At 47.1% G+C, this 144,179-nt stretch overlaps 1 protein-coding gene and 1 long non-coding RNA gene across 2 annotated transcripts; one reads left to right on the forward strand and one right to left on the reverse strand.

Annotated features, from left to right (window-relative positions):
• The first annotated feature begins 25,866 nt into the window (after positions 1-25,866).
• LOC138498365 (general transcription factor II-I repeat domain-containing protein 2B-like) lies at positions 25,867-27,249 on the forward strand. Its single transcript, XM_069622149.1, has one exon. It carries the CDS (start codon positions 25,867-25,869, stop codon positions 27,247-27,249), a length of 1,383 nt encoding a protein of 460 aa, XP_069478250.1.
• A 13,814-nt stretch (positions 27,250-41,063) lies between these two features.
• LOC138497935 (uncharacterized) lies at positions 41,064-94,715 on the reverse strand. The gene is made up of 4 exons (XR_011278671.1): positions 94,630-94,715; positions 91,252-91,343; positions 64,882-64,987; positions 41,064-41,503 (listed from the first exon to the last, which is right to left on the reverse strand). It is a non-coding gene; the product is annotated as an uncharacterized lncRNA (long non-coding RNA).
• Between the last annotated feature and the right edge of the window lie 49,464 nt (positions 94,716-144,179).

The raw sequence follows: 144,179 nt of genomic DNA on the forward strand, positions 1-144,179 counted from the left end.
AGGGAAAGAGTTGGACGACTGTCTGGGGGCTGTAAATCAGGAAGTCTCAGGTTGCTGAATTCGGTGACAGCAATTCTCCCAGGTGGAGGCACCGGGGTATGGGCGGCTGGGGCCCTCAGCGATTGTTGGAGCGGAGAGACACCCTGTTGGCCCCCTCAGGGGAGCAGTTCAAGCCCCCTTGGACCTCATCCTCCGTGTCCAGGTTCATAAATAGTTCCGCTTCTCGCAGGGAAGGGATTCGCTGCATTTTCCCTTCCTAGGTGAAGACGAGGCCCGAGGGAAAGCTCCAGCGGAAGGGTTTCTTGCGATCGCGCAGCCAGTCCGCCATGGGTTTGAGAGCTCTTCGTTTAGCCAGGGTAGACGCTGCCAGATCTTGAAAGAGGGCTATCTCTGAATCCCGGAAGTGGATGTGTTCCATGGCCCTGGCCTCTTGCATTATCTCCTTCTTAAGCTTATAGAAATGGACACTTACTAGAAGGTCAGCTGCCCCGTTAGGACTCTGCCTGGGTCTTGCCCTGTGCACTCTATCGAGCTCCAGGGGGGAGTTATGTGGAAAGGTGATATGACGGAGGAGATTGTATACGTATGCTGGGAGGTCTTTCTCCGGAATTGCCGTTGGAATTCCCCGGATTCTGATATTGTTCCGCCTCGAGCGGTTTTCAGCATCTTCTTGTTTGGCTTCGAGAGCCTCGCACCTGTGCTCCAAGGCCCCAATTCGGTCAGCTCCTTCTCTGATCTCAAAATTCTGTTTGCATAGTGTGGTTTCGATTTCCTCGGTCCTAGATTCGATCTCCCCCACTCTTTTGTCCAAACAAGCAATTTGGCTCTTTACTTCTTCCGTGCCCTTCTGAAATTCCCTGGTGAGGGCTGATAGGAGGTCACCCTTATTGTTTTTTTTCCCCCCAGCAGGCATGTTTAGTAGCACTGAGATGTCCGTTTGCTTGGTGGTTTTATTGGCTTTGGTCAAGGTGCTTCAGTGCGGCCCCGTGCAAGTAGGGTGGGGGGGGTTTAAGCTTGTGCCAGTCCGGTTCTTGCAATTTCTAGCGGATCCTCCCAAGGCACTTATTCTTCAATTAAGATCCTCGCAGAGCGTCCAGGGGGAGCCAAAGCCCAGGCAGCCACCTCCTGCAGCCCGATCGTGGGAGGATGCAGGTTATCCGGATAGGAGTGTCCTGAGTGCGCTGCCGCTTGGAGCAATGTGAGGGAGAAGCGCACAGAGGGATCACTTAGCTGTAGGAGCAGCGCCTCGCTCCGATGGGCCCCCGCCGGTGGCGGCGGGACGGCACTGAGAAGCGGCGAGGCCCGGCGTGGAAGATGGCCACCCCCCTGGAAGTTGCGATTGACGGGGAGAGCCCCGGGCCTGTGCAGCAGTCGGGCCTGGTCCGGGATGCAGGCCGGGCCGTTTCGTCGTGGGCGATTTCGGTGCCGAGCCCCCAGCTGTAGGTGCGTCTCGGAGGGTGGGGGGGGGGGGGTGCATCTAGGAGGAGGATGACGGCAGGGGCCGGGCTCCGGCCAGACTCTCCCCCCCCCACCAGTGGACCCACGGGTCTGTAGTGTCCGGGTGCTCCCGCAGGGCAGCGGAGGCCCCCGTCACCAGGGTTCCAGGCTATGTCCGGGGCCGTTAGTTGCAGAGGCGTGTTGGTGTCGCAGCAACGGAGGGTGATTCCCGCTGTCAGACCCGGCAGTGGAGGCCCCATGCCGGCAGCATCCACCCGGCACCCCTCGGAGAGTTCGTGTAGCGGGAGGGAGAGGTGTAACGCTCACCTGGTTCCCACGGAGGCGCGGCGTCGAAGGCGCAGAACTCTGAAGATGGACAGGAAGGGCCCCTCTATTCTGGCTTCCCTGGCTCGTTGGATACCCTCCTGTGCGTGAAAAGGGAGTATTACCAACTGTGGAACAATGCTCAAGCCTCCCACTCCCTTCCAACCCTCCACGATACCTCCTCCACGATTCCCCGTGAAGCCTCACCTTAGGGTTTGGAAGGATGAGCTCTCCATCCTGCTTCTGATGCAGGGGCGCGTTGAAACCCAGTTACTTCACTGGATTGAGGATTGATGGGAGTTCAGGTAAGCTTGACTGTTCAGGTAAGGCGCTGTAAAAGTTCTGTTCAAAAGTTCAAGCTTAATAATAATGTTCGTTGTCTAATTGCAGCAAGCGCTAATGCTTATGTCTTTTTCCCCTTAGGGGCCGGGGTTCGGAGTGCCGGAGATATGGCGCCGACCCGAAGTGAAACAGCTCTGGATGAGCGCTCAGGTAATGTCTTTGCATTCGCTCATTCAATGTCTTTTTTCCCCATAGGGGCCGGGGTCCGGAGATGCCAGGAAGCGGCAGGACCCGAAATGCAGTGGGAATAATCCAACAGGTAAGACTTAAAAGGAAACTGAGCTTTCCTTATTCCTTTTCTCCCCCTCACCTTTGTTCTTGTCTTTTTTCCTCTAGGCGCCGGGGCGTAGCAGAATCCGGAAGATCGCTGCTGAAGATGGAAGCGCCTTGCAAAGGTGAGTAAAATGCAGCGCTGCAGCGATCGAAACGAAATGCCTTTAAAATGAGGTCTTCCTTTTCAGGGCCGTTGGAGAAATGACTCCAGGATGCAGATTTAGCAGGTAAGGGCTTTTCTTCTCCTATCCTCTTCCTTTCTCCCCTTGCAGGTGTTCCAGGGTGCTGGCAGGCATGGCTGAAGTCAGGATGCAGGATCTGACACAGTGAGCGTCCAGCTGCTAGGTGCAGAACAACGCGAAGCATGTGTGGCTGTTCGGGTGGGATTTAAATAGCCTTGGAAGAAGTTCCTGGTATGTATCCTTCCACCAATCAGGTATGTATCCTTCCCCGACCACACCCGGGTGGTGAAGTAGTCCTACAGGTTAAGTAGTCCCATTCAGGCCTCAAGAGGGCCTGGATGAAGCAGCAAGGTCTGCATCAGGTAAGTGTGCACCCAAGCACTTAAACACATATCCTCTTCTATGAGCCTGGTGCCTAAGGCGCCAGGACTGGGGTCCGCTATGAGCCTGGCGCCTAAAGCGCCAGGACTGAGTCCAAAGGGCCCCGACTTGGGCCCGCTGAGACTTCCCTGGGGAAAATGATGTCTGCCTCTGGGGTTGCTGGGCCCGGCCTGGCTCCTTAGAGGTAGGCATCATGACAAGAGGTGGGGGAGCCGGGGGCTGGAAGAGATGAGAAAGCCAGCCGTCAGGGGCCTCTCGCTCAGTCCGATGGAGACCGCAGTGTCTTCACCATGTCGTGGTCAGGTCCCGGCACCTCCTCAGCCCCCCATTTGATTAACGGGCTCCCCTCGGAAAGATCCGCCAGTGGCCAAGTTGTAACGCTCACCTGATTCTCGCAGAGGCGCCGGTCTTGACTGGGCGACTACCGTATCTTCAAAGGTGATGTGTAGCACCCGGTTGGCTCTTTGGGCTGGACCTCTGTGCACTGTATGCCTGACGTGTAGAGTAAGATGTCTGCAGATAGAAAATATGGGGTTAATGAACTGGGGTTATTGGGGTGTCCCTATCTCTTTCCTCTTCTCCTCTCCTGTAGACCCCCAAAGGTTAACGCTCTCACCTTAGGTAAGTGAATGCCGAGCTCTCCATCTGCCTCGGGGCAGGGTGCTTTAACCAGTTTCTTCACTGGATAGGTAGCGCAGGCCTCTTGACTTCAGAGGACTGCTGTCCGTCGTTTACTGCACGAACGGTAAGTTTCGAGTCATTCAAATGTCTTTAAAGTCTTTAGTAATGATGTCTCTTGTTTTGCAGGGTTCCGGCGATGGCGGATGACGGGCTGAAGTGAGTTGAAGATGGAGCCCGTGTGATGAATAGAAGCGCCTGGAAGCACGTAAGTAAGCGCTTGTTGCCTGCTTCACTATGCGCTCTAACTGTCTTTTTATTTTGCAGGTACGAGTTCGGAGCGGCTGCAGGGTGCCGGAATACCCACTGGATTAGATGTGGAAAGGAGTAATGGCACGTGAGTATTAAAGTTCCCCAATGTCTTTAAACGCACCTTGTTTTGTCTTTCAGATGCGGGATGCAGCGCCGAAGGCCTCCGGAGCGTGCGAAGAGTTGGTAAACTTTTGTCTTTCAGATGCCGGAATGCAGTGTGAAGACCTCCGGAGCGCACGAAGAGTAGGTAAGCCTTTGCCTTTCAGATGCCGGAATGCTAACCTGTTCTTTCTTGTCTTTATAGGTGTTGCTGAAGACTGGATTCAGGATGGTAAGCCTTTGCCTTTCAGATGCCGGAATGCTAACCTGTTCTTTCTTGTCTTTATAGGTGTTGCTGAAGACTGGATTCAGGATGGTAAGCCTTTTTCCTTAGGCCCAGGACCGGATGCAGAAGACACGATGAGCGTTCTGCTGCAGAGGTTGCAGAATAACGCAAAGCAAGATTCATCCACCGGGTGTGGTTTAAATAGCCTCCTGTAGTGCTTAGGTGTCTCCTTCCACAGCCACGCCTAAGTAAGAAAAGAGTTCCTGGTAAGAAAAGAGTTCCTGCCTTCCAGAAGAGTTCCAGTGTTCTGAATCTAGGGAGTGGCTCCAGCCCCACCCAACAGGAAAAGTAGTTCCAAACAGAAGAGGATCAGAGGCTCAACTGGCAGGCAAGTAAGCAGCATGGTCTGCTGAAGGTAAGTCCACCCAAGCATTATGAGCCCGGCGCTTCCAGCGCTGGGACTGGGCATATTTATGAGCCTGGTGCCACTGGCGCCAGGACTGGGTCCAAAAGGTCCCAATTGGGACTGGTTGGCACTCGGAACCTGGGTTATGGATCTGCTTCCAAGGGAGTTGGGAAAACCCTGACCTTTTGGAAGCAGAGATCATGACACAAGTAGAGCTTAGGCAGCGCCGCCATCTTGGCCTCACTTCTCGATCGGGCTCTTCGTGGGTCTGCCTCAGGCGGAACAGCCATTAGACATAACGGAATCAAGTCGGAAGACTCTCAGGGCATGCTCCTTCGTCTGAGCCGCACTCCAAAGCTTTTTGTCAGCACCAAACTCAAAATTCACCGAGCATTGTGGCTGGTAACGTGGCGCCAGCCGGGAGCTCTCACAGAGCCGAACAGACCGCCATGACTCGAAGCCACGTCCCCCCCGTGTTGCCTGTTTCTAAGGAGATTTAAGCATTTGGCAGAGTATCAGATATGCGGGTTAATTGGACTAAGCCGATCCTGTATTCGCTGAACGAGGCCACTCAACAGCCGATGGGCTCAGAAAGGTTCTGCTGGGAACAAGTATCAACAAAGTAAGCCTTTCCCCAACTTCTTTAGGATAACCATGGGTCCAACTTGGAATCACTCCGGGGGTATAGTAGATTGGTGGATAGCACCCCCTTCCTTCCTTCCTCCCTCCCCCCCCCCCTTATGGGGAAAGTTGCAATAATAAAAATGATTATCCTTCCTAAATTGTTGCATCTATTTCTTAATGTCCCAGTATGGTTTGAAGCCCAGTTCTTTGCTGAATTGAATTGAGATCAGCCTCCACACTAACCTAATTAAGTGCAAAGACTCCCAGAACTAGATGGAGACAATCTTGGGAGCAGGGAGGACTAAAAGTGCCCGATATGGAGTTGTGTTACCTAGTGGCTCAGGTATCATTCATGTCGTATTGGATGCCAGGATCTCTGTTTTTTCCACATGTTAGGATTGAAAGGAGGTCGCCCTTCCCGTAGTAATTTCAGAGTAACCCGATCTCTAGGGGAATTAATGATAAGTGCCCCTTTGATCCTGCTGCATGCATGGCGGAGTTTGTGTCAGAGAATCACCCGTATACCCCTGTAATCATAATTTAGGATGTTCAATGCGTGGCCCCAAAGGAGTGGTCTCAGTTAGGGGCGAGTAACAGGTTTGATTTGTATGCGAATGGACAATTTGTCTCCTGAGAACAGATCAAAGCCAAATTTGGAGAATTTGGGTTGGAGTTTCAGTATTTCATGATTCGTGAGGCGTTGATCCGTCACCATTCTTCCTCTCAGAACCCCAGGTATTCCCCCTTCTGAAGTACCCGTTTAACACAGTGACTGCTAGGAGAGCAGTGTCGACAATTTATCAGATTGCGCAAGGCTTAAATTTAAAGGAGGTAGCAGGATGCAGATCGCAATGGACAGAGGATATGGGCTCTGAACTGGGATAGTAGATGGCAATATGTTTACATTATTCAGTTTAAAATTCTTCATCGGGCCAAACTCCTGCGGTCCAGATGAAATTTGATAGGTCTTGCGACGACCACTGCCCCAAGTGTAAATGTGAGAATGCAGGATTTCTTTATTTCCTGTGGAGTTGCCCTATCCTACTGACCTTTTGGCAGCAAGTAACAGAAATGACAGGGTGCTTGTTTTATCAAGAATTCCCACAGGATATTTAATGTTGTATATTTGGGAGGCTGCCAGGGCCCTCCAAGGTGAGGCGGATATTGCTAGCTATTTGTATGCTATTAGCAAAGTACTGCATTTTAATGCTTTGGTCGAGCTCTGGAACTCCAACTACAGAGAAGAGGCTGTAAGACCTGGCATGGCAATACAGAGCAGGAATACTGCAGAATACAGCTTGCAAGATCTAGGCCCGGGGATATTTGGGATTCGGTACGGTCCTTCTTGCAAGCTAGGGAAGAGATGAACGGTGACTGTCTGGCTGAGGTAATGCAATGCATGGAATCTTGATTGAAAAAAGGGGTAAAATATTGGGGGCGTGAGGGAGGGTCGAGAGCCCTGGAATGGATGCTAGAGTTTCTCAAAGGGGCGGGGGCGAGAGGAAGTGTGCTGTAAGTCAGCTAAATTGTAGTGTACATGGGGACTATCGACCACAGCTTGGTGCCTTCAGCTGGAAAGAGAATTGACGGTCCCGGTGGATTTGCATAAACATGTACATGAATGATATTTGCTTTTAGCAATGAGTTTTCTTTTTCTTCCTTGAAGTATGATGCTGTGTACTCTGAAATTCTGTATGTAACGTGAACCTATTGATAAAGAGGAGAGGTCTTTTCTCCAAGCCATTTCTGCAGCGTGCATCTTAGCACGGGTAGCAAGGAGCTCCGGAGTGAACCAAGAATTTTTCTTTAGTACATGTTTGGCTTTGAGCCGGCTTGCAATATGGCATTTTAAAAAAAAAAAAAACAAGGGCCCAAGGTTGGTTGCTATACTGGTAAAATCCTTGAGGTCTGTGAGAAGAGGTAGGAGGTGTCTTTGGAAGAAAGGGCTAGAGCTCCTTTTTGCTGAGTGGATGGAGCTGGGCCGTTTGCCAATAGGGATGTTAAAGGTGATGTGTGATTTGCCAGACCGAGGGCAGGTTGTGATGTTAGGGCTGGAGGTGTTGCAACTAAGATCAGAAATTCAGTCGAGGTGTGTCCCTGAATGTGGGTAGGTTCAGCGGTCCACTGTGAGGCGCCAGCGTGGTTAAGGGCTGTAGCAAGGCCTTTAGCATGCATGCTTGCATGCTTGTCCGCAGGGCCATTGAGGCCTAAATTGAGGTCTCCTAAAATCAGGGTTTTAGAGCTTGGGTTGATGTTTGCATGAGGTCCTCTTCAATGGAGCCAGTCGATGAGGTTGAGACTCATGGTGTTGGTTGGCGAGAGCATTTCAGTTACAAACTGGGCTCGTGTTAATGGCTCTGATGGCAATGGTGTTTTTGTAGATTAGGGCAACACTACCGCCTCTGTTGTCGCTTCTATCATTGTGAAGATGGCATATCCTGGGGGGATGGCAATTGTTAAAGCGGGACCCACTGCTGGGTGAAGCCAAGTTTCAGATATGGCAAGCAAGTCGAGGTTGTTTGTAATTCAGTGTGTCAGGGGTAGACATGGGCAAAGAACTGTTGGGGCTGTCATGTTTGCACAAGTATCGAGAACCTCGTTCAAGGGCGTACAGCCTTATAGGAGACTGTTTTGCCCTTTCTGCAGAAAAATGGCGCTCCAAAACTAAAAATCCCAGAAAAAAAAACACACCAGGACAATTCCCAGTATGCACTGCAGGGGCCAATGGGAAGCCAAGCCGTGTGTGGCACGCTGGGCGTGGGAAAGAGAGAGAAAGAGAGAGAAAGAGAGAGGAAGAGAGAGGAAGAGAGAGGAAGAGAGAGGAAGAGAGAGGAAGAGAGGAAGAGAGAGGAAGAGAGAGGAAGAGAGAGGAAGAGAGAGGAAGAGAGAGGAAGAGAGAGGAAGAGAGAGGAAGAGAAAGAGAGAGAGAGAGAAAGAGAGCCCAGCAGCTCCAGGGAAATCATACGCGAGGCACCGAGGCACCGGAGCAGCAACCCAGCCCCTCGCCTTTGCTAGATTGCCCTGGGAGCACATGGGGTTGAGGGGGCCACTACTCCCCCCCACCCCCACCCGAGCCCCTGTGCCTCCGAACTGAGCTAAGTGGGTGTGGTTTACAGGGCCATAGCACAGCGTTTGTCACTTCTGACAGCTTTTAGGAATTAATTGGTGTTTTTGAAAACTTGTGCGTTATCGCCTCATGGAACATAACGGCCAGAAAACGCATGAGACGAAAGCATGTGAAAACATATACATTTAAGATTGAACAATTTTAAGATTGAACAATTACAGTCAGTCTGAGGAAAGACGGTACATGGCAAACTACTGATATTAGGCGCTACAAGCCACAAACTCAAAAGCATAGGCTAATGCTTGCCTTCTGTTTTCTTTTAGTTTGAACCAGTCGCTCAGACCTCATGGACGTCGAACAGGACTTGACGTTTAGTCTATAACGTCCTGTCCAGCAAGGGCTGTCAAGTGTGCATGTTAGTCACTCCTTATGCTGGTGTACACAGGCTTATGCCTGTGACTTATGTACCTGTGGTAGTGAATGAAGGGCAACACTCTTACATGCAAAGTGGGGGTAAAATTGTATTGGTTATTTTACATGCATGCCTAAACATAGGCAGCAGAAAAGTGTGCAACCATCAACCCTCCTACCCACAACCTCTACCTAACCCTCAATCCGGTTTCCCTACAATCCCCCTATCTATCCAAACATTGAGACCCCTAACCCTCCTTCCCAGCTCTGTTTGAGGAGTTCTGCGTAAGCTTTGACTTGCAGGCACCAAGACCATTGAGGGGGGTGGTTGGTTCTGCGCCGCTCCTGCGCCTTGGACCTGAGCATCGTGACAGTGTTCGTGGATTTCTGGGGCATAAGCTGGGACTGATCTGGCGTTGATCAAGGTACATTCGAGAAGACCGTTGGTGGCGTCCCCCGATATGGTACAGGATAGGGGCATGTAGGAAGACGGCGGTCTAGGTGCCATGCAGAGGAACTTTTTTATGCTGGGAAATGGGGCAGTGACATGGTCGGATGAGTGGGCTGCAGTATGGTAGAGCAATATTAAAAATTTTAAGTTTGACTTGCATGTGGTCTTGGGCCGAAGAACACATTTTAGATATCTGTGTGGACCTCTATTACTTGGCTACTTCTGAAGAGATCTTAATTGTACTAACACACCAAACCCCCTCACTTCCTAAGGAACAAGTTTCTTACCTGTAACTACTGTTCTTCTACACAGGTCTGGCATAGATTCACATGCTCATGAATATTCCCTGTGGTCAGGCTGGGAATCCTCGGTGTAAAAAATAAAACTCACTTACAAGCTGTATTTCTCCTCCAAAACCAATCACTGAGCTCTGGGTCATACTGCCCCCCAGCCAATGACTGCCCTCTCCCAATGCCCCTCCTCTGGCAGCCAGGTTGTGTAGCACTGCTTGGCCGACCCTCGATTCCTCCCTGGAATACCTGTCAACGCAGAAGAATCTTGTGAAGGTGTGCGTGGACCTCCACGTAGCAGCCGTGCAGGTGTCCAGCAGGGGCACACCAGACAGGAATGCCGTTGTCACATTGATCGCTCTGGTGGAATGGGCTCTCGGACATCGGTCGGTTTGCCAAACGGTGACTGTGTGTGATACTGCAGTGGGCCACCTGGAGATGAAGCCTTGGACAAGGCCGTCCCATGGTTCTCAGGACCAAAGTTCATAAATAGTTGAGACGGAAACTGTTTGTGCGTGTCGCATAGAACTTCAGAGCACGAGCCACATCCAGCGAGGGCAAAGCCATTTCAGCCGGCAACAATGGTTTCAGAAAGAACACCAAAGGCTTGTTGAGGTGGAATTCTGATGCAACCTATGGCATGAAAGAGGGGTGCGTCTGCAGCACCACCCCTGTGTCGTGAAAAGTCAAATAAGGCTGTTTGCAGGATATGGCCTGGATATCATCTACCCTTCCTGGCAGAGGTGATGCCCACGAGGAAAGCAGTTTTCCATGAAGGGAACGAGAGGGGCACCCCCCACCCTCATGAGCCTCGTCAGTACCACGTTGAGTTCGGCGGGAACTCATTGACGAGATGGTGGGACCAAAGAGAAGACCGTCCTGGAGACCTGGTGTACTGGGAGATAGCCGCCAGATGAACCTTGGAGGCATGCACCAGCCCCGCTTTGGCCAGGAACAACAAGTAGGGAAGAATCTGCAGGGCCGAGACACTCAGAGGATTGATCTTCTGCGCCTGGTACCACATCGTGAAACCCTTCCATTTGTTTCAGTACACTCTGGCCTGGAGTCCTGCAGTCCGCCAGCCACTCGTACCCTCCAAACTCTAAGGCTGCTGGAGCCAAGCCTTCAGGTTCAATGACCATGGGTCATGATGTAGGATTGCGCCTCCTTCTTTGGAGAGCAGATCCGCAACCACTGGCAGCTTGACGTTGACAGGCTGAGAAGATCCGGGTACCAAATCTGCCTCAGCCATGCCAGGGCAATGAGGATCATCCTGCATCGGCACAGCTTGAGTTGATTGAGGCAACAGAGGGAAACCGTACAGGAATAGGCCTTCCCACGGGAAGCAAAACGCGCCATAAGCCACCCCCCGCCCCCCAATGCTCCTCAGCTGGTGGAACCTTTTGGCAAATTTTTGGCATTTCAAATTCGTCGCAGTTGCAAATTGATCAATCTGGGGTCTGCCCCACTTGTCAAACTCCACTTGATCCTTAAGTTCCCACTCGGCAATGGTGTTCTCGACTTGCGCCAGGTGATGAACATCTTGTGGCACTGGGCTGTTGCCCAAAGTCCTGCCCCCCACATCCCCCCCCGCTATATGACATATAACAGTATGGAGGTATTGTCTGTGAAGACTCTCACCACTTTGTCTTTGCGGGACGGAAGGAACGACTTGAGGGCCCAGAACACTGCACGCAGCTCCAGGACATTGATGCGTAGATCCTTCTCATCTGGTAGCCACAGGCCTCTGATGTGGAGACGTCCGGTGTGGGCTCCCCAGTCCTTCAGGGAAGAGCCGTTGGTGACTGTCCCCTGCTACGGGGGGTGGGGGTTTGCGCGCTTTGGGGCTGTGGAAACATGGGGGCCCCCAGGAATGTTGGCACACATGCCCCACCACCTCATCGCTCGAAACAGAACGTCGTCGAGGGCAATCTGGTCAGCGAAACTTCAGAGCATCCAGGAATTCCTGAGGCGGTCGCATCCGCAGCCTGCAGAGCCGGATCAGGTAGATGCACAACATCATGCCGAGCAGCAACTTGATGCTCCACCCGTAGCGGTCTTCAGTGCCAACAGCTGTTGCACTTTGCGCAGCAGGGCCGCTATCCTCTCCTCGGAGGGAGCCACCAGGCAGGAGACCAGGTTGATCCTGGCCCCCAGGAACAGCACGGTCTGCAATGGTATGAAGCAGGATTTTGGATAGTTGCCAGAGAACTCCAAATCCTTCAGCAGCCGGACAGTCCTCTGTGTTCGACGGCTACTTACCTTGACTTGGCCTGGATGAGCCAGTCTAGGTACAGGTACATGTGCATCCCCTGTAGGCGCAGATGGGCTGCCACTGGTGCCAGGCACTTCGTAAACACCCTGGGCACCGACTTCAGTCCGAAGGGGAGGGCCTTGACTTGGTAGTGCCTTTCCCATACTACGAAGCGCAGGCACTTCCACGTCCCCTTTCACGAGAAGCATCAGAAGTATGCGTCCTCCAGATCCAGCGACGTCAAGAAGTCTCCTTTCTCCAGTTGGCCGAGCACATGCTGCAATGTGACCATCCTGAATTTTTGGTACTTTAGGGACTTGAGATGCTGCAGGTCTAGAATGGGCATCAAGACTATGGTCTTCTTTACCAAGAAGTATCTGGAGTAGACTCCAGAGCCCGGAGTTGCTTTGGAACCAGCTCCATCACCCCATCGTGGCCCGTACTTCCTGCAGGAGTTGAGGGATGTGCTGCTCCTGCCTGTCCACTGCGGGTATCTGCAGACACTTGTTGGAACTCTAGAATGTGTCTGTGGGCAAGAGTGTCCAGGACCCATCGGTCAGTGGAGATCTTCCACTCATTGATGAAGCCCACCAGGCAGACTCCTACCGTGGTGCATTGGTGGAGGCCCAACGTCCTGGCTGGTTCAATCTTGCTTCAGGGCCTGCGTGTCACCTTGGGAGAGACAACTGTTTCGGAACGGCCACCTGGATCGGGAGGGTTGACAGTAGGAAGGATCCTCCGCCAAACCCATCCGACGATCTGCCCGACTTCCCGCCGGAGGCACAAAAAGGACAGGCGGCGTTGAACAGTGCCCAAAGCACCGGCTGTCTCAGCGTCAGTCATAATGGCCTGCAAAGACTCGTCAACAGCCTTCCCAACGAGGTTGTCCCATCGAAGGACATGTCGGAACCCTCGTTTGGACTTCCTGACAAAGCTTGGTGGCTTTCAGCCAGCCACGACAACTGAGGCAGACACTGTTCCCCCATCTGCTGGAACCCTGTGTCCGCAATGGCCAGGTCCACCATGATGGCATGGAATGATGCCACCTCCCCCCTCCTGGAGGATGGCAAGCACCTCAACCAACCTGTCGGGTAGGAACTCCAGCAGTGGGGCTATCTTAGACCACAGCTCCCTGGCCAGCATAGCAAGGGCGTGGCCACCTTGAAGGTTGATGACGCCAAGTAGATTACTTACCTTTCGATGGCATATTCTGCCCCTCGCTATCCAGAGGGATGGAGGATGGAGACGAGGGGTTAGATGACTATTTCCTTGCTGCCGCCAAGACCACCAAGTCCAAGGAAGGCTGTGAACATAGACACTTGACTCAGGCACCTGGTACTTCTCCAGTCGATCCTCCTTAGCTGTGGCCGGGTTCCTCATGAAAGCCAGGCCTTCCTCCAAACATCATCCAGGAGAGGCACTGCCAAGATGGTCTTCCTGTTGGCCTCGCTGATAAAGGAAACCTTTGTTCCTTCCTTGTCTCCTCCATTGTCCATTGAAAGAGTTCCGATGCTCTGGCATGGAACACCACCTCGTCTGGGGGAGAGGCTCTTGGTTGCGGCGAACCACCCGCCGTGGTCATGTTGTCATCCGTCCCAGTGCCACATGTGGCGGTTGATGCGGCGGCATAGGCTGGCGCTTCCTCTTTTTGTTGCCGGAGGTTGGTCCGGGGCTACTGGGGACAGCGGTGTCGTCGGCACAAGTTTCTGAATCTGACACCAGGGTGTGCAGGGTCAAAAGGATGTCCAGCAATACCTCCCTCAGAAGTTAAGTCGGTTGTCTTTTCTTGCACCTTCATCTTCCCTGACTTTTCCCACAGCTTTGCTGGGTTAGCACATTTCTTTTTCGAGGAGGAGCTGGAGCGATTGAGGCAGATGGCGTGCCGCCCCCGATGGGCTTGCAGTGCTTGGCCTGGTCTTGGACCCCACGGATGGAGCACCCTCAAAAGGAATTAGAAGCCCTAGGTGAGGCATGGCCCTGCGTCCCGCACAGTGCAGAGGCCTTGGCGCTGAGCCACTCCACCAGCCTACTGTGACAATCCCTCATGGTTCGTTTGGCGAATCCGACGCAGATTTCGCAATCAAGATTCCTTGTGATCCTGATGGAGAAAGAGGCACTGGAGGAGTTTGTCCTCTACAAATACAGTCTGCATTCCACAGCTGGCACCGAGCTTGAAAAGGGAGCTTCCCTGCTTCCCTCCGACATGGTCCAGTGTGCGGAGTAGGCACAATGGTCTTCTGGAATCTTTAATGAAATTTCGACGATTCTTGCTCTCTAGGGGCATTGAACTTCACTGACAAACAGATCCCTGCTTGTTGGCCAATGTAGAGAAAGAGCACACAGGCTCTGTGACAAAAATCAACTTTTTACCGAAAAAGCGTGACAAACTTAGATCAGCTCACACAGCAAAACACAAGAACTCCCAACACTTGAACGTGCAGTAAAAACCTGAAGATGGCTGCCAGAGGAGGAGTTGGGGAGAGGGAAGTATGACCCAGAGTTCAGTGATGGTTTAGAGGAGAAATACAGTTTGTAAGTGAAACTTTGTTCTTTTACTGAGGATTCCCAGCCTGACAAAGGGGAATATTCGAGCATGTGAATCCATGCCAGACCCCATGCTGGAGAAATGTGCCTTACTTGGGGCTCATGAAATCCACTCGACCACTAGCATAGTAGAGTATTTTTTAGGTGGGGTGTTGGGTAAGATTTTCAAAGTAATGGTAAATCTTCCTGACCTGCATCAACCCCAGAACTTACCTTTCCTTATACCTGTGAGTGGGAACCTTTTGCCACACTCAGACTCTTACCACTTTTTATGGGTTATTTATTTTACACTCTCCATAGAGGCTTTTAAAAGTTATCCTCTGACAACTTTTTGGCAATAAGTGCCTGTTGCTGGGTTGCCCTAGGGACTCCCCTTTAGCTTTCTCTGGCTAACGTTGAGAGAACTACAATTCCCAAGGGTAGAAAGGATCCCCTATACATTTTATTTGATGAAACCAGCACACCCCCACCTTATGGGGGGTGCTGGGGAGATACAATGTATCCACAATGTATCCCCTTTCACACAATTCTGTTACAGGGACAAGCTTACCTTTAATGGCTGGTGGCAGCAATACTGTTTTACTAATTAGGTGCACCTTTACTCTGGAGCAGTGTTCACAGCTGCAGTAAAGTCACCCTATGGTGCTAATTTTAGCAAAATGCCCCCCCCCCGTCTTGTTTTCTCACCATTTTAGTGTTCCTATATGCCTTCCCCAGACATCCAGAGCAGGAAATTCCTTTGTGTGATTTTTATCTACGGTGTGATTCCCATGGACTCCCCGCCAAGGCTCCAGTCTGTCTGTGAAGGCAGGAAGAGAGTGAGGAGACCAAAACTCCCAAACTCCAAAGCCCCATCTTCCTCCTTGCCCGAATAGGGACAAATCCCAGTGATGGGCTGGCTGTCATGATTGGACAACCAAACCACCCCTTGTTGTAAAATGCAGAGAGAGAATTCAGAAGTTGTGCTGTACTTCCTGTTAAATACTCTGAATCTGGAAGCTGAAGACAAGTCGACCACTGGAACCAATCCCAAAGAGGATGATGAAGGAAAAACAGCTGAGACTATTCCCAGATACGAGAGTCTGCTGTGTAACCTGAGCCTGCTATAGCCCTTCCTTCCAATCAGCCTGGGGACTCCGGAAACAATGACACCGACCCAGAGCTTGGTGAGACCCACTAGACTCAAGACCACCTGCATTTTGAGCCATCCCACACTGGGCTACGACCTTGCGGGGCTGCAATACCCTGGGACATCGAGCCATTGGCTTTGCATGGTCTTCCAAATTCTGAATCTCACTGAAACTTTGTGAGCATCCTGCTGATCTCCAGAGACACTAATCAAATCTGAAAAGTCCCCTCACCAGAGTGCTGGACCTTTGTAACGACAAGAATCCAACCAGCGATATTCTGCCTTCTGTGCCCCTGAAAAAGGTGCCAAATCTACAGAGCGGCACCCAGCCGCGAAGAAATTCTTACCTAGTGCATTCCCTTTGGTCCCTGCTGCAAAATCCCTTCCCAAGTTCCTGTTTTTAGTCACCACAAGTAATCCACTGACCAGGTTTTTGGCTGCAAATCCTGAAGTCGTCCTGCTGCAAAGTCTTCTGTGCTCCAGTACTGTGCTGGGTATTTACTTACATAAAGTCTCTTATGATTCCTGTGCAGTTTTGGGGTGTTCTCTGTGATTGGGAGGCCTCTCGTCCAATTCACCCAGGCTTACTTCTGGAATCATCCTAGGGTGTCTTCTGGGAAGCCCTTGAACCCCAATAAACACCTGTTTGAACAGTCTTCCTTAGGAACTCTGACTTTTGCTACTTAATAACCTATCCCGATACTGCCTGTTCAACGCTATACCCTAGTGACCCACCCTCAAACCCCCCCCTCCACTCCCCTTCAGCCAGCGAACACTCATGCTCCAAGAATAAGGGAAAGACTTAAAGGATTGGGCCTTTTGCTTAAAAAAGAGAATACTTGTTTAAAAGTTACTTGTAAAAGGAGTTGGTTGTTAACTATAACTCTGAGAGTGAACCGTTACAAGAGTCATTACTTACCTTAGAAATGTTCTGCCATTCTGAAAAGTAAACGCAACCATCTTTCTTTCCTTAGAAACTATTCTAACCATTCTTACAAAAAGAATATGTAGGGGTATGACATGCATTACTAAACGGAATAGCATTTCTGAGGATTGTATCTGCTTAGATTCACATGTTATGCATATGGTCTGACATCCAGTGGTAACCGCAGAGTATTGCATCTTGTCTTTCAGGGACCAAAAGGGGACGTTGGCATAGGCATGTCTGTAACACTATCCCTATCGTGACGTGTACTGTACCCAAAATCCCTCACGCAACGAGGTCCCGCTGATCTGTATTTTTTCTGCTATGAGGGAGCCCCAGGCTATTGTGAGCGAGTACATGAAGAGAGAAAAGTAGTAAGACGTCCATGTTCTTTCCAACCTGAGCGGGGAGGGCACATCTGAATCTAAGCAGATGCAATCATCAGAAATGCCATTATGGTGAGTAATGCAGGTCTTCTGATGCTTGTTAATCCGCTCAGAATCACATGCTGTGCATAGACTAGCGAGCAGTACCCAGGAATTGGAGGTGGGTTATGAGAAGGAACAGAACAGAAAAGATGTCTTAATACCGCTTGTCCCACCTGAGAGTCAGAGTGTCTAGGCAACAGAGTTTTGTAAAGGTGTGCACAGAACTCCAGGTTGCCGCTTATCAAATGGACTCAAGGGAAACATTTGCAATTAATGCTATGGAAGCCCCAGTGCCCCAAGTAGAGTGTTCTCTAGGCGTGAAGGGCAGTTCTCTCTTAGCAAGAGAGAAACACAGTGTGATGCATTTGACAATCCACCTTGAGATAGCTGAATTAGAGACAGGATCCCCTTCTCTGCCAGCTGCCCCTTAAAGGAAAAACTGGTTTGTTTTCCTCAGTGGTTTTGTTCTTTCCAGGTAGAACATGACTGCCCTGCACCCATCTAGTGCGTAGGCTTCTTTCGGCCATGCTAGTGGTATTCTGGAAGAAAGTGGGAAGTTCAATCGATTGGTTCACATGGAACTTCGAGATGAATTTAGGAACACATCTGGGATGAGTGCGCAGAACCACCTTATCCCCATGGACTGTAACAAAAGGGTCTAGAACAGAAAGGGCCTGTAGTTCGCTAACCCTTCTAATAGAAGTGATAGCCACTAGGAAGGCTGTCTTGTAAGTAAGGTATTTTAGACTTGCTTTATGCATTGGCTCAAAGGGAGCTCCCACGAGTCTGGTTAAAACCACATTTAGATCCCATGCAGGAGCTGGGTGAGAAATGGGGGGGGGGGGGAGGGGGGATTCCCTTAACCCCTTCGATAAAGGCCTTAATAACTGATATTTCCACCAGGACACTTTGTTGTGACGTGGTGTAGGCTGAGAGAGCAGCAAGACGAACCTTTAGGGAATTGAATACCAGTCTAACAAATGGGTTAGGTACAACACAATGTGTGTGGGTGAGCAATCGATGGGATGGACGCCCTTGGTATTACACCAGATAACAAAGCGTTTCCATTTACTGGAACAATAGCGCGTGTTAGGTTTCCTAGCTTCCCCGAGTATGTCAATGCATCTCTGAGGGAGCTGTAGGTGACCAAACTCTATGACCTCAGGAGCCTGGCTGCTAAGTTCAGAGTTTGTGGGCATGGGTGCTGGGTCTCCCCCCCGCTCCCCTCCCTCCTGAGACAACATGTTGTACGGGCAGGGTAGTTTTACTGGTGGGGAGAGGGACATTTCCATTAGATGAGCGAACCAGGGTTGGCAGGCCCAAATGGAGGGAGCGGGGGGGGGGGGGGGGGGCGCACCAGCATCCTGGCGACTGGTTCCTGGTGCAGCTTGTGCCCTAGCTAGGGGAGTCGGGGGGGTTGGGGGAAGGGGAAGCGTAGACACATTTCCCGGACCATGTTATTCAGAGTCCATTCCCCTTGGAGCGGTTTTGGGGTACCTGGAGGCATAGTCTTGGCATTGGGTGTTGTCCTGAGTTGCGAACAGGTCAATCTCTGAAAAGCCCCCATTCTGCAAAGACGTTGTAGACTATGTCTTCATGCAGATGCCATTTGTATTCTACGGGAAGTGGGAAAGATGGAGTTCCCCTGGAACGTGTTGGGACAACGAACATCTTGTGTTTGAGAGCCCACATCCAAATGTTTTGGGACAGCTTGGATAGCCCTGGAGAGTGTGTGTGGCCCCTTGTTTGTTCAGGTAATACATGGCTGTGGTGCTCTGTCAGAACCAGAATGGTCTTCCCTTGAAGTGGGGTCTGAAAGGCTTTTAGTGCCTTGAACACTGCTAATAGCTCTAGCAGATGTATATCGTTGGATGCTACTTGTGGGGACCACACTCCATGCGCTGTCTGCTGAAGCGGGGGGGGGGGGGGGGCGGGTGGTGAGAGGAGTGGGAGGGTATGGGGGGGGGGGGGCCCGCCTTACCCTGTGAGAGAGGAGTCTGTCGTGAGAGTGGCTTCCACTGCGGGGGTGGTGAAGGACTACCCCTTTAAGAGGTAGTCCCTCAACCACTGCAGCAGAGAGAACGAGGGCTGGCGAGAAAACTACCAGATCTTCCCATCGTCCGCTGGCCTGACACCATGGGCTGTTGAGCCACTCTTGCATGGGACGAATGCGCAGGCAACCAATTATATGCATGACGCCATCATATCTAGCAGCCGCATGGCCTTGCGTACAGTCACCTCTCGACTGGCCACATATTGAGGGATCTGAAAAAGTTCTAAACTCTCTCGTTGATGAGAAGACGAGGCCGTCGTCCTTCTGGATTAGAGCCCCCAGAAATTGTTTTACTTGACTGGGGACTAGACATGACTTTTGTTGATAGAGAATCCCAGACTGACCAGAAGGTGTACGGTCTTGTGGGGGGTTCAAAAAGGAGGTGTCAGAAGAGTCCCTTGTTACGAGCTAGTCGTCGAGGTAGGGGTAAACCGGGACACAGTCTGCTGTGCTGCCACTACTGCCAGGACCTTTGTAAACTCGCTTGGCACTAAGGCAATGCTGAAGGGGAGCACCTTGAATTGAGAGTGTCTGTCCTCTAGCATGAACCTTAGATATTTCCTGTGCGCTGGCAACTTTGAAATATAAAAGTACGCATCTTTCATGTCCAGTGTTGCCATGTGGTCCCCCTGTTTCAACAGTGGGATCACTTCCTGTAGCGTTACCATACAAAACTTGGTTTTATAAATTTGTTCGCTGGGCGGAAGTCTACAACAGGGCTCATGGTGAGGTCCTTTTTGTGTACAAGGAAGTACACTGAATAAATATGCTAGTTTACCTGAAGAATAGGGATCTGCAAATTGTCTGGCGAGAGGCGTTGTGAACGTGGCAGTCTGAACTGTGGTGGTCGGGCGAATTTTACGTAGTACCCGTGTGTGACTGTCTTGATGGCCACTGGTCTGAAGTTATCCCCTCCCATGCCGCAAGTAAAGATGTTAAAGGTTTTTAGCTATGGGTATATTGTTCCCATCTATGTGGATATTAGTGTATTTTGGACTGAGTTTTAGTAGGTTATTATTCGGTGAGCCGACTAGGAGCAGCTCAGTCTTATCATTCAGGCAGAGGCCATGAGTGGCCATCCATGCCTGAATGATGAGTAGACTTAGTTGATCCGATAGACGTCAGTGCCAGATAGTGGTAGGAGTATCATCTGCGTAATTAGTATAGGTGACACCCAGATGGTCCAGTTTGTACAAAAGCCCCTATTCGACAAAGTGGGCAATACACATGGGCTTTGTGGGACTCCGCAGGTGATCAGGATTGGGTCTGCCGCTGCTGTAGGTAAGAAAACACGCATGGTCCTGTTGTCGAGGAAGGATCGTATCCATGTGACAGCTGAGTTAGAAAGATGAGCTGCAGACAGGTCTAGGAGGAGTAGAATGGCAACTTTGCTTTTGTCTTTTAGATCATCAATCTGGCTTCTGAGGTCAACAAGGGCTGTTTCAGTTCCATGTTGTGGTCTAAAGCCAGATTGACGAGTTCCTAGTAGTTTATTGGACTCTAGATAATCTTGAATTTGCAAATAGGCTACTCTGTCTAAGATTTTTAGTAAGAAAGGGACTGTAGTAATTGTCCTATAGTTAGTGGGAAGCCGGGTCAAGTGTGTTTAAGTAATCGGAGAACCTATGACTGTTTATTGGGACCAAGTTGTTAGCGAATGAGGAGTTTATTAGTTTGGTAATAAAGGGGGCTAAGTCTCTGGCCACATCTGGTCATCACAGTAGTCTTGTAGGAAGGAAGGGTCTTCTTCCTCATCATAGATATCTTGGCACGTGTCCATCTGGACCACATCTTCATGGGGGACAGAAGCCGAAGGGTCTTGAGAGTCAAGATTTTCAGGGAAACATGAAGCCGACACAAAGAGGGTCTTCACAAGCTCTTAGGTGAAGGGTGCTCTGACCTCAAGAGAATCCTTTCTAGGTGGGCCATGCACCCGTCAAACTTTTCCCTGGTCCACTTAGACGAACCAGCAGGGGCAAAAGGTCGGCTTCCTCTCATTGGCGTCAAAATTTGTCCCCAAGGGTGTTGGACAGAGGCTCCCGACTGTCCTTGTAGGTTTTGCAAGTACTGGGGTACCATGGCGTGTCTTTAGACACGTCAGCGGCATGCTCCATGTGTTTCGACTTTTTATTTTTTTAGGCGTCAGCCCAACCGCCGAAGTAATCCTCACGAGACTTTCCTCAATCTCTGCCAAATCGGCGTGAGTCAACAGGTCAGCAGTAGATTTACCGCCTACTGTGGCGCCAGAGGGCCTAGCGGTAGGTTTTTCGGCTGCGGAAAGACTAGAAGGCCTAGGAGTAAGTTTCTGGCCTTAGGGGTCGCCGGAGCATCAGATGATCACGCTTCGGGATCCAAACCAGATTTAGAGGTAGTGCCCTTAATGGAGTGCCCAGTCGCAAGACACTTCTGCGGATGCGGGGAAGGCTGATCTACCATCGATATCGGTGACAGGGTTTTGTGCTTAGTGTGTGGTTTCTGTACACCCTTGTCACCGGGTGTTGTCCCCAAAGCGAGATTTATGTCAGGCCTAGAGGGGTCAGAGACGGGTATGGCAGACCTAGAAGCGTCCGCCTCAAGGCCGATGACATCCATGCAACACGGATGTCTGGTCATCATCAGCGCCCCGTCACTTTCGGTGGGTGTGGTGGGAGAGGGTAAAGCCTGCAACATACCGTATGCGGTCCACCACTTTACACAGTGATCCTTAAGGGTCTTAGGCTGAAGGAGTTAACAGGCCAAACACTGCTTCTCGTGATCTAGGGGTAGACAAGAATTACAAGTACTGTTCTAGTCTTTCCACAGGTACCTAACCCTACACTTAGGGCAAAACCTAAATGGTATCCTTTCCATAGCGAAAGGTACAGACAAAGAGGACTAGACCTAGCGGGCAAAGAGGGGAGAACGAGGAGAGACATAACAAAAGATATGGCCACCCCAACCCCACTCTCCCTGTGTAGGCCGGCCAGAGGGCACGGCCACGTGGATGGCTCAGCTGCCCGATCTTAAGCGCCGAAACCCACTGCCGTAGAAACTTCCTGCAATCTTCGCCAAAGTTGCTTGAATCAGTGTCAGTGACTTATGGGGAAATAACCGACAAAGTCGGTATAAAGCTAAAAAATGTCTCTTATGAAGCGCTCCGCTATAGGGCGATCAGTTATCTAGGCGGAAAAACAATCTGAGGGACCTTGGCGCATGAGGGATTTAGGGTACACTACACGTCATGATAGGGATAGTGTTACAGACACGCCCATGCCGACGTACCCCCTTCAGTCCCGAAAGACAAGATGCACTACTCTGCGGTTACCACTGGATGTCGGACCATATGCACAGCATGTGATTCTAAGCATATTAACACGCATCAGAAATTACTTATCTTGGTTGTGCCTCTTCCCAAAAGTAATGCTGTTGGGTTTCACTTCAGTATTCCTATTACGATTTAAGTACAAGTGTTCTCCAACTAGGTCTTGCTTCTCCCGACTTGCCGTTAGCCTGTCCAGAATAAGTCTGCATTAGGTTTTACCTACCTAGAATAACCTAGAGCAGGGGTCTCCAAACAGTCGATCGCGAGCGACTGGTAGCTCGCCAGAGCCTTTGAAGTCGCTCGCGTTTGACTTTCAGAAAAAAAAAAAAAAAAAAGATACAAGGAAGTGCTCTGACCAATCACAGGCCTGCAAATCTGTACAGCATATGGAATGCATCCTGTGATTGGCCGGAGCAAGTCCCTTGCTGTGCAAGCTGTGCTCCTATTGGCTGAATGGTTTCCCTTTGTGCTGTGTAGGAAATCCCGGGCTTTCTCTTTTAAAAGCACCGTGGCGCACGTTTTTTTTTTCTTCGTGTTGTGGCTGCCCTGGCGTTTGGAGTGTGGATAGAGGTAAACAGAGGCTTCCTAAGGTGAGTTTGAGGTGAGGTGAGGTCGGGTGGGTGGGGGGAGGTGAAATGTGTGTGTTTTTCTTTGTATACTGTGTACCTAACTGCGGCCCCTCCTCTCATGTGTCCACATGCCGTCAGAGGAGGGGTGGGCAGCTTGGCAGAAAGGAGCCCAGGGTGAAATGGAGCTGATTACTGTCTCCGCTCACCCTGGGCTATTTTACAGTCATGCAAGTTATTTTTAGAAGGCAGGGCTCTGGCGAGGAAGCCCCCCTCGGGACTTCCTCGCCAGAGCCCTGCGTTTCTTAAAGTAACTTAAATGACTGCCACTGACCCAGAGCGAAACGGAGACATTCAGCATTATAGCTGCTTGTCGCCGTTTCGACCCTGGGCTATTTTGCAGTCATGCAAGTTATTTTTAGAAGGCAGGGCTCTGGCGAGGAAGCCCCCCTCGGGACTTCCTCGCCAGAGCCCTGCGTTTCTTAAAGTAACTTAAATGACTGACCCAGAGCGAAACGGAGACATTCAGCATTATAGCTGCTTGTCTCCGTTTCGACCCTGGGCTATTTTGCAGTCATGCAAGTTATTTTTAGAAGACAGGGCTCTGGCGAGGAAGCCCCCACTCGGGACTTCCTCGCCAGAGCCCTGCGTTTCTTAAAGTAACTCATATGACTGAAAGTGAAACCTGGACAGTTTCACTTTTAATGGCACTTCTCAATAGGGCTTCTATACTTCAATAGGGAATTGCATACTCTGATGCCATGGAAGCAGCACTTCCGCCCACCAGAGCTTCTTTATTTTTAATGGCACAGTGCGTGTACTTCGCAGCCACTCTGCTTTAAATTTAAAGAGAACAAATTGTCATTTCTCAGCAGGACTGCAACACTATACCATTGTGTTCTGTATGTTGTTTGCTTCTTCACCACCAATGTGAGTTCATGGCACTGGCCCCATGTCTCAATAGTAGATCTGGCTACATTCAATTGGCAACAGGCATGTTCACTCCTGAATGAAAGAATGAACTCTCTCAGACACAAGTTATCACCCCTGCACACATAATGAATTAATATGGTATGGATCTATAGATCGAGAAAACTGGAGTGAGAATTTAGAGTGTTTTAACCGAAATATAATTGTCTTCCCAGATGGGAGACTGACTCCTTTAATATACATGGGGTCACTGAGATGAGCAAGAGTCAACCTGTATGTTTGCAGTCATGTATTGGCTGGCGCAATATTTGCTGAGGAATTGCATGCATCATTCGCCCGCATTCAAGTATTGAATTGATGAAACTGTTGTGCATTTATTTATAAATGTCGGGACTTGCAAATGCAGTTTAAAGAAATTCATATATTTCCATAAAATGGTATTGTCCTCTAATACCTAGCACGGCACTGTATATTAGGTTAGCAAACCCTTTTAAGTGAACTATCCTTGGTGTTTTACTGGGAGAGGGTATTGAAGCTTGTTTGCTTTCAATCTGTTTGAAGGATCACCACTTGATCATAGTCAAATGCGTACCTGACATAAAAAAACTCATGCTTTTCCCTTTCCCAGCCTTCACCTTTGAGGACTCCTCTCTGAAGTCCATGCTCTGTGAACCTGCCAGCATCCTTTATATCAGTGTAATGACAGACCTAGCTGCTTATTCAGTCTCCCTTGTCCACTAGGGTGATGTCTCTTCATGTTTACCACTGAACACTGACAGGTAGCTTAGGCCTTGCTTGAAAATGTACCACAGTGAGGTTAGTAAACGCTGACAATAACGCATCGGACGTATGGTCCAAAATTCTATGATGGCCAACAGCACATCACTGCTCTCTTGCACTTTTCCAGCTTATTCACAATATGGATGTTTTTAAGTTAAATAACCTGTGGTGAAATTCACTTTTCAAATATGAATGGACTAATAACAAGTTTCAGCAAGTAGAGTTTTAACAGCAACCAGTTCACTTTTTTGGGATGGAATTGAGTGGTGAAAAGAATGAGACTTTGTGTACCAACCTGACATAGCGGTCTTAATTGGATTGACCTGTTTCCCATGGGTTATAAACACATGCTATCCTTTTTCCTCAATGCTTCACTGCACTGGGCAACCTAAATGCAAGTAGCCCACAACTAAATGTTTTTTAGAAGAAACATTGATTTTTTTCTTGTAATTAAAGAGTGCTTTGCATTCGAAGTTCTGTGCCAAAACTAGCTAAGATTACAGTCCTGAGTTGTTGAATGACCTTGCCAAGACTTTGCACGGCAAAAATACACTTTGCACAGTTCCATGAATCAGTTTGTTTCGGCAGTACAGTCACTTTTCAGCAGCGCAAATTCACTTTGAACCGGGCTAAACCGGGCCCAAAATCAGCAAGTGCACCAAAGAAAAAGTGGTGCGCAAAGGCTTAGGAGAGCAGAGAGCACAGCAGAGGGAATATTTAAGCTTAGTTTGAACTACAGCACGCCAGTGGGTTGCTAGGAATCAACTTTAGGGGGCCACTGACAAAGGTAGGGGGACGACAGACAAAAGTAGGGCTCGCTCACGTACTTTCATGCTTATTTTTCACTATGCGGAAAGTGTTATCTGACTGGACCACACTATGATTTTGTGTTTTCTATTTTTGGACTAAGCATAACTAAGCATAACTTTGTGCTCAATTATTTTTAAAACCATAATAACACATTGAAATCCTCCTCAGATTACATTGCGCGTGCAGTCCCAAAAGAAACGTACAAACGAGAATTGTTGAAATCATGGATGCAGAAGTAGGCGGACCATCCAACAAAAGGCAGAAGACTTACCATTTTCATCAGGAGTGGGAGACCGATTTCTTTTTCGCAAGTGTAAAAGGGAAGTGTGTGTGTTTAATCTGCAGTGCCAAATTGGCAGTGGGAAATAAGAGTAATGTCGAGAGGCATTTTGTGACAATGCATACAAATTATGAAAAGAATTTTCCTAAAGGAAGCCGTCTGAGAACCCAAAAAGTAGCTGAACTAAAAGCTGCCCTGCAGATGCAACAGTCATTTTTTACTCAACCAGCAAAGAAAGCAAATGCTGCAACAGAGGCATCCTTCAAAGTTTCTAATTATTTGGCAAAACACAAATGTACTTTTACAGATGGTGCAGTGGTGAAAGGTGCAATGGCTCTGGTGGCAGAGTCAGTTTTAAAAGATTTTAAAAACTGCCCTGAAATTATGTCTGCCATTTCAGATGTGCAGTTGGGGGCAAACACAATGGCAAGGAGGGTATCTGCACTATCTGCCAATGTGATGGGGCAGTTAGAAAAAGATTTGAGGATATGCAGTTTTTTTTCCATTCAGTGTGATGAATCAGTTGATGCGAGTGATACTGCTCAGCTGGCACTGTTTGCTCGAATGGTGTTTGAAGACTTCACCAACAAAGAGGAATTCCTGACCTTGCTGCCTCTGAAATCCACAACCAGAGGTGTTGATATCTACAATGAGGTCAAGAATTATTTTGTCAAAACAAAGATTCCATTGAACAAGTTGGTGGCAGTAACTACTGATGGTGCACCAGCAATGACCGGGCGTCATTCTGGTTTTGTTGCGTGTTGTAAAGCAGACCCTGATTTCCCTCCATTATTGCACTACCACTGCATCATCCACCAGCAGGCAATTTGTGCAAAAGTGATGGGTTTTGATCATGTGATGGCCCCTGTTGTGCGAATTATTAATTCAATTCGTGCAAAGGCCAAACAGCACAGAATGTTCAAAATATTCCTGGAAGAACTATCTGCGGCACATGGTGATCTATTGCTACATACAGAAATCCGATGGCTTAGCAGGGGGAAAATACTACGTCGCTTTCTTTCACTTTTGCCAGAAATCAAAGACTTCATGAGGTCAAGAAATGAAGACATCGGCCAATTATGCAGCATTTCTTGGCTACTTGATTTGGCATTTCTGGCAGATGTTACTGAACAATTAAATACCCTGAACTGTGAACTGCAAGGCAAAGGTAAAACCATTGCTGACATGATAAGCGCAGTAAAGACATTTAAGTCCAAACTTAACCTGTTCAGTGAACAAGTGGTGAAAAAGAAAATGCATCATTTCCCTTCTGTTACCCAAATGCTGACAGACAATAAAGCTAGTCCTGAACTCCTGAACATTGACAAATATAGCAGTCTCCTGAGCAGGCTTAAGGAGGAGTTCAGTGACCGGTTCAGGGATTTCGAGAGGATTGAACCGTGTGTGATGTTCATCGCAAACCCATTCATGGAAGTCGATGTTTGTGAACTTGCAGAACAAATGGGTGAGCTGTTTAACCTGAACAGTTGTGCTATGGAAATGGAGATTGTCAGCCTGCAAGGGGACATTCAGTTGAAAAGCAGGCAATCTCACACCAATTTCTGGAGCCTTGTTGATTACAAGGAGTACAGTAACCTTTGCAAAGCAGCATTAAAAGTGACTTCTCTGTTTGGTTCCACCTATCTCTGTGAATCTGCATTTTCAGATATGAACTTCCTCAAATCGAAATTTCGAACCCGTCTGACTGATGAGCATTTGAGTGACTCCATCCGAGTAGCTGTATCAAGTTATACACCTGACTACAGAGCACTGGTGGACGGCATGCAGTGTCAACCTTCACACTGAATGTCCCAATCATTTTCCCACATTGTGACGTCTTTTTATAAGATGGCTTCTAATAAAAAAGAATGCAATAAAGAGGTTTTTGAACTTTATTAACATAATCGTGAAGCACTATTATTCCCTCTATTTATAAAGGGGAAATTAACAGCAAAAAAAAATAAGTACAAGTTCCAATGTTTATGAACATCCCCCACCCCCGATCGCTCGCAAGTAGCTCTCCACTGTTAGCCCTCCACTGAAAGTAGCTCACGCCAATGAAAAGGTTGGAGACCCCTGACCTAGAGTCATTCATAAAGTATCATTGGTTTTGCTTTCCCTGGTCGGTTTAGACAGACAAAAAAAAAGTATAGGTTTTACTTACCCATCATAAGTTAAGAGTTATTGCTTCCCTTAGTCTGAACTGAAAAGCAACTGTAATCAAATTACACTCCAAGGTCCAATTCCCCTAGAATAACTGTGCTATCCTGAATCAGAGTTATATGTTTATACTGTTCCTAGTATCCGTGTTTCACTAGATCAGAAAAGTATATTGTCCAGTTGATATGACTAGGTGATTCGTTGCTGAGCGTCACGGTACAACTGGTAGGGTCTACTACCCTTGAATTACTGAATGTAATCTGAAAGTAACCTTTTGTTTTTACTCACCAAGAATAGGTGTGAACTATACTGAATGTGTATGCAAAGGATTGACTTCCCTACAACTACTGTTAGGTGTTCCAAATAAGATTATATTCTTTGGTCTGTGTACCGTCAAGCAGTGTTGTGTTTCTATAAATGTGATGGTACCCATTTCCCTCCCCAAGATTTATATAGGCCTATTTTAAAATGCATAGTGTTTCTTGGGACCATTTGTACTACAATTTCATTTGTACTGATTCTACAGCCCTCTCTCCCGCCTAAGATAAGCCTGGCTGCTCTGTCTACGCTACCCTGAACTCAGGAGGCACAGCCTTCTACTAAGAGTGGAGTCTTGTACTGCCTCAGTTGAATGGTTCTATCTACTAAGCCATTAGTTGGACATCAGTGTCCTCACACGGGGCAAGCAGCATTTTATGGTTTTTGACCCTTGGTAGAGTGTCCCTTGGTGAAGGCAGTGGGTACAAGCTCTCAGGTGGCTGTGTACTGAGCTTCCTCTTAGAATTCAGGACCCCCAATGACCATGCACCAACTTGATGGTTTGGGGCATTTACTCCTAGCTTTGTACAGGATTATATTGGGAAATGTTATAGAATTATTAGTCATAAAATGGTTCCTTAAAACCGTCATAAATAGCCTTCAATCCACAGTCAGCTGCAAACCTCCCTCAGTGTTTGGCTCCGCTTGGCATCCCTGTGCTCCATTGACCCCAACGAATCAACAGTAGAAGTGAAGACATTGGTTTAGAAAGTGCCAGAAGGGTGATTTGAGACATTGGAAAAATCAGAACTGAAAAAACCTTCCTATTGAAGGGGTCAAAATCAGAAGGGGGTGGGGTTTCAGGTCACCCCTCTTTGGGAGGCTTGTCGTTTATAGGACTGCGGTTGCTGAAACGTTTGGGAGAATAAGACTGAAAATGGTAGGAACGAGGGGTGGCTTAGGGGTTCTAATGCGAGTCACACATTAGGAAAGATTTACACCTTTGTTTCTTGGCTCGTTTGTAACCTTTCACTGTTTAAAAATGAAAAAAGAAATGACACTGAAAAGGATTTTAGTAAGTCTTTTCAGGAGTGTTCTGTAAGGACTAATAAAGCAAACATGCAATATGAAAGTTAACGTTACAGGTATAGTGGGTACACATTCACAGCAGTGAACTAGATCATTAGGAAAATAAAGCAAAAGGTAGACATTTGTAGAATACAAATTAGACTGGTTTTATGCATCAACAATTTAAAAGTGTGAAATGTGTTCAACGGACAAAGTAAAGAAAACATTCAAGTAAATGAATTTATTTGTTGAACATGAAAATTCAGAATATGATTTGTAGTAACCATGCATAAGCCACATTAAACATTTCTCCGTCAAAAACGTAGTTGTAGATACCGCATTAACAAAATGATATAAAAATATGGAAACAGAAAATTCATGACATATTCCCGTTTCACGATGTACTTTCAACTCAGTTTCAGTAAACACCCACCTCCCAGCCATTGCAACTGTTAGAGCTGAGTGTAGGATGTTTACATAAACGAAGCAGAACTCTGATAAAATTAAGTACACTTTAAGTGTACAGGCTACAGAGACATGGTAGTAGGCAATAACTGTTTGAGGCTTTAACAGGTTACGTATTACTGTGCAACGTTTCTAGTGCCTTTTAAGAAACCAACCATCAAGACAAGTGATCATGGGGCATCGAACCTCCGGACCACCACACTAATGAAAGTTTAGCATTTTTGCTTGGAAGAATTGTCTTAAGTACATGGTCCATTATTGTAGTCATAATACCAGGGACGTTGCTAGGGGGGCAGTGGGGGCTGGGTCTTTTGGTTGTAGCCCCGGATAGAAGCTGAGGGGGTTAAAACCAAAAAGGCTATCTAGCACCCATTCCCGACAGTCCCAAAATTAGCGTATCCCCAGATCTTTTCCAGATATAGCAACACCAACAACCCTGCAAAATACTATAGTTAAGATTCCAAGCCCATGCATCACATTTCGTAAAATAAGTTGTTTAAACAGATGTTAGGACAGTTCTTCTGAAGTCCAACTAAGGGCTTAGTAAAACCATTCAAATGAGGCAGTACAAGACTCCACACTTTGTATAAGGCTGTAACACCAGAGATCAGGGTAGCGTAGACCGAGCAGCCAGGCCTATCTTAGGAGGGAGGGCTGTAGAATCAGTACAAATGAAATTGTAATACAAATGGTCCAAAGAAACACTGAAACACCATGTATTGTAAAAATAAAAGATTTATTTAAATACAGGTAGGCCCAGATAAATCTAGGGGTAAATAAGTACTATCACACAGTATATGTAATCACAATTAAAAAATACAACGCTATGCTTAAAGGTGCACAGACCAAAGCATAAACCTTATTTGGAACACACAACAGAAGTTCTAGGGAAGTCAAAACATTTTTATACACTTTCAGTATAGGTCACACGTATACTTGGGGAGTAAAAACCCTATAACTACTTCTGTGATAACAGTTATGCTGGTGAGTAAAACCGAAGGACGTAATATTCAATTACAGGTGCTTTTGCGATCAGTGAAACACAGAGATAAGCAGCAACTCTGGTAACTTATTTTTGGATGGCACACAGCGAACTCAGGTAAGTAAAACCTGGGAGGGAGAATCCTCATAAATGTTCCAATTCCCTTCACCTTAGAGACCCCCCCCCCCCCCCGCTGGATTTTGAGGACTTGATTTTTTTACCTGGAAAGAGTGAGGCCCCCCTTCCCCCCCACTCATGTATTCCCCCCACTCATGTATTTTGGTGTGCGTTTTTCACTTGTGTTCTTCTATTATGGAGTTTTAGATAACTCCATAGGCATCATCTTTTCATGTGTGTTACACAGCACCCTCTCTGGGATCAACTACTGTTTCCCAGAGAATGTAAAGTGAAATTGACTTTACTAGTGTTTTCCAAATTCCTAGGCCCAGCACACACCATTCTACAATGGAGTGCTGGAGGGATTACATAGTATCCCCTGTGTCTAAACACTGGTAGCAGTCAAATGCTACCCTTTCCGATTAAAAAAGGCTGGTGGCAGTGGTCCGGTAGCTAAAAATCACAGGAGCCATGTTTTTCAAGATGGTGCCTTAAGCCCCTTTGTATAAACGGGTCCCAGTCGTCTTTTTTTCACCATTTCTTTTTGGAAAGGTCCATCTAGTGTTTGTCCCTGCACTCCAAACCAGGTTTGGCCCGTTTGCCTTTGGTGGGCTTCAGGACTGTGGTCTGCTCTTGGAATCCGAGTGTCTGGGGTGGGCAGAAGTGAGGGAGGTGCCCGAAACTCCCTGTGCTTAGTCTCCTAGGAGACCCAAATTCACTCTGGTGCGTTTGGTTGGCTGACTGTCCAGCAAGGACAGCCACCCTGCTGGGTGAGTGGCAGCTAGGCTGGAATGAAAGAGAGAGAGAACTGTTTAAAAGGAGAGTCTCGTGGACTGGAAGGCAGGGTCGACCAATACGAGCTGGAAGAGGATGGCTGCTGCAACTCCTGGACCGTTGGTTTGCCCGGTGCAACCCTGCTGCAGGTCCGAATTGCCAAACTCCATTCAACAGAGAAGCTCCTTCAAGGATGGCTTCTTCCTTTGAGTTGGTGGGACCAATCAACTCATAAGACACCTGGACACCATTCTCAAGGCTGGTTAGGATTAACCAGGGAGAGGACCCGTTTGTGCTCTTGAATCTAAAGCTACAGGAACGGAAGTGACTCCATTTTGTTTGCTTTCTTAAACGAACCCGTGCAGTGCAGGAGTCCGCCCCGCCCCCCCCCGACATCCATCCTCTTGTCCCCACGACTGAGGCTCAGGAACAGCGAGATCTGCAGGAACTACGACTTCAGCAACATTTGTTTCTTCATATAAAAAGGTACTGTGCCAAACTGATTGAGAGAACGCCACTCTCACGGTAAAAGTTTGTGAAACTTTCCCAACTTCCAGGCCTAATCAGCTTGTGACTCCACAAATGATTATTTTTCGCCTAAACTACTTCTGAGAACTTTTGCAAAGACTTTACCATTTGATACCAGAAGTGCTCTTTCCTATCCAGAACACTAGCCCATTGACTTTGGCCTGGCCTATTGACTTGAACTCTTCAGGTGAAATGAAACTATTTGCACTGCCTAGAAATTATGTGTAATCTATTCTACTTACTTTTGTCCTTTTTGCTCACTTCTAAGTAACTGAACTGCCATTTGGCTCCTATTTCAGGGGAGCACAAACGGTTTCAAAAGCGTAGAGTTGTTTATAGAAGTGTATTGGTATATAATATTAAGTTGTCTTCTAGTGAAATGTTTTCTAAATGATGGTGTAATATATTAAGAAGTGTTTCACCAAGAAACCTTGAGCACAAGTGTCCACTTGAACCACTGTGATTGAAAGTCCTCTGTGTAACTACTTGTATTGCTCACATTCACTCTTGAGATAAGCCTGGCTGCTCAGCTCACTACCAGCAAACTCTGGTACAGACTTATACCAAAGGTTGGTCTTAGTTACCCCTGTAGTCTTAATTGTGTGTGGCGGTCCCAGAAGGTACTGCATGAAATTATGCCTAACAAAACCCTTATACTTTTTTAATCTCACAAAGAACCCAGGTTAGATCTTTCCGAGCTATACAGGTAACTGATGTAGGATTTAAGGACAGTTAGAACCACAGACTCTGGGTTAGATAGCACAGGTAAAGTAAGTAAACCCTAATGTTACACTTAACCGAATGACTCATAGTTAGTCTAGGTAGGCAACAACCTAATACCGACTTCTGGACAGGCTAACAGCAAGTCTGGGGAAGCAAGACCCAGTTGGGGCCACTGATACAATCCTAACAGGCATAATCTGGTGAAACCAAGACATGACTTTTGGGAAGAGGCACGACCTAATCACAGGTGATTAATACCTTCACATCTACTTTCTATTAGAAAGTAGAAACGGTTTCTATGGAAAGATAGATGTTAACCATACTTTTGAGAATAGTGCATCACACATCCAAGGTAAGTAAGAACTTTTGTAACTGTTCCCTCTGAGTTACAGGTAGTAACCAACTCTTTTATAAGTAAGTAACTTTTAAACATGTATTTTCTTTTCTAGGCAAAAGGCCAAATCCCTTAAGTCTTTCCCTTATTCGTGGAGCAGGAGTGTTCTCAGTGGCAGAAAGGGGGTGGGGGGGCACTAGGATCTAATGTCCAAGAGGCAGTGTCAGAATAGGTTCTAAGTAGCAAATGTCTGTTCCTTGGGAAGACTGGGAAAACAGGCGATTATTTTACTTCTAGCGTTAGAAGAGGGTCCAGGGGCTTCCCAGAAGACACCCTAGAAGGCTTCTAGCAGTTGGACTGGGTGTGCTGGATGAGAGCTCTCCCCATCACAGAAAACAGCCCTACAGCTACACAGAAATCCTAAGAGACTTAAGGTAGTACATACCCAAGCCAATACAGTACACCAGCATTGAAGATTTTGCAGGAGGAGGATTTCAGGATCAGCAGCCAAATAACCGGTCAGTGGATTGCTTGCTGTGGTGACTGAAAACAAGAATGAATTTTGCAGCAGGGATCAATGAAGGTGGCTCTAGGCAAGGTTTTCCTCTCGGCTGAATGCAGTTCTGATGTGGCGCCTTTTCAAGGAGCATACAAGACAGAAAATCCCAGTTGAATTCTCGTTGTTACAAAAGGTCCAGCACTCTGTTGAGGGGACTTTTCGGACTCGATTAGTGTCTCTGGAGAGCCACCAGGAGCAAGATTCAGAAGACTGTGCACCGCACACTGGCTCGAGGTCCCAGGGTATATTGCAGCAAAGTCGCAGCAACATGTGGGATGGCTCAAATTGCAGGTCTTCCCGAGTCTAGTGGTCTAACCAAGCTCTGGGTCAGGGTTGTTGTTTTCAGAGTCCCCAGGTCGATTGGAAGGAAGGGCTATAGCAGGCTCTCCGGTTGCTGGAAATAGTTTCAGCCACTTTTCCTTCATCCTCCTCTTCGGTTTCAGTTCCAGTAGTCGACTGGTCTTCAGCTTCCAGGTTCGCAGTATTTAACAGGAACTACAGCACAACTTCTGCATTTTCTTCCTGTATTTTACAACAAGGGGCTGTCTGGTTGTTCAATCAGGACAAAGAACATATGCGAGAGAGACTGCACACCTTTAGGTAAGAGGTAATTTTGTTGATTTTACAAAATACTTGGAGCCAAAAAACGCTCACACAACTTATCAATCTTAAAGGGTGCCGGGGAGAAAAAAAAAAAAAAAAAAAAAAACTGACTCCGCTATCAAAAAGTCACATCTATCATTGAAACAAACAAAGTTCCTATCGTTAAATAGGAACTTGCGTCCCCTGCACACCAATTGGTATTGGAAATCAAAATTCCAAACAATATTTAAATAACTTCAGTAATTCAAATCAATTTTGTCTTTAGGTAACCAATTTTTGTTGTGACAATGGTTTTCAAAAATATTCAAGGATACATACAATCAAGAATGTTTTTAATCAATAATCCAAATGAGAGTTCAATTCACTCAATAGTATCAAATTATATTAATCATGAGTTCTATGCGTTTCGAGAGCCAACATCTCTTCTTCAGGAGCAATACATCATATTTTTCACAGAATAATTTCAATGAGAATACTTTGTCAAAAGAAACTTCACATTTTTTTGTTTAAAGGAATTGTTTGACCAAGAAATATTTTTGCAATTCAATGGCTGCCTATTTTACATTCAATATAGACATAATTGCATTTTTCAACTAAAATGTCTTGTGTGTCTTCAAAAAGATCATTTGACTGTGGGGTAATGGAAACATCTCGTGGAACAATTCTCTGAGAATCTGTGGATAATATTAATAAATAGTATTAGTATTGTGTAACTCAGTGGAAGTTCTACTGTTAGTCAGGTAAGATGTTGTAAGTACCTGTATGATGATGCAGGATGTAATTAGGGAATTCAAATATCCAGACGCTTGGTAGTGCAAAATCTTGTCCTATAGAGGTAAATAAATTCAATATGTAGGTTTCTCTTATATGCTAGGAGTTACGCTCAACATATTTTAACCATTTATGTGAATCGACTGTTCTATACTCACCTATTCGCGGGTGTGCTTTATCTGGTCCCGTCAATGTTCTTCTCGTGTCTATATCTGTTCTTTCATTAGATTCAACATTGCGTTGTCCAAGTATCTGGAATCACATCTTTTTGTATTCGATATCCTAAAGAATGACAATATGTGTCAGTCAGTGATAATTTCTAGATGTTATTCGCTATCTTGTGAATGTTGTATGAATGAAGTTCACCTCTGCTCTTGCGTGCACTAGCCGTTGGTGCTTCTTTCCAATTCCAGTCAGTGGAAAACAATTCATTCGAATACAAAAAGATAAGTGATTCCAGATACTTGGACAACGCAATGTTGAATCTAATGAAAGAGCAGATATAGACACGAGAAGAACATTGATGGGACCAGATAAAGCACACCCGCACATTCATACATATTAAATTTATTTACCTCTATAGGTAAAGATTTTGCACGACCAAGCATCTGGATATTTGAATTCCCTCATTACATGCTGCATCATCATACAGGTACTTACAACATTTTACCTGACTAACGGTAGAACTTCCACTGAGTTACACAATACTAATACTATTTATTAATATTATCCACAGATTCTCAGAGAATTGTTCCACGAGATTGTTCCATTAGCCCACAGTCAAATTATCTTTTTGAAGCCACACAAGACATTTTAGTTGTAAAATGCAATTATGTCTATATTGAATGTAAAATAGGCAGCCATTGAATTGCAAAAAAAAATTTCTTGGTCAAAAAATTCCTTTGTCAAAAGAAACTAATTTTTTTGTTTAAAGTATTCTCATTGAAATTATTCTGTGGAAAATCTGATGTATTGCTCCTGAAGGAGAGGTTGGCTCTCGAAACGCGTAGAGCTCATGATTAATATAATTTGATACTATTGAGTGAATTAAACTCATTTGGATTCTTGATTAAAAACATTCTTGATTGTATGTATCCTTGAATATTTTTGAAAACAATTGTCAACAAAAATTGGTTACCTAAAGACAAAATTGATTTGAATTACTGAAGTTATTTAAATATTATTTGGAATTTTGATTTCCAATACCAATTGGTGTGCAGGGGACGGGAGCTCCTATTTAACGATAGGAACTTTGTTTCAATGTCCAGTCAGGACAGCCAGTCCCCCCCACTCAGGCAAGGAGAAAGAAAGGGCTGTGGAGTTTTGGACTCCTCCCTCGCTTCCTGCCCTCACAGACAGCTGGAGTCTTTGGGGGGGCGTAGTCCAGAGGACTCCCGCCAAAGATTAAAACAGGGATTTCCTACCATGGATGTCAGGGGAAGGACCAAGAAAGGACAAGAAACACTAAAGTGGCAAAAAAAGAAGACCGGGGACATTTTGGTAAAATGAGCACCCTTATGTGCTCATACTGCAGCTGTGCACACAGCCCGCAGTAAAGGTGCCCCAAGTTAATACCTGGTATTCACTGCCACCAGCCATTGAAGGCAAGCTTGTCCCTGTAACAGAACTGTTACAAGTTTAGTGTGAAAGGGGATACATTGCATCTCCCCAGCACTCCACATAAGGTGGGGTGTGCTGGTTTCACCTAACAAAATGTAAAAGGGGATCCAAAGATCCTTTCTACCCTTGGGAACTGTAATTCTCTCAAGCTTAACCAGAGAAAGTTTAAAAGGGGAGCCCCTAGGACAACTGTCAACAAGTTGTTAAAGAGGATAACTTTAAAAAGACACTATGAGAGGCTTTAAAAAAAAAACTAAAAAAAAAAAACTGGGTACCTATTTCCATACCCACTATGGAATTTCACTATTTCAAATATCCCACTAGAAAAGCAAAATGTTCTAGGTTTACCTAGGTCAGGAAGATTTACCAGGTCTATGAAAACCTTACCCAACAACCAATATTAAAATGTGAGGAATTGGCAAGTAAGAAATGCTACTGGATTTTGTTGGGACCATAAACAATGAACACACTTTTCTGCAAATGTATCAAAAACCAAAATATGTACAGTCAGGAAGTAGCGGCGCAAAAAAAGATAATGCAAAGAGATTAGGAAAATAAAGAAAGTCGAGCTTCCAAATAGGTTGCACCAGATAAAGAAAAGGAAGCAAAAATATTGTAACTGGCTCATCTCGTTTAAAACCATACGGGACCAAGAACAAGCCAAAAAAAATGTTAAGTCTGTTTATCAACACAACTCGAGAAACATGGGCAACAGGCAATAATAAATGAAGGGACCTTGACCCATAAAGCTTCACTACCCAATAGCGTAAATGCGGAAAGATGGGTTGAACATTACAGAGGTATTTGCCAGGTCAACCTCAGCCCAGGTGGAAACATGGATAGAAACCGAAGTAAGATGGGACTTCAAGTTCAAGCAAGATGTAATCGAGGAAGTGATAAAAAGATTGAGAAAACCAGGAGCGGCGGGTCCAGATGGGATAAACATTATGTTAAAGCAAAATAAGGAATCATGGGCACCTTTCATTGAAGTCCTGTTCCATCACATCGAGGTCAAAAAAGATTCCAGTGTCGAGGAAATTGGCGATAGTTGTTCCCATCTATAAAAAAGGAGATAGATCAAACAAACATCGACCGATTGCCTTGCTAGATGTAATCGGTAAGTTATTTGCCCCATTCCTTCAAAATAAAACTAGCTAAATGGCCCAATGAAGAAAAAAGTTCAACTTAAGACAGACTGGATTCACCAAGGGTTTAGTGACAGACTTCAATCTCTTGTTGCTGAACCTCAAAGCTTGATACATTAAAAGCAAAGACTCTGTTTGTAGCATTTATCGATCTGTGGCAAGCATTTGACAGCGTTAGCAGAGCAACATTGTGGAACAAACTGAAGCCGTGGCAGTGTCCAGAGGACGTCCTGCAAGCAATCTTGAAATAAAACGCAAACAAAACTCAAATCATGTTCTGCTCCAAGTCTGGAAATAAGGGGCAGAAGTTTGAATGGAGAGCAGGTAACGAGATAACTGAAACAGTGTCCATCCCGTATCTGGGAATCCTTTATAATAAGTCTGTAAGATAATGGTTGCAGGACCTGAACTTTAAGAATAAAATGATGGCCCATCAGGGAATGATATTACATGCCAAATATGGTAAATTCACTATGAAACCCCTAATCATGTTTTACACACAGAAGGTAACAGCAACAATAATCTTGCAAAGCGTAACAGGACTAAACATAAGTTGGACTAAATGGAACATCCCGGAGGAAAGTTTTCCGTCTCCCACCAAGTGCGCCCATTGTAGCAATTCGGTATGAAATGGGGTTACATTCGCTGCCATCAACAGTTTCATGGAAAACATTGTCACTTCTGCAGAAAGTGAATATGTCAGCATCTGCCAAACCCCATCATATACTGGGTCAGCCATCTAACGGAACATACCCTGGATTGCTAACTAAATGGTCCAAGAAATGTTTCATAAATGGACCATCTAGGCATGCCAATAGAAACATTAAGAGAACCAATGTACCGCCAAACAGAAAATAATCTCCAGAGATTGGATGGCGACTATCAAGAAAAGATCAGAACTTCACTGAATCTAATGTGTGAAGCTCGAGCTGTAAAAAGCATCATGAAATATTTGGTGAGATTCCCAAGTCGATACCATGGAGATCAATTCCTATGCCTCAGACTAAATCTATAACCAACAAAAGAAATCCAGTATGAGACACTCTGAGCAAGTCAGATAATCGCTGTCGATTTTGTAAATCGACAATCAGAAATAGGGTGCCCGAAATTGAACATAACATGAAGTTATTATCTAGAGAAATATGCCCCAACAACTTTACAGATGGACAAATGGTGGCAGCAAATTCTACAGGGGGAGAATCATACACGTACGACAATCGATTTTATGGATGCAGTGCTGAAACAGGAAGAGAAATGACGAATGACTTACGGATGGACCAAAAAGAAAAAGAATGGATAAAATGTTTTTTAATAGTGCATCATGTGTTTGCAAGATGGGAGGATAGGTTATTCTATTTTGAGTGAAAAAAGTAGACATGATTCTGTTGCGAAACGGAAATGTAATAAAGTTTGTAATAACCTTGTCACAATTTTTAAAAATATATATTTTTACAGCATTGGTTTGATTTTCACATGCTGCGTTTATACACCCATACGCAGTGGACAGTCTGAACTATTTGACTTCCAATAAGAATTTGGTTAGGCTTATGCAAGTGGCTGCAGATGAGAATCAAAAGATATTTTTGACAAATAATGAACAAACTTATCAGTTTGGGAACACTACTGTACGATGGAGGAATGTCAAAGGCATTTTGGTAACACTTCCTAAAAAGATTTGTCTACAAATAAAACCGTTATCCAAAGAGTGCTTCAAGAAATCTGTGTGGACTCTTCCGGAGGTAATAAAAAGGAATAACGTCCCAACAAGTTCATTCCCTCCGATTCCCTTCCCCCAACCTCTCCTCAGATTTTGCAGACTATTTCAGCTCCAATGTAGCTTCTTTCTGCTCCTACTTTTCTTCACCTTTTGACCTCCACCCAATCCCCCATCCCTTTTCTTTCTTACTCTGTCTTCATCTTCTCTGCTTACGCATTCAGGGAGCCTCCTACAAAGTCACTGAACCCTTTTATCCTTTTATTCTTCTGGCACTTGCTCCAGAAGAATTCCACAGGAACTCCTGACCTTTTCCACAGCTTCTGCCTGCCTTTCTGACATCGGACCCCGAAAGACTCAGAACTTGATATGGAAGGCCTCCTAAAGCCTAGTCTCTGAAAAGATTGCTCAGTAACTTACTTTGTGTTGGTGTGGTTTCTGTGAAAAGGATCTGAAACCAAGTTCTTTCTTACCTTTGAATTGTGTCTATTATTTTAAAAGTATTGCAAAGTTTACTACCAAGTGGTTTTCACTTACCTTGAATTGCATACTGTGATTTTAAAAGTCTTTTACACTGTGGCTTACTTATTACTTAGCAGAAGTATTGTGTTGGTTATACATTGTGTTTGCCTATTGTACTAATATATATTATGAACCAGTATTTTCTATAACAAAGTGTATAAGTGTTTCTTTTGATCATATGCATCGTTTATGTATGCTACACATTCTTTGTACCTTCCTACAAACCTCTCTCCCTCCTAAAATAAGGCCGACTGCTCTACCATAACCTTGAGTGGCACAGGCTTACACTAGAAGTTGGAGCTCTGTGTTGCAAAGTATAGAGTTTTCTACATTCCTTTGGGTAGACTTTAGAGAATAACACTTACATTCGATTGTGTTCCCTAAAATAATTCAAAACGTAGTTGGTCCCACTAAGATTTCTTGTACCTAATTTTGTGAATGCAACATTGAGCGACTGTGCGCCTTAGTAAAATGTAATTATCAGCAGTGCTACAGTTATGTGATGTAGGTCTCTGTAGATAAGGTGGCTGCCCCAATCTTTCATTCCATGAAAGTGCGTCCAAAGACTTTTTAACTTCTTTTTTCCCCAAACAGAAAAATAATTTCCAGCATGTTTTTTGGTTACTCATTTCACACAGCTCAAAATCTATGGGACTTTGAAAGCTGGTGCACTGTACCATTGCAGCCAAATATTTTTAGTGAGACATTTCAGCCCAGAGACACCTTTACATTATCAAATTGTGCTGTGCCATGAGCCACACTGAGGGTAGCGGACCACGTAAAATGGCTTTACATTGAGAGGCTGAGGAACTTCCTAAGGCTGAAGAAAGCGAACCCATTGCCCAGAAACCAGTAAGAAACTCCGTTATGGCACTATGTGCCAGCTGAAGCTTTTGAGGCAAGGCGTCAGTAAGCCCAAGCATATTTTTAAAGACTAAGTAAATTGCTGCCATGACTATGGTAACAGTGGTCCAGCCGAGGGAACAGAAATACCTTTATTTGTTTTATCAAGAGTTTAATGTAAACCAACGGTTACCGGTCAAACCTGCAATGTCTTCCAAGGAGCCTCTAAAAGTGGACTGTCAAACCAAACACCAAATCAGATATTTCATGTGAAAACCAAAGCCGCCAAACCAGTAAGGGGGATGAATTCCTTAGGAGAGATGGGGTCAGACCAGGGGAGAGAATTGGATAAACAGGCTACTGACAACACTGTCTAAGCATGCATCTCAAACCTCAGTGACGCTATATAAACACACAACATTCATGCCACAGTGTTGAATAGATGGTTTCCTTTATTGAAATGGGCAAAAACACAGGACACCACCCTTTACTTTAACTACAGAGATTAACACAGCCAACAGTCCAAATCACACACAATTTACAAATACATACCATGCTTCAACTTGCTGACCTGCTTGGATGTTTCCAATTTATGCATCCTATTCTGTGATGCAACCTTCAGCAATGCTGATTTTGTTAAGCCAGTAGCAGCAAACATCTGACTGAAAGCTAAACATTATTTACAGCTTCCAGTCGGGGATGTTTACAACAACAGACTAGCATAATAGGTTAAGCAAAGATTTCAGCGACAGAATCAAGTAGGGTGCCACATTAAACGGTTTACTGGACCTTCAGCGCCACTAGTCCACAGATTCAACGTGTAAATTGATTTGGCCATACGCCTAGAAGTAACTCGAGAACATCCGGTAGCCACCTTTAAAAAACAGAACAAAAAAGATTGTATAGGTTAAACAGGCATATTATTCCTCATTTTAATGTAAATCAATTCTAAACATGCACTCAATACTGCCTGCAATGGAGAACTCTACCAAAAGTGTTAGTGCACTAATAGAGTAAGAAAACGGAGGTGAAATGCATTTAAGCAAGCTAAAATGGTCAGGGCAGAGTGAGAATGGCATGTGTGGGCGGTTTGGAATATACTGCATCCGCTTGCTCTCCTTTCGACTATTAGGCTGCCTGGCGGGCTTGTGCCATGCAGTCTCTCCCTCCATCCTCATCCCTCTGCCACCCCTATGGCACTCACTATCTCGCCTATCAACTGTTTTACTATCACCTATCCTCCGACTCATGAAGTATGGTAGGAAAATGTTTAGAAGAGATCCCGACCCCCCCCCCCCCCCCCCCAACCCTGGTCTACCCACTGCAGACACATCAGCACAACTGCCAGACAGATTGTCGCAGACATCCTCTTTTCTGGCCTATCTCCTGATCTCTGGACCCCTCATTTTAGCTACACTCTCTCTCCTTTTCTATCCTCACACATTAATGGTGGCACTAGATGGGAAATAAGTCAATTAGTGGGCACTGCTTCTCGATTTATCCAGTTCATACCAATCTTTTATGTAGTTGCTGATTGAGCTTTCCAGGTTGTGCGTGGGGTTCAGCCCACAAATTTGTGTATACATGCTAAATAAAGACCAAGGCTAATTAGCCTTCGTTGAGGGCTGAATACCCTCTTGCCCACTAGGGGTAAATTCGGTTTTGTAATCTATTAATTTTAGTGACTATTCCTTAATAAAACTTGACCTTCAAATTAAAAAGGAAGTAAGATTTTTATAACAAACAATTTTCAGCAAATGCAAATCTTTGGCCTATGCATTTCAGACAAAGTCATTCCTCGGGGCCTTTAAGTATTGCCCAATTATCATGGTCCATATGAATAGCAATATATATATATCCCCAAGTTGTATCACCAACAAGAAATTGCAGTCGCGTATGTCACAAATCGCAAAAACTAATTGCAAAAAAAAAAAAAAAAAAAAAAAAAAAAAAAAAATACAGGGTGCCCAAAGGACATACATTCACATGTGACAAACAGAAGAAAAAGATAAAGTAACATTGGTCAAGCAGATCAAACGTTAGCCAAGCAAAAAGGATAAGAAATGCATTACTTACCAGAATAGCATTTCTGATAATTGTATCTGCTTAGATTCACATGCTGAGCATATAGTCTGACATCTAGTGGTAATCCCAGAGTATTGCATCTCGTCTTTAGAGAATCGAAAGGGGACTTCAACATTGGCATGCTTGTACACTATCCCTACCGTGACGTGTAGTGTAGTGTACCCAAAATCCCTCACATGTCGAGGTCCCTCTGGTTGTGTTTTTCTGCCTTGAGGGACCCTTATGACCATCGTGAGCGAGAAAGTGGTAAGATGTCCATGTTCCTTCTACTACGAGCAGGGAGGAAGGGTGGGCGCTATCTAAACAGACAGAAATGCTATTACAGTAAGGAATGCATGTCTTCTGAGGCTTGTGAATCTGTTTAGAATCACATACTGTGCATAGACTAGCGAGCAGTACCCAGAGGTGGTGGGGTGTGAGAAGGAATAGTATTAAAGAGATGTCTTAATATTGCTTGTCCCACCTGAGAATCAGACCTAGAGTGAGTATCTAGGCAGTAGTGTTTTGTAAAGGTGTGTACAGAACTCCATGTTGCTGCTTTGCAAATGGACTCCAAGGGAACATTTGCAATGAATGTTATGGAAGCTGCAGTGCCCAGAGTAGAGTGTGCTCTAGGCTTGAAGGGCAGATCTCTCTTGGCAAGAGTGTGATGCAATTTACAATCCACTTTGAGATGTCCAATTTAGAGACTGGGTCCCCTTCTCTAGTAGCCGCCACTGAAATGAAAAACTTTTGTCTTCCTTAGTGGTTTAGTTTTTTCCAGATAATATATAACTGCCCTGCGCACATCAGTGTGTATGCTCAGTGGGTTTCTGGAAGAAGGTGGGTAGTTCTATTAAGTGGTTCACATGGAACTTTAAAATGAATTTAGGTGCAAACCGTGGGTGGCTGCACAGAACCGCCTTGTCCTTGTGAATTGACACAAACTGGTCTTGAACAAAGTACCTCTAGTACACCAACTCTTCTTATTGAAGTGACTGCTTGTTAGGGAGAATTCTCAAAAATGTGCCTACTCCCTTCTACCTTAGAGACCCCCAGCTCTTTAGCTGGACTACATTTTTATCCTGGAGAGGGCGACACCCCCTCCTCCCCCAACCCATGTATTTTTCTTTAATTTGAACACTTTATTTTGGATTTGGAGTCCGACAAACACCATAGGCATCGTTTTACTATGTGACACACAGAACCTTCAGTGTGATGGCACAGGGAAGTCTCAGATTTCCCAAAGGTTCAACTACAAGAGCAGTAAAGTGAAATTGATTTTACTCACCTTTTGTAACTTTGTAGACCCAACACACTATACTTAGTATCCCCTTCGTCTACTTTCTCATGTAACATTTTTATGTTACTCTTTCTACAATTAATGGCTAGTGGTTTACTTTTTCTTGTGCTTTTTTTACTGCGGGTTGTAATTGCAGCTGCAGTAAAGCACTTTTGTCAAAATGTCCCCATCTTTTTTGCCATTTCTTGTTGGAACGGTCCTTCCTGAGATTTACTCTTCATGCCAAACCAGATTTGGTCCCTTTGTTCATTTCGTCTTTGGTGGGGTTCACTGCTGAAGCCCGCCTCTGGCTCCATTGTGTCTGGCAGGGCAGTAAGCGAGGGAGGCCCCCGAAACTCCCTGTGCTTACTCTCCTTGGTTACAGGAATGCACCCAAAAGGTGATGCTGGTTGTCCTCGGAGGGGGAGGATAGCCACCCTGCTGTGCGAGTGACAGCTAGGCTGTCAATGAAGAGAAACCAGCATAAAAAGCAATTTCTTATAGACAGATGGCAGAGTCGACCACTGAACAAAGGAATCCGAAGAACTTGGAAGAGACGCCTGCTGCAACTCCTGGACCGTTGGGTTTGCCCGGTGAAGCCCTGCTGCAGTGCTGACTCTCCGAATTCGCCTCGACTAGAGAAGCCCTGAAAAGGAAGACTTCTCCCCTTGGGTTGGTGGGACCAATCGACCACAAGACAAACTCATCTGGACATCCTCTCAAAGCTGGCTGTACTTCCATTGCTGCTGCAGGAACCGATTGCCATGGAGGAACACCAGAATCAAGTGCATCGTCTTTAAGTTGCACCCGAGCTCCAGGAAGATCCCCCAGTCTCCCTCGAAGCAGGACTAACCAAGCCTGAGTCACCTCAGAGTGCTGGACCCCCAGAAGCAAGGAAAGCCCAAAGTATCCACGAACGCGCGGTGGTGCTATTCGCGAGAAGCAAGTGCCGCTGATCTGCAGTTCACCCATTCTTACCGCTGACCTTCGAATCATAGTGCAGAAGTCCCCAGACGTCCTCCCTCTTGTCCCCACGACAGAGGCACAGGAACAACAGGATATGCCATATTACAACAGGAACAGAAGCCAGCTGGAACCAATTTCTTCGGACCTAAGGTACTGTAAACTAAGGGGTACTGTAAACTAAGGAGTACTTGCCTCAGTATCTTGGTTGCCTTTGCCCCGAGTTGCTTGCAGCTTTGCCCATTGTTAGGGAGAATTCTCTGTTTAGGCTGAATTTCCTAACCTAGTGAGTCCCCCAGCAGCTTTGCTGGATTTCTGGAGTTTGTTTTTTTCTCCTGCCAAGAGTGACACTCTTTTCCTCCCACTCTTGGACATGATTTGAGGGGTTCCTTTGACTGTGAATGTGTTTTATGAGCTATGGGGTCGTTTACTCCATAGGGGCTCGTATGTTTTTACTATGTGTGTTACACAGCACCCTCAGTGCAGTGACAAAGGGGTGTCATAGTGACACCCCACCATAGACTCCATACCCTGGGACTGACTACTGTCTCCCAGGGCATGTAGTCACCATTGGCTTTACTAGTCCCAAATTATGAGCAGAAACCAGTACAAACCATCATATTGTGGACGTACTGGTCAGGGTAATTCGATTGCCCCAGGGTCAGTTATTTGTGGGGGGCACGTCTCCATCCCCCCTGATCGAGTTTTGGCTGGTGGCAGTGGATACTACTTTTTATATTCGACCGCGAATGAGAATGCATTACTTACCGTAAAAGCATTTCTGATGATTGTATCTGCTTAGATTCACATGCTGTGCATAGGTCCGACATCCAGTGGTCACTGCGGAGTATTGCATTTTGTTTTTCGTAGTCGAAAAGGGGACGTCGACAAGGCGTGTCTGAAACACTATCCCTATAGTGACGTGCGTTGTACCCACAATCCCTCACGCGTCGAGGTCCCTCCGTTTGTATTTTTCTGCCCTGAGGGAGCCTTCTAGACGTGAGTGAGTACAGAAAAGAGAGAGAGAGATATATAAAAGGAAGTCTATGTTCCTTCCATCCGAGCGGGGAGGAAGGGCGGGCGCATGTGAATCTAAGCAGATACAATCATCAGAAATGCTTTTACGGTAAGTAATGCATTCTCTTCTGATGTTTGTTAATCTGCTTAGAATCACATGCTGTGCATAGACTAGCGAGCAGTACCCGGAGTTGGCGGTGGGTTATGAGAAGGAACAGTAGAGAAAAGGTGTCGTAATACTGCCTGTCCCACCTGGGAGTCAGATCTAGAGTGTGTATCTAGACAGTAGTGTTTTGTAAAGGTGTGCACAGAACTCCAGGTAGCCGCTTTGCAGATGGACTCAAGGGGAACATTTGCAATGAATGCTATGGATGCCCCCGTGCCTCGAGTAGAGTGTGCTCTTGGCCTAAAGGGCAGTTCTCTCTTAGCAAGAGTATAGCAGAGAGTGATGCATTGAACAATCCATCTAGAAATAGTGGATTTTGAAACTGCATCTCCTTCTCTTCCTGCTGCCACCGAGACGAAGAACTGATTAGTCTTCCTCAGTGGTCTGGTTCTTTCCATGTAGAACATGACCGCTCTGCGTACATCTAGTGTGTGCAGAGTCCTTTCTCCCAAATTGGAAGGATTTTGAAAGAACGTTGGTAGTTCTATAGATTGGTTTACGTGGAATTTAGAAATAAATTTCGGAGCAAACCTAGGGTGAGTGCGTAGAACCACTTTATCTTTGTGAACTGTAACGAAGGGGTCTAGAATAGAAAGAGCCTGAAGTTCACTTACTCTCCTGATGGAGGTGATAGCTATTAAAAAAGCAGTCTTAAGCGTGAGGTGTTTAAGAGATGCTTTGTGCATGGGTTCGAATGGAGAGCCCATGAGTCTGGTAAGTACCACATTAAGGTCCCATCCGGGAGCTGGGTCAGCTATCGGGGGGTGTATTCTCTTTACTCCCTCCATGAAGGCCTTTATAACAGGGATCCTCCACCACGACACTTTGAGTTGGGAAGTGGTGTATGCAGAAAGTGCAGCTAGGTGGACTTTAATGGAGTTAAACACTAGACCTGAATCCAATAGGTGGGTCAGGTATAGGACCACATCTGTGGGAGAGCAGTCAATAGGGTTGATGCTTTTACTCCTGCACCAGATGACAAATCTTTTCCACTTGCTAGAATAGCAGTGGCGAGTGTTCGGCTTTCGGGCTTCCCCGAGGATGTCCATGCATCTTTGCGGGAGTTGTAGATGTCCGAACTCTATGATCTCAGGAGCCAAGCTGCTAAGTTCATGTTCTGGGGGCATGGATGCAGAGTCCTGCCTTTGTCCTGAGACAGCATGTTGTACGGGCAGGGGAGTTTTACTGGGGGTGGTAGAGACATCTCCATCAAGTGAGCGAACCATGGTTGCCGTGCCCACATTGGGGCCACTAGTATCATGGTCACTTGTTCCTGGTGCATCTTGTGCACCACTTTGTTGAGAAGGGGAGTCGGGGGGAAAAGCGTAAACAAATTTCCCTGACCATTGCATCGACAGACCGTTCCCCTTGGATTGGTTCTGGGGGTACCTGGAGGCGTAACTTAGGCATTGTGAGTTTTCCAGGGTTGCGAACAGGTCTATATCTGGGAATCCCCATTGTGTGAAGACGTCGAGGACGATGTCTTCGTGCAGGCGCCATTCGTACTCTTTGGGCAGGGGGAAATCTCTGCTGAGACTGTCTGCTAGCAGAATGAGTTCCCCGGGTACATGTAGTGATAGTAGGAACATGTCCTGTTTGAGAGCCCACTTCCATATATTCTGGGCCAGCTTGGACAGGCCTGGAGAGTGGGTGCCCCCTTGCTTGTTGATGTAGTACATGGCTGTGGTGCTGTCTGTAAGGACCATTACTGTTTTGCCTTGTAGGTGTTCCTGGAAGGCTCTTAGCGCCTTGAACACAGCTAGTAGCTCCAGTAGATTTATGTGTTTGGATGCTACGTTCGGAGTCCACACTCCGTGAGCAGTCTGATGGGATAGGTGCGCCCCCCATCCTGTGAGGGATGCGTCTGTGCTTAGAGTGGCTTCCGCCGCGGGTGTGGCAAAGGGTTTCCCTTTTTCCATGTTTTCCTTTGTCCACTACCGTAGCGAGAGAACTAAGGCCTGCGAGACCACAACTAGAACCTCCCATAGTCCGCTGGCCTGACACCACTGGCTGTTGAGCCACTCTTGCATTGGGCGCATGCGCAGGCGCGCGTGAGGTACCAAATAAATACACGCCGCCATCATTCCTAGCAAGCGCATTGCCTTGCGTACCGTCACCTCTCGACCGGTTACATATTGAGGGATTTGAAACAGCATGTTTTGGACCCTCTCTTTGGAGGGGAAGACGAGGCCGTCCTTTGTTTGAATTAGAGCCCCTAGGAATTGCTTGATTTGACTGGGGTCTAAATTGGACTTCTTTTCATTGATGGAGAAGCCCAACTGGAACAAAAGGTCTACTGTCTTTTGGGTATTGGAGAAGCATGTTTCGTAAGAATCCCCTGTTATGAGCCAGTCGTCGAGGTAAGGGTAGACTGGGATGGACAACCTGCGCAGGTGGGCCGCTGCCACTGCCAGCACCTTCGTGAATACCCTTGGTGCTGATGCTATGCCGAAGGGTAGCACTTTGAACTGGTAGTGTTTGCCCTCTATCATGAACCTGAGGTATTTTCTGTGCGCTGGCAACATTAAAATATGAAAGTATGCATCTTTCATGTCCAATGTTGTCATGTAATCTCCCTGAGAAAGCAGTGGGATTACTTCCTGTAAGGTTACCATACGAAACTTTTGGGGTTTGATAAACTTGTTCGCTGGGCGCAGATCTAATACAGGGCGCATGGTTAGATCCTTTTTGGGTACAAGGAAGTACACTGAATAAATACCTTCCGTTACCTGAGATAGAGGCACGACCTCTATGGCTCCTTTTTCCAGCAGTAGTTGTACTTCTTGGAGAAGGATGGCAAGATGTTCCGGTGTCATGCGACGTCCCCTCGGGGGTCTGTAGGATGGGGAACTGTTGAATTCGATACAGTATCCGTGGGCTACGGTGGACAGTACCCAACGGTCTGACGTTATCTCCTCCCATGCAGGAAGAAAGGATGTTATCCGGCCCCCGACCGGTGTTGCATGGGAGGGGACGCGAATCTTCGCGTCACTTGGAGTTGTTGGGGGCTTGGGAGCCTCTGGGGGTGGATCCCCGACCCCTCCCTTTGCCCCGGCGTTGGCCTCTTTGGCTGTACTACCCACTATTGGTTTGGTAATTGGTGGCAGGGTATTGCTGATGTTGATTTTGTTGTTGGTGTTGGCCACGAAAAAAGCGTTTGTTGCCATAGCCGCGCCTGGTAGTGGGCTTAGAGATTTGGTCAAGAGTCTTGATAGTGTCGAACTCTTTTTTAGCCATCTCTAGGGCTTCATCTACCGCTTTTCCGAAGAGGTTAGCGTCCTCGACAGGTTTATTTATCAAAGACGCCTGTGTCTCTGGTTTAAAGCCTGAGTTGCGCAGCCATACATGGCGCTTTAGGAGTATTCCTTGTACCAAGGAACGTCCTGCTGTTTCTGCCGCGTCCAGAGAGTTTTTAACAATGCTCTGGTTCACTTGGGTTCCTTCGCCAATAGTTGACAGTAGGCGCGTACGTAAAGGCTCCGGTGCTTCCTCGGCGTCTTTTCGCAGTTTGGCCCACTGCGCGTCTGCGTAGCTTGCAAGCAATGAATTGTTGTTGGCAATTCTTGCTGAGAAGGCAGCCGAGGAAGTAACTCTTTTTGCAAGGGCATATAGCCTCTTGCCCTCCTTGTCAGGGGGTGCCTCACTGGTGGAAAGTGGTACCCCTGCCCTCTTTCTAGTATTAGATACCACTAGGGAATCCGGAATGGAATGTCCCCTAATGTAGAGGGGGTCTGAGGGTGAAGGAGTGAAAAGTTTTTCAATCCGTGGATTGACCCCTCTGATCATTGCGGGAGTGGACAGCGAAGGTATGATCCTTCTCTTCACTGAAGCGAGGAGTGGAATGGTCTGGCTGACCGGGGGTTTTTCTTTAATCACTCTTTCTACAAAGTCCAATTCTGGAGAGAGTTCCCCGGTGTCGAGTTCGAAATGCGTTGCTGCTCTGCGCAACAGTGCATTGAACGTGGGCTGATCGTCAATTGGAGACGTGTTCCTAACTGGAGAATTGTCCGGAGGAGTTAGGTTTAGGACATCAGTGTCGGAATACACTGATGGTGATTGCCAGGGGTGTGAAGGTCCCTCTTCTGGGTGAACCCCGAAGCCTTCTTCTATAATGTCTGTTCTGTCTTCCAGACATTCCTCCTGGTTCTGTTCTTCATTGTCCATGAAATCATCTTCCTCCTCGAAGTCTTGCTCCTCCCCAGTGAGGTCATATACATCTTGGAAGTCTGAGGCTGTGTCCTGCTGGGGATCGACTAGCCTCGGATTTTTGGCCCTGGGGTCCTCCTGAGGCCCTTCTCTGGTCCTCTTGTGAGTTTGAGAGGCCTGGGTGGTCATGAACCTTTCCATCCTCTCCATACAGAGGTGGAGTCTTTCCATTGTTTCATGGGGTACCCCAGAGCGGTCTGGCGGGGGAAACATAGGGGTATCTAACTCGAAATGGCTCGACCTCTCCCAAAGCGTCGAGGAAAGTGTCCCGTCGCCCTCCGAAAAACCTTCAGGTGAGTCGGGAGACTCCCTGACTGAAGGGGGGTAGTCCCTGCTTCCCTTCGGGCTTTTTCGGCGTATCCTTTAACTGATGCGTAACGCTCGACGTAATCTTCGGCGTACGTTTTTGGGCGTCGGCTACAGCGATCCTTGCTAAGCTATCCGCGACTCGCTTGTCGGCGACTCGTTTGTCGGCGGAAGCTTGAGTTTTCGACGCTATGGGTATCGAACGCTCTACGGCGGTCTGCGCTTTCTGTTGGTGCGCACCGGCCGATGGTTTGGTGGCAGCGCCCTTGTTTGCCGAAAGCCCAGTCGCAGGTCGCGGCTGCGGTTGCGAGAGGGGCTTCGAACCCGAACGGTCCGAGGAGGCCGCCGGTGGAACCTGCGTCTCCTTGGGCGCCGAAGGTCTTTTCGACTTAGTCGAAGAAGAGCCGTGGGTTGTGTGTTTATGTGGATCTTTGTGTGCGTCTGTGTCGCCGGGGTGTTCATCCCCATAAGCAGGGCGTGAGCCGAGCCCGTCGGGGCCGGGGACAGACGACGAAGCGCGTAAGCGCTCCTTAGAGGGGGTTTCGACTTCCGTAGCGGAGGTCGTGTTATCGCGTTCCTCGTCACTGTCGGTGGTAGCAGCGGCGGGTGAACCTTCGGCCTTCGACATCGCGTAGGCCGCCCACCTTTTAACCCTTCGGTCTTTTAGAGTTTTAGGCTTAAGAAGCCAACAAGCCGCGCACCTTTCCTCCTTGTGATCGAGGGGCAAGCAGCGGTTACACCGTGAGTGCTTGTCCTTCCAAGTGAATTTGCCTTTACAAAGTGGGCAAAACCTAAACGGTGTCCTCTCCATAGCCGAGGCAATAAATCGCGATAAACACCCCAAGGGAAAGGAAGGGGAAAGGGAAAGGCATTCTCAGAAAAGACCCAGAGATGTCCCACGACCCCACTCTCCCTACTGTATATGGCCTGCGAGGCCAGGCCACGTGTTCGGCAGCGCCGAAGGATTCCTTCCGCTCGACCCTCCGTCGAAGATTCTTTTCGGCGGAGAACAGCTTACAACTGCGTCGAGGGAGGGATTATTAATATTAGAGAAAAAACGACCAAAGGTCGAGGAGTTGCAATGTCTCTCGAGGAGCTCCGCGTGAAGGCGACCAGAAGCTGGGCGGAAAAAAACAATCTGAGGGACCTCGACGCGTGAGGGATTGTGGGTACAACGCACGTCACTATAGGGATAGTGTTTCAGACACGCCTTGTCGACGTCCCCTTTTCGACTACGAAAAACAAAATGCAATACTCCGCAGTGACCACTGGATGTCGGACCTATGCACAGCATGTGATTCTAAGCAGATTAACAAACATCAGAAATAGCTCTATGGGATTTTCCCATTATTCGAGGCTACCAACTTTAATTATTTAATTCCTATAGCCTCGAACACACCACCGGGTTATTTATTTAATATTAATTCACCGGTTTGTATTTTTTGCCAGAACTCGATTCTAAAATGGCGTTTGTGTTCTCTTCTGTGACTCCAACCCAAGTCGAGCCCTTTGTTCCACTTTTTGGCGGGCTTCTCCACAGAAGCCTCCAAAAGAGGTGCCACTCTGTCTGGGTACCACATGGGGTGTGGGAGGGGGGGGGGTTTAGGCACCCAGGACTGAGTTGCCTTGGCAACTAAAGTCGCACTCTTGTGTGATTGGCCCAAGTGGTGAGCCAGCCGACTCACCACTTAGCATGTTTGATTGACAGCTAGGCTGAATGAATGGGGGTTTCTTGCATAAAAGCAGGGCTTTTGGGACTGGAACTTCAGAAGTCGCCACAGGACCTGATAATCCTAAGAGGGAGAAGCTGAGCCAACCTGCAACGACGACACCACCAGTGGAGCCCTGCTGAACCGTCTCACCACTTCCCCGACGACAGATCTTCTTGCCAGAGAGTCTCTTCCCCTTGAGCTGGTGGGGACAACCAGTTCGCTTTCCTTTTTCGCCTACCAGGACGTCTATTGGTAGAATTGCCCGTGCCAAGCACTCCGGCAACTGGATAGCCACTTACCACTGAACCGCAAATAAGAGGACCGCTCCTTTGAATCGAGAAACTCCGCGGCTGGTTTCTTCCGTGGCAGTACAACGACCTCCTGCTTTCCTCCCCGACAAGATCTTCTCTTCTGCCGGACGACGAAGCACAGACTCGCAACCGCTGCCAGGAACAACTGCCCCCGCTAGAGTGTTCTCACCATTTCAAGGTACTGTGTCCGCCTGGCCTCCCTTTCTATAGATTGCTACAAGGTGACAGTAAATCCTTAACCTTCTAGACTGGGCTGGTCTCTTGACCATCTAACTGGTCCCTTTCTTTTGGTCCAACTCCTTTCTGAACCTTTTTCGAGACTCTTGTGCACTTTTCAACCGTGTGACCTTGGACACATTTTGTTCTGATCCTCTTAAAGTGGATCCGGCTTTCTGGAACTCTTAACTTCACGGTTTTATTCTGCCTTCCTCTCTTGCTGGGTTCTTTTGAAAGTGTTGGGACCTGTTTTTATGCTCTGCCTTTCTCTCCCTTTTTAACCGAATTATTAGAGTGCCATCTGCGTTAAGCGCTCACCGCTGTCTGAAAATAAGTGGTGCTTTAAGACTTGTCTAATATTATCTAAAGGGAGTGTATATACTTGAGTGACTGGGTTTTTGAACTTGCTTGATATTAGTGCCAGTGTGTTTTTATAGCTGTGTTTTAAAATAAATCATTATATATCTTTTACACCAAAGCTCTGGTCAGCGTTTGCTTGTTCTACTGCATTTACCTGCCCTATTGTGTATGCTCTGTATACTGCCTAACTTCTTGAGAGAAGTCTGACTGCTCAGCCACAGCTAACAGGTAAATCTGGGTGGTGCCGACTGCTACCAATTGGGTTTACTGCTAACTCCTGTAGTCTTTGTGCAGTGGTCCCTAAGGGAACTGCACAGGTTTCTGCCTAACACCCATCACAAGCCTCCCAGCTTGTGGCCCAACTATTTCTTTTTCAACAAAAACTAACATTGTGCAAGACTTTACACTTGCCTTCAAGCAGCACTCCAGCTCCCCTACTGCTCAATTGACATTGGCTGTCCTGGCTCCCTGAAACTAACCTCTGACTGTGTTTTGATCTGTTCCTCCAAAAAGTCACACATTCTTTACTTGTGTAGCTGGGAAAGGGTTAATCTACATTGCATGGGGGGAGGCGGGGGTTTAAAAAGTGCATACCTGTTTGAGAAACTTGTAAACCATTGTTTCTCCCTAAACCTTCTCCTTTTTACACCAAACTCAGTATTGCTCTAAATGTACCAGTTATATATAAATGTCCACAGTGTCCTAGTTATCCAAGCCACCTCAGGATGTAGGAAGTGTGTGCGCCATCCCAAATGGGTATCTACCGATTTATTGAAACCGAGAGTGTAAACCGAGAGTGTATATTTTTGAAGTATATTTAAGGATTACATATTTGCTCCCTTCTAAAGAAGGCTTATTCAAACTGACTTTAATAAATCATTGTTTAATCAATAAACCTTGAGCGCAAGTTATTTGGATACTTGTCACTGTGAAGCTCTATGTTGCAACCCTACAGCTCACATTGACCCCTGTTGCGATGAGCCTGGCTGCTCAGTCACTACCAACTTGTGTGGTACATGCTTATACCAAAGGTTGGGTTAACTATTGCCAAGAGGCCAAGGATGGTGCAGTCCCCCACAGGGTATTGCATACAATCTTGCCCAACACCCTTGTTTACCTGTAGAATGGGGTAGTGGTCCATCGCGCCCTTTTCTTGCAGCAGAAGGTGGTGATGAGCATCTGGACGTTGGTGGACAGTATCGAGGTGGTCAGCTGAACTCCTACAGTAACCATGGGTGACTGTCTTCAGCACCCTCGTCTGTGGTAATTTGCCCGCCCCACCCCCATGCAGGAACAAAGTTATTAGTCTCCTGACCGGGGGAGGTATGGGAGGGGACCCGGACTGGCGAGTCATTTTTTAGTCGAGGCCAGGGAGCATCTTGGGGTGGAGTTTCTACCCCTTCCTCTGCCACAGTCCTGTCCTCTGTCGATATTGGACCTGGGCCGTTGCCCCTTGTCTGGAGGACCATGGTGTGTTCCCTGTTCCAGGTTGATTGGGGGGGTGGGGCTTGGGGTGGGGGGGGGGGGGGGTGTTGGAGGGGGCCATTGGTAAGATTGCCCTGAAAGGAGCGGTGAGAGCTACCCCCTCACTGTAGATAGGGTCTTATGATTTGGTTTAGAGACCAAGGTTTCTTTTTCCTTTTTAGCTGTTTCCAAGACATCAACTACTGCCTTCCAACACAGGTTAGCCTCTTCAACTGGCTTGTTAATAATGACGCCTGGTCTCAGGCTTGAATCCCGAATTCTGAGCCATGCGTGCTTTTAAGCACGGTACCTTGGGCCAGCGTTTATCCCACTGTTTCTGTAGCATCCAGGGTAATTTTGAGGATATTGTGATGGACCTGCCTCCCTTCCTAAACAACTGCCAGAAGGCGTGATCGTGCCTGCTCTGGGACTTCTTGCAGGCCCTCCTGAAGCAAATTCCATTGGATGACGCTATAACTAGCCAGCAATGTGGCGTTAGCTATCCTAGTGGAGTAAGCTGATGATGTTATGTATTTTCCAAGGGCATATAACTTCTTGCAATCCTAGTCTGGAGGTGCCTCAGCCGCAGACAAGGGTACTCCGACTCTTCTTTCTAGTTGTGACTACTAGGGAGTGGCATGTCCCTGGATATATAGCAGGTCTGCTGGAGAGGGGCGAAAAAGCTTTTAGACTTGTGGATTTACAGTTCTGGTTTGAGATGGAGTTAAAGAGGGAGTGATGTGCCTTTTGATAGAATTCAATAGTGGTATCGCTTGACTGGTGGGTGGGTGATCTTTTAAAATGTCTCCACAAGTCAGTGTCTTGTACCGCCTCTTGAGTGGCAATTTGAAAGTTTTCAGCAGACTTTAAGACTAGCATTGACTGCCATCTGATCACCAATAGGTGAGGCTTGCCGGTGAGGAGGATCTATACACAGAGTGCCTGATCTGGAGTAGTGGAAGGTGACCGCCATGGTGCCTCACCTACCGGTTGTTCGTCTCGTCAAAGGGATTCTCTCCCAGATCATAGGGGCCCTGATGGATTTAGGTGCCGACAGGTCAAACACCTCCTCATGAGGGAACTGACTGGACAAAGTAGGGTAAGAGTCTTCCTCTTGGTCTTTGGGGTGATAAACCTTTCAGAAAAATCTACAAACTTTGAAAGCTTGTTCATGTATCCCCCAAACCTCTCTGGTCCATAAGGATGAACCAGAGGTGCCTGAAGGAGGAAAGTGCTCTTTTTGAGGACTTGGGTCTTTAGGCGGTCGAGATTTGTCAGCGAGTGTCTTGGATAAGGGCTGAGACCCAACTGAATATTCTACGTGTCCTTTTGGCCTATTTGCACCGAGATGGAGAGGGATTGCGACAGCCCGACTGCTTGTCACGTTTTTTTTTTACTCAGACGTGTTCCATTCACTGCCTTTATGGAGTTTAGTGCCGACACCGTTTAGACTTGAATGCCGGGACGCATGCCGTATCGACAGGAGGGAAGGCAGCAGATCATGGGGGAAATCGGTGGGTTCCATCGAAAGTTGACATACCCGCTGGCGCCTTCCCGACGAGTCCGTCAAGGAGGCGCGTTTGTCATTGGGGTGTTGTCTCCCCATAGCGGAACCGGTGGCCTGACGGACACTCAGAACTTGCCTGTTCCGCAGAGATGTCAATGGCCTCTGCATCGGAGCCATGGCTGTCGCTTACATCTTCGTCACTCGCGGCGCACGTGCCGACTGGGGAGCTACTCTCATCCTGCTGCATGTTGTAGCTACCCACCATTTCGTCCACCAATCTTTATAATCTTCGGACGTAAAAGTTGGCACGACTTGCAGGACCGCTCGTTGTGATCGAGGTTGACACATTACACCTCCAGCGAGTGTCTTTCCATGGATATTTGCTGTTGCAAGAATGGAAAAGTTTAAAAGGAATCCTGTCCATAGCAAAGGTCAAAAGTGACAGCGAAACCAGAAGGGAGAAGGAAATGCATTCTACAAAGGAATCAAAGCCACAGGCCCCATTCTCCCTACTGTATAGGCTTGGCCGGAGGGCCATGGCCACATAGTCGACCGAAGTAACAGTCGCCGAAATCTGCAATCATCTTCGGTTCAAGGGTAGTTGAAGGAATGAGGAATATTAAACGACCAACAGTGGACAATGAAATAGAAACTTAGCAATTTACGAGCGCCACATAAGGAGACCTGGTAGCTGGGTGGAGAAAAAAAACAATCTGAGGGACCGCGACGCGCGAGGGATTTTGGGCAACTACACGTCATGGTAGGGATAGTGTTACAAGCATGTCAATGTCCCCTTTCGATTCTTGAAAGACTAGATGCAATACTCTGCGATTACCACTAGAAGTCGCACTATGCACAGCATTGATTTTAAGCAGATTCACAAGCATCAGAATCTTAGATTATTGCATACACAACATAATAGTGGTTCGTACATCCTCATACATTATGTGCACATTATTGCCATCGTATATTGTGTGTACAATTGCTGTAGTCAATTGCCCGGTTGTGTTCATTTAGCCACCACCTATATACTCGTGATATAAATCTGAGATACTCTTGGTTGTGCAACTAATGTTCCCATTGTATCTCCACATAAATCATGCTGTCTCTAAAGCGTGCACTCAGGGTGGCTGTATAAATTAGAATATAAGCTGCAGAAAAGTGAAGCGAACAGTGTTCGCGTTGCTGCCTCCAATAATGGAATCTGTTGGAAAGAGTGCAGCTATTAATATGCTTTTACGGAGCTCGATCATGACCTCTTATTAAAAGTTCTGGTCGCTTACCTTTCGCGTGTTAGAAAGTCCTCACTCTAGCGCGCACGAAAGCAGTCAAGCATTACTGTTGTGCTGGCTGGATAAGTTACATTACGTTGTCATGGTGATTGTGAGGTGGCAGTGCCTGACTAGATGGACGTATCAAGAAAACATGGGCGTCCATCTTGAGTAGGTCATATTGTTAATAAGATCTCCATGTTATGTTGGAATTACATTATGCATACCTTATTCTATTGAAATCACAGTAACATTCCTGATCTATATTACTTGATGATAAATCCAATATGTGCATTCATTGCTGTGAACCCCTCACCCCAGGTCCCAAGGGCATCATGGTAGGGATTAGGCCCCGGTGCCACTGTTAGGCCAAGTTTGAATGCAGTACCCTCTGGGAACACTACTAACAACTATGACTACAGGTATAGGCAACCCAACCTTCGGTATAAGCTTGTACTACACAGTTTGGTAGCGTGTTGAGCAGCCAGGCTTATCTCAAGAGGGGTAATGTGAGCTGTAGTGGAGTTAGAGATTCACAGTTACAGATATTCAAATACTCTTACACTCACATTTATTAATTGTTTGTGCAAGAAACCGTATCAGTCAGTTATAAAGCCTTCTTTAGAAGGGTAGAATAGTAACACAAATATACTTCAATACTGTACACTGAGTGTATGGATCAAACAAGGCCCTTTTGGGATGGCCCACAGACACAACCTACACCCACAGGTGACTTCAGTAACAAGGGTGCTGGGGCCATTAAAAGTTGGCATACAGAATACTTTCAATAGTTTGTAAAAGTATTAGAACACAAGAAATTACAAATATTCTTAAACAGGACAAATCCTTGCAGATAACAAGAGAAGAGTTATTCAATTCAATAGGCTAAGCCAAAGTCAATGGGCAAAAGTCAGTGAATAGAAAGCAGCACTTCAGGTAAGTAAATGGAAAAGTCTTGGCACAAGTTCTTAGGAGTCTTTGATAAAAGAAGAACCAAATGTAGGGCCACAAGCCGATTGACTTGAGTTGCAGAAGTTACAAGCACTTCCACAGTAAGAGTTAAGTTCTCGTAGGCTAGTTTTACAGTACCTTAGTAAAGAAGAAAAAGATGCAGCTGAAGACTTCTGTTCCTGTACAGCTCTGCAGATCTTACTGATCTCACTGTTCCTGTGCCTCAGTCGTGGGAACAAGTGGGAGGACGTCGGGGTTCCTTGCTGTCAAGGTGGACTTTCCTCACATCTGAGGTCCCGCACTCAACTGGGGGTGGGGGGGGATGGGGGTCAGGCTTGGTCAGTCCTGCTTCGTGGGTGTCCGGGTCTTGGGAGTGGATTGGTCCAACGAACTCAAAAGGGAGAAGTCGTCCTTGCAGGGCTTCTGTCAATGCAAACTTGGTGATTCGGACCTGCAGCAGGGCTTCACCTGGGCAAACCACCGGTCCAGGAGTTGCAGCAGCCGTCTTCTTCGGTTCCTTAGTCCAGTGGTCGACGCTGCCTTCCAAGCCACGAGACTGACCTTTTATTCAGTTCTCTCCCATTCATTCAAGCCTAGCTGCCACTCACCCAGCAGGGTGGCTGTCTTTGCCGGACAGTCAGCCAATAGTCACAGAGTGCATTTGGGTCTCCTAGGAGACCAAGCACAGGGAGTTTCTGGCAACTCCCTCACTTCCTGCCTACCCCGGACACTCTGGAGCCAGAGGCTAGTTTCATCCCTGAAGCCCGCCAAAGGCGTATGAACAAAGAGACCAAACCTGGTTTGGTGCGCAGAGGAAAACTAGAGAAGGACCTTTCCACAAAGAAATGATGAAAAAAGATGAAGACCAGGGACCATTTTAACAAAGGAGGCTCAGCACCATTTTGAAAAACATGGCTCCCGCGATTGAACGTTACCGGAGCTGCGGTCAGGGTACATGTTAGTTCATTGCAAAAGCACTGCCACCAACCATTCTGAGAGGAAAGGATAACATGAATGCTAGATGAGTAACTGCTGGAGGGGGTTGCCCCCCTATTGTAAGACCGGGTGTGCTGGGTCTAGAATTTTATAGGACTAAGTGAAGTCAATTTCACTCCACTGCTCTGGGAAACAGTTTATCCCAGAGAAGGTATTTAAACATTGGGAAATCTGAAAGACTTCCCTGTAGCACTGCACTGAAGGTGCAGTGTGACAATTGTAAAAGATGATGCATATGGAGTTGGTTAGACTACATAACCAAAAGAAGAAAAAAAACACAGAAAACACATTGAATTGAAAGGTTCAAAGGCCCAAAGTTTAGCAAAAGAGCTGGAGGGCGGCTCCAAGGTGGGAGGAATTGGCACATTTTTGAGAATTCTCCTTAACAGCCACACCACGCGTAGTGCCTTGACTGCTTGATTTCCTTATAGCGCAATACTAGCAGAGCCTCTGACAATTTTCACAGGCCTTCAAATGAAGTCAGCACAGGGTCTGTACCAGGACCAACAACCTCTCGCAGTCAGCAACATCTCTTCACAAATCCCTGGTAAATCATCACTCACTCGATTTACCAGCCTTCACCCCATGTTTGATTACAATAACACTTTTATTGCACCGGCAGAGTACCGACTGCTGTACTGCTCCCCCGCGCTACGGTTCGTTTCATCAAGCCCGTTGGATTTCCACCAACAAACTCCTGAACTCAGACTTCACAGGGTAAATAATATATACTCCAAGGACTTGCAGCGTACTTTCTGGACTTTTTGAATACAGTCTGTTAGTAAAATACACTAATCTAACTCGATGTTCTGCTTTTTTTCCTTCTAGCCATGCGGTTACCATAAAAGTAGCCGGAATGCTCACCAGCGCATTTTGTCTTACTTATGGTATGCCGCACCAACAAATTTAATCTCGCGCCTAAAGCGAAAGTGCAGCATAACCCTGCGCTTTCATTGGTGAGAAACTTTCCTATAAAAGCAGACATTAGAAACTTTATCAATGAAGACTCCTACCCTCCTCCAGCAATTGATTCCAACAAAGCTATGAGCCAAGTCCTTGTGTCGTTTCCCTTCCTGTCACTAAACGGAGCCATCCCTGCAACTGACTCCAACCTGCTGCTGCTCTCAGACTCAACCATTAGAGCATGTGCTACTCCGATCGCATCTGAGATTTTCCTGACACTGAACGTCCCGACTGACCCCATATCATCCCATCAAGCCCCCGCCATTATTCATACAATTGACTCCTCAGCAATCCCGATGCTTTACTCCCAAGTTAGAAAACATCATTTAAACTACGAGTCTCCAAGCCCAGACCCAACCGTCAAACCCACTGCGGAGCTCTCCTCTGCCTGCACAAATGCATTCTACTTCACCTCCCTCCTTCCACCAACCGGCACCTCAAACCTCCACTCAATCCCATCAAATTAATCTACCATTAAGACTCTGCAAGTCGGCCCTTTTTACCAATGAAGAGCCACCCAATAACTCAATCAGATTTAGATTCTTCAATGGTTGCTTCATTCTCAAAACCGGCTCCTCGCCCATCTTTTGGCTTTCCAGCAACTTCTACTCATGCTATGGAAACTTATTGCAGTCAATGCAAGCATATTTACCCTAACAAAACAATTTGAAGTCCTAGATCGGAAAACCTCATCAGATGCTAATTATTTTACAATCCTTAAGTGACAAAATTGACTGGATAGCTTGGAAATTATCACCAACGAATTATAATCAATCTGCAGCGGTTAATTCACTGATCTTGGAATCTTACAATTTACCACCTCAGATGATGCCAGAAGCTAGATCAGAGAGTCCTACGAACACCTTTGTCTATTTACCCAGCTCAGTCATTGCAATAAAATCTCCTTTGCGATTGCAGACTTGAACCCCCAATTCCAAGTCAACACCACCTGAAATTTTGCAAACTTCCAACACAGAAGTTCCTGTATATATGTTCTGCCCAGGCAATGAGACGGGAAACTCACTTCACTGAGCTGTGCATGGACCCTAATAATGAATTAAAAAAATAAAAATATATGAATAATCTAAAATTCTGGCCATGCTAATGGAAAAAAGTTGCAATAAAAAAAAAAACAAGCATTTATTGGTAACATCTCGAAGCTAGTCACTGCTCAATCCCCACTGCCTTCGAATCCTATTGTTGAACACAGCCAAACCCTCCCTCGTAAACCTCATCTGGCATCATCGCAAGGTAAGATCAGCAGCCATGCTACAATGTCCAATGAACTATATGATAATGTTTCACCTCCGATTGAGGTGCAATGTGAATCTGAATTAAGAACTGTTGAATCAGTTTACCAATTCAATAGCAATAACGGAGATTCGATCCAATGCCATCAACCCTAAGCAGAGGTTTTCCATCAACCTGAAATTTGATGCCTTGCCATTCAGAACTTCAGATCAGAAACGGGCCGATTCCATTAGTACAATTAACCAGCCCACAGGCGCTCTCACAATGAACCAAGGTGCTCAAACCCATCCAATCTCCTTGGGGAACTGTGACTCACCTCCAACTTAACCCAACACGAGTGATCCACCAGAGCCTCCGATGGAAAGAAGTGCAAATCAAGTGAACCAGCAGTCCACAATTGCAATGAGGCTTGATAATGAGATCTATTATGATGCTTGACATGAGACTCGACCCTTTACACAATAGATTAACACTATTAACAGTATTCAACTTTATTCCTGCTCTTGAACTCATACGATCAGATGACAGATTCTATCAAATATCCCAACCCCCTCAAACCAAGACACTGTAGAAATGATCATTCTATCCAGGATTGTGAAAAACAGTCTGGCATGAGAGACAATTTAAAACTACTGGGTCTCCAACTGTAAGCACCGTGTAGGCCACGCCCGACCCCCAACAAGCAGCTCTGCAATGGCCTTTGGAGGTTGGCACCAAATCCCTTTTACAGCCTCCCGAGCAACACTGTTGCAAATGTATGAAGGGTACTGCTTCCACAAACCTGCAGCCAATGCAAGTAACCGAACCAAGAGCAAAAGGGACAGGGTGCAGCCAACATGGCCAACCTTTATCAGCAGTCAATTTTTATTTGGCAATCCTCCAGCAATTTTGGAAAGAATCTGAGGAATGCACAGGGTCACCCCTAGACAGCATATTCACCAATTGGCTGGCCTACGCCAGCCCACCAATATCACACCATCTGGGTACAACGGTTTTGGCAGCCAGCTAAAAAAGCCAGCATTAAAAAAACAGTAAAACTCAGATCCACTCACACAGAATATTCATTGGGTTTGAATGCAGAAAAGCATATAGGTGACTTTAAACCACTGTAGAGGGTACATAGCAGGGTGTAGAGGGTACATAGCAGGGTGTAGAGGGTACATAGCAGGGTTTAGAGTGACCCCATTGGAGTATAAAAGCCCTTTGAGGCCTGTCTTGGTCCACACAAAGGAATGAACACAAAATGCAGTAGTACTCAAATGTAATCTGGTCATTGCATCGAATGCCTTACCATCGAAAAAATTGCATAAAAAAAAACATTGAATGCATTTTTTTATTTTTAAAGGTAAAGTGTTTAGTTTAATTATAATGGATTAAAGGTTAAACATTAATGCACCCCTGGTGAAGCCAAAACAAGATTACAGCTGCCACCAGCCCAACCTACACCACACGTGTAGCGTGATCCGATCACCCTGGGACAAAAATGAGGTGTACAAAAAAAAAGCCCCCCCCCTTTCCCAATAGCCCTACGGGATACCATGAGACAGCCGAAAGGGCCACAGTAACAGGGTTATTTCAGTAAAAGTCCCGCTGTTTACAACATTAAAGGGCAAAGAGCCGAGCAAACCTTAGGTTTAGGGGCCAAAAACTGAATTGGTTCCCAACAGCATGCACCAACATGTAAAGCATCTGAAATCCGCTGCTCATTTTTCTGACTCAGCCACATCGTGGATCAGTTCCTTCCTGGCCAATAGAACTACGAGGGTCTTCTCTTCTACTGACTGCTGAACCCTCCCCGGTACCATGTGGGATTCCACAAGGCTCTTGTGCGTCTCCTACGCTATACAATGCCTTTACTAAGCCCCTATTAGACATACTGGACTACCTGGGTGCTACGTATACTAACTATGCGGACGACACCCAGATACTCATTCCAATCTCTGGAGACTATGCAACTGACAGCAAAACCCTCAACGAAATCTATTCAGTGATACAAGCATGGATGGCGCAACATGGTCTTTGTCTAAATGACGAAAAACTGAGCTGCTAATCCTTGGTACACATGCCAAACTTAAACTAAACACTGCCTTCAAATCATTTACTATAGATGGCAACTCCATCACCGTCACCAACAATACCAAAACACTAGGCATTTACCTTGACGCTACCTTATCCTTCTCCAAACAAACCAATGCAGTTGCATCAGCTTCCGCATATACATGCAAACTCATTACTGCTTGTAGACCGTACCACACCTAATTGCATCACACTTCCTAGAGCGCTAGTTCTGTCCAAAAATTGATAATTGTAACGCCGTCTACTTAGGTACGAGCAATAAAAACATTAACAAGTTACAAGTAATTCAGAATAACGCCATCAGGGCTGTCCTTAACATCCTGAAGAAAGTACATATCTTGGAGACCAGACGCAAGTTGCGCTGGCTCCCGGTTGAGCACAGAATATCGCTTAAAATTCTTGCTCTAACACACGAAGCTAGGGCCAACCTCGTTCCAGCCTACCTTATGAACCAACTCACCTCACACATGTCCTCAAGACCATTTAGAGCGGCCCAAATGAATACAATGTCCATACCGAGATTCAAACTCCATAATTCAGGAGCTACTAGGTTCCCCGTACTGGCATCTAAGCTATGGAACACACTCCCTGCGTCACTAAGATCTGAACCCTCTTTCCACTTATTCAAGCGTAATACAAACGCTGGCTTCAGGACATGGACACAATGACAGTCTAACTTCTTTAGATTCCTGTTTTTAGTCTTCTTTGCTGTACTTAAACATTTATTTGCTTATCATTACTGACTTGTCTGCTATTTCTATAACTCTGTAAATTGAGCCCGAGTCTCCTGCCTGGTCTCAACCTCTTTTCCTTATCTACTGTATTTAACATTCTGTAACCTATATGCAAGTTGATGCGCCCGGTTGCCCATGGGCCTGGTTGCGCTTTACAAATAAACAAAATACAAATAGCCACAGATGGTGCTTGGAGATGCAGGAGGAAAAGGTTGAGTCAAAAGATTCAAAATGTAAATCATCATTTTCCTTGCACAAATAACCAATTTTCAGAATGCAAACACCAGTAATGGAAGAATTACCCAGAAAAGTACACACGGACTGTCTTAATAAAACGGTACGCATTTTCCTTTGTAATCACTACCTAGTTTCAAACGCACTGCTATATTTTACAGTTCGAGACAGTGTTACATTTGCAAAAGGAAACATGGTCTACCTTTTCTGTAGTATACTTGGCAAACCCCAATGGAAAATTCGATATCAAACGTTGATCAGCTTAAGGGTGGAAAATCACTTTCGGAGCCAACACGTCCATCCTCCTGCTGAACAGAAAGATCATGAAACACTAACGAATACGGCATTAGAGAATTAAGGTGAACATTTTAAAGTGGACTTTGACCAAATGAGTCATTTATTATTATTATGCTCGTAGCTAATGTACGACTTTGCTTTTAATATGTTAACTCAACCTTGCCATGAGTCACCTCTTTACTCCATCTGTGCATCTGCATTTTGCCAATGCAAGTTACGACAAGCAGCTACACATTCTACACACTCGTGTTATGTTCTAGTTAGATGTGTAATTAAGGCACAGGAAACGTGAAATGGGCGTCGAGTTTCAGGAACCGACACAATGGCAAACATCACCAGGCAGGAATTTATCTGTAGGTTTAGGGCAGGAATTTATTGCGCATTTAAGCCCCTAAAAGGATTCGTGAACAATATACCAAGTGCAAGCGAATGTTGCAATGTTTTGACTGAAAAAAAAAATCATTCTTTCGTAATGTCACGTTAACTAGAATACACAATATCCACAGAGTATCGAAAAACTACTCTGTTCAGCAAAATGCACATGTGGCCTCATTTAGATATGTGAAAGACTTAAAGACTATAACTATGGTCCAACGTCAGTCAGAAAATAATCAAAAGCCACACGACCGGAAACTGCAGCTAGACAAGACTAGTATTTTGCAAGTCTAAATTGAAAATGTATCGTTACCTTTGTGATGTGCTACATACCTCTAGACAAAGTCATAAGGAAACCGACTTCACTTCGCCCTCAAGAGTCTGTAATAAGCCTGTAGAAGCAAGGGTCGACAAGGGATACCCTATGTGCATTCTGGCTCGAGGAAATTGCGACTGCATTCTTTTGCTCTAATTAGATTGGTCTCCAACATCATGGCTGGTTCTGGGTACCTACTTCCGTCCTACCCCTCTGTTCTAGGGTGGTTTCTGCAGTTAAGCTTCTCCTATGGGTCCACACCTTTCACCCCAATCAGGCATGTCATTTTGCCAATACGGCCTGCAATTCAACAAACTGCTTTAGGTTCTGCTTTAGGTTCCCCTTATGCCCATCATTTCTCCTAAAATGTAAAGTACCCAGAAATAGAATTGCTACAATCATGCTTTGTCCTACATGCAGCATTATTTGTCGAAGCATGTTCTGACGTCTCAAAGGGAAGAATAAGGTATAGACAGCAGATAAACAAGTGAGTGGGTTGTAACAGAGGGTAATAGGCCAGCAATAGATCTTAAAATAACCAGGGGAGGGAACAGTGGGTATCAGATTGCCCAGTCTAAGGTTAGGTGTGGAGGCTGTATGGACCTAGGTGTTAGGAAGGAGCCATTCATTCAAGAAAATTCCTCAACTCCTTCCTCAACTGTGCAAAGGGGGGGGGGGGGGGAGCTAGATGTTGATGGGCAGGAGGTCCCAGAGTCTTGGGAAGTAGACGAAAGGCTGTTTTTGTTTTTTCCTTAAGTCTGCACATGTCCTTACTTCTGGTGGATCGTAGGTCCCCCCCGAGAGACAGTTTCTCAGTGAGGTAGCTTGCGGACTTCAGGTTGATGGCAAGATTATAGAGGCTTGCAGCGGGAGGCAGTGCAGACCGAAGAGGGGTCGAATTTGCAGAGTTCTTTGACGAGTCGTGCTGCAGCATGCAGGACACATTTAAGGGGAGCCAGGGTAGTTGCTGGAAGACAAATTGTGGGGTTTTGGCAAACTGGACCTGTAGGCGCTGGTGGGATTGGATAGTCCGATATTTGTTAGTTTGGCATGTTATTTTGTCCAATTACTACACTCTGTCACTATCACTTACCATCACCAAACATGGTAAATCACCTCTCCTGGGTGTCACAACATGCTTTGTTTGAAAATCGCATTGGTTTTACTCCAACTGGTTTTGTTTTCTAAATACTCGTTTCAATGTATGCAAAAATGTATGAAAATGATTATCATCAAATACTAATTGATCTTCAATATCACCACACTGGGCACAACGTATCACTACCACACCAACTCACAAAATCACAGCCTTGAAAAAGACTAAGGTTGAAACGCGCGTCGGCTGTGTAAAGTGTCAATATGTTAAAACTGGCACCTCTATGTTTAAGATTGAATTTCATTAGTGCTGTTTAACTAAAGAAACAAACCACTTGTCTAACACAAAAACAAATCGGACTCATCCATTACCTGACAAAGCTGCCAAACTAACAAATATTGGACTATCCAATCGCACCAGCGCCTATAGGTCCACAGTTTGTCAAAACCCCACAATTTGTCTTCACAATCAGGAACCCTGGAGTTGGTTCCTTGACAAACCAGGACTTAGGCTGCAGGTTTGACGAAGTAATTTAACTAGAAGTGCGCAGGAGTGAGGGAGTTCCGCCTTTCAAAAACTCCATCCATGCTCAAACTAGTTGCTGGAAGGCCTTCCAAAAGGGCGTTGCCACCATCCAGCTGGGAGAAGACCAAGGCTTAGACAAGTCAATTTTTCGCAGCAGAGACAGTTGGGACTGAGCAGTTTGGGTCTTCCTTGCTATGTGCTGCTTGAAGGAAAGGTGTCAGTCGATGTCAAATCCAAGGGACTTGGCGTAGGTGGCCAGCTGGGTTGTGAAGCCCTTGCTGTGCATAGCAGAGTGTCCGGTCTGGATGTCCGGGTATTTTGGTGTTGTTCAGCAGTAGGCACTCAGTCTTGGAGGGGGTTGAGCTTCAGGTAAGCACTGGACAGCCAAGACTGGATCACTGAGAAGCAGGCCATGAGCCTGTGGGGGTCTTCGATGGAGGGTATCTTGAGGTATAGCTGCGGGTCATCTGCGTATTGGTGGACGTTGTATGGAGCAAGGAGAGTTCCATGTAAATATTTAAGATCAGAGGAAAGGATGGATCGTTGCATGACCTTTATCAGTGACGCTAAGGTAGTTTGTTTAAAATGAGCAGTGGAGCTTTAGATACGTTTATCAGTGTGCTCTTCCAGAAGATCAGATAAGAAAAAAGGGAGGTAGTGAAATGAATTAATTGAATTCTACAATTTATTAGTTCACATACAAAAAGTATTTAAAACAATGGCATATGCCGTCCTGGGCACAAAAAATATTGTATATAGATCACAATACTTTGTACATATTTCAGTGGGTTAGTACAATTCAAGTGACTGTGATTTTATGTATTGCTAGTAATAAGGCAGTACACAAGCATGTGTACTGCCTTATAATACACTCTGTGGAGGACATAAGGGATGACTGTGGCATACTACCATACCAGACTACCTTAACTTTTGGCTGCTTCTGTTCTAACCCAACCATTCTCCCCAAGTGCCAGCCTTCAACATTAAATCTCCCCATTTAATATTACCAAACTCTTCAACTGTCTACACGTTTGCGCCTTTATACAGAAGAAATGCTGAGCTAGGCACAAAATACCTCATGCCTGTGGGTACGATTTATTTGAAAACTTCCAGCCATCACCATTCAGTTTTCCCACATACTGGTCTACGTCCACCCTATCGACCCAAAAGGTTAATGTGACAAGTCACTGATGAGGCACCACCCAAATGGTCTCTACCTCAGTTAAAGAACATCCATTATTAGTAATATCATGCTGTGTGAAAGGTGTGGTCAACAAGCTTTTTCAAACAACCAGTCGGGGGCAGCAGATCACCATACTTGTTTAATACTAGACTTTTCAACAGCAAATATTATTAGCCTTAGATGATGACCAGAAGCAGGCACACCTGGCATACTGACCATATTAGCCTAGTCAGGCCTTTCAGGAGGTACTGGACTACAATATATATATATATATATATATATATATATATATATATATATATATATATATATATATATATATATATATTTTTTTTTTTTTTTTTAATTGCGCCGAACCCACAGGCATCAGGGCGCATATTACCCCATTTAATATTATCCACTCTAGTGAACCCAAGTTGAATTACTGAGAAGGATAGGCACAGGGAGGCTCGTCTGATGTTCTGTACCACAGTGGTATTCAACCATCAGAAGATTAGAATGCTGAATAAAGACAAGCAACTGACCCAGTCCTAGTGCTCCTGGCCTCCCAGAGTCAATCTTTCCTGAAATGCCACCTATTTCAGCATTCCTCCAATCAACGATCCTCACTGTAATCACATTACGAAAGATGAAAGCAGGCCTAGCCACGTGTCATGCTTGACTCTTCCCCAGCTCTAAAGGCAGGTGCTTCCTGGCTACACACTTATGGTATTATTTCACCCATATACAGATGAAAGGCGAGTCGTGAACCGGCTTCGGCTTTAGATAGTTACATGGACCAGCATGATATAAATCCTCCCAATTTTAATAACACATTCCACCTGACCTTTTAGTGCCATACTGATCCATCAAAGGCAAGCACATTGCATCACTTTTCCACAATTGATATTATCTAACCAGGTATTCATTCGATAGCTCTCTGAGGTTGAAAAGATTGAGCAAACCAACCACAAAACGTGATGGCTTCAACCCAAGACCCTTCCGAGTCTCACAAGTATCAGGTTGTGTCGTTTTAAAGCCACAATGTCACTCACAACATTGAACTCAATTGAGCCAGGGCCATCTGCCATTTCACATTCTAGACCCCCAGGTCAGCTGAAGACGTTGCTGGAACTAAAAAGGGTAACGTGGCTTTCACAAGATCCTTGCAGAGATCTAGCACAAGACAGGCTAAAACACGATGCATAGACACTAAGCACCAGCCAATGCTAGACCGACATTTACTGAACTATGTATAGTGTACTGTAGCACGAGAGGCAAGTCAGCATAATGCTAGCAAAGCTAGGCCACGAAAGGTCAGTCAGAACATACAACATGTAATTAAGGAACGATTTCTTTCATGGACAAACTCTGGCAGTTACTAGTAGATTGTGGACCTACTGTTCAATGTTAATTCATTGTACACGTAAATAACTGCTTTAGAGTAGCAACAAAGAATCACATAGCAGCAGATTCTAGAAGATCAGTTAATCCAACTAGACAAACTACAAAGAAACCCTCATTTGATCAGAGCTGTTAGGACGGTTTGTTTCCACCGTTTCCTGCCACCAAAGAGTTTTGAATTAACCAACCAAAATAAAACAGCCATACGTTTGCCAAACTGTTTTGCCCAACATGGGAAAATGTAACGTTTAGGAAGGTGGGTATTCTATAAAAACCGTTTGGGCTTCAAACTAATAAGAACGTGCTAAGGAAAGGGCGAGGCCCTAGATAATGATCCCTTTGTCGCCGATTCAACTAAAGCTGCATTCCAAGCAACAGCAAGGAAATAAATGGCCATGCTGGGGCTGGCATGAAGGCAGCCATTAAAGACGGCTTGTCTTGATCTAGTGCCAGGCATACCCTGAATTGCCTTTTAGCATACAGTTTGTATACACAAAGAATAGTGCAGACGAGCCCGATTTAAGCACGAGCAGTCAGCGCCTCCAACAAATTAAAGACTGTCAAAACATAACTATTACTACATAGAAAAGTAGGGATTTCAAACCAGTGAGCTAGCTAGACTGCTACAAAGAGTGCAACCCTTTAAGGAAGGCCATTATGTCACAATGTGCTTTGTTTTCCCTTCAAAAGTAACTCTTTGCCCTTCTAAAGTGCCAACAATTGCCAAGTGCACCAAGTATTTACAAGATCGATTTTTAGTTTTGACCTCAAGGGTTTGAGAAAAATAAAATAAAAATAGTAATGTAGGTCACATAGGTTTTGACCTGATTTTTCAAGTATTTATTGGTCAGCACACCGAGTTCGTTGCGGGAGCCCTAAAATGCAGGACATTCCTTTAAATTACATCGACCCATCTCCATACTGGCTCGTGCAATGCACACACCAATGATTTCAGGATCTGTGAAATTGCTCATTATGTGCACCTTCTTCGCCCCTCCACCTGCAAACTACTATTTTCTTTACTCTCTAAACACCACCACAAAATAAATACAATAAAGTATCCCGCAGCCAAATGCAGGTAAATTACTGTGGGGCCAGATAGGGAATTTCATTGGGTGCAAATACCCGATGCTACATACAAACACGTAAATCAATTTTGTACACCGATATTTTTCTTTAATTCCCCAAATCCACGTGCACACTTTCTACGATCGTCTTGTCGTATTCCCCCCCAATAGACTTAAATCTCCATTTTACTCCATTTTGGAGTTGTGTCACGCACTGTTCCTTGGCTGTAACTGCAGGAATCCCTTACATAAACTCTGATCCGGAGTTTGGTGCAGTCCTTGAAGGCAGGAATCTAGGAATTTCATTGTCCCATCTCGAAATCAACAAAACAAGTGCGAACCCTGACGCACTCCTGCTTATACAAAAAAATTCAGAGAAAGTCCTTTAACCTTTTAACTGCCATGCCACCCCCCCACCCCCCATTGCCAAGGACTTTTTTTGGCGATTTTGGTATTTCGCCATTCAATGTTTGCTAACGTTTTCTGTTTCATTAACAACCTAAATGCCAAGGATTATCATCCATGGCAACAGGGAGGTAATCAAAGGACGTGATACCTCACCCTTGGCACGTAAGGGGTTAACGAAACCCCCAATCCAGAAGGATAAAAACAGCACAAAAAAAAATACACACACTTTGCTTTTAGCTACATCAGTTATTCAGTTCGAGCCCTTCGGTTTCGACTCTTCCCCAATAGACTGCTTCGCCTTCAGTCCACGGGGTGCCTGCGGGGACCGCACAGGCATTTCTTCAAAGGAACACCTGTCAACCGTCTCAGGTCACGTGTTGTACTACCGCTCTCCACAGGCAACTCCGCGGTCTTCCAGCCAATGGTGGCAGAAGTCAAGCATCCGAGGGTCTGATCTGAACCATCCGCACCGCTACCAAAATGTGCACCAACACCTTTTAGCGTTCTTATGCGCAGAATGGTGTTATCATAATAAATTATCTCGGACCCAAATAACTGGATAGGCTCAAGGAATATGGCAAAATAGTTTAGTTTGTTTATTTGTAAAGCGCAGCCGAACCCTCAAGTAACTGGTCGCATAATCATGTGTACAGCAGAGTTACATATCGTTACACGAGCATCATAGTACAACAGACAGAGCGTACATTAGTCTACGCTCTGAATGTTTACATACAAGAGTAGAATATACCGAGAAAAGTATGTACAGAGAGTATGTTAAAAGAAAAAAAGTTACAGTGGCTAATGCGGACCGGGTTACAGGTTGGTCCTGAATAGGCTGTAGGTGGAGTAAACATTACTACAGGTGGAGAGCGGCGGCTAGCCAAGTCATGTCGGTGAGAGTCTGGCTGTTTAGGCTAGTAGCCATGATTTTACCATGGCTCTGGCTTCCGATCTAATTGTAGTGGGGAGGGTGTTCCAACATTGTGCTGCAAGCACTGGAAAACTGGAGCCCCCTGCTGTTTTTAGGTTATAATTAGGGATCTTTAGTTGGTGTAGGTAAGGTGTTCTGGTGGGTCTAAAGGGGCAGTGTCTAGAGAATTTGTCAGAAAGGTAACATGGGGCAGTATGTGATAGGCACTTGTGGGTGATGACCAGTGTTCTTAGCTTAATTCTGTCATGGATCGGGAGCCAGTGGACTTCTTTTCTGACCGTGGATATGTGCGCCTTGCGCGGGAGGTTGAGGGCACATCTTAGTGCATTATTTTGCAGGATCTGGAGTCTATTCAAGTTTTTATTGGTAGTGCCTAAGTAGAGTGTTGCAATAGTCTAATTTAGACAATATCAGCGCTCTAGATAGGGTGAGGCAGCTATAGGTGGAGAGGAAAGGCCTACAGGCATTGATCAATTTATTGGTGTATGAGGTAGCTGAGATGGTAGAGTTTATTTGTTTCTTTAGTGAAAGGGTAGAATCGAGGTATACACCTAATGTTTTCACCTCTTTGGAGACTTTTATGATGTTGCCATCAATGGTAAAGGATTGGTACCTTTGGTCCAGTTTGTTGAGGCGAGCCTGGGAGCCTATGATAAGCCATTCTGTCTTATCGTCGTTAAGGCAAAGACTGTGGCCATCCAGGCTTGGATTTCTAAATAGATCTCATTAAGCTTTGCAGCATCTTCTTCATAGCTACCAGTGAGCGTGATGAGGACCTGGGTGTTATCTGCATAATTAGTGTAGCTTACACCCAGGTCGTCAAGACGGTCAAATAGGAGCTTTGTGAAGATGTTGTAAAGTGTGGGAGAGATGCAGGAGCCTTGCGGCACTGCACATGTGATTGGGATAGGGATAGGGTCCGCAGCCGCAGTGGGGGCGAAGACTCTAGTTGTCCTGTCAGACAGAAATGACTGGACCCACTTGGTGGCATTCTGAGAGAATACAGCAGCCGAGGAGAGGTGTTGAGTGAGGATCTGGTGGTCAACTAGATCAAAAGGCAGCAGACAGATCCAACAAGAGCAAAAGGGCCAGTTTGCCCTTGTCTTTGGCGTCATCCATTTGGATTTTTAGATCCAAGAGGGCAGTTTCAGTCCCGTGCCTTGGTCTGAAGTCGGATTGTCGCAGGCCTAAGAGGTTGTTTTCTTCCAAATGTTGTTGTATTTGGAGATAGGCTACCCTGTCCAAGATTTTGAGAAGAAATGGGACTGTGGTGATGGGCCTGTAATTTGTGGGGATGTTGGGATCTAGGTTAGGTTTTTTGAGCAGGGGTAGGACCCACGCTTCTTTAAGGGTGTTGGGGACCACTGAGTTTTTGAAGGAGGAGTTGATCAGAGAGGTGATGAGGGGCTAACTCATTAGCACCATCTTTGATGACGGATGCTGGGCAAATATAACCATCAGTTCAAAAAAGTAGGGAAACCTGGCAAACAACAAATCGTAGCCCACACATTGCGGTTGCATACCTCAATGTAGGTTAGCTATAACATCAAACGTGGAAAATAGTAAAACCTGGAGGGTGGGAGGGATTGGTTAAGGGAACATATCTACTTCTAGTTTATTCAGGGATCAAAATTAGGATTTGTCGACTAGGAGCAAAAAACATCTCCTGGGTATTAGGCATAACCAGCGTTAAGGAGAATTCTAATTTCTGTGCTAATTCCCTTCAACCTTAGAGACCCCTAGCTCTTTTGCTGGACTTTTTTAATTTGAACCCTGGGGCGAGTGAGTCACTCATTTGATCTGATTTGGATGATGAGTTTCCTTTGTTTTTGGAGTCTGACAAACTCCATACATCTACTTTTTGTAGAACAACCCTGACCTCCTGGCAATAGGAACCCAACCTTTGGTATAGGTCTGTACCTGGTTGAGCAGCCAGGTTTATCTCAAGAGGGGCCAATGTGAGCTCAAGAGGGGCCAATGTGAGCTGTAGGAGAGTTACATAGAGATTCACAGTGACAAGTATTCAAATAAACTCTTACACACAAGGTTTCTTGATTAAACAATTAATTTAACAGCCAGTTTGAGTAAGCCTTTCAGAAGGGGCAATATAATAGTGACACAAAGCACTCCAAAATACACACTCTTGAGTTTCCCTAAATCAGCAAATACCCATTTGGGATGGCACACAGACACATCCTACACCCTTAGGTGACTTCAATAGCAAGGACATTTATATATCACTGTTGCATTTAGGGCAATACTTGTGTATGTCAAAGAAATAGATAAAACAAGAGATCTCACACATTTTCTGAAGCAGGTAAGTACTTTTGGTAACTCCCAATGCAAAGCAAGTTAACACCTTCCTGGAAGGACGGCTAAACACAGTCAGAAGAAAGAAGAGTTATTCAGGGAGCCAGGCCAGGACAAAGTCAATTGGACAAAAGTCAAGGTGAGCTGAAGCAATTTTTTGCAGGTAGGTAAATGTCTTGCACAATGTTTTAGAAGTCTTTGTAGAATAAGAAGAAATCAAAAGCAGGGCCACAAAATGATTAGGCTTGTGAAGTAAAGAAGCTGTTAGCAACTCTACAGAAGCAACCAAGACAAGTCTCAACTGAGAACAAGTGGAGGTTACACAGGAAGAGGCAAGTTCCTAGACTTTACAGTACCTTTAGTTAGAAGAAAAACTGTTCCAGCTGGCTTCTATTCCTGTGCAGCGCTGCAGATCCTGTTTTACTGGGTCTCAGTCGTGGGGACAAGAGGGAGGAGGTCTTGAGACTCCTGCACTGCAACGGGATGGTTGGTGACAGAAAAGGATCAAACTTCTATTCAGAGGCACTTTGCGGTTTCAGCTCCTCGCGTCTAAGCAAATAGCAACACCATGGCTGTCGAGATGGGCTTTCCTTGCATCTGGGATCCAGCATTCTGTTGAGGTGTGTAAGCGATATTCAATCAACACTACAGACAAGTCAATGCCTAGTCTGGGATGCTGAGGAAAACCCTTATTGATGTATTTTTATGTTCAGTACTCTGGATGACAACCCTTGTATAACACCTCTCTCACCCCACTGAGCCAAGAAGTAGGTTTGTTTTGCAAATTTAAAAGGTTTATTTGGACAATTCAACAATATATATCTATCACACTTTATAAATAAATTGATTACTGCTCATATTCTGAAGTGTGATATCAGTTATCAGCAAGAGGTAACTTATGAATAGGAACAGAAGGATAAGGTGGAAAAGAATGCTTTATATGGTTCAAGGGAACGCAATGATGAACGAAATGCAGTACAGAAGATAACTTGATATGGCTTCAACAAAAGGCAATGTAATCACTTTTCCTTGACAATTCACTCCCCCCCCCCTATGCAATGCAAGAAATGGAAGGAGAGCACACAGTCTTCAAGAATCCCAACAAATCACACTTTATAAAGCAATACACAGTTCCAGTTCCCCCAGCAAGCTTAGGGAAAACAGGGATGAGTTTTAAACACAGGCGAATTACTTTAATGTGGTTTGCAAGGAAGTGAAAAGGTGCTAAAATTGCTTTTAATTCCCTCTAGAGGTTCAGGGTAGGTGATGGCTACTTTATATTAGTTCAGGCTCACTTTAAAAATACTCTATGAATGATTAGCAGATTGCAAACGAATTTTAGCAAAGAGAAGCAAAAAGCTGCTGATTTCTACAGATGAAGAAATCGGGCCAAATCGCGGTAAATTTCGCGAGTGCTTGTCTCGCGATTACGGAGAAAGTATAGGGGGTAGGAAGTCGGTTCTAGGTTCGTTGGAAAGCCTAGATTCCAAGCTTTCAGAGGAAAGTTAAATCTTGTTCCTGGCACAAACGGTTCCGGAGATATGGATGATTTAATAAAAGGTAGATTTTCGGATTTAAAGTAAAACTCAAAATGACAGGTGACAGCTTGCAGCTGCAGAATTGACAGGTGACAGTTGTGCAGCTTTAAAAATGACAGATGACACGATTTCTAGGAGGCTGTTCTGATTAGGTTAAAATAGCTTGAATTAGATTATTTTAACTAAGAGATTAGGTTCTGCACAGTTCTGGCGGATACTCGCTCCTAATTTTGAAATGAATGGGCATTGTCACGGATCTGGTCAACTGGACTGGACTTCGGTTCTCTCTGCTCGGCGGGTCAATCAGGCACCGGTTCTGCTCACAGCGGTCTGGGTCTCTGGTCTGGTCTCTGGCAATTGTTCTTGGCAAAGAATTCAAACAGCTCGCCCGGCTGTGGAATAGTTTGCAAATGATTTTAAGGATGCTGAGGCCTGCTGAGAAGAGTTCAGTTTGTGGGTTTAGGCCCTTGCTTTAAGTTCTGGTCTTTGGAGATTGATGGATGTGAAGTCTGGAGTCTCCCAGCAGAGCATCCCGCAAAAAATGGAATTGAATGTCCCTACCTGTCCCAGCAGTCTCTTTTTATGTGTTTTAAAAAGTGGGTGGAGAGGCAAGCATCCCTAAACCTGCCCCTCTCTTGATTTGATAGGTCAATAGATTCTTTGGTCCCCGATCTGGGAAGGGATAGTGTGTCAGAGTGATGTCATTTTTATGACCTACAGAAATGACACTCCCCTGGTCAATGTGCACACAAATCTATTCCTGATCCAAATCCATATTTCCCCAGGTACACAGTTGTTTGACATCACATACACACATCATATATTACTAAAGATGGTCCCTGTCCCGACGGAGCTTGCATTAAAAAATGGCAACTTATTTTCGATTTTAGTGGGTTTTGCAACATTGGTTTTTCATCAAAAATTATACAAAGGTGCATTTCCCTTCCACATATATCCCAGTAACTTTCCATGTCTCTAGCTTAAACACATTGTCTACACTAATCATAATTAGTGGGGTTTTGCCCCATAACATGGTACAAATTGGAGTTTGGACTCAAATCGTGAGGGCATTTTTCAAACTAAGACTCTAAGTTGTACATTCCTGTCATTTGGTTACAATAAATTATCAATGTTTCTATAAAAATATATATTTGTTGCAATTCAACTCCCCCAAGTGTTTGGGTCCTCCTCCAGGAGTCTGGGTGGGTCAGTGATCACATGTCTCTCCTTGCTGGCAGAGGGCTGTTGACAGGAAACACTCAAAATTAACATACCCCATTCAACAGAAAGAGCCTTTTGTGTGAGCTCCAGCAGGCTGCCTGGAAGTCTCTCCTCAATCAACAGGGTCATGTGATATCCTGCCTCCTGGTGTGGAATCTCTGAGGTGTTAAGGTGTCCCAGCCTCTTGGCCTCTGGGAACAGCAGGTGGCTAAGATTTCCAATTAACTAACAAGCTTTGAAGTCCCTGCCCCTCTTGCAACTCCTAAATACAGTTTCCCTGTCAGAGTTTAGACCGCTAGCGCCACCTTGGGGAATTTGTCGGTACTGCACCCATTTTTGAGTTGTCTTGAATTACTGCATTTCAATAGAATAGTCTTTTGCTTGATAGTATAGGACCCTTGCTTAACATTGTTTTGATGGCATCCTTACAGTAGAGTGGTGATGTGGAACCCCCCACAAGAAGGTTGTATCTTTGGAGTGGTCTCGTGCCAACTGCGCAGTTCTCCTATTCTGGCGTGAATGTAGGCGGCGATAGCTCATCCCCACATCCACCCAGTCTATTGATTTACTTTGTTCTGGGATAGAATAATGGGCGGCGACAGCTCATCCCCACATCTACCCAGTCTATTGATTCAACATGGGTCAAAACCCTTGACAGGTGGCTCAGGTAATCTGCTTCCTGGGAATCCAGACGATCTTCCTGGAGCTCATGGCCAACTTAAAAGCAATGCACACGATCTGGCGTTCCTCTCCCTGGCTCTACGGTTTCCAGCAGCGACTGCAGTGGAAATACAACCAGATACTAGTACCATAACTTATGTATGTGGCCAACCATAGGCCCTAGGGTGAATACAAAATGTAATTGAAATCCCATGGCTACCCGACAGTCCATACAAAGCTAATTAGCCGTCTTGACAATGAGCTAATAACCAGTCTTCTGAAGCAGTTTAGGAGTATGGTTTTATTGTTGGTTGCTCCTTTATGATTCAAGATACCTACGAACTTAGGTTTCCCCATACAACTGGTGAGATAAGGGACAGTCTACCTCCACATCTATCCCTATTAGATAGGCGCTACATCACACGCCATCTAGGGTCAGGCACCCCCGCCAGGGACAGATAATATGGGTACCCATTTTTTTTTAGCCATTGCTTTGTAAAAACATTTGCAACTTTGCCTCTCACAAAAAAACGTTTTTTGATGTGATACGGTACTGTTCACTTAACGATTAGGGAATGCAGTCATTCTCATTATATTGTCTTTGAATTTACCCTGTTCTACCTTATAAGTTTGCACTGGTCAGATTTTCTTTACAGATCTGCGATGTCATTGGTGTCTGCAAATCTCCTGCTACCACTTCAGTTCGAGGATACGTTCAGTACAGTTGTCTGAGTGCACAACATCTCTCAAACACCTGATGTGGTATTGCAATGATATCTGGTGTCATGCAATATCTTCTTAGCCTTCATCCAGTATGTCGGAGGCCAGGGGGCCGGTTCTATCAATTACGTACACATCTGCTTCTCTACAAAAGTACAAACTAAATAGCATGACAACGCAAACTTCAAGGGGGATGTTGTTGCTTCTCCTAGTTTAGCGGTGGCAGGAGTTGTCCGGCCCTGCCAAGTGTCAAGGCGCAATATAAAGGGAGGGCCAATCTCTCAACCTCAAGTCAACCAAATAGGGTTTAGCTCTTCCTTGGGGTGCAACAGGTAATGTTGACACTAGCCAGGTTCCAGAAATCAAATACATTCAAGTCGGGTGTACAGCAAAGACTTCCATATGTTCCTTCAAGTTCAACAAAAGGTAAAAAAGAGCCAATCAAATGTTTCTCACTTCAAGGAGGATGTTGTTGCTTCTCCCAGTGAAGGGGCAGCAGTAGTCCGGCCCTGCCACACTAGTCGAAGCATCAGGCCCTCATGCTGCTGCCTCCGTGGGAGACTCAGTGGCCCTCTCCTGGTGGGCTAGCTAAGACTTCCCGTCAGGTTATGTTGCAAGTTGGTGCTCCTGAGGGGGGAGGGGGGGGGTGTGAGGGAGAAGACTATATTCACCCTCTGTCCACTACTGCTCCTACAGTTCTGCCCAGACTAGTCCTGGGCTGTCCTGTCTTCTAGTGTATCTTGCGCAGTCTTGTTTCTCCATCTGCCACTGTACTCTCCTCTGGCCCAACGTGGCCTTCTGAAACCTCCCTAACCTTGCTACCTAAGTGGGTGGTTTCTCTCCCCTGCCCGAGATGGTTAGGCTCTATCCCCCCTCTATAGATGTCTAGTCTCTTGTTTGTTCACCTGATGATGTCCCCTTCTTCCTTCTGTAAATAACTCCCTCATCTGGATCCAGGTTTTCTCCTTCCCCCACGAAACCTCCCATTCTACCTCCCCAGGACATGCCTCCGATTCAGTCTCCTCCAACACCACTCTCTTCCTCTTTACAAGTTTGCACCTGGGTTTGTCTTGCATAAAATGCAACATTGTGCCTCCTGTGGCAAGTCCCGAAGCGGGAACAGAATGCCAGTAGGTCTTGACCTTGCAGGTAGACCGGCAATAGGAGGAAACAAGCTGGTTTCTGTCTTCTGAATGTGTTCTTAAGATTTAACAAAGTAATTCACAAGTCTTGCAAATGGCACAGGTCTTGCACACTTTATTTTGATCTCCCTGGCAAGGGTGTTGAAGGAAACAATGTATGCACACACCTGCTGGGGAAAGTCAGAACACAGCAAGATTTTTTCCCCCCCTCAAGTACTTTTCTCTGGACACTGGTTTGGGCACAGACGTAGGGGCTTGAGGTTTGCTCCATCCTATAGGGATTTCTCTTCTTTTAACACTATTCTATAGTGCTCTCGGTCTCGCCTATCTTTTCTAACGGCTTCTCTATCTATTGTCCTGCTCTTCTCACCAAATCTGGTAGGAAGAAGTTTAAAAAGGACATCCTGGTCTCCAACCTAGGCCTCCCTATCGAGGATACCTGTACCAGTGCTTCCTCCAGGCAAACCCTCACCAACATCCTCTTGGTCGTTGCCTCGCCAGACCCATGGATTCTACATATGGTTTCTGTGCTCCCTTGCTCTTCTTCTCCCATTAATGGCGGCACCCAGTGGGAGGCCTTCCTGGCCTCCTTCCACTCCTCTAAGGTCATCATTAATGTTTACTTGAATGTTACCGTCCTGGTCCAAGGCCCTCGAGCCAACCGCTTTGCATGTCTCATCAATTTCCTTTGCTCTCCTGCTGTCCCCCTCTCCCTTCCACGGCTTCCTCACCTCCCCCTGTCGTGTCCTCCTTGGCTACCTTGCCCTCTCCTCCTTCCTCTTCTGACCCCTCACTGCCCCCCAGATCCTCTGCCAGGCTTCTTTTACACCTCTGCGGGGCATACCTCTGATTTATACGCCTCCCCGGGAGTCTCTCAAGGACGGTAACCTTCTCCATATTGCCACTCTCAACTCGCTCAGCTGTCAAAATCTGCTGCCTCCTCAAAGAACTTGACCTTGATGTCCTCCGTCCCACCAATACATGGTTCAAGGCCAGCTCTATCGCGAGCTTGGACACACTCCTCCCAGATGGCTGCAAGATCCTCTCCACGCCCAGGTCCAATCTTTCCGGAGGGGGTATAGCCCTGATCTTCCTGGAGTGGATTCCTGCCTCTGCCATTCCTACGCAGGCCTATTCCTCCTTTGAATGCCTAGTCTGCAGGCTCCCTCTCTCTCCTAGCCATTCATTACTGTGGCTACCATCTATCGGCCACCTGGTCAGATCTCCTTCCTCCGAGTGAGCGGATTCCTTCTTGGAGAAATTAGCATCCACTTAGATGCTTCGTGTCCTTCCTCTGCACTCTTTCGCGACCTCTGCAACTCTCTCTCTATCCTCCCCTCTGGCCTAACTCTCTGCAGGCCACACTCTGGATGTTCCGATTTCTACAGACCTTCCCCTCACCACTCCTCTCTCCTGGAGTGATCACTTTCTCCCCTCAGCCCAAGCCAATTCCAGCACTGTCACCTAACTTCTCTGTCATCCATCCCATGAAGCAGGCGTCAGTTGAGGCCTCTGCCACCACTTTTTCACATCTTCGGCTGACCCGTACCCAGCCCTTCCAATGCACCACTCTGTTCTTGCCCAGGTCACGAGGATCCACTTGAAGCCCAAAGCCAAGTGCAATTCCTGGTACGACTCAGACCTAGTCAACCTTAAACGCAAGTGCAGTTGAGGAAATGGTGTGCTTCTTGTACATCCTCTGGCAAACTGGCCTGCCGCCTGCTCCAAAGGCAATACCATCTTTCTGTCCGCACCAAGAAGAGCCCTCATCCAAGCCCTCGTCTCTGCAGCATCCAACAATGCGGCTGAACTCAATCTGCAAGGAGCTGGCCAATCCTGCTGCAGTCTCTACCTCGCCTTTCCCCTCCCCAGCCCTCTGCACGGCCCTGGCTTTTCATGTCATCTCTAAAATTCAGGATATATCTCCCTCTCTCCCTCCCTCTCTTCTGTGGCCACCGCTCCTCCCTGCTTCTGCCATTCCCCGGTTATCCCCCAGATGAGGTTTCGAGACAGTTCAAGCTACGAAAGTTTTGTCGAAACCGGTTCTCCCCTGTTCCTCAAACCATCCAGGACCACATTGACACCCTGGCACCTGCTTTGGCTGACTTCTGCAACCACTCCTTCTCCACTGGAGTCTTCCCCTCCCACCCCCCCCATGAAGCGATCCCTTGTGCACCCGCTTCTTAAGAAACCCTCACCCAACCTCTCCTACCCAATCTCCATCACTCCTTTCCTGGGCAGCCTCCTGGAAAAGCTAGCGATCTACCAGCTTAATCTTCACACTGAAATGGTTGTCTCCATGACCATCAGTCGGCGTCAGAGCTGCCAGAAGCATGGAAACTGCCCTCCTGAACATCCATAAAGACCTGCTCTCCAAAACCCAGTGTACTCATCTTACTTGATCTCTCTTCTGCCTTTGACACGGTCAACCATGCCATCCTGCTCAACCGTCTCCATGATAACCCAGGTATTACCGATCAGGCCCTGGCTTGGCGGACCTCTCCTCTCAGATCAACACTCTAGGTCCAATTTGGGGCCTTCTTCTATCTCTACCTGTGTTGTTCCTCAGGGGTCTGACTTCTCTCCCTGACTGTTCAACCAATACCTGCCACTTCATGCCCACCACACTGCCGCTCTCTGCCCCAACTTTTAGTGCTATGTGGGCGACACACCACTCCTTTTCAGGCTCCCTTCCGTCACCTCTTCTCTCATCACCGACTGTCCGCTATCCAGGAGTGGTGTACCGCCAACGATCTCTGCCTTAATGCTAGTAAGACAGATTCTCCTCATCTGAACACCTGCTAACTCCTTTCCTGCCTCTCTCTGATCGTCCTCTATCTGCACTCTTCCTTCTCCCACCTGAGAGGCTAAAAACCTTGTGTCATCTTCAACTCCACTCTCTCCTCACATCCGACGTCTAAGAAATCACTACCAGCTGCACCTCCTCAGAGGTATTCCTTTCCTATCCTTCCCCAGAATCTCACTGTCTCCAGAGCTCTGGTTCCCTCTATGCTTGACTACTTCAACAGCCTTTTTCTAAATCTGCCTGCTTCTACCCTCCGCAACTCATCCAGAACAGGACAGCAAGACTTGTCCTTGGCCACAAGCCCAGGGATTATATCTCTCCAGGACGGAAATCTCTGCACTGGCTCCCAGTGGCTGCGAGGATTAAGTTCAAGACCCTTTGCATTGGCTACATGGCCTTCTGGGGCCTGGTGACTCATTACCTCCAACTCTCTGCCTAAATATCTTCCTTCTCAAGCTCTTCGCTCATCCGCCTCCAACTCCCTCAGGGTCAGTCCCTTTCCAAGGACCAAGTTGATGGTAGATCTTTCTTCGGCTGGGGCCTCCCTCTGGAACAGCCTCCCGGAAACTTGAGGAGAACCATCTCTGGTTCTGGCAGCACCTCAAGACATTCCTCTTTGCTTCCGCTTTCTCTCCTTTCACCCGGCTGAACTACTGACTGAAACTGCACTGGTCGCCTGGCTGCTCTCTGATCGCGGGCCTAGGTCCCCTTTCCCGCCAGGTGCACTCCTGCACTGCCTCCCCGGCAACCCCTGTACTTGGGGGCTGTTTCTGTATCCCCCCACAGTCCCCATTAGCTCTTGACACTTGATGTCTGCACTTAGCCGTGCACTTGCCACTAGCTGGCAGCACTTTTGCCAACTGTTGGACCTATGTATTGCACTGCCCCTTACCACCTCCCACACTTTCCCTTTCCCCCCACCCCTGCACGATCTCAATGTCACCTGGCCTAGTAAGATAGTAGTCTTCCCTCGGTTCCCCCTCCCATGCCTTATTTTGAAACACTTGTGTATAGGCGCGTTATTAATGCCATAGCATATCTATTGGAATTGGGTGCCTTTGTTCCACAGAGGGAGCCAGTAAGGATCTTTTGGCCCATCATGTGCCTGACAAGAGCAGAGGACTGTGTCACAAGACGTACAAACGAAAGGCCTGTGATGCTAATAGGTGCAGGTCGGACGTACCCTGTTCCTGTGTGGTGATCAGCTTTCTATTGGTTTGGCGGAGAGGGGGTGACATGGGATCAGATATCCAACAGCACTTTGTGTCTGGTGAATTTCTGATGTAGAAGAGTGCAGTACAGCTACAGCGGAGTGCTTCATCATGCCCCAGTTAGTGTTTATGTGCTAATGGCTAGGCATGGGGGGGGGGGGGGCGGGTGGGATGTGTAAATGTGAAAAGCGGCTGTGGAGGGGAGTAGGACTTACAGGGCCAAAAACAACCTGCAACCGTGCCACACTCGATGCCCTTATTCAGAAAGGTTTGAATTAAATTCCTCACATTGCCCCATCAATACAAGCACTCCACTCCACATTCATTGAATTGGGAGAAGTTTGGAAACTTATCATAAGCTATATGTTAAGGGTTATGAAAGACAAATGTTGCTTAAAAGGGGAAGATCGCCCAAAAATGTTATTCGGCGGATCGTTCAGCCAGGTACTGTTAAGCATACTGTAATTGAGCTTTAAAAAAAAGTCCTATGCACCCTACCTTAGTTTGCCTCACGTATACATGCAAAAACAACGTGTTGGGCATAGCCTTCTTGTGCTAATCTTACACGTCGAGGCATCGCCCTAAGCTCAAGTGCGCTCGTGGCAAGAATACAGATCGCCAGCCCCTATAGCTGACATCACTCAACGCATACGGCCCTTTTCACAACACCAATGCACATCTCGTCTCAGTGTTTCTCTGTGCAAGCTTTTGACAGGTCTCCATGGAAATGCCAGGACACCTTTCCTCAACAAGTATAAACAGACCCTTTCTGATCTGAACAAAACTCCAATGTTGACTGATCGCACGCAACTCGTTTCTGCTCGGTTCACCTATATTCCTAGTACGAAGTCGCTATGAAAGGGTACATACACTAGCAGAACTGATTTCAAATCGTTACTTGCGTTTTATTTTAATATTTGTTGTTGTATAATTGCAACAATACAGCCCTACCAGTACGAGCCCGAGTATTCCGAGGAGGAACTAATGGAAAGTGAAAAATGCAGAAAACGATGGGGAGATCGGACAGTAGGGAAGATGAATCACCGGAGCACGAGCCAGGTCACATGGAAGACGTTTCCACTTGGTGTCCCTGCAATCGTTGCAAAGTAAAGCCAACCAGGGAGAGAAATGCTGCTGCCAAGAAAACTGGATGCTTGGCCTACATAGCCAAAGAAGGCACACCACCGATATGCGTTACCGAGCTGCATGACTTCAGGGCAGTCTGCCTCACAAGGTCTGTGAGGAGGATTATGAGGGTGCTTATGCGCAAACTTCACACCACTGTTCACCCTCGCAATCAAAGTAACGTGTAAGTGTACTCTAGATGTGATGTCATTGTAACCACAGACAAGTACCATTTCATCTTTTTCTCCACATTGTCATAATTTTGATCGATCACTGACGAATGAATTTAGTCTGTAAAATACATTGTTCTTGCTTTTTGGAAATCAGTCTTCATCGCTTACGCGTCTTTCACTTCCAACTAAAAAACAATATTTCTCTGTGTTGCCGAAACCGTTCTGGCTTGAAGGGGGCGTTCACTTTGGTAATGTGTCCAAAGCCCAAATTTGTTTGTCCATAGTTACTTGCCATGGAATTTAGGATACATTTCCAATTAAGGTGGTACACTTATCAGGTTCATTCAATTAAAATATGTATGTTTCTCTTTGACAGGTGGTACAGGCTGGTGACCTACCATTCATTTACATGGTGGCTTTATGGGAGCCTTCGATTCCGTGTTCAACGAGTAATACCCGCCTGTGTCGTTGGAGCCATTCGCATCAAATTCCTTAGCGACAGACAGTACAGGGGATTTTCACACACTGTGCTGCAACCTCAAGTATACAATTTGTAGTTTGTACCATCAACAAATTAAAATACAAATTAACAATTATAATAGTTGATTCAATCATCTATGAGGTTCATGAAAGAATAGCTGGTGCCCTTTTTTGGGCTCGCCTCATGCCCCCCCCCCCCTCTCCAGTCTCAATGGCAGTTCAGAGCTATGGTCATGCACTCCCCAGGGGGCTGGGTGGGAACACTATTTGCCAAAAATCCATGTACAATTCAAAGGGGATCTTCCGCACAGCAACCATTGTTCACATGGCCTCCACAGACCCAGTGTCACTAGACTACACTCTTCAAGCGTGTCCATATCCACTCCCTTTCTCCCCAGTATTGATGGCAGTTCACAACCAAGACCATGCGCTCGAAAGGCAGCTTGGTGGGTGTTGACGCAGAAGGTGCCACACGCGGTTCAATAGCTACCCTCTATGCGGCACTTAAAATACACATTACGCATCATACAAAATTGTGCAGACTGTTTTTTGTGTTGGCAATAAAAGGCTGTGGCTTTTATTAAACAATAATGAATCAAACAAGATTACTGTGTTTGTCTCAAATCAACAGGTGTGCATCCTTACCATAGCTCTGTACTTTTTGGGCACTTGGACCGTGAAACAGAAACTGGGCCTCCTTAGCTCACGTTGTGAGCCCATTGTGGGCTCTCCGGTCCGTGTGCTGGGGGCCTACATCTTGTCTGGTGAGCTCCCTTGCTCTTGCTGGCAGCTTTATCCCAGGCCCATGATATCCGTTGTCCACATGGCCAGGCCAGACCCAGCGTCTCCCAACTCCCCTCTTCAAGACCCAGTCACTGCAATCAACATAAGGTTTTCTCCGTTGAGCAGTGTTCCAGGCCTTTAGCGCTAAGCTCGACCCTATCCATCCTCCTCCCTAGTATCAATGGCAGTTGGGACTTATGAACTATGAAAAGGGTCGTACTGGCCCATAAGATTTTCTCAGGCACCAATGAAAATGTGGCACACAGTTATAAGTCGCTATTCATTCCTTTTCGGGCACCATTTGAGTAGTACCCAAAGGTGATTAAAATAATATATATTCAGCAACAGTGTTCACTACTACTATCCACTTATTGAAGTAACATCAAACTGGAACACATGGCCCAAATAAATAGGCCACTTCTCATTAACAAAAAGACCCACACAAGCATTTTACATTTATGTTTCAACCCTAAGAAAGTTATCGCCACCACATTCATTTGACTAGGTTCTCTCTTTAAACAAACTTTGCAGACAAGGCTGTTTTATAATTACTTTATTCACATTCATACGGTATTGCTATAATTTTTTATGGACTATTCAAGAATGATGCCTTCAAGTATCATTATCAGTTGTCCTTCTGTAAGCCATCCCAAAACTAGGGTACAGTCCTGCATACTTTCTTGAAGAATATTGATTTAGTTACAAATTGCGGTTTTCCAGTGGACGAGATTGAAAGTGGAGCCCAGGCTGTCTTGGGCCAATCGATTCTGCCTTTGCAGCCTGCACTTACTGACTACATGTACAATCAAGGTACACACAAAGGCATCAACCCCTTAATCATTCGTAAATGGCATACAAGTCCAACTCAATTTCTGCACACCGTGTCTCAGGCGCATAGTGGACAATAAATTAAGGTTTGTTGGTATGTAGGGCGATGTTCTGCATAAATAAGTATTCTCTATGATCACTCGATTTATTTAAATTAGTGTATTGAAAAGGTTACTTCTAGAATGGGTTAGAGCCGTCGGGGTTTATTTACATCAAAGTTGTATTACTCAAGTTTCAATAGTTACCAGATGCAACAATTTAAAAATGTTTCACTTTAGTATACATCATTGTTTCCCGCTTTCGTGTGCATCTAATCAGTGAATTTTGAACCATAGTAAAAACTACCATATTGCCCTTTAAAAGTCACATGTTTGCGAAATGCGTTAAATGTGTTGGTTGACATATCCTTTACGTAGAGCACAATGATGGAAGCAGAGACCTCACCGGCATCAATTACTTTCCCAGAGTCAACATCAACCTCACGCGCCTATCAAGTTATTATATTGTACTTGTCCTTTGTATGCGAATGAACTACACGCATGCTCGGAATGTTGAAAAAATCATGTATAGTATTGATGAGTCACATAAAGTGGCATGTATGGGTGTCTCTGTATGTAATCCAAGAACAGAAGAGGGGATGAGTGGGCACTGACTGTTATTTTGCAAAGTGATATATATCAATATCAAAGTGTTATGTGGGGGGCAGCTCACCGTGGCAACGGTTCAAGGGTTGATATGTGAAATAGTACGTAAAACCAAACAGATTATGCAACATATCGTATGAATTAAATGAATACTAATGCATTATGTTTGAGTTGAATTTATGTTTATCTCATTCACCTTTGTACCAATCTAATGTGTCTCCCTCATCTCTACCAATATCTCATGTGTGCGTTTGTATTGTTTTGTGGGTACCCTGTATGAATACTTACGTTTATTGTTTGCTTATGTTTTGTGGTAAAAACATGAATAGTTAAGGCCCTGATGAAGGATCTATCATTCGAAACACATTGGCCACAGCTTATGTTCGCCTTGTAACATGTTTTCCTCGCAATAAGTTGAAAACAACTCGCATAGAAGTGAGAAACATAATTTACTGTATCACTAACAAACGACTCACGTGATTATTAAAGAATAAGCAGCAACGGAATGAACTTTAAGTGAATTCCCCCCTAGGTCTTTTTCTCTTCTGCCTCTCTGTATGTACCATCGTCTGCATCTCATTTCAGTTTCATTTTGCCTTTTCTTCCTTATTTGACTCACAGGGCAGTGCACAAGACCGTCCAACATAACTACAAGTAAGATATCTACCATCTTGCACCCTAAAATAAAGCACTGCCCTCTTTCTAATGACTGAAACCTCTGTCAGGATCGAAGATGCGCCTTCTCAAACTTGGCCCCAATCATGTGGATCTCACTCTCCACCCCCCCACATATTCAACACACCCAAGACTATGACCTTCCGTAAAACTAACGTCTTTCCGTAATGCCGACTAGGACCATCAAAAGTGACTAAGACCTGCAACCCGATGACAAATGCTCAATGAGATCCCAAGCAATGACGCCACTGAATACGATTTAGTCACTATTAGGCAAACGCGTGCTTGAAATCCGGAATAGCGAGCTCCTTAGATTATATCTCCATTCAAACACTCGCCTCCCATATCACTATGCTTACTCTCTACTCTACACCAAACTCAATTAGAGTGCAACTACACCACTATTTCGGCCTGGCTGCTTGCATACGAACATTACTCCATGAACACAACATCATTCTAATAAAACGCAGCTACATCCCACAAAAACGGGCCTAGCTGCACACATAAGCGTCCTACACAGGCCTAACGCAGCCAGAACCCAGTTTTGGTGTCCAAACTGCACACGTTCAAATGATATCAAATACCATGACACCCAATGCTAAGCTGCAGCCACCATTAGGCAACTGCATCGGCTGCCCACATAATGGTGCACCCTATGACACCTTACTTTCAACTGACCTGGACTATTGTCCCCGAGGGCGTTCAACCTATCAGTGCTTTAATGTCATGATAAATAGAGTGCTATATAAATGCCAACATAACAATCCAATCTCGCAAAGATACGAGGTGCTGAAAGTTAACAGTACATTTGGATAAAGTTGGAAACTGCCTTTTGCCAATCCATCCAAAGACCATTTCCTGAATTGGCTCTCCAATAGGCGGTCACTTTGAAGCTCCATTAGTTCCTCCTGGTGGTGTATTGGGAGTTGGGCCCCTACGTCTGCTAGGAAAGGCTGAACCACTCAGTCATTGATGCTACAATTTCCCTTTGGAAAGTACTTCGAGACTGGTTCTGAGATGGTTTCCTATTAGTTCAGCAACACAAAGATCATACTCTATCCTCAAGAGCATCTACTAATAATGGAAATGCATCGGAATGCATCAAGCCTCCTCCTCCAAAGCTCCAGCTTCTTCTTGAATGCTGATATTTTGCGTTCATAGCCAATGATGTGGTTTGTTTTCTGTGCCTTGCAAGGAAAGGTTTAGAAAATATACCTTTTCAAAGAGGTCACCATTGTAAGCTAACAGTATAAGTCAGTATGAATCACACAGAGGCTTTTCTTTTGTCTTGTTTAAACACAGGAGAAAGTGTCTCACTTTTCAGTTCCTAAACACATTGTTTACAACCTTTCCCCTGGAGAGCCACCGGACCTCCATGTGAAACAAAGCATCATGTTCAGCTCCCATTTCTGCACATAATGTGGCAAACAGACCGGCTCTTGTGCGGTGCATCTTAATAAAATTTACAATCTTTACAACAGAAGTCAGCACCTCAGAGAGTCTATTCCACATATTGGGTACAGGCAAAGCTTCCTGGGGGAATCACGCAGTGTGTCCATAATATATGTGGAGCTACTTCGCTTTTACCTCCGCTCTAGCACCACACATTGAAGGAGCACCATCCATGCAAATACCAACCCACACACCCCCCCCCCCCCACTTTGGGCAGTGGGAACTTAGAAGTAGTTAATGTCAAAGACTACAGATGCAGTTGCTCTGCCCGGAATTGGTTAACAAAATATTTCTTTTCCACAGCAGTACCTCACAAAAGCAATCAAATGTGCTTCTTTTGAAACGCCAGTGCCGTCACACAACTGTATGGCAAACTGACTGTTTCAAGCGTGTTATCAATTCTGTACTATCACAGGACAGGTCAGTGATGCAGCGGACAATTGTGGTGTCAGACAGATACTTTTGCCTTTCTCTCCTGCACCGTCACCAAGCATTATCCGGTTGACAACGAGAATTGTTGGCAGAATTACTTTCAGTATCTGCAAGTGCTTTTGCCCAGATAATGTGGTAATCAACACATGCACCCTACCCACATACAGTCCAAAACTCAGCTCTGCCTCCCTCAACGACTCCACTGGGGCTCAAAGCCAGTCAGCCCCCGCATGCACTTGTGCACAGCAGGGGTTTGCCAAGTATGATAGTTTGATTTAGAAAGACTGCTCTGGTCTTTTCACTTATAACGATCCATCTGAGAAAGGAGACTGAATCTGAAAATATTGCAAACCCCCCACTTTAATTTATGTCACATTAGTTTTTAAAAACCATTAATTTTTTTAAAAATGTTAAATGTTTCAAAAGATTTAAAATGGCAAACACTACAAGCAAAGATTCCAAACGAACCACGTGAAAAGGCTGGAGAAATTTTTTAAAAATGTACGTTCCCAAAAAAAACTATGTGAACAGCTTGGGGGGAGGGGAAAAAAATGGGTCAGAAATACTGGTTGGATTTAAAAAATAAATAAAAACACCACATTGATACACGTCTCGGAAGACTCCCTGCTCAGAGCGTGAAGTTCTAGCTCAAATTCTTTTTTGAAGTGGGGTCCTGGACTAGGCCATAGATTGGCGGCGAAAACCACACCTGGATGCACATTCCACCGGGCCGATATAAACCTTCAGCACGTCTACTCAACCGATTGTACATAGGGAAAATAAATCCTTACCTGCCTGTGTGACTGGGTCAAGTGCTTCACTGGATTTTTCTTGCTCGGACACAGGTGGTTAGGTTGACACACTGACTCTTTGAACAATGCTGCTGCAATGAAAACAAACAGTTAGTAAAAGATACATGGGTCTACCCGAGACTCAAAATTAAGATTAGAGGAGCAGGGGTTAAAACCAGCTCTTGGCTCTTAGGCATCAGCTAGTAAGCAGGGCGTAATACTGGGAAACAGGGGGAAGAGTACACAGTGCACTGTAAATGCAACTCTCACATGAGATGTGAACTTTCAGTACCGCCCCAAACTGGACATGAGAAAGCAAAAGCCTGAAAAATAGGTTTGAAATCCACTATTGCGACTACCAACTATACCTTTAAAATTGCCCCACCATCACCCACAGCAAAATACAGTCGTTTTTTAAAAAAAGGCACTTATGGTGCCATCGCTGCTGGGGCCTTTGCTGTCCAAGATGGGATGATGGGGCCAATTTGTGTTCCTGCAACGGAAAAAGTACAATAAAAAATATAAAGACGTACCAGATTGACCGTACCAATATTTGCGCACTACACTCTTGCCAGTCGGCACATCCTGCCCCGCACACAAAAGGGATTTAGGGTGCAGGATACTACTGGGAAATAAGTTCCCTATAGGCTAGTCCACCCCAGCTGGCACAGAGAATAGAGAGCAGTTACAACACATACCTGAAAACATGACTCCTACTCAGTCAGAGACAAAAATAAAATAATTTGAGCGAGAGAAAGAGCATCAGCTTGTTATATTTTACCCTTTCTATTCCTTGCCTAGAATAGTTGAGAAGTCCAGCCTGCTAGCACACCAATCATTAATCTACATATCTTACATAGAATCCGACACACTGGTTCTTAAATCACTGAGCTAACTTTCGGAAACATTGAGTAATCATCATGTAGCTTTTACTGCAGTTCGGTGACAGCGCTGACTTAGCAGCAGACTTCCACGGCTGCCATGCCAGACACAAAGGCCCCTAGCTTCTCTTCAACATATGGTGCCCCATGCAGCTAAGGCCTGGCACCCACAGCAGGAAGATAAACATGAATTCCACTTCTATGGCAGCAGTGCACCCAAAGCACTGTTGGTAATACAGTGATTTTAGTACATCGAGGGATGCATCCCTCTATAGTAGAGACTACCGGGGTAGCTCAGCAGGTTGACAGACAGTTGCTGAGACGTTATATGCAAAAAATAATTATGCGTATTGCTATATTGTTGCCGTTTCTTTTAATGTGTTTAAGGTTGAATTTAACCAAAACAAAAATGATATGCAAAACTTGTTAATCAAATGACATTTTGCATTCACTTATAAAAAAGGAAGTGCTATAAACGTGTGGCCAAGGGATTGGTTGGCCAAGGGATGGGTTGGGGTATTTCAGCCTCTGTAGTGAAAACAAAAAGTTAGCACCCATGAACCCAGTTTAATTTCCTAATAACAGCTGTCAGCATAACAGAAGCATTTATTTGTGATTAACCAGTTTAAGAAACATATCTTTGTAAATATAACCTGTGATAAAACACAAAGCAAGGGGCACACACATTACAGAGTATTGGTGTGGTGCCCCGACAAAAAAGATTAAAAATACTGAACGCAAGTTTCAGCACCATTTGAGTTTGGAAACTACTTTTTTCTTTCCTATGAACGGGTAAAATGCACAGAATAATGTTTCCAGCATGTAGAATGGTGGCTTTCAACAGTGATAACCCCCTCCCTGCCACAGTGATGTTCATGGCCCATTGTTCCGTGGTGGGCCTTTCAGGACAGAAGAAAACAAACGGTATGAGCAAACAGAGCCAGGAAATGCACGAGTGGCAACTGGGGAAAGGAGCACTGTGGAAAATTAGGTCACCGAGCCTCCAGATTCCCTCTGCGAAGCTGGGGGCTTGGTAAAGCCCGGTTATGGCTGAGGCAGGCCGGGTCCCGAGATTCAGCATGAGATGTCTAGCCGGATCTCTGACCCAGCCAGAGCCGTCCCATGGAACAGAGGGGTGACTAGGAAGGAGGGCCAGTGTTGTATGATGATATCTGGCTCCCCCACAGCAGATTGCTGGAGCCCAGCAATCTGCCAAGAGGGATATCATTAAACACCCAGCAATGCATGCTTCCATCCCTGCTCGCCTCCTCTCCCCTGTGGCACCCAAGGTGGGGCACAGAGGAACCAGCATTGCAGTTATCAGGACTCCTGCTCACCTCCTCTCCCCACACGTTTGCCTTTGTGGGTCCAAAGGGGAGAGGGAAGCAGAGGGACCAGCAAATGTTTGAAACGCGCTCGCTTCCTGTCACCCCCTCCAACTGTGGTGTGGGGGGGGGGACTGAGCCAAGAAGCAGCATCCCTTACCAGGCAAGAAGACGCTGGCAGCACCAGCAGGAAGCAACAACGTGGACACGCAATCCAAATGTAGGAAAGCGCATGTCCAAGCTGTGTTTATTTCCCGGTTCATGGCTACATCACACTGACTGAATGCGCAAGGGGGGGGGGGCAGAGCCAGTGACTTGCCATACACAGTTAAGTGAGGCAAAAAATAAAAAGTATTTTCTCACCGTCCTCGATCACACGCCCTACAGAATGAAGACCTCTGCCTATAGTATGGCTATTTTTAAAGGCAAAATACTAAATTGTTATCTTGCTGGCAAGACTACATAGGAGTCTACATTTTCACTGTATACTAGCAAAATATACATGAACACGCAAGCACCTAGTCAGTAAGACACAGGGAAATGAAGAAACTGTCCTATACAGGGGGAGGGGGTGTCCTCAAGAAATACATCTTGTGGTACAGACTCTGGCCGGTACAGGTCAAAGAGCACTGAGCACATCTCCCTGCAATGTTCAGGTTAGAACCCCTCACCTCATAAAGGCAGTAAAGTTACAGAAATCAGGTCATGGTGACTTCAGCCCTGCACACTGCCGCCGCACTCTTCCCCCACTCCGGTGGTGGCACATATATCATCCCCAGCAGGAGGGCTGAGCAGCCCCAGAGACATCCAAGCCCGCGTGAGCATGTACAGTTCAGAAAAAAAAAGAAGCATACATGCGGCTGTGGGGAAAAAGGCGATGGACACGGGGCTTAATTTCCAACTGGGTGAGCGCATAGCTGTTTTCACAGTGAAAGCCAAGTTGCGCAGATAAGGGTGAAAAAAGGTGGTGTATAATCCGACTTGCTGCTGGCAGCCGAATATTAGGAGAAACAAATCTGCCCTAAAATGCCCTCGGCGTGCACAGCACGGCCATATATCACTTCTGTTTGGGGGAAGGGGAGCCGGGATGGGGATAACACCAGCCAAGAAGACACACAAAAATCCACTGTTGCTGCAATCAAAATAGGAAAAACAAACCGACCGGCACTTACACCTGGTACTTTAAAACACTTCAAAGAATTATAAGCGCCCATACGGCATGGAGCGGTCCTCCCTCCGTGATTCTCTTCCTAAGCACGTATAGATATCCTACGTGAAAAACGTCAGGACGATTTACCAACAAAAAAAACGTAACCTGCGTCTTGACGCTGTAAAGGCATTTTGGTAAAGTATCGGCTAACTTTTAAACTAACACACACTGCTATCGGGTCTCATAGGGACTTTAAATATGTGATCGATAATGAAAGCAATATAAGCCCCCCCTCCTTTAGTCTTCTCTGCCTTACATTGCAACGGGGCAAATGGACAAACCCTCTCCCCCGGCATACCTGCCTACATTTCCCAAAGAAAAACTCGGATGATGTCGCCACCGGGCGCCCCGCCCCCTTTTCCCGAGACCCTGCCCACCATCACCCGCCCACATTTTATTTTTGAAAACAAAAATCAACGCGGCTCTCGTGCTGTAGTTAAACCGAGCATGAAAGGCATAGATTCATGGTTAAGCCACAAACGCTAAAAACATGTAAGACGTTGACTTGAGTGATGCTTTATTACGGGGTGGAGGCTGGCTTTTATTACACGCAATCAGGCCTGTGTTCTAACGGAGGCTTGTAGAGGTGAACACATGGACGCGCTTGCTGTGCCTGTCTTTACAAAATGTCTGCACATTTATACCGGTGTCTTAATCGCCATTCTACTTGCATGTGGAGTTCCAGCTGAGGGTGGAAACGGGGCAAAACTCGGAGACTCCACGCTTTTCCCCGGAGACCCGGAGAAAAGTGTAAAAACCCGGAGTCTGCGGGATAAACTCGGAGATTAGACAGGGGTGCTTCCCCGGGAATGCCAAATCGTCCCCCCCCAGCAGGAGAAAAACATAACTGAACTGTTATGCTGGAAATTGTACCCAAATGCGCCTGTCTTCCTAAAACACATATCCCCATCTGCTGCACATAACCAGTGGTGGAAATGGAAAAAAATGGGTAGGGGATCCCACAAGGGCCCGGGTGGGGGCGGAGCTGGCAGTTCACCTCCGATCAAAGGAAACGTCAAAAATAATAGTTTAAAACCGCGCAATTTCTTTCATGCTGCTTCTTTAACAAACTATATATCAATTCCACTTTAAACCACTTCCATGGTACTGGCGTTGAGTTACTTCACTATGTGGATAATAGTTTTGACTAGTGTTGCTGAGAAAATATTCTTTAAAATGCACAATTTGCATCCCAGATGTTACAGAGTAACCCTCCCATGTATGTTTCCCTTTAAGGAACACAAAGGCAGCAAAGGAATGACTTGAATCCGTCTCATTAAGACCAGCAGGCCCACCTTGTGCAAGCAGGGTCTGCAGGCCAGGTTGCTATGGGGCCCCCTTTCCAGGAGTGCATCGAGGGTCTGCATGTGCTGGTAAGTCTCGACCTACCACTCCTAGAGGCACAGGGTCTCAGAGGTGCTAGTGTCCCATAGCACCTCGGGGATGGGAGGACTGGTGTGATGTCCATGGCCAGCCCCCACCCATCAATCCTCTGAGGCACTGGGCCTCCGTGGTACTGGTGTCCCAGAGTACCACTGGGGGCTGGTGCGATGTCTATGGCCATCCTCCCCCGTAGCATTGGCGACGAGGAAGTCGTCATCTCTAACGAAAAAGGAGAGAAGACGACGGGCCCCCGCGAGCCACTATCCCTGTGTCTCACTGGTGTTGGTGAGAGAAAGGAGGGACGTCGAGAAGAGGAGCGCCCGACCCCCATCGCAAGGCAGGATTGGCCTGCGCCTCACTGCCATAGCCGCGGTGCAGGCCAGGGCCACTCTGGTGCGGTGCGCCCGCGGCATTCCGCCTAAAGGAAATGAAGTGTGCACCCCAAGGGAGGAGGAACAGAGCAGACGCCGCCGCAAAGAAAATGTCTCCCGCGTTGAGAGAGGGGGCCAAGCTGTTTTCTCCCTTTGGGCAAAGAGGAGGAGACATGGCAGCCCTACCGGGCTGCGATGAGAGAGCCAGGCTGCAAATCCCCTCCCTGCGGCATCTGCCGCTTTAGAGGGGAGCAACAAGGCTGCGGCTGCATGTGCAGCAACCAAACAACCTCCCACTGTGGGGAGAGTGCTGCTGCTCAGCCCCCACGTGAGAGGCAGGGAGAAGAGGCACCCTTTTGCCGTGGGTCCTCCCCAGCTGCGACCATCTGTGAGGAGGGTGCTCATGCGGCTAGGGGAGGATCCAGCCTGCAGCCCCCCCCCCTTGCATTCGCCAAACCAGATGAAAGAATTGCCGGGGCCCCCAAAGTGATCCCGGGCCCCGCGGTAAAATAAAGGAAGAGCTCCAGCACCCTTTGCCGTGGGTCCTCCCTGGCTCGTGAGGCCAGTGGAGGATCTAGCATGCAGCTCCCTGTGGCACCCGCCGCATGCAAAAGGGAAGCATCCATGTCATGCCTGCCCCCACTGTCACCCCGGCGATAAATTAAATAAAGTGCTCCAATCAGGAGCGTGTAATGGGAGGCGAGTCCCCCTGCAGGCAGGCGGCAACACTCTCCCGTGTTGCAATGCTGCTGGAGCCCCAGCACGAGCCGGTGTCTGTGGCGGTGAATCAGGGGTCTCTGGTTGGCAGCACTGCTGCGGTGCTCAGGTCGGAGCACACACCTAAAGAAGACAGCATCCCAGCCAGTATATGTGCCAGACCCACACGAGAGGGAGCACCCTCCTGTGGGGTGCCACGCCACCCAACAAACCCCTAGGGAGATCCTGGGCTGCTGCTAGTGAAGGCCACTGTGCTCCGGGAGGAGCAGTGAAAAAGAAGATGCATGCTCCCTGTAGAAGCTCGTAGCAAAGAAAAGGGCACCATTGAAGATGCCAGGTGTTGGGGGGCGGTCCTGAGCCCCCACAGCGTGCCCGCAAGCCCCCACCCGAAAGGACACACACAGACACAGCCTTTCGGTTCGGGCTTCCGGGTCGCTCTGCTCGCGGCCGGGAACGCCCCTTTATTTATATTCAGGGCGGCGGTGTGCAACGTCACGCCGCCGCGTAGGCCTGTCATTACGGGCAGCGCCACACTCCTCCTTTTTTGGGAGGAACCACAACAGCTGCAATTTTAACTTTAATAACTTCTAACACACACCCACACTACAAATACCACTGCACACCCAACACCCCTTTATTGTCAACCACCCGGATCCCTTCATCACAGTTTACTAGCTAATTGTCCAAGAACATACTCGCTGAGGTAAGCAGGTTTCCCTCGCCCAGCCCTCTGGGGGTACCTCCTGCCTACCTCCGGCCCATGACGTCCTTCAGCCGCGGCTCCCCGGATTGGGGAGTCTGGGACATCCTCACAGAGATCTCCGTCATCAGGGTCCTCTGGTTGGTCAGGTTCAGATGGAGTTTCAGTCCGTGGATCACCCAGCTTTTTGAAGAAGCTCACATTCCGGGTGACGGCAGATTGCCCATCCGAGGCCGTCACCATGGATCCCTTGACCGCCACAACATCCAATGGCTCGGGTTCATAGGGGAGTGAGAGTTTCCCATGGGGGTGTCGGTTGCGGATGAGAACTTCGTCTCCCGGCTCAAGCCGTTGAGGCCGGAGACCCCTTCGCAGGTTCTCTTGGTCAATTCTCACTCGCCTTTCCGCTTCAACCCGCTGGTTATCAATCACTCCAGGCTCCTTCTCCCCGACCTCGGGTAGTAGGCCCCTGGGGCATCTCTTGAATAGCGCTTCTGCGGGAGCCACTCCAGTGGAGGCATGCGGGGTGGTGCGATACACCCGCAGGAATTGATACAGGGCCCGTTGGAGGGGCTGACCCTGTCCCTGAGCGATTCGGAATGTCTTGTTAAGAGTCCGCATGAGTCTCTCCGCATCGCCATTGGCTCGGGGCCACAGCGGTGACACCTTCCTGTGCTGCAGCCCGCAGCTCTCCATGAGCTCGGAGAACCGCTCACTTTGGAAAGGAGCCCCATTGTCTGAGCACAGAGTGTGGGGAAACCCGTGGGCTGCAAAGATCTTCTCCACCGCCACCACCACATGCTCAAACGCCACGGATTCGACAAACTCCACCTCTGGATATCTAGAGTGCTCATCGACAATTACCAGGAAGTGGGTGCCCACTGACGTCGAGCCAAAGTCCGCGTGGATGACCTCCCAAAGCCGTGTGCATCGTGGCATCGCTTCTATCGCCGGCTCCCGTTGCAGAGGAGAGGCTGCCTGACACCACACGCATGCCGCTACAAAGTCATCAACCCTCTTCTCTAGTTCAGGAAACCAGACCTTCAACCGGAGCCGCGCCTTGGTCTTGGCTGCGCCTTGATGTCCGTGGTGGGCCAAAGTGATGACCTCCTTCACTTTTGAAAGTGGGACGACAATCCGGTCACCCCGGAGCAGCAGGCCCGACTCCGAAAACGACAACTCGTCCTTCACTTTCCACAGCTGTTCAAGTGTTGTTCTGGCCTCTTGTGCTCGCCGGCCACAGCCTCGAGGATGGACTTCCAGGAGCTGTGTTGCATCGAGTGCCTCAATATTTGAAAACACTCGTCTTGGCCCGCCGCGGCCTCCAGCTCCGCCAGTGGCATCGCGTTTAGTGTGGCCGCCTCCACCACCATCCGCACATGGCTGTCAGCCTCTTCTTCACAGATATCATGCCCCTCTCCCCCGCACACCCCCGGGTGACGGGAGAGGTAGTCCGCTGCATTGTTGGCCCCGGGCCTGTACACCAAGGTAACGGAGTACTCAAGGAGGACGAGCATCCACCTCTCGATCCTGGCCGGGGGTTTTGACGATGACCCGACCAGGATTGGAAGCAACGGTTTGTGATCGGTTACCACCGTCACCGGACGACCCAAGACATAGAGTCGAAAATGTCTGCAGCCCCACAGCACTGCGAGTGCCTCCCGCTCAATCTGGGAGTACCTCTGTTCAGTCTCTGAGAGTGCCTTGCTGGCGTATGCCACGGGGCGAACTCTCCCGTTGCGATCCACTTGAGTTAGCACGGCCCCCAGGCCAAACGGGCTTGCATCAACAACGATCTCTGATTCCAGGGCGGGGTCGAAGAATGCCATGGTGTCTTCCGTCGTGAGGGCAGCCTTAATGTCCTCGAAAGTGGCCTGCTCAAGTGGGCCCCAGTGCCACGTTGACTCCTTCTTCGTCAACGCCCGGAGTGGTTCCGATCTTGAGGCGAGGTTTTGGATGAATCGCCCACAGTAGGTCACCATCCCCAGGAAGCTCCTCACATCAGACACCGTTTCGGGAGGTTGCGCCGATTTGATGTCCTGGACCTTTCTTGGGTCGGGCGACACCCCTCCCTCCTTGAACACAAAACTGAAGAATTCAATGGAGGTGCGCATGAATTTGCATTTTTCCTTATGAAGGGTAAGGCCCAGTGACTGGAGCCGTTCCAGAGTCTTTCCCAGCCTCCTCATATGGGCCACCTCCGTTTTCGCGAACACCAGAATGTCATCGCTGATGTTGAGGACGCCCTCCAGATCTGCTAGGGCACCCCTAATGATGTTCAGGAACACCTCGGCGGCAGATGACACTCCAAAGCTCAACCTCTTATATCGGTACAATCCCCGGTGGGTGGTAAACGTTGTTATGTACCTGGATTCAGGGTGGAGAACGACCTGGTGATAACCTGCTCGGAGGTCCAGTTTCGAAAAGAACCAAGCCCCTTGTACTTCAGCAATTATGTCGTCGATCGTGGGTGTGAGATCCCGCTCCCTCTTTATTGCCTTGTTAGGGAGCCTCATGTCCACACAGATGCGGACAGAATCAGGTTGCTTAGGTTTTCTGGCCACCACGATCGGAGACTCCCAGGGGGTCGGGCCTTCCACCTTTTCGATGATATCCAGGTTTACTAAACTGTCCAGCTCTTTGTCCACCTGCTCCCTTAGATGAAACGGTACCCTGCGGTGTTTCAGGGCAATAGGTTGCACCGACTCATCAATGTGAAGCCGAACCGGTTCACCGGTCATCTTTCCGATCCCACTGAAGAGTGTTGCATACTTGTCTAGGAGATCATTAATGTCTTCCATGTAGACTGAATAGGCGAAACTGACAATCTCCAGGGCCTCGGCAGCTGCACAGCTGAGCAGGGTGTTGTTGCTCACAGGAGTTACATAGAAGCAAGCCTTGATCTGTGAGCCGTCCTGTTCAACACTGGCTATAAAGGCACCATCTAGTGGTATCGGTTCCAGACCTCCGAACGCAAATATGCGAGCCTTCGGTGTGACCAGACCTGGGAGGGGTTCAAGCGCGTCATAATGTCCTCTGGCCATTACATTGACTGAGGCCCCCGTATCCACGAGCACGGGGACTGGGGAGTGGTTGACCTCTACCACACATCTCGGCTGCCTCCGACTCTTTTCAGGATTTCCACGCTCGAGACAAAAAAGATGTTCTCCTCCTCCTCCTCCTCGGCACCCTCTGCCTGGGGATCCACTTCGCCCTGATCTACCTGGGCCACATTCGGCGGCCGGTTCTGGCGCGGATTCCACGTCCGTGCCTGGCCTCTCGGCACCATCACCGGCAGGGCTGCCCGGCATACTCTTGAAAAGTGATCGGCCAGTCCACACCTGCCACAGGTCTTTCCCACCGCCGGACACTCTGTCATGTGAGGAAGGTCGTACCCGCATTTCTGGCACGATTCCCCGGCTCTGCCTGCCCTGTCACGGGGTCCTCCACCAGGATGTCTCATGCCTCTGCCACCTCACCACACGACGCACACCTCCTCTGACCTCACTGACCGGGATCCTGCCTCCATCTTATTGGCCCGAGCCTCCGCCACCTCATGGCAACGGCCGAGCTCCAGTATGCGGGGCAGAGTGATGCCTGGCTCTCTCAGGACCTGTCTCCTGAGTTTGCCGGAGGAGCTTGCCTGGATTAACATTGTGCGCATCATGTCTTCCGCGTCCGTCCACGCACATCCTAGGGAGAGGCGGCGCAAGCGACCATGGAAGGTTTCCAGCGTCTCATCATCCTTCTGTTTGGCCGACAGCATAACAAATCTCTCATAGTCCACATTGGCAAGGGGGAGGAAATGTGCAAGGAGTGCCGCCTTGGCCGCGTCATAAGAGGCATTGGCAGGTGTGAGGGATTCAAATATTTCCTGGACTGCAGGCCCTGCGGAGTACAGCATGGTGGCCACTCTGCTGTCATCGTCCGTCACCTGTGAGAACCCTGAAATACATATCAAGGCGACTCATCCATCTCCTCCACCGGGGGCCCATGCTCGAAGGTGGCCCTGATGCGTCAAATTCCGGAATGGGCTGCAAAGCGGCGTGGGCCGCAGGTGCTCTTGCCTGAGCCATGATGGGGGGTCCAGGTTGGGCAGCTGGCAGCGCTGCTGGAGGTCCTTGCAGGGGCAACTGTGGAGCCGGTACTGGCTGTTGCATTGGAATTACTGGAGGCTGCCCAGCCTGCTGTGGAAGTGGTGCAGCCACGGCCCCGTCATCCGAATCTTCAGAGTCAACCATAGGTCTGAGCGCACAGGCACCCCCACCAGTTATCCTGGGGGCTGCAACTCAGCCACCCTTCACCATCCATAGTGTGAGTGTCTATAACAGTCAAATCCGATACAAGACACACACTACGAGCCTCACAGCTCACCTGGGACGGCCACCAGCTCCAAGAACCAGGAATAAGGCGTGCTGGTATGAATGTCTCTCAATCACAGCCTTCTCCGATGATGAAGAGGCAGAGAAGAGACCACAGCCACTTGATGATGAAGGGGACGAAGAAAAATGCTGTCTCCATCCAATGTCACCCACCTGTGTATAGGTGTTCAAAAAATTAAGCCATAAGCATGGAGTAGGCTAAGCAGGCCCAGCCATGTTAGCCCTTCTCCTGGCTTTCACTCGATGTAGTAGCACCAAAACTACATGAAAATGCACAATCCAACCATGGGTGTGCAGATCATGCTGCCTGCAAGCAGAATTTCCAAAAATTTGGCCCGGATTCAATTCCCCCCCCAAACCGGAGCTCGGAGAACATCCGCGGCCTACCAGACAAAATGGCCACCGGCCGCGTGTACGAGCCACAGCCACGGCGTAAGACGGAGCATCAAAGTGTTCCGTTCATGTAAAAAAATTTCTGAATCCTTCACCGCCGGGCCCGGGCATCTGCACTCGCTCGTCGCCACTGTTGGGGGGCGGTCCTGAGCCCCCACAGCGTGCCCGCAAGCCCCCACCCGAATGGACACACACAGACATAGCCTTTCGGTTTGGGCTTCCCGGTCGCTCTGCTCGCGGCTGGGAACGCCCCTTTATTTATATTCAGGGCGGCGGCGTGCAACGTCACGCCGCCGCGTAGGCCCGTCATTACGGGCAGCGCCACACCAGGCTTGGTGGTGGTAATGAGAATTAAGGACCCCAGTATGCATCCGGGCCACGTGGCCGTGAAAAGAGTCATGCGCCATGCTGGAGCAAAGGTATATGAAATGGGTGGACCTCGGGAAAGGCAGAGCCACGAGTCGGTGAGAAAATATGCATGCTCCATGCCAGAACTAATGCACATGAAGCAGGTGGCTGGCCCTCCAAAAGCCTGGGCCATTTGCAGGTAATCCTGTGAAATACTCTGGTGCAAAGAGAATAAAGGAGGCGGCCCCAACAGTGATCCCTGGCCTGGCAGTGAATAGGAAAGGACTACATATCAGCACAGGCATATAATGTGATCATAGCATCGAGCACAGACATATCAGTGCTCAGAGCATCAGAGGGATGCCGTCGGACCCCAGACCCTAATGACAGCAACAGGGAGGGATGGGCGCCGTGTCTCCGTGCCAGATAAGGAGAAGAAGAAGGACTGCGCACCAAAGGCAACTCTGTGCTAACGGAGTATGGCATTGACCCTGCACCAATAATGGCCCCACCGTGGCTGACGTGGGACTTCCACCCTCATGCTCCTTAGGGTTCCCAGCCATGACCACCGGGGCATCCCGTGCTCCGTGCACCGCACATCCCACCGGTACTATCAAGCATGGGATGCTGCCTGAGCAAGGCTTGACAAAGGGAAGACCCTCCAGAACCAGGGAAGAGGCGCTATGCGCTGTCACTGGGCAAGGTAAGGGTTGCAGCTCCTTAGGAATGCTTGTGCGCCCTCATGTGCCACTGAAGAGCAGCACTTTGCGGACTGGAGAAACATTGCCAAAAAAGAGGGTGAGGGGTGTCCTGTCACCCTGTGCCCTGTCAGCATTACGTGGAGCAGCCTGGACGCCCTGCGATCTGCATCTCACTGGCCGTACCTACAACATCAAGGGACTATACCGATGTGGTCCCTGGCACCCGCCAGGTGCGGCTTTGCTGGTTTTGAACTGTACACTCAATGAACCTGGACCCGGGGAAGTGACTCCTGCACAGACTGCCCTCAGCATCAAGGGACTATGCCGAAGTGGCCCCTGGCACCTGCCAGGTGCGGCTTTGCCGGTTTTGAACTATACCATCAATGGACCTGGACCCGGGGAAGTGGCTCCTGAACGGACGCTGATGGAAGTTGAACTGGTCTCCTGCAGTCCTGCCATTGCTTTAAGTGGACTCAGTAAACATGCGTTTTGATGCTTTGAACCTGCATAGTATTTACATGCTTAAAGTGGTCTCAGTAAAGGGCAGTGATGTGACGCTGTGCTCCCGCAGTTGGTAGGGGTGCTCTATATGGTACCAGTGGCTATCCGCGAGCATCATGCAATGGTGGCAATTCCATACCCCAGGTTAATAAAGGGTTTGTAACTTTCAGTCCAACTGCCAACCATCCACCGGGGGCTTGCACCCTGTGACCGTCACCTGAGGGTGATGGGTCGGTAGGTTATATGGATATAAGAATGTGAGGCCATATGTGTGTTGGTCGCACATCCTGTTTGAAGTTGGTCCCACGACTCTCAAGTAATGTCGTTCTGCAACGGGGCGGGGAGATCAGTTATGTTGTAATCACACTTGTTTGTTCCTTATGAAAAAGGATGGATGTTACAGAGTGACCCTCCCATGTGTTTTTCCCCTTTAAGGGGATGTATCCCTCCCACGTGTATTGCCAAGCTAATAAAGGGGAGCCCTGCAAGCACGTGGAACAGAACGGCGGCAGACTCCGATACGGAATTACTTGAGTCCGTCTCTCATTTAGGCCTGCAGGCCCACCCTGTACAAGCAGGGCCTGCAGGCCAGGTTGCCATGGGCCCTGCGATGCTGGAAATGCATTGGGGGGACAGGGCCTCCCTGTCCTTGTCCTGTAGTCCTTTTTCATTGTGTTTTGTATTGTTTTCTGCCCAGGAGTCCATGTGGGACTCCTGGCAGTGCAGCTCTTCCTGTTTTTGGTTTGGTGTACAGACCCATGGGATACCCTTATGGCACCCATGGGTAGGGGTACAACCCTGTGCCCCTAGTGTATGTTTTTGGGCTCCTGTGGGTGGCCCACAGAGCAGGGTATGGGGTGGTGGCAGCTCCATGCTGAATTGACGGGTGCTCCGAGCATCCTCCATTTTGGGATACCCAGGCCCTGCCATTGGAATCAGTTGATTCCTGATAGAAAACAAGATGGCCCCTGTGGCCTCTTGCTTTCTATTGCCGGTGACCTTGTTTTCCCAAAGTCCTGGGAAGCCCTGACTCTGTCCCTTCCCCCTGACAGGCTGTTGGGTGGACGTTCCATACATGGTGTTGTTGTGAAGTCCAGTCCAGACTGGCTGGAGCCTTCCCAGTGACTGTATGTTGGTGGTACACCCTGTGGGTGGGACCTGGGTGAATGGAGTGTGTGACCATTATGCATTTCTTGTTGTGGCTGTCTGGTTTCTGGTATGAAAGACAAAGACTGAGACAGCCCTGCCCGAAACTGGCCTGAATGCAGTGTGTAGTGTGGAATGGCTGGGTACTTGTCCCAATCCACATTCCTTGTTGTGAGTGTCTGAGAGGGAGGAGGATGGCCTGAATGGACTGTGTGCCTGATTGGCTGACTGACTGCATGAATGCCCTTCTGTATGATTGGCTGCTGAGTGTGACCCAGCAGTGTGGATGAGAGGCAGAATAGTATATCTGGGGACCTCTCACCACTGGAAATTGTTCAGAAGCTGTGTCTACACTTGAAGAGTAACTGGAACTGCTTATCCTCGACGCCCAGCAGGAAGAAGAAGACTTGCTGTTGCATTTGCTTCGACCTGATCTGAAAGCTGCCGAATTCATCGAAGACTGATCTGACAGAGGACCTGGGACCATCGAGCACCGCTAACCTTCGCCGAAGCTCCCTGGAAGTCAGACCCTCGAAAGGCTGCTGACCCGAGACGGGACCGTCGAGGAGAACGAAGTGAAGAACCAGGACTTCGCCGCTGTCAAAGTCCATTGCCGCCGACCAGGGTTCGCAGTTTGGGTAACCGCTGGAGGCCCGTTGAAGTTGTGTTGTCCCAGAAGAGGGGACCACTTGACGGCGTGCCGCCGCCGACCGGAGCTGCCCGCTCCTTTGCCTAAGAACATTTGAATCGGAGGACTCCCTTGTCTGCACTGATGACCGCTTTATCCTGCCGGAGAGAGTCAAGGCCGCCGCCGCGCCGAGGAGAATCCGCCGGTGGGTTTCCCGCCACCTGAAGGCCACAAAGACTTCGACGACTCAAGGCCCTCTCTGGGCCACAGTTCTTCTGTGAACTCTTTGTGGTCCTGAACAATCAATTGCTGAGGTGCCCCGCACACCTCATCCTCGCAGGACGTCGCCGACGAGCACCGCCTGGATCGACGTCGTGGTCTCGGCAAAAGAGACATTTTAAACAAAGAAAGGCATGCAGGATAGCAACAAAACTAAAGAACAGCAATAAGACCTACCTGAACAATATCAAACGGGCTGGCGTCAGTGAAGTAGCTGGACCACACTCGCCCATGAAAGACAACGCGCCCCTGCAAAGAAGGCAGGACGGAGAGCACGCCTAATTCTAGCACAAGGTGAGGAGAGGGCGCCAGAGGGACTGAAATCATACGGGGGTGGAGGGAGGATACTTACCCCAGTCGGTCAGTCTTGAACACAGTCCTGTATTTTCAGGCATAACCTTCAGGGCAAAGCTGAGAAGCATACCAGTTAGTAACCAGGATGGGTGGCGTCCCTGTGGATACCAGGTGAGCGTAACAATACCTTTATTTTACAGGTTGCCCAGGTGGGGGGGATCTCCATACAGAACTCTGTCTAGTGGTATGGGGACAGTATTCTGCCAATTGTGTCAACCATCTTGCTTTCCTTCCTATCTCTATTGCTGGTTTCCTTGTTATTGATCTGTGTGACATTCTAACAGTATAGTTGATGCACTTTATTGAGATCCGATAATATTGGTGGTACCACTTTAGAATTGTATATATTTACCATTGTTGATTTCTGAGTACAAAGTGTGTTATTATGATAGTGTACATACCTTTGAATATTAATTATATAAAGACTGTGTTTTCAGTAATACAGTGTGTGGACATTCCTTTGTGGGGGTTTGGGGACTACACTGTACTTAAGAACCAGCCTGTATCAACTCCTGAGAAGCTAAGCCTTGATTGCTCGACCATAGCTAGCGCATAGAGAATCTTGGCTGTGGTCCTCTGTGCCTCTCCTCTACCATATAGAGAGCAGAAGTACAGACACCCTCCTCCAGTCTTTACAGGCCCCCTTGCCAGGAGTGCATCCAGGGTCCGCATGTGCTGGTAGGTCTCGACCTGCCACCCCTAGAGCACAGGGCCTCAGAGGTGCTGGTGTCCCATAGCACCTGAGGACGGAGAGCTGGTGCGAGGTCCATGACCAGCACCCACCCATCAGTCCTCCGAGGCACTGGGCGTCCTTGGTACTTGTGTCCCAGAGTACCACCGGGGGCTGGTGCGATGTCCATGGCCAGCCGCCCTGTAACACCATTTTATTAAAAAAAGCTCCCCCTTGGGTACTATTCAAACAGGGTGATTTCTGTTCGCCATAAGCAACGTTTTCTTTTACTTGAACCCCACCCAGCACAGGTTTTGCAGCTCCCCTGTGAAAGCAGTTGGGTGGCTGCATCGTGTGTGATCGTTTTAATAGGGGTATTTATTTATACAATGTTTGTCGGATACCTGTATATTTATTTATTTATGCAATGTTTGTCGGATACAGGTAACATTGCATAAATAAATAAATGATCTGGGTCCATGTATCCGACAAACATTGCATAAATAAATGGACCGGGTCGTGGCTGAGGACTGTAACTTTCTCTTGTGATCTCTTGCATAGGGTCATCAGAGGAAGTTACAGATTGCTTGTGGGCACTTTTTTTTTTCGTTCTCTCCAGCGCAGAGTAGGGATTTGGGGCACTGACTCTGGCCAGATCCCGAGATCCGGCTACACATCTGATGCCGGATCTCAAATCTGGCGAGAGCCGACCCAATGTCCAGCGCTGCACATAACAAATCCTCTAACCCCCCCACTCTTCTCTAGCGGGGAGGATAACTAACTATTCGCTGGTACAGTGGAAGTCCCATTGGGAATGGAGGAACGTGCTGTGCCCAGCCCCACGCCATATAACGCATCTCCCCTGAGCAAATCGCCCATCTGCATGAGAAAACTCCAAAAGGAACAGAATCTGCCTGTACTTCTGGCCAGATCCCGAGATCCGGCTACACATCTGATGCCGGATCTCAAATCTGGCGAGAGCCGACCCAATGTCCAGCGCTGCACATAACAAATCCTCTAACCCCCCCACTCTTCTCTAGCGGGGAGGATAACTAACTATTCGCTGGTACAGTGGAAGTCCCATTGGGAATGGAGGAACGTGCTGTGCCCAGCCCCACGCCATATAACGCATCTCCCCTGAGCAAATCGCCCATCTGCATGAGAAAACTCCAAAAGGAACAGAATCTGCCTGTACTTCAAGTAAATCTCCCCCATGATGCACATTACAAACCCCCAAAATACACAGAAATACCCCCTCCCATACCTGCCTACATTTGTAGGCAAGAAACCTGGGGAATTATGTCACTGATGCCGCGCCCCCTTTTCGTTAAGAATCTGCCCAAATAATTTTTACAAAAAACCCGACACCCATAGCACTAATGACCTCTGCATGTTGTTAGAGGGTGGAGCTGGCATGGGACATCATACCAGCTCCCCCGTAGGATGCTATGGGACACCAGCATCAGGAGGCTCTGGGCCTCGGAGGTTGCAAGGGTGGGGGCTGGCCATGGGACATCGTACCAGCCCCACCATATAGTGCTATGGGACACCAGCACTGTGTAGGCTTGAGCGCCTCGGTATGCGGCCAGCTAACAGTGTCACTGCATACGACCCGTCCTGCTTGCGGTGTAGGGGGCCCCATGGTAACGTGGCCTGCAGGCCCTGTGTATCCAGGGCGGGCCTGCAGGCCACAATAAAGGACACACACATAGATCAGTCAGTCATGGTGTCCGCAGCCGTGTCTCCCGCACGTGCCTGCAGGGCTCTGTTTTATTTAGCTTGGGCCATGACGACATCATGGCCCATCTTAAAAGGGCAATACATTGGGGAGGGACTCAACCCCTTAAAGGGGTGATGTCCAGAGGAGGGCTCACTACACAACATCCCTCCTTTTTCATAAGGAACAAAAACAACTTGTCATGTAACATAACTAATTTTCCCACACCCCCCTTTCTCAATGCAAAACAACATTACTTCGGAGATGAGGTACCATCTTTAACAGGACGTGCTATTAGCACCTCTGGTCTTACCTTATTGCGCATGGACCACCCTTTATTAACCCTTTATTAACCTGGGGTGCGGACCTGCCATCATTGCACGACGCTCATGGGTAATCCCTGGTACCACCTAGATCATCCCCACCACATGCAGGAGCACCTCTTCACGTTGCCGTCCTTTACTGAGACCACTTTCAGCATGTGTATACTATGCCAGTCTACAGCATCAAAACACAATGTACTGAGTCCTTTTAAAGCTATGGTAGGACTTGCTGGAGATCAGTTTGTCACCCATGAGCGACCATTGCGGACTGATGCAATGACGATACAGTTCCCAGCTGGCAAAGCCGCACCTGGCCGGTACCAGGGGCCACATTGGCATAGTCCCTTGATGTGGGCAGGGGAGTGATCTGTATCCCTCTGGGCATCTCTGGGCTCCAGGCTGCTCCTCATGCTGACAACAGGGTGTGGGGTGGCTGGCCATCACTCACCCCTTTTCCGGCTATGTTACCCCCCAGCTGGGAGTTCCTCTTTCCTTTGATGGCACAGGAGGGCGCACAAGCACTCGTCATGAGCTGCAACCCAGTTCCTGTTGGCTGCGCTGCTTCTGGGTATAGTTCCGTCTTGTGATGGCGTTGCATGTGGCCGGCACCAGTGGGCGGTAGTTCAGGAGTCTTGGTGGTTCAAAGTCAAACCCACCTGTTGGTCAGCCAGGGTGACTGCGGTGGCCTGCATGGTGTTGGAGACATTGTTGAGCAGTCACTCAGGGTGGCTTCCGTGGTAGGGGGGTCTGACTTCTTTGTTCTGGTGATCAGGGCCCCGCTGCTGCCTTTCTTCTTTCAAGGCCAGTCCCCACCACTGGGCCCAGGAACTGCAGTGTCATAATTGTCGCTTTTCAATCACAACTCTGGACCGGAGGAGGGTTCATGTGTCGACTTGGTGTTGGCCATATTCGTGGGTACCACTTACACAACAGTACAGGGTGCCTGATTGGACAGCCACGAAGGGGTGTTGCATTTCTAAACCCCCGGTGATGCAAGATGGAGGACAGCACTTCACCGTCCCCAGGGGCCCGGGCCCACCATGGGCCGATGCCCATCACATTGCTCCAACAAAGATCGAGTCTATGCAACCTGTTACTGCTCCCGCCCGGAGCAGAGTAGCACTTCCCGCTGTTGGCCCAAGTCTGCGGAGGCCCAGGGAGTGGCACTGTGCTTCGTTATTCGCTCCGCTCTGGAGCATAGCGCGGCTCGTGCCACTTTCACTCCGGCTCGTGGTGCTGGCAGGCATGCAGGGGAGGGACAGCTCACCTGTCCCTGCGGCGGGAGCCGCCTGTGTAGGCGCTTCGTGTTGCACGGCTTGCGGGAAGGGGAGGGGCAGCTCCTCTTCGTTGCTCTTCCCCTCTGAGCAGGGGAGGACAGGCAGCTCACCTCTCTCCCGCGAGCGATGCCTACTCTGGGGCTCTTCCTTGTTGCGGAAGACGCCGCTTCTCCTTCACGGCGGCTGGGGGGAAGGGCAGCTGTGGCTTTTCCCCACTGCGGCTCGTGTCGCTTTCCCTCCGTCCCGACCCGTGGTGAAGGCATGCATGGGAGGGGCAGCTCAGGTCTCCATGCTTCAGGGCCCGCAGGACAGGCTTCCTCATCTGGGGGGAAAAGAGAGGGGCGGGCAGCGCACCTCCTTCCCGCGAGTCGGCTTCCTCTTCTGGGGTTTTCCTTGTTGTGGGAGACACTGCCTCCACTTCACGGCGGGTGGGGGAGGGGCATCTTGCTTCTTCTGTGCGGCGGTTGCCGCACAGCCTCCCCTTTTGCGACGGAGGCCGCTAACTCTTTCATCTTCGTGGCGATCACGCCACTTGGGGAATCTCGGTGCGGCACTGGCCACCAGGCATCTTCCTTTTCGGGGGTAGCGTGTCACTCCCACACTACGCGGGTGACGACCCGCGTCATCACAGTTGTGGCGCAGGCCACAGGACCTTCTTTACAGTTCTTAGAGGGGGAGGGAGCCGCCTCCATTATCGTGTGGCTGACACCGTACTTCACACTGTGTGGGCACTGGGCCCTTTCTCCCTGGCTTGCGGTGGGTGCCACAAGGAAAGGGGAATATCCCTCTCTTCCCCAGGATCTGCCACTTACTTTGCGGCTGTGGCTGCTCCACCTTTCCCTCCTTCTTGGCAGGCACCGCAGGATGCAGCTCACTGCAGGGTGGCCCGGGCTATTACCGTAGTACGTGCAGTGGAGCGCGGGTCTTTCCAGGCTGCAGTGAGGGTCGGGTGCTGTCCTGAAAGGAATGTAGAGACTGCTTGCACTTCGTGTGCTTGTGGTCCTCTCTCTCACCTTTTCCCTCTTGAGAGAGAGACGACTTCCTCATCGCCAATGTTAGAGGGTGGAGCTGGCATGGGACATCGTACCAGCTCCCCCGTAGGATGCTATGGGACACCAGCATCAGGAGGCTCCGGGCCTTGGAGGTTGCAAGGGTGAGGGCTGGCCATGGGACATCGTACCAGCCCCACCCTATAGTGCTATGGGACACCAGCACTGTGTAGGCTTAAGCGCCTCGGTATACGGCCAGCTAACAGTGTCACTGCATACGGCCCATCCTGCCTGCGGTGTAGGGGGCCCCATGGTAACCTGGCCTGCAGGCCCTGTGTATCCAAGGTGGGCCTCAGGCCACAATAAAGGACACACACACAGATCAGTCAGTCATGGTGTCCGCAGCCGTGTCTCCCACACGTGCCTGCAGGGCTCCGTTTTATTTAGCTTGGGCCATGACGACATCATGGCCCATCTTAAAAGGGCAATACATGGGGGAGGGACTCAACCCCTTAAAGGGGCGATGCCCAGAGGAGGGCTCACTACACAACACATGTGACCTGCTCACAGATGAAATCAGTTTAATGCTCCGCTGCTCAGAGAACAGTATATATGAACCCCGAAAAAAGCAGATAAATAGACTATCAGCACCCAGGCAAGCTTATTTCACCTCAGTTTAAAAGGCCTCAGTGTCTGTTAGTCGAAACGGCTGCCTTGTGACAGCTGATGGAAGCAAAGTAAAAACTATCTTCTGGCAAGAAATTCATCAACATATTATCATTACCGTCTATGACTTTCACATGCGCTCTGTCTCGTTCGATCCTTTAATTCCCACAAATTTTATTTCTGTAAAATCAGATGGCTTGGGGTTGTTGCCGTGGCAAAGTAAAAGAATACCCCACTGGCAGCACAAGAATGTGAATTCGCGCTACTGCCGGGTCCCGCCCTCCCCTCCACCCGATTGGCTACTAGAAAGGTCTTTTGTAGACAATCGGATGGAGGCATGGGGGGCTGCAAGCAACCTGTGCCGGAAAACCCAGAGACTCACGCTCTTCTCCAGAGAGCCAGAGAAGAGCATTAAAACCCAGAGTCCCCGGGGTAAACCCGCAGGTTAGGCAGGGATGCCACCTCCCCAATATTGCCTCACCCCTGTGATGCACATTACAAACCCCCAAAATACACAGAAATACCCCCTTCCCAATATTGCCACTCTGCATTAAAGTAACAATCAACATGACATAATTTTAAGACTTACCATAAACCAAATTCTAGCACCAAATAACAATCAACTATACAAAATGTACTTTGTAACAGAGAAATCTCTCCTGCTCCTGCAACGCCTTGCCTTACCTCTGCGTCCCGCTCGTGCTAAAAAGATGACAAAGCGAACATTGAAACCCACGTGATGAAGTGGAATGCTATGATATGAAATGGCATTTATAACGCTCCTATACACAAGTGTTTCAAGGCGCGACGAGGCAAGGGATGGGGAACAGAGGGAAGACAGACAACAATCCTACCAGGCCAGGTGTCATTCAGATGGCGCAAGTGCATGGGGAAAGGGGAGAGTGCGGGAGGGAAGGGGAGGGGACAGTGCAGTACAGTACACGGGATAAGAATAAATAACAAGTAGAAGTACGGCCAGCAGGTGGCAAGGGTAAATGCAGACAACATGTGTCAAGTGGTGGTAGTGGGACTGTAGGGATACAGAAACAGTCCCCCAGTGTGGAGGTTTCGAGGAATGCAGGGTAGGTGTGTGACTGGCGGGGGGAGGGGGTCTGGGTCTGAGATCAGAGGGTGGCCAGGTAACCAGTACAGTTTAGGTATCCGCCAGGAAGTCCGCAGGGGAGAGGAGGAGAAAAAGCAAAAGCAAAGAGAAAAGTTTTGAGGTGCTTCCGGAACCGGAGATGGTTCTCCTCAAGTTTCATGGAGGTAGGGAGGCAGGGAGGCCGTTCCAGAGGGAGGCACCAGCCGAAGTAAGAGATCTACCACCAACTCATTGCTTAGAGAAGCGACTGACCCTGAGAGAGTTGGAGGCAGATGAGCGAAGAGCTCGAGAAGGAAGATATTTAGGAAGAGAGAGTTGGAGGTATTGAGGCCCCAGGCCCCAGAAGGTTTTGTGGACAATGCAGAGCGTTTTGAACTTAAAGGAATGGTTCGGTCAACATTTTTTATTGCCCCTACGGGTCGGCCATGTGTTTTTAAGCCTAAGTCGCTCGATTTTAGAAAGATTTCCTATGGACCTTACCCGGGTTTTCGTCCATTAAACGCACGCGAAAACAGGCACCAGGGAGCTGCCATTTTGTGATAATCCTATCATTTCCCCCATCGCCCTGGCTAACCTGCTTTTGCGGCACTAAATCATATCCCCCGCCCCTGAGCCTGTCATCAACAGACGCGTACCGCCCATTTCACAACGCCAAAGCACGTCTCGTGTCAACAATCGCTGCACTTCAACTAATGACGTGTCGCCATGGAAATGGCAGGACGTCTCTTTCCTCAATAAGTATAAACAGACCATTCCACAACACACAGCAGCAGATTTTCGATTCCATTCCTCTCTCTGTGTTACTTTGAGTATTCTGTGACTAGTTTCTGTGCTCTGGTCAGCTACCGTCGTTGCTTGTAGCCCGTGTGGACAGATACCAGTACCACCGCTATCAATTATTTTAGTTTGTGCAACACACAATGGATAAAATAATGCCCTACTTGTACGAGCCCGAGTATACCGAGGAGGAACTACTAGAAAGGGAAACACGCAAAAACGATGGGGCTTCAGACAGCAGTTGGCAGGACGAATCAACAGATGAAGACACTGGACCTAGTCGCATGGACGGTGTTTCCACCTGGTGCACATGCAATCGGTGCGAGCTAATGCCGACCGAGGAGGAGAACTGCTGCTGCTGTGAAAACTCGGGATGCGTGGCCTACATTTCGGAAGGCGAGCCACGACCGCAATGCATCACCGAGCTGCCAGACTTCAGGGCAGCCTGCCTCACACGGTCCGTGTTGAGGATAATGATGGTGCTTATGCAAGAACTTCGCGCAACTGTTCGTCCTCGTAATCCGAGTAATGAGTAAGTATACTCTGCTTGTCATGCCACTCCCATTTCAAGGTCTTCTACTATATCCAAAATTACATATACATATCATTGTAATGCATGAAAGTCTTTCAATAGTGTGCAGTGTCTAGATAGCATTTGTCTGAGCAGAATGCCATTAGTTCCAAGAATTGTCATTGACAACAAACGTTTATTAAACTTATCTTGGTCATTTGAAAACAGTTTGTTTCATTCCTTTTCACAGGTGGTACAGGCTGGTGGCCCATCATTCCTTTACATGGTGGCTTCACGGTAGACTTGGACACAGCGTTCGAAGAGTGATACCCGCCTGTGCCGTTCGTGCCTTAAGAGAAACGTTCCCGAGTGACAGCAGTCAGTACATGGGATTTTCTCTCGCTGTGCTGCAACCTGAACTGTACAATGTGTAAACTTTTGTATTTTTGTGTCATCAAAATAAGCTACAAAATAAAACACCACATATATTTTAACAACGGTTGTTTCGATTTTTTAAATCAATCAAGTGTGTCTCCATTCAAGGATGGACGTCAGACACCTGTGCTCGGAATGGGTGAAGTTCAGGTTGCTGTGAAGCGGGGTGGTCACTATCTAAGCTAACATAATATATTATCAATAATGCATGCACTAAATAACACTTGTTCAAAGTCTTTCAGTCGGTTATGTCTCTATAAAAGTCACACATATATCAATACTATCAATTAACATTGGATTATACAGGCCTTAGGTCAAGGGTCTTGACCACTATAATACAGGGTTTGAAGTGTGGGTCTGTGCTCACAAGAATCTCCGATATGTGGCATTTGTTATTGATAGGCAACGATATACTGCAGTAGGGGTCTAATGTTAGTTGGGGATCTGCTAGGTGGCCATCATGGCGTGGTCAGTGGTCTGGCACATGAAGAGAATACCTTGCAGGGACACAGGGTCAGAATGGCAGTAACTTTCCACTGGCGAGGGTGCGTGGGCAAGGACACGTTTGTGGAGATGAACGAGCCATGTGCTTGGTTCAGGCCGGTTCACATGCAGGACCGTGATCTCAGAGAGTGATGTGTTTATTAGCTGTTGCAAATACCTCTGGAGTTTTCCAGTCAGAGTGGGAACAAGGCTGTGGGCCATGTGCTCTGCATGCTGTACTATCGCAGTGAGGCCTGGTCACCAAAATGGAGTGGAAAGGGGGTACAAAAATGGATGCCCCGTGTCCTGCTCAGTGTTCCCATCTACTCGAATGTCATCCAAAGTTAACATCACATAAGGGCAAGGGACGGGCGCAAACGGCCAAGGTGCCAAACAGCATGTACACTTCAAAAGGTATCCCACGCCCAGGGGCCATCGCTCACATGGCCTCCTCAGACCACGTGTCTCCAGGCAGGCCTCCCCTGAGGCAGGCCGCCCCCTGCAATCCACATAAGTGTGTCTCTATTCAGCAGTCTTCCTGTGGCTTATCTGCACGCCCCAGGCCCATCCATCCCACCCCCTCTATCAAAGGCGGTTCGCACCCAGGGATGAGCGCTGGGATGGGGGGCTGTGACGGGCGCAAACGGCCAAGGTGCCAAACAGCATGTACACTTCAAAAGGTATCCCACGCCCAGGGGCCATCGCTCACATGGCCTCCTCAGACCCTGTGTCTCCAGGCAGGCCTCCCCTGAGGCAGGCCGCCCCCCTGCAATCCACATAAGTGTGTCTCCATTCAGCAGTCTTCCTGTGGCTTATCTGCACGCCCCAGGCCCATCCATCCCACCCCCTCTATCAAAGGCGGTTCGCACCCGGGGATGAGCGCTGGGATGGGGGGCTGTGACGGGCGCAAACGGCCAAGGTACCAAACAGCATTTACACTTCAAAAGGTATCCCACGCTCAGGGGCCATCACTCACATGGTCTCCTCAGACCCCGTTTCTCCAGACAGGCCTCCCCTGAGGCAAGCCGCCCCCCTGCAATAAACATAATACCACGACATACACACATCATTCATTCACAAACACACCCCTGTTTATAATACTTTATAAACCACTTGATATGTCTCATGAGAACATCTTTGTGGTTTGCAAGTCAACTCCTGAACCTTCTACCTGAGAAGCACTGAGATCTATGCTAATCTGCTCGTCGCCGTGCTATCTGTGACCGCTTCGAGCAAACTCGTCAGTGTGCTACCTGTGGCCATCTACCTGTTCTCCTGCAGCATACTGCTCGGCCTGCTGAATCCAACTGTTTGTTGGTCAAGGTAAGGCCATGTATCCTAGTCATATTTCGGTCATTTTTCATTTCAATCTATTTGCTATTACAGTACCCAATAGAGCTATGGTCATTGGTCTCATTGCTATTGACTTGAGTTTCAATTGTTATGCTATCAATAGATCTATTTATTTTCATCTGTGCCAATTGTCATCGAATTGCATCCTTCGGGGGTCCAGTCTATAATGTAAGCATGGTTCCTTTTCATGCAAGACAGAACATCCAAGGGATGAGTCACATGTTCAGAGTTTAGTCACATCATTTAAAAAATGTCTGTAATTTATGCAAATACTAAGCCGCACATGATGAACTGGTATAGTTCCGGTGACCAAAACAAACCTTGCATTGAGCATGGTATGGTTCATTTACTTTTTTATGACATTTTTATTCATCAAGGTTTTATAATAATCTTGATATTTACTTTTCAGAATTTTCAACAATGCCTGCCTGTTCGATTAGCGGTTGCCCTTCGAAGACCCATGCTAAATCTGAAGGCACTACAATGCATGTATTCCCGAAAACTGTTGATCGAATAAGAGAATGGGTCAGACATTGCGGATATCCACTGGATGAGCTGGAAAGTAGAGTCCAACAAGTCTTTGAGGACAAGAGGGGTGATCGATACTGCATCTGCAGCCGGCACTTTCCCTCGAACATGTACACCACATCTTGGGTAACAAAGAAGAACAAATGGCGATCGAAACGAAAATTGCTCGCAAACGCTATTCCCACTCTATTCATCCACAATCTGCCACTGGTGAGTCAAGTGTCCGTTTTTAGCTTTAGGCCTTGCGATAGTGTGTAGGTAGCCGAATGGATTCATTGATATTTTAGGTGTTGTTTCCAATTTGTAATACTTTCGACATTGATATGAGTGTATAGCTTTTTGAATAATGACATTTATCAATATATTATTTTTAGATTTCATAACCCACAAACGAAATCTATATACGGGCAGAGGGAACTGTGCTATATTGCGCATTACTGAAGTATTCTGTCTCCTTACATGGCAATTTTAAATATTGGCATTTCATTATCAAACAATAATTTACCTTTACAACTTCTTGACTATCCCTTGAATCTGAAGCAAGAATATTCTACTTCCGTCACATGCTCGCAGTTATCAACCACTTGTAGCGCGTATCAGGTAATCATACTTGGCTATTCCGCTACAGACTTGTTTTATGCATGCCAAGTAATAGTTTGTATGTATCGTGTGATTATTTTACCAATTGTTTGGTTAGTGCTTTCCAATTGATATACACTTTAGTTGTGGTCCCCTGGTGTTTGTTTTCAGTTATAATTAGTGTTACCCATACTAATGCAAGAACTGTCTTTCAGGGAGATGCTGAAGCGTCCACCACATTGACAACAGCCCTAGATGTTCTTCAGCTGTCCGAGGTATGGATACTGACAGCTCAACTGACCGTGATCATCAGGACTGGAACACTTGTTTGATTGTTCTACACCATGTTTCATATGTGGTTAGCCGTTAATATGTACCTGTGCGGTCGACCCCAAGCGTGTGTTGTGTTTTCAATATTGTAATCCTTACTAATGCAAATACTATGTTTCAGGCAGTTGTTGAATCGTCAACCCACGCACTTGATGCGGAGCCTGACATTCAAGTAATTCCGGTGGAAGCGGGACCATGCGGATACGAATCGGCGCAACAGCTTTCGGAAGTGCGCACCACATTGACAACAGCCCTAGATATTCTTCAGCAGCATGAGGTATGGATACTGACAGCTCCATCGAGCGTGATCATATAACGTGATTCCATTTGCTATACTTTCTTCCCTATTAACGCAAGTACTGTGTTTCAGGGATATGATGGAGCTTCCACTACAATTACAAGATCCCATTTAGATGATGCAGATGTAAAGACATCAGAGAAATAAGTCAATTAAATCTGATCATTTTTAAATATTCCTTGATTCTTTTAGACAATGCAACATTTGAAGTTATCTCTTTATATGTAACTGTGCCGTCGACCCCAAGTGTGTGTTATGTTTACGATATTGAAAACCATACTAACGCAAGTACTGTGTTTCAGGGAGTTGCTGATGCCTCCTCTTCAATACAATCATTTGTGGCAGTCCATGTAGAGCCAGAGGTATGGATACTGACATCTCCATCGAACTAGGTCATCAGAGCTCGAATACTTGTCGTTTGATTGTTCCACACAATGTTTAAATCGTGTTTGGCTATTGAGATGTACATGTGTGTTCGTCCTCGTGTGCATTTTACGCTAACAATATCTTGATACACAGTAATGAAAATACTATGTTTCAGGGAGTCGATGGAGCCTCATTCCTTGCTGTCTATGCGGATACAGAAAATATAGTCGTTGCAGCGCAAGAGGAAGGGGAGACATGCGGATACGTATCGGAGCAACAGCGGGCATATGTTGAAGGTCGAGTCAAAAAAAGTTGCAAAGAAAAGAAACCAAAATAAGGTTAGTTACAAACAGTTCATAACTTTAGAAATTATTTTGTGCTGGGGACTATTTTATGTTTTTTTCCAGTCAATTGTACTATACTTTATCTTGTGTTTAAACTGAACTTCCCTTTTCCAATCTGTCCTCTAGTTACCCGTGGGTCTACGAACTATACATACACAGACAGTGAAGTGAATGAAAGATGTTGCTTGCCAGAACATTTACACTATGGAGGAACTATTAATTCAGACATGGCATGCTGAGACTCGGGATGCTCATGTCCAATGGCCAGAACATGAAATTAATGTGTCCGGAGAATCCAGAAAAGTTTTATTGGACCATTGCTACAGTACGACCGCACCGCCGCAACAACATGATACTGGATGTATTGAAGATAGCTCTGAAGTAGTCACAGATCAATTCAGACAATCTACACCCGCCAAAAAATTGCCACCAAAAAAGCTGTCGACATTGTTGTGTTCTCCCATCAATGTTGAGGTAGAAGATGTTGAAATGTCAGAGAATGAACCAGCAGCAGCATTCACTGACGCATCAGAGCTTGATAGCAGCAATATTTCTTTCAAATGTGGTGATATTTCCTCAACGTCACAGGCCGAAACAACTTTGACGCAGGATGACCGTCTAATGAAAGAGGGCAAATACATAGTATTCGATAGTTGTTTGATGGATATTATAAGTATGCTGAAATGTGGGCATTCCGTCAGAGGGAAAGTATGTGGGAAGCCATTGATTCATGTGACTCGTCATAAACAAGGCAGTAATGTCACAATACATGCCGCCTGTAGATTACATCATACGTTCTCATGGTCTGCACAACCGATGCTGGGGAAACTGCCAGCAGGCAATCTACTGTGTGCAGCTGCATCACTTTTTAGTGGCTCCAGTTTTAGAAAGTTAGAGTCTTTCTTTCAGTTTGTGGGACTCCATTTCATTTAAAAAACGCAGTACTACAAATACCAACATGATTATCTGTTTCCGGCCATTAGTGATGCTTGGAAAATTGAACAATTGTCTCTAGCAAGATTGTCTCTAGCAAGTATATTCGAAGGCAGACGATTCAGGCTAGCTGGCGATGGACAGTGCGACAGCCCTGGATTTTCTGCCAAGTACTGCACCTACCACTTTCAGGACATGGATAGTAAGAAAATTGTGAGTTCGGTGGTCGTGCAGGTAACACAATGTACATCCTCAGTGGCCATGGAGAAACTATGATTTATAAAATCAGTGGAATATCTACAATCGAGGGGAATGCACATCGACCTCATAGCCACTGACAGACACGTTTCAATTGCCAAGACAATGAGAGAGCAGTTCCCACATATTAAACATCAATTTGACGTATGGCATCTTGCTAAATCAATCAATAAGAAAATCTCGGCTGCAGGGAAAAAAAAAGGTTTGGAAAGTATTTCAGAGTGGTCCCAGTCTATCAGCAGCCATCTTTAGTGGAGCTCCAAAACTTGTGAAGGGTCAGTGGAAATACTACTTGAAAAATGGCGGTCACTGATGCACCACTGTACCAACGTGCACCGCTGGTCAGAAAACCTACATTCCAACCAATGTGAACATGGCCCTTTATCCCCAGTGGAGGCACGGAAGAAGAAGTGGTTGAATCCATCTTCACCAGCACACAAAGCCATTGAGAAGATTGTTTTCGATAAAACTCTATCAAGAGATTTGAGGGGACTGACAGAATTCTGTCACACAGGAGGTTTGGAGGTGTTCCACAATATGTGCCTAAAGTACAGGCCAAAGCGCTTGCATTTCAGCATACAGGGCATGAGACATAGGACTCTACTTGCCGTCTTGGCCCATAACGAGAATCTCGGCCGTGAACAATCTAGGAGTACGGGTAATGTAAGGATGCCTCGCTACACTAAGGCCTTTTCAAAAAGAAGTAAGCAATGGGTAATCAAACCAGTCTATGAGGAAATGGAGTTCGACTTTGTCAAAAGCCTTATTGTTGCTGTATTAGAGAAGCACAGATATGGAATTTTGAACGTTTCTGTGCAGAGCACTGATCCATTGCCACCCAACATTGCCACTGTGCCATGTCCACCCAAAGGAGAGCTGGTTGTGAAGTACAAATCCCGGTTTAAATAATTGTAATACGATTGTCTTTTTGTAAATACATTTTATTGTACAGTGTGCATACAAAGTATGCTAACCCTAACCCCTACCTTCACCATCCTGGGTGCCGAACTACCTGGGTGTCATCTTTGAATTCTCTCTCTATTGACCTCATATTGCTGACCTTGTCTATATGTGTATGTATATATTTTTGTTGATGTAACTAATTTTCGCAATCTCTTATATATGCTAGGCACTGTTAACCAAGGGGAGGCTTGCGTATTGCAAATAATAAAACAAACAAACAATAAATCTCACTTTCAACTCAACTCCTCGGGTACTTTATACTTTCCTTGACCTTCCCCAAAAAATTAAAAGTCTCAATAGTTATGGTTCTTTGGGGCTTCAAAGCTCGCAGACAATGAGGACAAAATTGGGGCCTTAGAACGCGCCAAGGGAGCCGTTGCAGATGGGAGAGAAGCCAGTTTGCATTTGCACATTGAGGCGCACTACATAGATGGATTCGAAACTTCAAGTTCTCACAGATGGCTTTACTACGGGATGTTGCAAAGAAAGAATGTATGCTCATTTCTAGTGAAGGTGAGCGGTTTTGATTTTCAGCTCGCGCCCTGAAGAGGCCCACAACTCGCACTGGCAGTATAAGGTTCTATTGTTTTTTGACCTTGAGAGACAGGGACCATGCAGAAAGAACTTCATTTGAAGGGGGGTTTGGGGGGTGCAATAACGTTTGAGACGATAAGGCAGAACATTCTTAAACTAGACCGAGTTTCATGTTAGTTCAGTATACGAAAAACCGTTGTCAAGAGCACAGTGGGATTTACGGACTGCATTACGCAGAGACACAATGGAAATTGCAGATATAATGTAAGTAACTCTTTAGACGCTTTTATACCGGAATGAAGAATTAATGAATGGATGCATGAATAAATTAATGAATGAAGAGCTTTGAAAAGGTTTGTGGGATCGTCCTTGTAGTGGGCACATGGGCATGCAGGTCCACATTCCACACGCATGTAGACAAAAAGTCATTTCTCATTGTGTACCAACCTCGATTTATTTCGTTAGTTTTCGCATTGATTTTAGAGCCGAACATACTCCATTGCACTATCCTTGAAAGCAAATAGTTTCAGCTCGGCCGTAATAAATAAAATGAATAATATTAATAAAGATCGGCTGGCGAGACTAATTATAAGTTTTATGTTTTCAAAATAAGTACATCCTTCCCTTTTGCCCCTGCCACCAGTTTCAGACACCGGCAGATGGATTTTTTAACCGCCAGCTGCAGCTTAATGTAAACAACTGCACCATTCTGATGATCTTATGGGACGATCACCAAGGGCCCATATGCCCTTACGCGGTACTAGCGGCTAGAAGCAACATATCAACCTTTACGCTGGCCTAGTGCCTACTTGATGGAACAGCCTTGCGGTTCAACGTGCGACAAAAGTGCTTCTTTGAACGAAAGCCAACAGCCTGTGTACCATAAAGGAACAGCTCGTGACTCACGATAACATTTTACGGATTTGCGGATAGAGATAAAAGAAAATAAATGACTTTCGGAGTTCATATGGCAATTGCAGAATATTCTATAAACATTTAATGTCAAATAAATGTACTTTACCAAATTTACTGTGTTGCTGTTTGATTTTAAAGTACAGTTTCATATTCCGAATTGTGGCGCGCTGTGTTGTGAGCCGATCTGTGTTGGTTTCCGGGTTCTGTGTGAAGTCGCGGAGAAGACGACAGGGCGCGTTTGCCTACGCAGCACAGTAACGTCATGGAGAGAGCCAGGGAATATTAATGTTTTGATAATGTCAGACTCAGGGGCGGGGGATATGATTTAGTGCTGCAAAAGCAGGTCAGCCAGGGCGATGGGGGAAATGATAGGATTATCACAAAATGGCAGCTCCCTGGTGCCTGTTTTCGCGTGCGTTTAATGGACGAAAACTCGGGTAAGGTCCATAGGAAATGTTTATAAAATCGAGCGACTTAGGGTTAAAAACACATGGCCGACCCGTAGGGGCAATAAAATGTTTTGACCGAACCCTTCCTTTAATCCTCACAGCCACAGGGAGCCAGTGCAGAGATTTCAGTCCTGGAGAGATACAATGCCTGGGCTTGAGGCCAAGGACAAATCTCGCACTCCTGTTCTGGATGAGTTGCAGAGGGCAGAGAGTAGAAGCAGGCAGATTTGGAAAGAGGCTGTTGCAATAGTGAAGCCTAGAGAGAACCAGAGCTCTGTAGACTGTGAGCTTCTGGGGGAAGGATAGGAAATGGAGAATACCTCTGAGGAGGTGCAGCTGTTAGTGTGTCTTCTTAGAGACGTTGTTGATGTGAGGAGAGAAGGAGAGTGTTTAGTCGAAGATGACCACAAGGTTTTTAGCTTCACAGGTGGAAGTAGGAAGGGGGCCATGGTCTGTTTCTCAGATGGGAACTAGACACTACCCTTTACGAAACGCTCATGTCCTGATTCCAGGCAGCATCGGGTGAGTGCATGCGATCCAGCTCTTGTAGTGAATTTTATATGCAATATTTTTAGCATCCATTAACTTATACGTCCTACCCCTTTGTTATATTGTCAAGAGGAGCCCTTTTGCAGTCCCTGGAAATGCACGTTGAAGCTGTAATTCGTTGTTTTGTACTTATCACATGTTGAAATTAAACATTGCAAGTACATGATTTTCTAAACATCTGGTTTTGAAATTTCATAGGGCAGCCTGTTGTTGTTGGTATCGTAGACACAGTAGCTGCTCCAAAGTTCATTTACGGCATGGTTTAGGCTCTGCAATGCTCTCAGACGCAGTAATTGCTGTGCAACTACTACACAGACCCTGCTCTGGTGTAAGTGACTACATATATAATAATCAGGCCTGTTTATTGACCCGGGCAAAGCGGGCTGCTGCCCGGGGTGCAATTGCCCCAGTCCCTGGAGGGCAAAATTTCCCTGGGTGTGGGGCGCGATTGCCGTGCGGGAGAGTAGCCGCAGCACATTAGCGGCAGTAGCTGACTGGAAGTCGCATAGTACTTGTGTAACGTTATGGAAGTCAGAGGTTCTCAGAACTTTCGCGCCACTTGGAGTGGGGGCATAAAAGGGCGCCTTTCCTGGTGGCCACACGCCTTTGTAATCAAGCAGGAACAACACACCACGGAGGAAAAAAGATGGCGACCTTTGAGCGTTCCCGGCTTCCCGTCCCGACACTCCAATTGCTTTCTACCCAGACCCGTGCGCAAAGAAAGAAGACTGCATTGCCTCCCCGGCTCGCTTGTGTGCAGAACTCCTCAGAAAGAAAGTAGGTACAGCTTGATGCTTCTGTTGACATTATTTGAAAATGTACCTTTAAATAGTGTACATAGCATTCGGCTGGTGCTCAATCAATAGTTTGCATAGTTCAGAGTGCGCTCTGGACAAGAAGGGGTAAATGGGAATATGTTGTTTAAACTTTCCTATCCCAGATTTCTTTCCAACGTATAGACGCCTTCCTCAGTTGGATCGAGCGCGTGTATTGGGATCGCTTTGCTGTGTTCCTGCTTCCCATTTAGAATGCGTCCCACCACGCCTGAAAGCGTAAATGGCAGAATGTAGCTTCACTCTGTTCTGTCCCAAAAAAAGTCTAAACGGCAGAAACATTTCTCAGTTAGAGTTGAAATGTATATTGGAAGTTGCTGCTGTTCTGGGCCCTTTCAGCCACAACCTTTCTTCTTTGTTGGTTTTAATTGGACAAGTTTGAAACATCGTACTGTTTTCTGCAGTTCAGAGAACTTAATTTGTTTATATTTAGATTTCGGGCAGGAACAAATGGAACTAATTACACTTCTTTTCATGCTTCCATTGAAGTTTTATCCCCATGCAAATATTTCTTCGTCTTGGCGGGAGTCGTTTCTCGTACTGAGTTGGCTGCAGTGGTGCAGCTAGGTTTCTCGACAGGGTGAACCTGCGCTGTGTACACGTGGGCCTATGGTAAAGTTCCCCATAAACCAAGGGGAATATATTTGATGAGATGGTTTGTTTGCTTTTGCTCGGTCACGCGGACACGATCTGAGTTTGAGCTTTGATGCTATATCTTTATTTCATTGTTTAGAACAGCAAAATGGTACTCCTTTCATCGGCAGGGCAAAGATGATGGGCAGAAAGGTTCTGGCCAGAATTCGAAAATGCAGGCAGTGCAAAGATCTCTGGAGGTTTACATGAATATGTGACTGGCCCTATGGGGTGTTCCCCTCACATGGACAGATGTAAATGTGTTCTGCTGCACAACAGTAATCTGCATACAAAATAACTCTGAAGTGTTGCAGTGAGATCAATGCCCACTTTTTGTTACATGCTTTTTTTCACACTTTTGTTTCTTTAAAATAAGCAGAAACACTCTCTAATCCACTTTTACAGGGAGCTCCCATTTTTATGCATTTCATTTTGCATTCCTGGAAGGGTTATATAAACAGGCCTACAAGTAGCAGAATGGAATCTGATATGAGGTTTATTATTTCAGTCCAGAAATTGGACTACTTGAGAGCCTGTCGTGTGGTTTGAATTACTTTGAAAAGTTCTACACAGACCCTTGAAGGCCATGTGCGATGGACGGATAGTATAGTGAATGCGTTCCACTTCTATTTAAAAAGGTTTCTGCCATTTAACAAGTGACCAAATGTAAGGTGTCTTTCACTGTAAGAGATTATGTCCAGTGGGTGCAAGGCTCAAATAAGGACGGGCATGCAGATGGAGTGAAAGAGATTAAAGTGGAACTGAAAAAAATGTTGGTAGAGACGGCTGTATCACGCTTGCTGTGAAATACACACCGGAATATGCAAATTGGCTAAGCTGCAGGGCTGTAGGCAGACTCTATGAAGTAGAGTCCAGCCCTACGTGCTCACATTGGCTGAATGCCTCCTATTGATGTTTCATCAGAAGAGTTGTTTGCTGAGTAAATTCCTTTGGCACAGAGCACCCGCCGGGTACTGAAAAGTGAACGCTCATAGATGTGCCAGTAGTCAGGCTGTATTGTTCCCTTTCAGTTTTTGCTTTGTAGAGGAGGTCACGGGTAAGGTCTGCACCCCTGCCCCCCATATCAAGGTACCACGAGTGTACTCGCCAAGGTATGTGATGTATGAGGAGCAAATGAACCAATAGAGGGCCGCGCTGGGACTCTGCCCAGTGTACATCAGAAGAGGCATACCTCTTGAAGCGCCCATAGCCAGACAGCCCTGGGCCGCACAGTACCCTATCAGACAGCCGTACCAGCCACTGAGACGAAATGAAGAGTACCTACAGATAGTCCATGAAGAGACCCAAAGATCCTTAGTGGAGGGCCAGTGGAAATAACACAAGGGCCTGGACAGAATCGCGAATGAACGAAAACAGCTATCGAAGATAGCACCCCAGTGCGAGTAGCTATGAAAATAGATGTAATGGACACAGGAAAGAGACAATGTTAAAACGTAAGGAAACGTTGTTATGAGACAAGATGGAAGTAACCAACCAGTTAAGGCGTGTAAATAGGCTTGGAACGCAAGAAGCTAAAAAAAATCGATACTCCTTGTAATGCTTAGTAGAAGAATAGAGCGGCAAGTGCCAACCATATCTACCTCAATAAGGCACATTATGCAAGTGCAACTCCATTTTGTAAAGCAGAAGTATGCCCAGGAGGCCAGAGGCCTGCTAGGACAGGTTTCATATTCCAGTTGAAGCCATAAAGAAGAGCGGAACCGAAACTCAACAAAGAGCAGCTCATGCCTGGGAATTCGAGGTCAACCCAAGGAAAGGGGGAGAGCGGCAACGCTGAAGAATCGAAACTTAGAGCATACCAGCCTGCCCCGTGAAGGTCAAGATAAGGGAGGCCCAGACAGGTGGCGAGGCTAAAGAAGAATCAAATACACAAAAAGCTGGAAACTGAAGCAGAGTAATGGTGAATTAACACGTGACCGGCCAGGCGCGAAGAGGTCCCACCGCATGATGTCATCCAGAACCCGAGGATGCCATAACTTTTCCTAATAAGAGGCTACAGTCTCGAGGCCATACCCGGCCAACTAATTGACACATTGCCCAAAGATACTGATTGATGGAAAGGAGGCAGGGTGAATCCTGGGGCACTAGGCACCTGGGTGTCCAGACTGCATGCTGCTAATTAAAATGGAGATTTACATCTAGGGGTGTAACCTGCCCAATCACAATGGACTAAATTATCTAGGGTCCTATAGATAGTAGAACCAATGGGACGTCGTACTTGTAGTGACGTCTATCACGCGTGATGTAGAGGGATGGGCATAGACGCCCACCCGATAAGAGTTATCCAATCCGCATGCTCTATTACTATATACAGATATAGAACCTATACTTAAGTTGCCTTTCCTAACCAATTATATTGCATGACAAATTTGTAGAGTTGGACGTCAGTGATGACGAGTTTTATGTATAAAAGTTGCTGTTCAACTGAAGTTCGAGGAAGTTGAAGCGAGACAGGCGATTGCAACAATGCTGATTTCCAATTGTTCCCTGTTTGATGTACGTGTCATTAAACGGACTTCCCTTTGCCAAACTACTGAGTCCTCCTTATTGAGTCATGTTGGAGTAAGTGAATCCTGCACCCCATTCCTCACTAGGTGCAGCTATCTTGTTTTACAGGTACTAGAGGATGAGCATTGACTTATGGGCCCATCAGTGAAAACACCGCCCTCCTGTACACTTGGTAGCAGAGGATGGTTTTGGCCATCGATTATTGATTATTGATTATATAATTTTAAGACACCTGTAGACCGACGGCACGAAGTAACTCTAGGCCTTCGGCAATATCACGGGTCCTTTCGCCATTCCAGCTGAGTAGTGTCATGATGCCTACCTCCAAGGGGCCAGGTCGGACCCAGCAACCCCAGAGGCAGGCATCATTCCCCCCAGGGAAGTGCCAGCGGGCCCAAGCTGGGGCCCTTTGGACACAGTCCTGGCGCCTTAGGCGCCAGGCTCATGTTGGACCCCTGTCCTGGAGCCTTAGGCGCCTGGCTCATAAAGCTAGACATGTGTTCAAGTGTTTTAATGTGCACTTACCTGATGCAGACCATGCTGCTACATCCAGGCCCTCTTGAGGCCTGAATGGAACTACTTTACCTGTGGGACTACTTTCCACCTGGGTGTGGTCGGGGAAGGATACATACCTGATCGGTGGAAGGATACATGCCTGGAACTTCTTCCAAAGCTATTTAAACCACGCCCGATCAGCAACTCACGCTTCGCATTGTTCTGCTCCTCGCAGCTGAACGCTCACCGTGTCAGCTCCTGCACCTGGACTTCAGCCACGCCTGTCAGCATCCTGGTTTGCCTGCAAAGGGAGATAAGAGAGAATTGGAGAGAAAGAAGACTTTACCTGCTAAAGCTGCATCACGGAGACATCACACCGACGATCCTGAAAGGGAAGACATCATTTTAAAAGCATTTCGCTTCGATCGCTGCAGCGCTGCATTTCACTCACCTTTCCTGGGTGCCTCCATCTTCAGCAGCGATCATCCGGATCCGCACCCACTTCCCAGAGCCTAGAGAGAAAGGACAAGAAAACAAGGTGAGAGAAGGAAGGGAAATAGGAAAAGCTCAGTTTCCTTCTAAGACTTACCTGTTGGGTCATTCCCATTTCATTTCGGGTCCTGCCGCTTCCTGGCATTCCGGACCCTGGCCCCAATGGGGAAAAAAGACAAAGACATTGAATGAGCGAATGCAAAGACATTACCTGAACGCTCATCCAGAACTTACACTTCGGGTCGGCGCCATATCTCCGGCATTCCGAACCCCGGCCCCTAAGGGGAAAAAGACATAAGCATTAGCGCGTGCTGCAATAAGACAATGACCATTATTATTAAGCTTGAACTTTTGAACTTGCAACAGAACTCTTACAGCGTCTCACCTGAATAGTCAAGCTTATTCTGAACTCCCATCAAACCTCAATCCAGTGAAGTAACTGGGTTTCAACGCGCCCCTGCATCAGAAGCAGGATGGAGAACTCATCCTTCCAGACCCTAAGGTGAGACTTCACGGGGAATCGTGGAAGGGTATCGAGGAGGGTTGGAAGGGAGTGGGAGGTTTGAGCATTATTCCGTCAGTAGGTAATACTCCCTTTTCACGCACAGGGGAATATTCCTGCGAGCCAGAAAAGCCAGAGTAGAGGGGCCCTTCCTGTCCATCATCAGAGTCCTGCGCTTCACCATTGAAGAAGCATCAGCACTCGAAGCCAGACCTGCGCCTCCGTGGGAATCAGGTGAGCGTGACAGAACGCGAAGCCTACCCACAATTTCCCACTCGGGCGCTATGGAGACTTCCGAGACAGATCAGCTGGCCCAGCTTTTGGGGGAATTACGGGCAGAAGTGCACTCAGCCCGCCAGGAGACTAACGCTCTCAAAAGAGAACTGATCCTATCCAAGGAAAGAACTGATGACCTGGCCAAAAGGTTATTGCAGGCCCAGGCAGGGCACAATCCTTTACCTAATACCGGAGGTACTACCACATCAATGGGTTTGAATAACCCGGTACAAATCAATCTACCTGGACACATGCCTTTGGCCCCGCCTGAACGTTTTGCGGGGGATCCCAAGAAATATGCCGTCTTTATGAACCAATGTCGTTTACACTTTCTATGCAGACCCGGGGCCTTCCCTAACGACCAGACCAAGGTAGCGTTTATACTATCTTACCTCAGTGGCAGTGCTGCCGATTGGTCTATTCCATTGGTAAATCAGGATGATCCCATTCTCCAGGATTTTCAGGGCTTCCAGGCCAGCATGGAAAGATTGTTTGCTCGACACTCTCAAGGACAGTCCCTTGATAACGAACTGTTATTCTTACGACAAGGTAATCAGGAGCTCCTGTCCTACGTTGCCACCTTTAATAGACTGGTTGTGGAAACTGGATGGCCAGAAAACAAAAGGATCACATTGTTTCATCGAGGCCTGCGCGGAGAGCTTAAGGATGTTCTAGCTCAGACAGTAGATCCACCCCAGGTCTGCGCAGACTACATAGACTTGGTGGTTCAACTTGATCACAGACTTCAAAATAGAAAAGCAGATCGATTCAAGTACGAAACCCGAGTACCGATCAAAACCCACGCTAACTCCAAGAGTACCGACGTATCCGAACCTATGCAAATCGGCGGTGTTAAAGGACCATTAACGCAGAAGGAACGAGAGAGAAGGCGGCAAATGCAACTTTGTCTGTATTGCGGGACTTCCGGTCACTTTCTTCGAAATTGTCCGGTTAAACCACCTAAGAAGGTGGTTGGAGCCACTGATAATGACTTATTGACACCTGATTCGGGAAACGACCTAGCCCGACAAGCGTAGGGGTCCGCTTGCCGAGCTTGAAAACAAACTCTTTGACCTCGCATTTTGTCATGCCAATGGTGCTCGTGGACCCAAAACAGCCTCAGCAGTTGCATGCTGTAAAAGCATATATCGACAGTGGAGTTATTAGAGGGGCCCTTCCTGTCCATCATCAGAGTCCTGCGCTTCACCATTGAAGAAGCATCAGCACTCGAAGCCAGACCTGCGCCTCCGTGGGAATCAGGTGAGCGTGACAAGTAGACTGAGAAGCTTCCCGTGGACAATGATAGTGTAAGTCCATATAATCTGCAGTGGGTCTGAAGGAACCTGTCTTTCCAAGCATAACCCTTCTCATTCCCACAGGCAGGAAAAAGATGCCAGCGGTGAGTGAAACAATAAACTCGTTACTTTGGCAAATGTCTTGTAGGCATTAGAACAAGTCAAGTAAGGGAAAGGTAACGGAGGGTGGCGGAGAAAAAATAGTCAGAAGTAGAGAAGACTGTATATATATATTTAGGGGTTAATGACTTAAGTATAAGAGATAAAAAGTGGTTACCGGGATAGACACCCGAGATAAAAAGTGGTTAACAGAGGGACACCCGAGAGAAAACAAATGGATACCGGGGGGACACCCGAGAGAAAATGAAAGATACCAGGAGGGACACCTGAGATATAAAAGTAAGGATTCGCCTTGTTCCTGCGCTTTAACACAGCGGTCAGAAGAAACGTGAACCCAGAGCCCATATAATAGGGGACGATTAGGCTACGGTGACGATTAAAGACGGCACAAATGGGGTTCGTTTAGACCCCATGGCGGGGTATTAATTAGAAGGCAGGTATATGTGTGACCAGCTGGTGTCCGTCTAGTCTATTAAGTGTCTGTCATATATGTTCTGTTGTATGTCGAATGTGAGAAGAGCTGTGTCATTGATTGTTTAAAATGAAATTTGGTTTTACACGATTCCGTAACTGAGAGGGAATTGCCAATGGATTGATGTTCTTGAGTAAATTGATAGTATAAAATTGTGGCAGGAAAGATTGGATTGGATCTTGCGTAGTTGGTGCTCGCTCATACTATTGGAAGGATAAAAAACTGCATAAAAGTTGTTGGTGATGAAATTGAGAATGAAGGAGGTTACCCCACTTGCACATTTGTGTAAGCAGTTACCTAAACATGCACCTAAACTTAAAAAGTACAGCACAGAGTGGGTTAAGGGTACCGCCCACAAGATGTTTATGCCTTGGCCACAGAATGGGTCCCTATCTAAAGCCGTCTTACAACATATGACGACTTACCTTCATGCCACATACACAGACAAAAAATTTGAGAAACGCCTTGCTGTTCTAGAAGTGTGGAAAATGTTCGAACAGACGAAGGAGGAAGAACCGCCCGCAGACTGGATATTAAATGTATGCACGGAGGGGGGTGAGACGCCTACCGCGCCACCAGCCCCGCCTGAGCCAGTCATCAAGGGAAGTAAGTCAGAGGGACTCTACCCGCTAACAGAACTAAAGGCAGCCATGGGGTACAGCAACCCCACATTATAGTCACCTACGTGCAGTAGTGACGAAATTAAGGAGAAGGACCAGGAAATTAATCTTGCCTCTGCAGTCCCGAGGGACAAGGAGAGACGCAATGATGAAGGGAAGGACCAGGCACGGAGTTGTGCATCTCTCGTTGGGGAGATAGAGGGAAAGAAATGGAAAGGAAGTGAAAACAGAACAGATGAGATAGCATTCGCGAAAGACAAATGGATGGGAGGTCAGATATTGCTGAAGCTTGATGGAAAAGGAAGTGATGATATAAGGCCGAGAGAGAAGTCTGATGAGGTACAGAGAAGGGAAAAAGAGAAGGAAAAGGAAATGAGGGATGAAAGGAAAGAAGGAAGGATAGGCTGAGGCGGGAGCAACTATATCGCGAAGAGCAAGAGAAACAGCTCGATCGCAAACAGAAGGCAGCCTACTACCAGTACAAACAGAACAAGCAAGAGTTGGAAGAAGAGCAAAGAATATGTGAGAAGAGAGCAAAAAGAAGAAGAGATGAGGAAATTAGAAGGGCAAGGCAATGTAGAAATGAAAGGATGAGGGAAGTAGATAAGGCTAGAGAAGGAGCAAGGAAGCGCAAAGAAATAGATGAGGAAATAGAGCGTAAGAGCAGACAGAGGGCACGGGACCTTAAATATTTGGAGGGGGAAGTTAAAAAACCTGATCCTGTTGTAGAATGGGAAGACATAGAAGAATTCTTTCCTGCAAATGACTCGGTGCAAGGAACAAGTGGGACCAATATTAAAGATGACTTCGACACCAGAAGCATCAGGAAACAATTGATAAGATATACAATGAGATAGGGCTAGAACAGATATCCCATGGGGGAAGGGAAGACGAGCGCTTGGAGAGTACTCAGCTATATGAAACTGAGGATGTCACTCGAATTAGTGGGAACAGGGGACTGTCCCTAGACAGAGTGGAGATTGGGCAGAATAAAGAAGATGCAAGTAGTTGTGTAAACTGGGAGCATTCAGAATCTGACTCCGGTGGGGAAACGGAGGATGAGGCACATGAAGAAGGGAGACGGTGCGAAAAACGGCTCCCAAGGGACCAAGGGGTGCGATGGTCAGACGCCAGCGAGTCCACAACTAGGACACCGAAGTCTGCCACACAGTCCGGCCGACATGAAGGAACACCCCATGGTCAGAGGGGGGCGTCAGGACCTGCCTATACAGACAGATTAAGGGCATTGCCAGGTAGACGACAAGGTGGGAATGCTACCCCGGCAGAGTATAAGAGAACTATGGGAAGAGAGAAGGGAGACTGCGCATTCCAATTCCCGCTGCTAGAAAAGGGGGGAGCAAGACGACAATATATTCCATGGCCACACATGGATCGAGAAAACTTGAAAAATAAGCTTCCAATGCTGACATCGGGAGCTGGGAAGTGGATTTAAAGAAAGGGGGTGTCACCTTAGCTAAAGGGGACATTAAGGGCCTCCTGATCGCCATACTTGGTGAATGGGCAGACGATGTATGGAAACGGGCTAGGTACCCTCAAGTAACCATAATCAACACTTCCCATGACAGAGCGCCCTTTAACAATTGTAGAGCAGCAGTGTGGAAAGCGCTACGAATGCTATACCCTGACACTTCCGATATGGGAGCTATAATGACTCGGAAAATGAAAGAGTCAGAGGATCCGCTGATTTATATCCAGAATTCTCAAGACGCGTGGGTGCTCGAAACTGTCTTTTTTTAATATAATGGTTTTGTAGCTTGGACGAAATCTATCCGTTTTCTACCACATATTGTGTCAAGGATTGCCTGAACCGGTGTAAAAACAGCTCAAGAAATTAGTAGGAGTAGAAGCTAAACCCTGGGCTGAAATACAGTTGACAATTGCGCACTACTGCAGATTGTTGCAAGAGAAAAACCGGAAAAAAGAGGCAACTCGTAAGGGTGAGGAGGCAAAGCTGGTGCAAAAGAAACTCTCAAAGTATGCTCTCGAGGGAGCTATGTTGACAAGCCCAGTTGAACCAAGCATGCAATCAGCAACTAACCCATCCAGAATAACCAGGGTAGCGTGGGATTTTACCCGAGGAGTAGGGATTTCGGAGGAAGAGGATGGCAGAGTAACCAGGCTGGGTTTCGAGGTAACCAGGGAGGTTTTCAGGCTAACCAAGGTGGATTTCAAAATATGCAGATGGGCAGTCCAGCGACGCCAGATGGACAGATGGCCTTAACACCGCCAGTGTGTTGGCTGTGTGGAATGACAGGACATGTGGCGCGCGTGTGCAGAAGCCAAGGCATGTGGCAAAATGGCCAACGAAGTGGGGCAGGCATGGTGAATCAGCCTGATGTCCCACAACAGGGCGGTGTACAAAATCACAAAATGCAGCAGCAGGCGTCAGGCTTGCAGCAAGGTGCACAGCAAGTGGTTCAACCCTCAAACATGGGGAACTTCTCACAGGGACAATCCCAGCAGGCACCGCCGCAAATGCTTCAGGGCACTAACTCTGGAGGGGGAGTCAACCCTGGAAATGGGGGAAATCCACAAGTATACAGTGGGCCGAACCTATATATGAAATAGGACAGCTAATGGGGGACTCTGATGTGCTCTATCCTATCAGTGATACCAGACCCTAATAGGGAACCTAGGGTGAATGTCGTCATAGGGGGCATATAATATTCATTCCTAGTTGACACGGGTGCAACGCGCTCGTGCATACGAGAAGGCAAGTTTTTCTTGTCCGGCGAGGCCATAGATACTCAGAGTTTCAAAGGAGCTCACAGTAGAGTTCCCTCTACAGACGCGTTCCCAGTCTCTGTAGGAGAGTGCACAATGAATGTACCTTTATTGTATTCACGTCAGACCCCAGTAAACATCCTGGGTCGGGACTTGATGACAAAGTTGAATATGACAATCTCGTTTACCGAGAATTGTATAGTGTGCTCCACTCCAGGAATGCATTATTCAAATGTATGCGAAATGATTAGAGCATACCCAGGACGCATAGCCATGAGAGCTATACCCTTAGAACCAGAAGTCTTCACATATGGCGTGCGGGTGCTTATGGTGGGATCGCCAGGCCTCGCAGATAAAACTATGAGAACCCCTGATGAGTTCCTATTCAGACCAAGAATACCTATGCATAAAGAAGAGGGACAAGTGTTTCCCTTAATGATACAAGCTGCCGCAGTGAGAGGGAAAATGGTATTGGTCGAAGGATACGATGATGAGGGGAGACAATGGTGCGCGATAATCGCCATCGAAGAAGGGTACCGAGTGACTGATGTCACCGATGACGATCTTTTCGAAGAACACCATGACCTAGAAGAGACAAGGGTGGAAGTGAGTCTCATATTTTGGGTCAAAATGATCAAACGGGAAGTGCCTTAAAGAATGATGTTGGCACTGATACGTCCAGTATACTTTGATGATGACATGGCCCAAGTACCCACCACAGTATGAACTACAGGGCCCTATGACGTAGGCCTCTTGAAGGGGGCAGGTGAAGTGAAAATAAAATTGAAGCCAGGAGCAATTTTACCAAGAGCGCGACAATATCCCATGTCTAGAGAAGCAGATGAAGGGATTGCAAAGACAATTTCCGCCATGATGGAGCAGGGCATCCTAGTGACGTCAGAATCACCTTGCAACATAGTGATTTACCCCGTCAAGAAATCGAATGGAGGGTCTTGGCGTTTAATCCAAGATTTAAGGGCATTAAACAATATTGTTGAATCCGGGTTCCCTCTAGTCCCTAATCCATTCAAAATGTTATGCAACATACCCACTGAGGCAAAATATTTCACGGTGATTGACTTGAAAAATGCGTTTTTCTCAATCCCGTCACACCGTGATTCGCAAGACCTGACATCATTTACTTTCAGACAAATGCGTCTGAAAAGCACAAGATTGCCACAGGGGTATTGTGAGTCTCCGTCCATTTTCAACAGAGTCCTGCAAATGGACCTAAGCAATATTGCGGTAGACAGTGTCGTTTTGCAGTATGTGGATGACATTCTGATCTGCAGCGTCACTGAGGAACAATGCAGGCGCGACTCTGTCCAGCTACTGACTATACTGGCTGAGAAAGGATATAAAGTTGATAAGGGAAAATTACAATACTGTCAACAAGAGCTGCTGTACATAGGCCAGCTAATCTCACATGAGGGGAAAAAGGTAACCCCAGAAAGGGCTGAGGCTATCATGAACACGGCTAAGCCATTCACGACAAAACAAATGCAAAGCTTCTTAGGCCTGTGCAATTATGTCAGAGCATGGGTCTTCAATTACAGCTCTTATACCAAGTCCTTGCTTCAGGCCCTAAAGAAGGCCCGGGTGACAAAGGATAAGATTGAATGGACTGAGGCAATGGAGAAGGTGTTTGCAGAAGGGGGCGATTTGTAAGGCCTAGGGATCCCAAACTATGCAGAGGAATTCTACCTGCTCTCACACACCGATGGCAATTTTATGACGGAAGTACTCGCTCAGCGAACCTGTAATACGCTAGGGGTATAAGCCCCTAGCGTATTACAGCGGGAATCTGGACCCGGTTATGAGAGGCCACTTCCCATGCGAACAAAATCATAGTTACAGAATAATGCCTACGGTTGTTAATCAGGTAAGTCTATGGTGGAGAGGTTGTATTTGTAGGCTCCCTCGGCTCACCTTATGTTTCTTTTGTCCCCTAAATGGTGGAATTCGGCAGAGAAAATGATGGAGGCTGCGCCCGATCGAAAAATGCTGTGAGGACTGGTGAGTATGGTGCGACGCTGCAGCTGGCGATGCGATGCATGTAGAATAATGTACTTTTCAAGTTCGAAGGCGTGATGGATCCGGAATTCAGGTAAGGATTGAAATAATATCTGTTTTCTAACCTTTCCTTCTTCTTTCTTCTATTGCTAGGAGCTCTGGATTCGAGACGGGCGTGGTTGAAGACTTGATGCTGACTGCAGGCACGGTGAGCGTTACGCTGCTGGATGCAGAATAACACGAAGCACGTTCTGCTGTTCGGGCGTGGTTTAAATAGCCTCCAAAATAGTTCTAGGTAAGAAGTCCCTAGAACCACACCCGAGTAAAAAATAGTCCCTGTAGTAAAATAGTCCCATCCAGGCCTCACGTTGGCTTGGATTAATTTGCAGCATGGTCTGCATGAGGTAAATAAAGACTATGAGCCTGGCGCCTATGGCGCCAGGACTGATTTCTATTATGAGCCTGGCGCCTAAGGCACCAGGACTGAACCCAGACAGCCCCCAGCCAGCCCCCAGCCGGGGCTGCTGGGGTTTTATTAAATATCTGGATGCCTGCTCCCGGGGCTGATGGGCTTGATCCGGATGCCCGGGGGTAGGCATCATGACAACACTCCCCCCCAAGGCCCCTCCTAAAGTTACTCTTCCCCTTGGTCCTGGTTTGTCTGGGAAGTTCCGATGGAATTTCTTCACCAACCGAGGTGCATGAACGTGGTCACTAGGCTCCCATGACCTTTCTTGTGGTCCGTAACCCTTCCAGTCGACTAAATAAAAAAGTCTTGATTTAACCATCTTACAGTCCAGGATTTTCTTTACCTCGAATTCAGGTTCTCCATCTATTAGGATGGGGTCAGGTGGCTTGGTTAATCTTGTCCCAGGTTGAACTGGTTTTAGAAGTGAAACATGAAAGACAGGATGAATCCGCATATTAGAGGGTAATTCCAATTTGACGGCCACTAGGTTGATAATGGCCTAAATGGTGTAAGGTCCCAAATATCTAGGATTGAAAGTTCGAGTTCCCTTTAGAGGTATGTGTTTTGTAGCCAGCCAAACTTGATCTCCAATCTGGTATTGTGGAGTTTAACTTCTATGTCGATCAGCATTTTTCTTGTATTTCTCCTTGGCTTGTTTCAAGTGTTCTATTGCTTCCTTAAAGGCTTGTGTAATAGTAGAGTGCAGATGAGTCACTGCAGGCATTTCTAAGCGTTTAGGCGAATCGAGTTCTGAGGTTCGCGGATGATGTCCATATATGGTATAAAAGGGGCTTTGTCCGGTTCCTGAATTTACGGAGCTATTGTATGCGTATTCGGAAATCCATAAAATATCTTTCCAATTGCTTTCGGTTTGCTGTAGCATACAACGTAGGTATTGTTCAAGAGTCTGGTTGGTCCTCTTCATCTGACCATCAGTTTGGGGGTGGTGACTGGTTGATAGCCTTACGTCAGTTTGCTCCAATTGACAGCATTTCTTCCAAAATTGCGAAATGAATTGACTACCTCGGTCAGAGACCAATACGGAAGGAAATCCCTGGATTCGAACAATGTTTTCGAGGAATGCCTTGGCCAAAATCAAAGCGGAAGGTAATCCTTTTAAAGGAATAAAGTGGGCCATTTTAGAAAAAAGATCCACAATAACTAGAATGGTGTTAAATCCATTAAACTGAGGTAGATCTGTAATGAAGTCTAAAGACAAGGTGTGCCATGGTGTAGGTGGAATATCCAAAGGTTGTAAAAGGCCAGCTGGTTTTTTCTTCTGACTTTTGTTTTGGGGGCATATACCACAAGACATCGCAAATGACTTTACGTCCTTTCGCCAGGTGGGCCACCAGAATTGTCTTTTAATTTTAGCTTCAGTTTTTGCGATACCTGGGTGTCCTTCCATAAGGGCGTCATGATAATTGGAGATGACTAGTTCTTGGAGTTCCTTGTGTGGTAGAAATAGACGTCCTTGATAGTAAGGCAGGTCATTGATGACTGAATAATCTTGGCCTTTCTTTACCCAGTCCTGCAGGGCTGCTGGATCGAAAAGTTGTTGGATTTATAAATGAATGTCTTCTAGAGTCTGTAGAGCAATTATGCCAAGAATTCTTTGTTCTGAAATTATAGGCACCGGTTCCGGTTTTGAATATACTTCTCCCATCCCTATTCGTTCGGGATAGGGCATATGCCTTGCCGTTTTTACAACCTGGTCGATAAGTGATCACGAAATCGAATTTGGCAAAGAATAATGCCCACCGAAGTTGACGCGATGATTGGGCCTTGGCTGTTTTCAAATACTGCAGATTCCTGTGATCAGTGATTACAGTCATGGTATGCCTGGCACCGAGAAGATAATGCTGCCAAGCCTTGAAGGCGGATTTAAAGGCTAATAACTCCTTATCAGTAACCGCATAGTTTAATTCGGGTGCTGAGAACTTTCTTGACCAGAATGCTACTGGATGAAGTTGACCGGTTTCGGGATCCTTCTGGGACAGGACAGCTCCCATGGCTAAACTGGATGCATCAGTTTCAACTATGTATGGAAGCTCAGGGCGTGGATGCTTTAAGACAGGTGCAGACATGAATTTCGATTTTAGCTCTTGGAAGGCTCTTTCAGCCTCTTCAGTCCACAAAAAACATTGTTTTTTCGCAAAAGTGCTGTGACGGGTTGTACAATATGTGAGAATTCAGGAATAAATCTGCCATAGAAATTAGCAAATCCAAGCATGCTTTGTACCCCTTTAACTGAACTGGGTGATGGCCACTTGAGGATTGCGCCCACCTTTCGAGAGTCCATTCAAACTCCTTTTGGAGTCAGGATAAATCCCAGGAATTCAACTTCTGTAGAATGAAAAACACATTTCTCCAATTTTGCGTATAACTTGTGCTGGCGTAGTTTCTCAAGGACTGCACGAACGTGCTTCACATGGTCTGATTCTGAGGAGGAGTACACTAGAATATCGTCTATGTATACGACAACACGGACGTCAATGAGTTCACGAAGGACATCGTTCATAAAATACTGGAAGGCTACTGGTGCATTGCACAACCGAAGGGCATCACCTGGTATTCAAAAAACCCGTACTTGGTGCGAAAGGCAGTCTTCCATTCATTGCCTTTCTTTACACGTACCAGATGATATGCCCCTCGGAGGTCTAACTTAGTGTAGATACAAGCATCCTTTACTTGGTCTAGTAATTTGGGGATCAGAGGCAATGGGTATCGGTTTTTTACCATAATCTGATTTAATGCGCGGTATTCTATGCACGTTCTAAGGTCACCTTCCTTTTTAGGCATGAAGAATAGAGCTGAGGATGCAGGAGATTTGGATGGACGAATGAAGCAATTAGCAAGGTATTGGTCCAGATCTTGTCGTAGGTGAAGATTTTCGGGTTCCGTAAGGGTGTAGATTCTACTGCATGGAGGTTGTGCACCGGGTACTAGGTCGATTTGACAATCGTATGATCTGTGAGGTGGTAAGGTATTTGCCTGTTCTTTTTGAAAAACATCCTGAAATTCTTGATATTCCTGAGGTAACTGCACAACTGGATTAGTAACCGTGGCCAGGCTTTTGTTCAAGGTTTTTTCCGGGTAACAGGTATGTGCACAATCTGGGAAGGTCACTCTCTTCTCTCGCCAATCAATACAAGGATTATGTGTTTCCAATCATGGCATTCCCAGAATTATTTGGAATTGCGGGGCCTTGATTAAATCAAACACAATAGTTTCTCGATGCCCATCCTGACCCAACAGTGTCAGCTCAGTAGTGAAATGAGTTACAGGCCCAGAGGCAATTTCAGTTCCATCGACTGTGGTGATGACATCCGAAGCGGTCTTTTTGCAAAGGGGTAGATTCATCCTTGAGGCCAATTCGTGGTCCATGTAGTTTCCTACGGCCCGCTATCAATGTATGCCCTTACTGCGTGCATACGTGATGGCTGCCTTGGATCAATTAGGACCATTGGTATAATTAGGTGGGAGGTCTGAGTGTCCTTCCTTAAGCTCGGCAAGCGGACCTCTACGCTTGTCGGGCGTGGTCGTTTCCCGAATCAGGCTCTATTTGACTTTTGTCAGCAACTCCTACTACTTTCTTGGGTGGTTTTATAGGGTAATCCCTTAGAAAATGTCCTGTGGTTCCACAGTACAGACACAATTGCATCTGCCGTCTCTTTTCTCTTTCCTTTTGAGTTAAGGGTCCTTTAACCCCCCCACGATCTACATAGGTTCTGATGCATCTGTTCCTTTGGGGGTAACATTGGGTTTAACCCATACCCGACTCTCGAACTTAGCTCGATCAGCCTTTCTATTCTGAAGTCGGTGGTCTAACTGGACCACTAAGTCTATATATTCTGTGCAATCCTGAGGTGGGTTCACAACTTGAGCCAAAACATCTTTGAGTTCTCCCCAAAGCCCACAATGAAATAATGTAATTTGTTTCTCCTCAGGCCATCCGGCTTCCACCACCAACCTATTGAAGGTTGCGATATAGGTTAGCAGATCCTGATTACCCTGTCGAAGGGATAAAAGTTCGTTATCCAGGGCCTGTCCCTGTGAATGTCTGGCGAATAGTCTTTCCATGCTTCTTTAAAAACCCTGAAAATCCCGAAGAAGAGGGTCATCCTGGTTGACTAGTGGAATTGACCAGTCAGCTGCGCTGCCACTAAGATATGATAGTACAAAGGCTACTTTGGCTTGGTCATTTGGAAAAGCTCCAGGTCTGCATAAAAAGTGCAAGCGGCATTGATTCATAAACACTGCAAACTTTTTTGGGTCCCCAGCAAAGCGTTCGGGTGGAGCTAAAGGTATAGCCCCTGGTAGGATTACTTGCACAGGATTGCTCGATGAAACAGGAGCTGGGTTTCCCCCGAGTCCAGGTAGGGGTGTTTGCCAAGCTTGATTTTGCAGCAGTTGTCTAGCAAGATCATCTGTGCGTTCCTTTGACACAATCAGTTCTCTCCTGAGGGCATTAGTCTCTTGGCACTCAGAGTGCACTTCCCCTAATAATTGGGCTAGTTGGTCTGTTTCGGAGGTTTCCATAATGCCCGGGTGGGGATTTGTAGATTTTCTTTGCGTTCTGTTACGCTCACCTGGCTCCCACAGGGGCGTCGATCGGACCTGGACAGCTGCGACCTCCTCCAATGTGAAGCGTAGTGCATAGATGACAGACTGGACTGGACCGCCTAATCTCGTCTGCTTGACCCGTACAAGTATTCTCCTGCAAGTGGAGAAAGGGATTTAGCCACTCATGGATTCTAGTAATGGCACCCCACTGTTCTCCCCACTAATCACCACCGATATTCACTTTCAGTAAGCTCACCTTATGTTTGTAAATGATGAGCTCTCCATCCTGCGTGGAATGCAGGGGCGCGTAGATACCAGTACTTCACTGGTTTGAAGGCGTTGGAAGTGTTCCGGATGAATTTTGACTCTGAGGTTCCAGACGAGAACCCGTGTGTATAAAGTTCAAAGAGTTCAATATGTCCGATGTTCACTCTTGTACATTCCTTTCTTGTGTTGCAGCTGGGTCCAAGGGAAGATTGTCTTGTGGCAGCTGATGGCGTTCAGGTAAGAGTCTGTATTACCCAACACTGTCCGGCAAAAGATGTGTGTGTTCAAATTACTGGTTTCTCTCTCCTTACAGGTGCGGCGTAAGAAGTTGCGGTTTGTTACAGCATAATGCCTCTGGTTGTTAATCAGGTAAGTCTATGGTGGTGAGGTTGTATTTGTTGGCTCTCTCGGCTCACCTTATGTTTCTTTTGTCCCCTAGATGGTGGAATTAGGCGGAGAAAATGATGGAGGCTGCGCCGGATCGAAAAATGCTGTGAGGACTGGTGAGTATGGTGCGGCGCTGCAGCTGGCGATGCGACGCGTGTAGAATAATGTCCTTTTCAAGTTCGAAGGCGTGATGAATCCAGAATTCAGGTAAGGATTGAAATAATATCTGTTTTCTAACCTTTCCTTCTTCTTTCTTCTATTGCTAGGAGCTCTGGATTCGAGACGGGCGTTGCTGAAGACTGGATGCTGACTGCAGGCGCGGTCAGCGTTACGCTGCTGGATGCAGAATAACGTGAAGCATGTGCTGCTGGTCGGGCGTGGTTTAAATAGCCTCCAAAGTAGTTCCAGGTAAGAAGTCCCTAGAACCACACCCGAGTAAAAAATAGTCCCTGGAGTAAAATAGTCCCATCCAGGCTTCACGTTGGCTTGGATTCATTTGCAGCATGGTCTGCATGAGATAAGTAAAGACTATGAGCCTGGCGCCTGTGGCGCCAGGACAGAACCCAGACAGCCCCCACCCAGGGCTGCTGGGGTTTTGTTAAATATCTGGATGCCTGCTCCCGGGGCTGATGGGCTTGATCCGGATGCCCGGGGCTAGGCATCATGACAGCAATTACACTACCCTATACATATGATGTAAGAAAATATTGCTACAATGCTTGCAGAAGACTGGTTTACACCGAATTTAGCAGAGCATGTTGCATTTTTCATGGTGAACTGCATTATCTGCCAGCAATTCACCGCTGGGCACACACTAAAAGTAGTGAGAGGAGTCATCCCCCGGCCCAATGGGCCATTCCAGCACTTGCATATCGATTATGTTGACATGATTCAAGTGTGCAATGGGTACAGGTATTTAAATGTGGTGGTGTGTACAGATGGATATAAGCAGGTCCCTGTACACACCCAGATTCTGCCTTTGCTGCCAAATTTCTGGTGAGGGAGGTGTTCCCTAGAAGGGGGGTGTGCGAGGTAATGAGATAAAGGGGCTCACTTTGTCAATTCAGTGTTCGAGCAGATCAGCTTGTTGCTTGGTATAAAGCACAAGTTCTCGTTGGCGTATCATCCGGAGGGGAATGGCATATGTGAGCGGCTCAACGGCTTCTTAAAGGAAAGGATAGCCAAGCTGAAACTCACATTCAGAAAGGGGTGGCTGCACTGTCTACCACTGGCATTGTATGCACTTTGGAACCAACCCTCTTACCCCCCGAGATAGAGCTAGATGTGATGCCCAGCCAACAAGAGAGGCCTTGGGGACAGAGATGCAGGATTACTTCAACTGTATGACATCCAGCGTCTCTGTCATTTCAGGCCAACGACAGCGACGGCGAAAAGGGTGCAGCACAGTACACAACACAGCAGGAAGTGCTGAAACAGACGCCGCGCAAGGTTTATGTGCGCCTCTCGTCTTCCCTGGTGATGCTGTGCTCATAAGGAACTTCACAAGAAAGAGGTGGGACGAGCCACGATTTAATGGCCCTTTCAT

Source organism: Ambystoma mexicanum, chromosome 5q (assembly GCF_040938575.1).
Source record: "Ambystoma mexicanum isolate Mex_15411 chromosome 5q, UKY_AmexF1_1, whole genome shotgun sequence".
In the NCBI taxonomy this organism is placed as follows: domain Eukaryota; kingdom Metazoa; phylum Chordata; class Amphibia; order Caudata; family Ambystomatidae; genus Ambystoma; species Ambystoma mexicanum.

Bases quoted from the DNA above. Each gene is read 5' to 3' on its own strand.
- LOC138498365 (XM_069622149.1), top strand. From the start codon at position 25,867: ATGGCAAGGAGGGTATCTGCACTATCTGCCAATGTGATGGGGCAGTTA.